The sequence below is a fragment of the Ostrinia furnacalis genome, unplaced genomic scaffold (assembly GCF_004193835.3).
Source record: "Ostrinia furnacalis isolate ACB-3 unplaced genomic scaffold, ASM419383v2 OfSCF0312, whole genome shotgun sequence".
Taxonomy (NCBI): Eukaryota; Metazoa; Arthropoda; class Insecta; order Lepidoptera; family Crambidae; genus Ostrinia; species Ostrinia furnacalis.
In genome coordinates this window covers 836,412-973,652 of record NW_021130551.1, presented here as the reverse complement: position 1 = coordinate 973,652, position 137,241 = coordinate 836,412, and the positions used below count along the sequence as shown (strand labels likewise).

Here is a 137,241-nt window from a genome sequence, read left to right as displayed (position 1 = left end):
ATAAGTCAATGCTCTATTATGGACTTTGTTAAAATGAGCTAATCGTATAAACCTGTACAATAACTTTTGTTTCAACTGCTATTTTTTCTTCTTATTCCTTCAATTATTTCGAAAAGCTAGCCTAAAATCCAATATTTAAAAAATAGTAACTGTTATTCAAAATTAATGATTGAATTCCGCTTAACATCGCCGCAGCGAATGTAGAAGATGACAATCGGAAGCTGATAACATTTAGGCTGAGTTGCACCAACTTACTTTGACCGTAACTTTAACAATAACCGGTGCTTTTTGTATGGAGTTTGACAGATTTTTGACGTTTATTAAAGTCAAAATAAGATGGTGCAACTAAGCCTTAATTTCCTAAGCGGCAAATTGTTTCTAGNGTATTGTTGTATTTATTTTATAATTTGTGTACTATTTCATCGGGCAACTGGTAAGTTGTTCTTTTCTTAATTGGTCCGATGGACGTCTCTGATGATCCTGGGGGAGGCATCCCCCAGGCTTCTAACTTTGTTACTATCTCGTCTGATAATGTAAACTTGGTAAGCGAAAGCTCTTTTGTGGATACGGACGGTTCTGAATGCAATGTTAACAGTAAACGAAAACGGACTCATGCTCCTCGCAAACTCTGTAAACATTGTAATAAAAAAAGGAGACACCATAATAAACAAGGCGTAATAAATGAAAACGATTGTCAATGCGAAAATTCATCGGACAAGTTACTTTTAAATGCTAAATCAGCTTTGAATTCTACCTTGAATATCAACCCTTCAGTACCAAATTCAGCTAGTGCTTCTGAAGAGAATCCTTTACGACAACCTGTTGGTAGGCAGTCATATCTAGCGTCGGATCTGTCTCCATACATAATACACGTGCAAAAAGAGATAACTTCTCCAAATGATAACGCTACTCTACACCCTGTGTCATTTGGCCATTTTTTAAAAAAGAATTCAATCCATAATGTTATCAATGGAAGCCTGAAAAAAATTGGTAGGAATAGATTGTCTATTGCTTTCTCAACTCATGAAGCTGCCAATGCATTTTTGACCAACAAGTTATTAACTCTAAATAAGTACAAAGCTTTCATCCCGGTTACTAATGTTACTCGTATGGGGGTTGTCCGAGGGGTACCCTTAGATTGGTCCGATGAGGAAATTATTGAGAACATGTCTGTTCCAATTGGATGTGGCAGCATTCTGAAAGTAAGGCGTTTAAAAAGGAAGAATGTAAACAATGGTAAATCAGAATTTGTACCAATTGAAACAGTAGTTGTTACCTTTGATGGACAAGTCCTACCCAAAAGAATATTTATGTGCTTCACTTCTTTACCGGTGGAGTTGTACATATTCCCCACCATTCAATGCTTTCAGTGCTGCAGGTATGGTCACATCAAAAGTCAATGTAGGTCGACTCCTCGTTGCTTCAGGTGTGGTCAAAGTCATTCCGGGGATAACTGTTCTGTACATGAAGATGACCTTGTGTGTTGTTTATGTTCTGGTTCGCATTTTGCTACCAGCAAAAAGTGTCCAGAGTTTCTGAGGCAGCGAAATATTAAGGAAAGTATGGCAAAAGAATGTTTGACTTATGCTGAAGCAATGAAATTACACCCTCCGGCTACTAAATCTTATGCTGATGTATTAACTTCTTCTCCACCTCCACCGAGCCCAAATAAAAGGAATATTGGATTTAATAAAAACAACATGAGTACCAGTAGTTCATACAAAAAGACCATATTTTTAAAACCAAAAGATCCCCCCAAATTTAACAAAGGATATGATCGGGCCAGTCATGAGGCCCTGATTAAAGACTTTAATTCTCCATTTTCACCATCCCAAAGTATTCTTATAAATGATAGTAAAAATGATTCTTTGTCCGATATGTCAATTAAAGAACTGCTTATTACTCTTCTTCATTCCCTGTCCCAGTCTAATTATTTATCCTCACCGTCCAACGTTGCCCCTTCTAATAAGAATACCTCTGAAGTAATTAACTGTAATAATGGACCAGTTGTCCATAATACAGTGGAACTGTCGTAGTATTACTAACAAGAAAAGCGATTTACTGTTTTTAATTAATAAGTTTAAGTCTTCTATATTTGCTCTTCAGGAGACGTGGCTTCGGCCGGACTCCTTATTTAAAGTCTCTGGATTCTCTACAGTTAGAGAAGACCGAGCTGATAATTATGGTGGCGTAGCACTACTCATACATGACTCTCTCTCTTTTTCTAATATACAAATCCCTCATCATAATGCTGATTTCTCTATTGTAGCTGTTAGCATAAATAATATTACTTATGTATCTATATATATCCCTCACCCATCATCCTTAATTTATGATGAAGTAGATAATTTAATACATAGTTTTCCTAAACCCATAATTATACTTGGTGATTTTAATGCTCAGCACCAGGCATGGGGGAGTTCTAATTCAAACTATTATGGCAGTAGGATTTTAGATTTAATTGACTCCGAAAATTTATGTATACTTAACTCTGGCCTCCCAACACGTAGAACTCCACCTCATGAGGGTGTGAGTGCCCCAGATATTTCTATATGTTCACCTAGTTTAGCATCATCTTTGACTTGGACTACACTTACTTCTTCTTATGGTAGCGATCATTTCCCCATATTCATAACGTTTCCATCTGTACCTAACAAATCTGTTTTTAGGCGCCCACCCCGTATGAAATTTAAGTTAGGCAATGTTAACTGGCAATTATATAAGGAGAAAGTTGAGCGAAGCATTGCTTCCCTCCCTGTAGTAGGGGAGAGGAACCAGTCGATGTGTGCTGAGGCACTGGCCACCCTTCTGTTGGAGACTGCAGAGGAGGTGTTTCCAATGAAAGGCCATCACTCCAGTAAAATCCCTTCTCCCCCATGGTGGGATAGTGATTGCACGGCTGCCATTAAACAAAGAAAAGAGGCTGAGAAAAGATATAGTGAGAACACTACAGATGAGAACTATAACTTACTGTCTGAAGCCATAACCAGTACTCGTAAATTGTTAAAACGTAAAAAGTGGGAAGGCTGGCGAAATTTCTGTTCTTCGATCTCTCCTAATACTCCTCCTTCAATGGTATGGACAAATATAAGAAGATTCAGAGCTGCTTTCAAAAATTCCACTTCTTCTCATCTCCCAGAACCTGTAGTAGAAAACTTTTTAGATAAGTTGGCCCCTCCTTCTGCACCTTTATATAACATAGTTCCTGTTACCTCACCCTCATCTTTTAGAACTGGTCTTTCAGCCCCATTTGATCTTGACGAACTAAAAGGTATTCTTTCATCTGTANAAAAAAAAAAAAAAAAAAAAAAAATATTGCTTTGTTTTAGTTTATATAAGCTAAATAATTAACTTGTTGTTTATACAACAATGAGAAATAGTTTCATTTACTTACTATTTAGTCATCATGTGAAAAGACATACAGACGAAAATTAAAAGGGTTTACCAGGTAATTAGGTAAACTTACCTACCAATTGGTACGTAAGTACTTATTGGTTTATTACACTAATAGCATCTAGCTAGGGTAATATTAATCACTCACGTTTCATCAAGGAATTTCTTATCTGAGTAAACTATTTTTTAATTACTAGTATTGCATAATGATTACATTTTAAATTTGTTACTAAAAAATCCAAAACACGTATTATCAGCCTCTCGTAAATGGTTCTTCTAAAATACCTATTTCAATGTTCTATGTAAAATACATTACAAATACGTCAAATTCTATTATTATCGCTTTTACAAGCTAGTTTGCTGCATGTTTTTAACTTAGGTACCTACCACAATGAGGCCACGTGTTTAATAATGATTTAAAATAAGTATTTATAACTATTTACTAATACAAAGTGGTATGAAATCATGTCAAAGATGGCACATGAAGCAAGCAACAATTTTGTCAGGAGTTAGTTTGAAGATTTGTCAACTGAAGTGGGTAGGTAACTTAATTTTAATAACCCTTCTTTTATCATAATAATTATCTACAGTTGGTCTAACTCAAATTTTTATTTATTTATTTTTTATTTAAAACTTTAATGCCAAATAAATTTGTTGCCAGTTTAAGTACCTTTGGGTTGAGCGGAAAAGAATTTTGTTTCGCTCGCCGTGATGCTAAGCCATAAGCCATAGGCGTAATGGTACCTACATACCTATGTAATGATGGTTATTTCTGTTTCTGTTTGACCACAAGCAAGTATCACCTAACTACTTACTTATTTACATACTTACAATAAATTTTACGCAGGTAAGTAGGTACGTATCTACCTGTGCAAACTTTTTTGAAGCTGCGTGCGCGCAGAGATTGCCCGAAGCTGGATTTCCGGGAAGGGTCAAGAGCGAGCTTTCGGGCAAAGTGCAAAAATAATCAGTTCTTGGCTTGGATAAAATAATAGTGATGCAAGCTGTAGAAGGCCAAAACGGAGTGGATTGTTGACTTTTGGAGAATACCCTAGCGAATAGTGGTCGTAAGATGTGTTGTAGAGGTACCTAATACCTATCTGGCTACATAAGTATGATGTAAATCGAGTGCAGAATGCACGTGATGAGATGGTAGGAATGTCTTTCAAAAAGCAGGAAACTAGACCTAGAGTTATTACTTTCTAGCTACAACGAGATCCGATCAAATCAAATCAAATCAAATAAATTTATTTGCTTAAAACATGGTGATCTATCTATAGAGTGACTATGATGATGATAAAGGAAGGTAATGAAATAAAACTACCTATATTACAATAGTTCAACGCACAAACCAGTAGCAAATGTTCGTTACTTTAACGTAATTCATGACTATTCAATTCATATTCCCTGTACGCACGGTGCAATGGATGCTCCACAAAAAACGCACAGAGCGAGTTCGTGAGCCGTGTCGGCTGAAAGGGCGGACCGGTTGGGTCATGCATCGCCGAAATTATGAGTCGAGTCGTATTTATTGCATTATATGACGGAAATAACAAAATATTGTTTGGTTTTTCTCCTTCCGCAGTTGGTTTTGCTACTTTCATTTTAGAAGAGAAAAATCCTTCAATAAATATACCGTAAGTTAGGTAGTCTACACCTGTCCCTGCTATAATGCTAATTGCTATCCCATACCTACAGCAACTTTTCATAATATAAATACCTACTTACGTATTGTAGTAGGTGGTAGGTAGTTCCATGTCAATAGACTCCGCCGTTTTTCTAAAATAATGTCTGCAATCGCATACTCATTTTATGAGATCTTAAAGCACCTTTAAAGCAAGAGCAATGACTTTTTTTTTGTTATAGAACGTCACTTTACAATGGGGCCATAATTCAAAGTACAATAGGAAATGCTCTCTTTTTACAGCTATAAAATAAACGTCTCTTATGACATTTAGGTACCTGTACTTTTACCCCCATAAATACCTATTACCTACTCAACCCTACATTCAAATAAGTCCTTCGTCCTTCCTCATGGCAATAAAAACTACTCCTTATAAAATGTTATGACTACCTAAGTAAATTAGCTCTAGTAACGACCAATAACCACCTGCAGTAATTGCATACTAATGACTAATACAACCATGCTACAATGTTGTTACTTGTTACAAACCCATTTCTAATGACTGTTGGTTGATCTCTGTAGTTAATTATTACTGAGAAATAAGTAATTTGCTAATTTGTTTTTATTAGTTGCGTTAGTGAAAATTTCATAACAAAAATATTTTAATCCTTACGATTAGTGAACTTAAATACATACTTATTTGTCCCACTGGGCTTTCTGGAAGTTATAAGACTGCCTGAACTTTGCCGCTCCATAGTAGGTAGGTAGGTACCTACCTAATGGTAAGAGCATCCTACCCCCCGACCCCATTTGCATCAAATTCAATAATCTTAATAACATTTTATGTTTTGTATTGTAATATTAATGACTTTGTAAAAGTCTAGGTAGCCTTATTAAAGCGAATTGTAAGCTGATAAGAAGCTGATCAATAAATCAATTCTCAAGCTCATTCAAATTAATATTTACCATCTAACCCATATTTACTTACAGCTTCACAGAAATAGGTCATTAATCTGGAATGTCGTCGACGGATGGCGGTAATAGGAGCCGCGCGCGACCATCTTGGATCGCGGGCCAATCGGCGCGGGCGCAGCGCGGGGGCGGCGCGCGCACGGGAATAGATTTCAGCGTGTAGGTACTTATTAGAATACCTATGTGTTCGGAAATTCATGTGTAAACTTCATATTTGGTTCAAATCGTGCAGGTGATTAGAACCTTAGGCCCGATTTCCACAAAAGCGGAGAAGTGTCAGGCTGTAAAATATTTCTGTAGAATTTGACAGCGCCGGCAGCGTGGCGTGAAGCGGAGCTGTGCGGAGCGGAGAAGAGAAGTGGAAATAATGAAATCTGGTTATTCAAAACACTTCTCTGCTCCGCTGGTCAGCTCCGCCTTGGTGGAAAGCGGCCTAACTAAATCGGTTTTTTTATCCCCAACGGGGAAGCTCTTGGTCTGTATCTCACCTGATGGTAAGTGATGATCAAGCCGAAGGTGTAAGCGAGCTTCACTCGGAATCCTTAACCACAGAGGAACTGGCTATCTTACCTCTAACTGCCGGAACACAACAATGCTGAACATTGTTGTTCTGGCGACAGACTTGACAGTTTGAAAAATCTATGAGGATGATTTATACCTACCGACTTTTTATGAAATAGCTGCATAAGGCGTATTTTTGAAGCAAGAACTCCAATATGCTTCCAAAATCGCACCAACCGTAAAATCCTGTAACGTTTGGAGCAGTGGGGCTACTCCAATGCTCACGGAATTTTCACTTTTCAGATGTCATTGTTGCTATCGGTCTTCCAGCATTTCTTTGAAAAGCGAAAGGGCTGTTTGCTTGGACGAATGCAGGTCGGTAAGGATATAAAACATTGTCAGAAAGTCGGCGACGCTTTAAGATATGGCTAGGTAAGCTAGGTAGAGTCATGTAGAAGAATAATAAAGCTAAGCTTTAGTTAAGTACTCGGATATTTTAAAATAAGTCGTAAGATGGCGAGGAGAAGAAATGAAATGGTAAAGCTTGGCTGATCTTCAAAAAAGCTAAAAAAATCTAAAAATATCTGAGTTAGGTAGGTATTCAGGTTTCCTATAGATACAATTGCAGTGACCCAAAAACTTCATAAAATATTGAAATTAAATTCAGAATATTTTAAAGTTTACTTATGTAGAAACCTTGTTTGGGTGTTCATATGTAGATTGCATACATTTTGAAAGTAGGATGAACATGAAATAAAGTAGGTTTATAGTCCTCAACTTGTAACATATAGAAATAGAAAAGCAGCTCTATTGGTGGGTACAGCCTACAGAATTATTCCCACTTACCACCACAGCAAAGATTAAGAAAATCTTAACTCTTTCAGTACTTAGAGTAACCTAAATTGCGCATGCATGCACTGAATAGTAACTTATAACTACTCTAGAGTAGAGACTAGTCTCTACTCATCCTAGGGTGTCTGGATGGAAGGAAGCGCTGTCCAGCGATGATACCGTCTAAGTTGTAAGTAAGTGCTTCTTTTATTTCTCATCTATATGATGTGAAAAGTACAATAGGTGTGTATCATTTTAGCATTACCACGCAATACTCACTAAAACAACTGCAGATTGCTTGATCTTCCTCTGTTAGTTTTTTTTATGGTAAGTGATTACCATCGCCCATAGACACCCGCAGTCCCAGGGGCGTTACAGGTGGCGTTGCCGGCCTTTAAGGTGAAGATTACGCTCTCTTGAAGAACTGTGAATTTTGCACCAGCTTTTATTTAAACCTGACACTTTCGTTTAACTTGCTTGCTTACTATATTCCATACCTGAGTGTGTATAATGTCACGTGTACACCAGACACCACATCAACCTGCCATGCCATGGCGAATTCTCCCAAAAATACGAACTTTATACTTTTGATTCAAGGTACAAAATCAGTTGAGAAAAATTGTCATTTTAGTAGGTGTATAAGCCGTCGCTGTATATAATTTACATACATACGTACGTGTTTCTTACATTACAAGTGACCCTACCGACCTGCGCTTGCGCGGTTCCGATGACGCAACTAATTTCGTAGTAAAAAACCAAAGAGGTAGGTATTTTTACAGTCTGTCTCCGCATAAACAACACGAAGGCTTTTGAGGCCTAAGATGTTTGTGGAACATGACAAAGTAAGCATTTACTTACATTATGTACATCAACAGCACCCAAAAACCAAACATCACACAAAAACATCGAAGAAGAATTAGTAAAGAATCCGTTACTGATGTCTGGATGTGCTGGAGCCCTCAAAATTAAGTCTTGAGTTTGAATTAGTGAGGCATTAAATTCTTTTTTGATGCCACTGATATGATGATTAAGTTCTGTTCTCTATGATCTGAGGTGATGACAGAATATGAGCTGTGCTCAGATCATAGATGTATGATCTGAGAAGTTGTCACAGTTAACTAATTGTAGATTTGCCAAATTGTTCGGATAATCAAGTTAAATAATAGGTCATGCATGATTCTGTACTATTCATTCATCCTGTCCTGCCGGCCCTGCGCTGCATATCTTGGTTATACCTTCACCATAACCGCCTCTGTGGTCTAGTGGTAAGACCACCTGTTTCGGACGCAGAGGTCCTGGGTTCGATTCCCAATGGGGCAGATTTTTCTGTTCGGTTTGGTTGTTGGTAGGGCAGGGCTTGTTCTAAGTCCGCCTGGCTAGCTACCGCCATCTTACCTAAGTCTGTCGCCATAACAACAATGTTAACAGCATTGTTGTGTTCTGGCAGTTGGAGGTAAGATAGCCAGTTCCTCCGTGGTTAAGGATTCCGGGTGAAGCTCGCTTCCACCTTCGGCCTGATCACCACTTACCATTAGGTGAGATACAGGCCAAGAGCTTCCTCTTTGGGAAAAAAAAATATAAACTCGTATATTCGGTCCACATTCTATGATCTGAGGTCTAGCTTGCCCATGCCATGCTCCATACTAAGTACGTTTTCGGAATAGTCACTCGTAGTCCATCGTTCTTATTTTAATAAATATACTTCAGTTTAAGCAAAACTAAGATCTGTCTTGTGAAGCAGTGGAGCGGAGCCGGTTAGCAGTCGCTGGATGGAGGTGTCAAATTAGCAGACCGCATTATGAGACGCGCATCATTGGTTGCGCGCGCGCATGACCCATTCGCTATAGGTACCTATCTTCCTAGGTTTAGGTAAGTAGTTAGGTATTTTAATCTTTATAAATAAAAAAAATGTGCGTCTTGCTATTTACTATAGGCATTTAGGTAACTGTTTCTCAGGCCTTATAACTTTTTGTTTCTTTATAAAAAAAAGTATGTTACCTGCTTAGAGGCTAAAGTAAAGGTAAAGGGTAAAGGTCGCGGGAAGAGCCTGGATGCGGGCAGCGCAGGACCGTTCATTATGGAAAACCTTGGGGGAGGCCTTTGTCCAGCAGTGGACGTCATTTGGCTGAAACGAACGAACGAACCTGCTTTTAGAGGCTAGCTTTTTTCAAGCGTTCCCAATTTTGGTTACATACCTACTTAGATTAATCTAAGCATACCTACCTAATAAAATGTGTAATAGTAAAATAGGATATTTTTTTCAGATGGAAAACTCAGCAGTTTTAAAAACAGCTTACCTACATGCATTATTAATTCTGAGTAAGCAAAATTTTTATTGATAACAAACAAAATTGTGCTTAGTCAAGCTTGCAATAAGAATCATTTTCTAATTACCTTTACCTAGATGATTGCTATACACATTCAACCAACAGGTTAATGCTTACTGCGCGAAGAATTTTTATTTCACTTTCCCTACATTAATATAATTAATTATCTTCGTAATAAGAACAATCTAATTACAGACACGGTTTTATTTATTTTATTTGCTTACCTAATTTTCCTTTTTTACAAAATGTTGATTGACTCCAATGATACTAAAGAACTTTTATATAATATCATTGATTGACTCCAAAAAATCTATCAACGATGGAGGAATTAGTCACGACCAGTTACTAATTTGCGTAATTCATTGACCGTTCTGAAAGATGAAATTAATCGTAAAATAGAAGGGGATAAGTGTATTATATCGTTGGCAGCGATGCGTGAACGATGAAGCGACGTGGTAGAAGCAGCAACTATCTCATCATTGATAATAGTCGGTTTGGCAACGTCGCGCGTCTCACCTGGCGACGCCTGGCGTTTACCTGCGCAGTGTCAACAGGGGGGCAAGCGAGCGAGCGGCAGTCGATCCTCCGATCCGGCCGACACGCTCGTCTGTATCGAGCTGTCCTTTTTTAAAACCTTCAAAAACATCAGACAATCAAATTCTTAATTCAAACGTGATACCTACACCAGTGACAATTGAATCGTGCAAAGTGGAAACGTTTTGTGTGGACCCCCATTGTTCGAAATCCGGAATTGTGTTGAAAAGGACCTGAGAAACGCAAGTCACCGGACAGCCTCGTCAGAATTTCGTCTACCTATGTGATGTTGGTTAATTCTAGATTTTCACCTGCAGCGGAAACGGCTTACGTAGACGGCTAGCGGTAAACGCCGTCCGCGCCGCACGCGAGTTCTTGTCCATGTTGAGTAACCGTCAGGTTTCTAAAAAGTGCTTTCGACGCGTTTAAGAACACACAAACAACTCGAAAACGTCGAATTCGGACGATACTACGGGTTCCGCGACATCGCAGTCGCCTACGCGAATACGTAAAGGTTTTTATCCCGTTCCCGTTAGAAAGTTAGCTGAATTGTGCGTTGTAGTGTAGATAGACATGGACTGTGTGGAAGCGAAAGCACGGTATTGAGATTGGTAAACACTAAACAGTAAGCATACATGGACCGTGGAGTGTGAGAGGGTGCGTTGACATCGTCGGGGAGGTGTTGTGTCGTGGTGGCGAGATTGTGCATGGCGCGATGATCAGCGGAGGTTGGGTGTGCGCGCTTCACGTGCGCACGGCGGGGCTCGGTGGCGCGGCCCTCGGCTCCGACGAGGAAGAGATCGTGTACCTCGCGTACATCGTCATCGACGTTCTCTCCAACCAGGTAAGCTTTCAGGAAGTCATTTAGCACCATCGAATTGAATGAACGCCGCTAAAGAACCAAAACAAAAAATAAACAAGTAGGTAATAGCAGGCCGTGTCGGGTAGATGAATTGCAGTAATAGTGCTGCTCGCACGGAATGACCGATAGGATGTTGCAATTGGCGGTATCTGCACGTAAATGTATATCGAAGGATTTATTAAACCTTTGTTTTAGTAATAAATTATAAGACTGATGTAATAGCGAGCAGAGAACTTATTATTATAGAAACAAAGGCCATTTTTACGCAATTTAACTAATTTTCCTGGTAGGTTCAACTGCAAAGTTCCTATTATAAAAAAATCAGATAATCGTGCGACGTTTCCCGAAAATTCTTGAAACTAGAAAGAGGTAGGTTAAGGCTACCTACCTAATTAAGTATTTACCAACCTACCGATCTAATTGATTTACAATTGACGTAAATTTATGCATTTAAAGTCAAAGATCCATCATTTCGTTAGCTCTGGGAATGGTGCTAAAGTAGTGTGAACTGATACAATGATAAGAATGAACTGATAACAGTGATACTGCTATCTCTGGTGAATGTAATACTAATAATAATAGCCACAATATTTCTATCATTATTGTTTGGCTTTAGGACTTTAGACTGAACTTCATAGTTACCAATAGTAGGACTTACTATGATACTGTACCTATATAGGGTGTTCCAAAATTGTGACATTGAGAACAAGTAAATGAGCTAAGTAAGACGCATCGAAAAAGTCCAATAGGTCCATTTTAAAAACAAATCTAATATCAGTCATATTTGAGATGTAGGTATCTCAGGCTACCTCCAGTGTCCGTGTGACGCGGACGGGCTAATTTTTAGACACCATGTATTTTGCGGATTACTTTAGCCCTCGAGGGTAACTTTGGCTCAACTCAAAAAATACTTAAATTGAGCAGACTATCTTGCAACCAACAAAAATAAATATGCGCCAGTAACGCTAACATTGCCCTGTGGAATTATGTCGTATGTCGACATTGCTAATTTGCTATGAAGAGGTGGAAAGTTAAATAGGTACTTTTTTGTTTTGAACCAAAGTTGCCCCCTAGGGCTAAAGTAACCCACAAATGCGGTACTACTAGAAATTTGGCTAGTTAGGTATTGTTAACGCAACTCATGCACTTCATGCGTATTTGTATCGCTTCAATGATCTTGCCTTGAACTGGGTAATTATCCAACCTTTAATATTATCGGCCTCACCTACCTTCTTGAAAGACAAAGGTACTGCATTACTTATTCTGTGGTACTGCACAAGAATGTTCTACAATATTCCACATCTTACGACAGTTACGGCCTCATACGGGAGCACAGTATGCAAACTGCAGGTGGATAACATTTACCGCTAAAACTGTTCAGCAGTAGTCAACTCGAAGTTACCAAGATGATGGCCTTATTGAAATAAAATTATGTAAATAAAATATAAATTGCAAAAACGAAAGTAAATCATAAATGAACCTTCGAATATATCAGTTATACCTAAACTTATAAAAACTCATTTTATTTTTGCAAGTAGGCTTTTAAAAAGCACTTTAACACGTAAATATTTTGTTAACCCTAGACCACTGTTTCGGGACAATAAATGGGCCAGTGCCGAGAAGAAGCAGCGCAAGAAACTATGTCACTATTTAAATTGTACCTCCTAGTCAGTGGTTACTCACTATAAATTAGGTACATTTATTTATTTATTTTATTTTAATTACACAGGTTTTATACCTTATTACATACCTTATTATTATAAAAAGAGGCGTTGTGCAAGTTACGGCACTAACGGCTAGGCTGTAGTGGCTGTAAGTAGAAACTATTTAAATAAACGCAGTAAATTCATGTTTAAAGTATTTGACTACTCCGCCCTAAAATAGCACATCGCACATTACTTCACATCATCAACAAACATACAAATTCTAAGTATATTTCAAAACACCTTTTCGCCATATTTGAACGACTCGACAGCTTACTTTCACCCATTAAGTCAATTCTTAAGCGTCACACAAAACGCGCGACAAAAGTTAACGACATTACTAGGACGGAATACAAAATGTAATTTGTGTGAAAATAACTAAATTATAAGCTATAAACATGCTTTATACCTACTAGTTTATACACAGCTAAACGTGGCTAAACTTTGATTAAACCTGTAAAAACTACGCCGTACGATCAAACGTTTGCATCGAATCAAAATTAGAAGATTTTCAATCGCAGATGACGCGGACGCTGACTACGGTTTCTTGAGAATATCTAGACTAGACGCTCCTTAAAATTATTTTCATCACTTACTGAAGTGAAGAAACCCTTACTTCGTAGAGGCTATGGACGTGTACATACCTGATGCTGATTTATGTCGTGGTGGTCTAAATAGGAGGACCTCACCGTTTCATATTCGGCGAACTCCGCCGCGCTAAAAACAACTACATCTATACTTATAATAAATCTGTAGAGAGGTCAATTCTGTACATGAAATAAATTTTCAAAATAACTATCAGGGGGTGATTAGTGATCGATACTGATGCCAAAAATGCAATCAGTAAATTTTTTGTCTGTCTGTCTGTCTGTATATTCCTTATAGAAACAAAAACTACTCGACGGATTTTAACGAAACTTGGTACAATTATTCTTCATACTCCTGGGCAGGTTATAGTATACTTAAGAATTCCCACGGGAACGGGAATTAGCAGGAAAATCCTTTTGTATAAAAAATCTAAACCGCTTAAGTTACACGTTTAAAATTTGGCATGCAAATGCTTAGTAAACTTAAAGCTTAGTTACAACAGGATATTGCAAAATTCCCACGGGAAGGGGAGTTAGCGGGAAAAAACATTTGTATGAAAAAATCTAAACCGCGTAAGATAAATGAAGGGGGTAAAACGGGATCCACGTGTACGAAGTCGCGGGCGGCCGCTAGTACATAATAATAATATACCTCTGCAGTTAAGTTGTAGCAACTAGCAAGACAAGTTTCAAGGAAGCAAATAGGTAACTCAAAAATTCTTCTCCTTTAAGTTTTTTTTGTGCTATATTTATCTAGATTTACTGGATACGTTTTCACAAGGACTCATGCCTCATGACATGACGCAGTCGACGTTATTAAAATTACCTACATCCTGTCAAATAATGTTTGTGACTGGATAATAAATAATTATTACGGCGTGTCCGCGCATAGTTGTATAAAAATCTTGATCCATAACTGGTTTTATTGGTCCGAGACTAAGTGAACTGCAATCATAAAATAAACGACGGTATTATGAAACGGAGGTCAATTTACGGACAAAACTTTTATTTTTTTACATACGGCATTATGCTTATTGTAGCTATAAAATACGTAAATATTCAGTCAAAATATTAAATCAACAGTCTTGTTAACAAAAATGCTGTGAAATTATTTTATTAATACAGAAATATCTCGAATATGCTGCAATCTATTGAAGTATAATTTACCAGATTTAATAATCTTCGGCGTGGATCTAAAGCATTCAGTATTTTTATTGTTTTTTCGCGGTCAAAATTAATTACAGTAATGTGTAGTGAAATGAAAGAAGATGAATAATTCTTATTAAATCTAATGAAGCGAAACTAACTTCTTTCACTGTTATAAAGCTGCATATTTCCCGAAAAGTTACAGTTAATTAAATAAGTAGGTATAATATTATGTACTAACCTATCTAACACTTGAGCCATACAAATAAATAAATGATAAAAAGTAGTAACCATGGTAGTAACCTTATCAACTCTTCGTTACAACCGAACACGACGACATCAGGAGACCTAATTTCTACTTACTTACATAGTTTTAATCTACTTACTATGTATTATTTTATTGCTAGTTAGTTATCACGAGTGAGAAAAAAAAGTTTGGAAGAAAGTCGTTATTTTCGAGTTGTACTCATGTTGTACTCGTTAAGTCTTTTATTTATTGACTAGCGGCCGCCCGCGACTTCGTACGCGTGAATTCCGTTTTTCCCGCTAATTCCCGTTCCCGTGGGAATTTCGGGAATTCCTTTCTTAGTGCACCTCTACGGTACCTAAGCTACGTCCCTTCCAAATTTCAAGTGCCTACGTTTAGCCGTTTAGGCTGTGCGTTGATCTGTCAGTCAGTCAGTCAGTTTCTCCTTTTATATATTTAGATTAGATGTCACCACTTTGTCATCATTTGACGATTGTAACACGAGCACGACGGTTTCTTTTGAACTAATAAAAATTAAAAATATTAGTGTTTTAAAGCTAAAGCGTCATGAATTGTAGTATTTTACACATACATTGGCACACGTGTATTGGAAAGAGATGTACACCCATCACTTTCCCACAAGAGAATCTTATGTAGGTAGGTACTTCTACTCCTGCTGCTTTTAATCCCTCAGATTCGACTAAATCAAAACTAGATTTACAGCATGGCTGTAACTGTGCTATAACGAAGTCACTGCTAAACTGTCCCTCTCACCTAGGCTAGCAGCAAAATTTTCCACCACGTGTCCACGTTACTGAATAAATACTAGACTAGGAGTTTTGGATTGGATGTATTGTAAAATGATGATAAATAAACCTTATTCGAAGGAAAACACAAAATAGTCTTCTTTTCAACTTTTTTTGCTACTGCTACATGAACAAGACTTATTTTGACCTCTTTGAAAATTCGACCAAAAAATCACCACGTTTTGCTCTAATAAACTTTCTTCGTAAATATTGTGGCCTACCTAAACAAACCTACCTTTTGTTACAAAAATATTAATTTTATTATTATACTCATATCCGAGAGGCGCTATTGCCAAAATATCTAACAAGTTGTTACTTGCTCTACTTATTTAAGTAGCGTTTTAGCACTTATCACATTTATTTAGAGGCGATGAAGCGGAACAAACCAGATAGAAAATTATGGCGCGTTCTCAAATTGGTTATTTTTGCACCAACAACGCGAACTCTTTGGAGTCAATAAACTAATTAATAATTCTATTAATTTCATCACTAGCTGTGCCCGCGCCTTCGTAAGCATGATTGTTTTAAATAACATTTCCCGTATTTGCAATATTTTTCTTTAATTGCTTCTATTGGCTGGCTCGATAGATGGGATATCCAACACATTTTTTTTTTTCAAATCGGAGCAATACTCATTTCCTGAGATTAGCGCGTAAAGCAAAGAAACCAAACCAACTCTTCAGCTTTATAGATAGGTATAGCGTTCTTAGACACACCTTAGGTGCTTACTAATAGTAAGTAGTAGACTTAGTAGAAGGCAAAGGGAATGAAGAATGAATAAGCGAAAGGTATTGGAGATATAATATTGGTTTATTATTAAAGTTGGCCCCAACCTTGGGGCCAAGTAATCCATCGTGCGGACGGGATATTACCTACACTATGTCAACAACGCAGTCATGTGAACAAATAGAAGGATAATAAAATAGTTCACGTGTGTTTTAGATGGACATTAAGTTTTTGCACACAGAGATTGGACTGTGATTTCATGTCCAAATTAAATGTCGCACTGAGCGCAATCTGAAATACAAGGACGACGTATTAACTTTACTATCTTGGGCGATAAACCAGTCAAAAACCTCTTTTGTCCTTTCAAAAGACCGAGTTTATATGCCACTAGACCCGGACAATAGAACCTCACTTATTGACTTATTCACTTACTCACTTGAAGTATTTTACTCCGTGCTCAAAGAGCTAAATAAAGATGCGCTGCATAGATTTGGCTCTTAAGTTTTTTTTCATCAGGTAGGAACGAAACGAGTGGGGCCGTTCAAGTATTACGTAAGCACCAAGGGGGGGTGGGGGGGTCTCTGTTTTGCTTATTTTGGATGACATGGGGGGGGTAGGGGGGTCTAGATGATGATTACGTCATCGTTAGTTATTTACGTTTTTTCGGGGATTCCCGCAAATAATACATACGCGTAGGCACTCGCTTCGAGAACTGATTAGGGGAATTACCGCACATTAGGGAAATTACCATGCGCTATTCACTTGTCTAATAATTAACTCTCGTGCCGACACTGCCCATAGTCCGCATATACGCGAGGCCGGCCTTCCGCGCGCCTGTTTTGTTTGGATACTAAACGTATTGTAAGCATTGAAAGTTATCATAATTTGTGTTTATATGTTGATGCATAATTGATGCAATTATGTTTGTTATGTTCTTTATTTCTGATTATATTTTTTGTCCTTTCCTCTATGTGTAGTACCTATCAGTTAAATCTAATATTTTCATGAATAAATTTTCCTATTTTAAAAATGTCAATATAAAAAGCATTTATAATTAAAAATGTTTACGTAAGCATAGGGGGAGGGGGTAAGTGCTTTGCTTACTTTTGATGACAAGGGGGGCGGGGGGGTAAAAAATGGTAAGAAATCTGCTTACGTAATACTTGAACGGCCCCAGTACTATTGTGTATAAATTTTGTTCATTTTAAAACTTATCATATTTTGTTGATTTATATTTAGTTTACTTTTTATAACAACTATTATTTGTATTATTATTAGTTGTGTAAGTTCTTACTTAATTAATCTTCTTACCTGTCGTAAAACCTGTCTATAGTTCGAATTAATACCATTATACCACGAAAAAAGTAATTTTGCGTAGAGAAATTCATAAAACCAGCGTAAAGACCTCAAACCTAGGGTTGCCAGGCGTCCGGCGCCGGCTTTAGCCGGACATGTTTGGCTTTTTAGGGACTTGTCCGGCCAAATATTGCCTTGTCCGGCCTGTCCGGCTTTTGTTAGGCTTTTTATTTGATTGCCGCGCCAGGAGAAAGTCGAGCCAGAAGTGCACGCATTAGGATGTTGGATAGCAACCGATGATGATAGTACTCACTCATGAGCTGACACTAATTACATGTCCGGCTTTTAGGGTAAAATGTCCGGCCAAATGAAGCACAAAGTCCGGCTTTAGTGATTTTGGACCTGGAAACCCTACCAAACCTCAACAACAAATTAATAAAGATATGAAGCATTGCTTATGCATTTTATTATTCATCACCTGTATATTTACCAAATAGAAAATAAATAAATTAACCAAGAATTTCGTTCGTTCCTTTATTAATAAATGCAGTTGTACGTAGGTACATACTTCCATTATGGATAAAGCTTGCTAAACATTATTTAGAACCTAATATACGCAGTTCTTATAATGTTAGTGTAATGAATTAGGTCTAGGGTTGTCAGCTAGCATCTGAGCTACATAATATTTCTTTGATGTATCCTACAGTAGGTACATTGAAAGTTTGTAGGCAATTTTATTTTATGCAGGTACGTTTTTACAGCAAACTTACAGAATCTCAGCCTTTTATCCTAGGTTATCTCAAGGTTAATAAAAAGTACTTAAACAAGGAAAAAAACATATCTACATTGCAAAATAACAATATTTCGCATCTCTCTAAAGTTCTGTGTTTCAAGAAACATTTTAGTCGTTTATTAATTTCACTTAGGTAATAAATGTCAAAAACATTGAAACGTGACTACGATAACACAAGTTCATCGCCATCAACAAAAAGAAGAAGACGACCTAGTAATATGACACGATTACTGCATTGTCTGTGTTCCTACCTTTGTGAATCTATCTTTAAAGTGCAGGATATCGAGACCACACACAACACAGTTTAACCAGAGGATTAACAAAATGATACCCAAGACTGAAAGCTTTTAACTGGAACTTCTCTTGACTTCTTCAAACCGTACTCGGCTGATGGAGCCAACGATATACAATATAGGGGAGGATGGGGGAATTGCGGACGCGGGGTAAATACGGACTAGCAAGTACCTACTCAATCCCTCCCCCCCGCGGCAGCCCGGTGCTGTCATCTGTTTCTTTCTGCCATTTTAGTGCCACGCAAAAACTTACGACAGCCGGCTGCGCACAGTTTGAAAGGTAGGTAAAATTTTAAAAAAATGTGTATTTTGATCTAATTTCTAGTGTTTTTTAATTTAAGGGACTGGTCTGAATACTAAGTGATGGTAAAAAGTTATATTATCTATTGATAGCTTTGTCAATGAAGTTTGAATCGCGAATGTTTCTTTTTATGGAATGTTTTCATAACCTACAAATTTATCTCTTTGATTTAAAAATACCCAATTGGGTTAATTGCGGACAAGCCTTGCGGGGTAAATACGGACGTCTGCAATTACCCCTAATTCGATAAACTATTTAAAAATTTACCAATAACTGGTACAAACGGGCAGTAAACAAAAAGCATTCCATCATTTTTACCAGCACACCAGAAAAAAAGAATCTAGAAGAAAAGGAACAAAAGAAATTAGACAAGAAAAGAAAAGCCCAAGAAAAACAAAATAAAACTACATCTAATAAGCTAAAAGGATCAAAGGGTGTAAGAAATCTAAATTATTTTGAAAATGAAGGAAATGTTGATTACTTTTGCATTTATTGTCAGGAAAAGTACTACGTTCATCCACCCGCCGAAGACTGGATTAGGTGTTTAAAGTGTAACAAGTGGGCACATGAGAACTGCACTGCAGGAAGTTCTTCTAAAGGCTTTACTTGTGGTTTTTGTCTGTGATGTGGACCTGTCCGTAATTAACCCAGCGTTAGTCCGAATTTACCCCGAGCGCTGCGGGTAATTACGGACAGACAAGGTTTTGTTTTTGCTAAAAATATTCCATTTGTTGATTGATCTCATTTAATAAGTATAACTGTTTTTGTAGATGTTTAACTAAAGATTAATAATTAATAAAGAAAATCTGATTATTACTAATAGTACGAATGTTGTGCGTTATTTCCCTTCAGCGTCCGCAATTCCCCCACTCTCCCCTACCCTAGAATCTAGATGCAAAATCTTGGTCAAGAACTGTCCCGAAAGTAGCAAACAAGCTATGCGCTCTGCCGAAAATAATAGAGCTCCAAAATTACCTATTTTGGAGCTCTATTATTTTCGGCAGAGCGCATAGCTTGTTTGCTACTTTCTTATTTTGCACAGGACGGATGAGATACCTAAATCACTTGATGGACAGCCCTGATGAATGAAGCCAGCTGAATAGGTCCAGCCGTGTATAATCCAAAAGTTATTATCCTTTTTATGGCGCAGTCCATTTGTCTATGCCCTATGTTGTCTCTGCCACCAGAGCTCAGCTAAAATTACATAACCGGTTAATAAGACGGATTCTGCTATAAAGAGTGTCACTTGAAAAATATACGATGCTTATGAACTTCAAACTTGTTTGATTCAAATAATATTTGTCTTTGCATGCAAAGGTCTTAAAATAAAAGATACCTACCTTCCTATACAGCAGCTTGTATTTGTCGGGAAAAGAAAATATTTTTATTTTTAAAACATTAGGTACCTATGTAAAGATAGGCACATCACTCGTATCTTGTATGTAGAGTCGCCAGTACATCAGACTAAACAGTTTTATTAGAAATACCTATACACAATAGGTACATGCCTAAAACTGTTAGGTCTATTGACAGTCTGTTACACCCGTATTCACAAACGATGCTTGCTTAAGTGAAGCAGCAAATCGAACGCACAGCGTTGAATAGAGCTCTGTGATTGGTTCGTGTTTGACCCTGTGCGGCCACGGGGACTTTTTGTGAATACGGGCGTTAGAACAAATAATTGGCACTCTACCTATAGTGCTAGATGGAGGTACCTTTGAAAAGGCGGCATAAGAATGTTTGTTAACTTAAAATACCGCAAAGCTTTATAATATTGAAATCTCTCTCGCGTTTCACCTCGCTTAGCTAAAAGCACGCATATCAACTAACATCATACAGTGTAGCTTCGCCTATTCGCTTCGGCTCGGAATGGAAGCTTAGAATCTCACAGTTCGTCGACCCTGCTCGCCAGCCGTCCTTGGCGAATGTTTTAATTTTATGATGTTTGAGTTTTGTAGGAATCTTGCAATATTATTATTAAATTTTAACTTATGCTTTTAAAGACAACAGAGCGTAGGTAGGTAATTCTATTTATACCACTTTAAACGGTGACTATACTTACTAAACTAACGAAAAACTTGAAAAATACGAATTTCCTGAGGTGGTAAACGAACCCCACGACCGAATTTTTTCAAGTTATTTAAAATTTAATTTGGGATGCGACTCTTAATTCTAACTCTTACCTACTTGGTAGGGCATAACAAAAATAGGAGGAAAATTAATAAATCTGAAGAAGTTTTGACTGCTTTAAGCAAATACCTACTTGCTTATAAAGTTAACAGCTTATGCGCATCAATCTAACTACATAGTTATTTTTATAAACCAAACAATTATTGGCGTCGCTGACACCCACTCGCCATATTATGCGCCATGACGCTAAAAAACGCGCCAAAACATACTCGAGGACGATAAATACCGGAACCGCTGGTCCTTCGATCGGGCGATAATTGACGACACCTTGGTCATCAGTGGGTGACGGTAATCCTTTATGACATCACTTGATGTTTTACTTCAAGTCCCTTTGTGCTTGCAAATGATGATGATGCCGCTACGAAAAATCTAATAATTAAATATTGGTGGTAACAATCTTCCATTTTCTCCAGATGCGGTTGGCACAGGCGAGAATGGACAATTCTCAATTTTTTTGTTGAAAATTAAGTTAAGACCCTTCATACTTGAAGAAGTTATTAATGTTCCCAAGATTCTATTAACCGAATTTAATTTCGGGTACCGCCGAAAGATTCTAAGAAAGTTGCTTTTTATTATTGACAGATCACAGCTTTGTTAGCACTCCAATTTTGTTTAAAAGATGTGTTTTCCTGAAAGAGATATTACCGTTATCTAAATAGATAATATCAGGATCGTGCATTCGTAACAAGCAGAGATAATAAGTCCAATGTAGGGTATCTTAATTATTACATAATTTTACGGGGGCATAAAATGATTATGTTTGAAGTACCTATCTACCTAGATATTGCGCAGACGCGCGAGTAAGTAACTGGTACAATGCTACATAACATTATAGACATTTTTTTAACTTTTGACACCGAACTATGCTAGATATTTTTACATTAAGTGCCATTTTAGATAAAATATTTTTTGATATCTAAGTATCGCCTCTTTTCGAATCAATGCAAGCATAATTTCTAGACAATGATTCATGGATTTATTGTTTTATCAATAACATTAAAATTATTAGATTAAAAGCACAAGTGGTAGGTAACTACCATAGCTGGGCATTAACTCGTTAATCCGTTAATCGTTAATTAAGGNCGACATATTATAAAATCGCTGTGATTTAATATTCTTAATCATTAATTTTATGGCAAGTGTCCATCAGGAATCATTGTTCTTACACACAGAATCGTATTATTTCGCTTTCGGGTAGTAATATGTCAAAATTGTTGGTTCTTTAGGCGAACAATGTATGGAGAACGAACATTGTCCTTTGACCTTGACGTCAATAACGTTTGAATTGGTTTTTAATGTACCTAGTGAAAGGTCCTATAGCAAATATTTTGAAAGGCGGATTTAAAAAAGGGAATGCTCCAGTGAAAGTCAGATCTTAGCAATAGTTAATACTGCAATGAGTCTCTAGTTAATTGATTTGTTAATCTCGCAGTTGTGGCAGATTTTTTCTATATTAAGTATATCGACTTTACCCGGTTTTATACCGGGTATAAAACCCGGTAAGTATAATATACCGGCATAAGCCACATCTGAGAGTTAAAATTTTAAAAATAAATTACCCGAACTCCTACTCGTATATTTAATTTTTATTCATTCATTTTGTTCATTAAGTTTTATAAAAACACGTGTTTTCTATTTGTAATTTGTTGCAAACTTGAAACTTAATTACCTATGTTCAGTTACTTGTTGTTATTAAACACATACAATGTTTTGTATTTGGCCGGTCTTAAGGTTTATTACTGAAAATTAAATTCTCTTCGAATTTTTTAAAAGAAATTTTTAACACACAATAATTTATGTGTAGAATGTGTTAAGTGACGCCATAAGGAAGAGGCGTAAGAGGTTGCGATGTGGCGATGATACTAAGTACGAGAAGTTGAATATAATACTATACCTACTGTTGTCAAGGTGAATTTAGCCACAAAAAATACTGGTTTTCAATTTTAAAAGTTAAATGGAAGCTGAAGACACCTTGCGAAGTTAATTTACATACAAAAATATGTTGTCCATACATATTTTGTACACTTACTCATTTCCATCGAGGAACTAACAATGGTTATTCTTCGCAAAACATCTAAGAAATAAAATAACGCCTGGCTAGATACTTATAAACTGAAATAAACAATACTTAATAATACCTTCGCTAGATGGCACATAAATCTAAACACTATGTTATTTTAGTTGTAACTTGTATCATACATAATTAGGTGCTATTTTTTAATTTGATGATCTGACTCTACATAGTATGATAAATATAAAGCTTTGAGCATTTACTCCATATTCTATGTAAAATAAGAAATTTTTGGTGTTTACATGACAGGCAGTCTACCGAAGAACATGAGGCATCGACTATGCAAGCTGAAGTGGCCCGTGAATGGGGGGCCAGTTCGGTATCTGAACACAAGCACGCAATATCACCAGGCGTCTGAAAATGGACTTGAGTTTGGTAAGTATTCTCAGAGAATAAGTACCTACTTGGACTACTTATTACTCTTTGTACTTATAGAGCAAGAGCCCGTAAACCCCAGAACTTAGTTATTTTATAAAAGCTAAAAGTTTGTCAGCGTTTGGGTGATCATGGCTTTGGCAACTATGCATGTATACCCTTAAATGCTTGGCGTTTTAAAGTAGGTACATAGTAAATTAGTTAACTTTTTAACATTTACAGGCAGTTTATATTTTATTTATGGAACTAAATGGACTTAGAGATACTAGGAATACTAATTTTATTCCCGTGAAGCCTCTCCTAACTCAATTCACATATTATGTGGTTAACGGGAATATTGTAATTTAGCTCTATGTACCTACTCTTTAAAAAAAGTTTTGCCCAGTGTATTATTTTTTATTATAGTTACCGTTACAACTACTCGCTCTAGTTAACTAAACCAAAATTTTTAATTTCATTAGGTATTTTGGCATTCTTTGCTTGTATACTTACAATGGCTATTTATTTATTGATATTAATAGTCATACATTAAAGTGTCTTGTCATCGTGACATCATAAATAACCCAATACCAACCCAATACCCTATTGATGTGTTAAATGCGCAAAGATTCCATGCTATATTTTTTTAGCAAATTCGCTGACAGGTAGTATTTCGTTTCATTGTATTATATGTAGTTAGATACACTGTTAAAACTGTTTGTCTTGTTATGTAACAGGTACCGTAGTTGTGACTTTTACGAATAGATGACTTTTGCGAATGGCTCAACCCGCATGAAAAATATCTTTTAGAAATTGGTAAAAACTGTTAACAACATTTTTAATTGTTATTAATCTTATTTTTAAGCGATAAATACACGTTATTATAGTTATTATCTTTAAGAGGCTCTGAGTTATATTTTAATTATTACTTTGATAATCCGTATATTTTGATTAATACGAGTAGGTGCTTATATTTATTTTCCAGGTTACTTTATAAATAGTAGTTTTAAATAAAATAGTGTAGATAATAATATAATTTTTCTCTTGATTGATTTCAACATTATACGTTTTCCAATTCAAAATAGTGTACACAGCAGGCATTTTTAAAAAGTTTCGTAATCAATTACATATTCATGGTTTCTCATTCGAAATTATGTAAAATATTACCAGAGATCTTAGATATCTTACTAATAGCACAGATAATATGTATTAGTTCCATATTGATGATGCCCGATTTCTAGATGTACATTTTTAATCCAAAGCTTGATAGTCGTCCGTTTTATCAAAGCAGTAAGGTTTAATATTCATAACATTTTGATCAGATGCTGCCAAGACTCGAACCTGCCCTGTCCACGGGCAGAGGTTCCGGTCCACTCACGCTGCACTGGACACCTCGGTGTTCGAGACCATGTCCCCGGCTGTGAAATCCTGGGAGGAGGTGCCGGGGCCAAAACCATTGCCTCTACNGCCCCTCCTGGGGAACACTTGGCGATTCGCCCCGTATATCGGTAAGTAGTTTGGTTTATCACCATTTCAGCTAAAGTTTGCAGCCTCCCTAGACAAAGTAGCAAACCTGGTTGTTGTAATTCCAAAACACTTTAAGCCTGATATCTGAGCTCATCGTCATCAGTCATTTAGTTCTCAATGCAAAGCACGATCCTCTAATTTACCAGAAGCAAATAGAGGATTTTATTTATTTAAGTTTAAACTTTAATGCCACTTAGATGTACTCTTCAGTCTCCATGTCAGCCTGATGAGTTAGGAAGACCTGATGTTCGAATATTTCTCCTTTAGTCGCTTTTCACGAAATCCACGGGAAGAGTGGGTGTTATTCTACAGGAGCACGACCCTCTAATTGACCAAAGGCCAATTGAGGATCTGACCCTACACTCTTCAGTCTCCATGCTGGCCCAACGGGTTAGGGAGTCATGTTATTCGCATAATTTCTCCTTTAGTCACACGCGCCTTTTATGAAATCTACAGGTAGAGACGATCAATTAGGTATACTCTTTCGAAACTAAATTGGCCATAGTAATACTTATGCAGTAATTTACTCGTATAATCTTATAGATCTTCGATGTAATAAATAGATTCTTATACCTAACTACTTTTGTATGCAAATCTTGCCTGTGTAATAATTATCTTGATTAATAACCCTAACCTTATTAACAAATTTTAATTATTTCCGATTTATGAAATAAGTACCTACTTAATAATGTTCGACATTAATTTGTACTTATAAAGTAATAATGTCGGATGCTGCTTAATCAGTATTTAATTAGTGGTTTTAGATAAAACGAGATTTTCTTGTTTCTTACAGTTTAAAGGATATTTTAAGAGTAACTAAGTTATTTCAATTAATTAAATAATTAAGGGCAAGACTTTTCTTCGATAAATGGTATTTTACTTATGGTTCCCATTGAGCAAATTATAGTAATTTCTTAAAACCTAAGCCACATTACAACATATTTCAAGGCACTATCAATGTTCCTTGTAGCACACTATAATTTAGCAACATTGTTTTAATGTGACATCTTTAATGAGGCCTTTACGCCATCTGGATTCACTCCGTGACCGCCATACTAACTCTTGCATTGCACCCATGGAGTTGCCGAAACACCGTAGCTATGGTGACATTGCTTCATCTATAACCATGGAAGTCAAAATGGTTAAATGGTGCATTGTGTTCTTATGTTATGTATGCAGTTTTGAGATGTACACAGTACCTAATACATTAGAATATTTTTTAATATAACATCTATAGAAAGAAAACATTAACAAGTAAGATGTATTTTGATTAATTTTATGAGTGCAACTATGTACTTATTGATGGAGTTATTTTTAGTTAGTGCTTAACTACTTTTTAATTGTTTTACTTTTAATATTTTGATTGCTATTCTATTGATGTCAAGCGAGTGTAGAGACCTGTGGGCTTACCATGAGTTTACGTTAGGTGTGCTCGCTAGCGACTGCGTAAAAAAATGACATTAATTGTATGACATATTGTGCAGCGCCCCTAGCGGCTACTTTCAAGAAACAAAATCGTCATAGAGATTTTTGACGTACTCGCTAGCGAGCACACCTAACGTAAACTCATGGTAGGTACACTGTTACTTACTTGTCATTTAACTTAAAATCGCGGTGAGAAAACAAAAGATTTGAATACAATATCTCAGGTCGTTCTCAATCTCAAGTCGTTCTCAATCTCAAGTGATTTATTTTTCTATTGGTTGGCTAATACTCGTACAACCGGATTTTGAATCACTAAAAATGTCAAAAAGGCGTGGCTGTAGGTACGTACAGTCAGCGTCAAAATGTTCGGGACACAAAGTAGCCAAAAGTTCACAGCGCGTCTTTGTTACAATTGGAATAAGGTTGTGTTGTCAACTTTTTGGCTACTTTTGGTGTCACGAACTACACTCGACATCAAATAAATCGCACCTCCCGCGACAAGCACTTTCAAACGTATGCATCCCCACTTCCCACCAATATTGGCACCATTTAAAAGCCTAGTTCTACACTTCATTTCATTAAAGGAAAGGTTTACCCCAAAAATGTGTCTTTAGAAGGATCCAAAGTCACTTCTTCAAAAAATTGGTAGTTACGCTTGAGCCAACTTTTATGGCTATAAAACTGTTAAGTTGGGATTAATCGCTATCCATCTGTTAAAAAGGGCACGTGCGATCATTATTTGGTTTTATAACCATAAAAATTGGTCTAATTGATCCCAGAGGTGAGCCCAAAGTAAGGTCTTTTTTCAAGTCACATTTATGATATACGTTAATCTATTATTGAGAAATTAAATGTGTTTTTCTTAAAGGATATTTATTGGGCTTTCAATTAACACCAATATTGTTAGGGCACCATGATTGTGTCAGAAAAAAAAATTTAAAGTTCTCGTCGCGGAAGGTGCGGTTTATTTGATGTTGAGTATATTTGACGATGACTGTACCTACCGCACGCATATCATTTTCATTTTAAAATATGACAGCTACAAAAAAGAAACTGCCTATTACCAATTCACGAATACACAATGACTGATGGTGTATTAAAAATATGCGTGGGCAAATTCACATCTGTTTAGTAACATGTTACATTTTTTGGGTCAATTTGGAAAAGAAAGTGATGTATGTAACCTATAGATGAACTTAGGATTTTATTATTTACTAGCTTTCCGCCCGCGGCTTCGCCCGCGTGGAATTTTTCGGTTTTTTATATAACCTATGATACTCAGCAATAATGTGGCATCCTATTGGTGAAATAATTTTTAAAATCGGTTCAGTAGATCCCGAGATTACTTTACAATNTCTCTACAGATTTATTATAAGTATAGACAAACACACAAACTTTACCTCTTTATAATATTAGTATAGATGATTTTGGTAGGAATAATTAGGTAGAGTTCCGAGTCGAGGAAGTCTCAAAATATCTAAGTGTTGGCGAAGAAATTTGATATTTCGTATAATTTTGGTGGTTTCTTTATGTGAAAGTTTATAATGAACCGCATCAAAACAAATCTTTATTTGGATTTTTGCATTTTAAAATATTTTTAGTCTTAAAAATCTCCTCTCAAACTTTTTTTTCCATTTTGAGGTTGGTTATAACTTTGAATATAATATTAGTCACAATAATAAAGTTTCATTTATTTTCATAATACCAAGCTAACACCCGTATTCACAAACATTACTCTGAGGTCTCACAGTGCGCGTGGACGTACAGGGTGACACACGGACCAATCACAGAGCTCTATTCAACGCTGTGCGTTCGATTTGCTGCTTCACTTAAGCAAGTATAGTTTGTAAATACGGGAGTAAGCCTCGTAGTTACTTTAATCACAGGTCGCGTCTCTATAAGAGCTACAACGTCGATCCTTAGTACATTTTTATCCACAGACCTATCTCTGTACAACCAGCGCATACTAATTCGTTTGATGCCATCTTCTGGTTACGAAAGTAATCTAGCACGAGGACATAGGGGCGAGTTTATAAGATCGTTCGTTAGTTCGTTCGTTTCAGCCAAATGACGTCCACTGCTGGACAAAGGCCTCCCCCAAGGTTTTCCACAATGAACGGTCCTGCGCTGCCCGCATCTAGGCTCTTCCCGCGACCTTTACCACATCGTCGGTCCACCTAGTAGGAGGCCTGCCCACGCTACGTCTTCCAGGCCGTGGTCGCCACTCGAGAACTTTCCTGCCCCCAACGGCCATCGTCTCTACGAGCTATGTGCCCCGCCCACTGCCACTTGATTTTAGCAATTCTGCGATTATAAGATGCGGTGAAGAAAACTGTTCACGCCCGTATTCACAAACATTACTATGAGGTCTCACAGTGAGCGTGGACGCGCAGGGTGACACACGAACCAATCATAGAGCTCTATTCAATGCTGTGCGTTCGATTTGTTTCACTTAGTTAAGCATCGTTTGTGAATACCGGTTTCAGTAAATTATTGTAGAGTTTATTATGTTAAAGAAAGAGTGCTATTTTGAGAACTAAATACTGAATTTGCGAGAAATTGCTCTGAACCTGCATAGTAACGATGCTTGCACTAAAGTTATCTGTTTGTACCAACATCTTGCTTCTACAACAGAAGTAAAGAAATGCCACAATATTGAACTTACTTTTCACTTCATATGTTATTCTGGTGAAATTTTTTGATTGTCAATATCAATCAATCGTCAACGAATTTAATTACCTACCTGTTTTACAACTCATTCATAATGATTGAGACGTGATAAGAAATGTAGAGACAATACAAAGAGGGTTACCTAAAAGTCTATAAAAATAAAATAAACTGTATAAAATTAATAATTTCGATTCAAAGAATGCCCGCCACTGGTCACTTGTCCATGGGTCACATTGCCCAAAATTAAATTCGTATGCAAAACGCATCGTGAAGTAACATAAGTGTTTTTCTTAGCCATTGTTAAATTGCGATGATGTGATCATGAATTGGATGACCAAGAACCAAGATGCCAAAAACCTTGAGTTGTCAGATTGCTCTTAGGTACAAATCTTTTCAGTGCCGTGGTTTTGAAAAATGATGTTGCAATTTAATCATTCAAGGTTATCTAAGGCTGGGTTGCACCATCTTACTTTAACTTTGACAAACGTCAAAAATCTGTCAAACTCCATACAAAAATCACCGGTTAACGTCATAGTTACCGTTAAAGTTAGGTGGTGCAACTCACCCGTAGTGTTTTGCACATAAAAGAGCAATTTATGGCCTTAATTGAGATGTTACGACTATGTAGGTAGTCGTATTATGTGACTATTTTATTATTATGTTGGCAAAGTTATTAAAAAATAGTTACTCGTAATTGTACATGTCGTTATAATGTCTTAGGATACTATGAAAAGTTTCTTTCATTTAATTTGAACGATGAATTATAGACATTAATGTACGAAATTACAAGGGCTTTGACAAACGTCAAAAATCTGTCAACCTCCATACAAAAACACCTGTTGTCTTTAAAGTTACGGTCAAAGTTAGGTGGTGCAACTCAGCCTAAGAAATAATCATGTGTTGCCATAATAGAACACAAGATTTATTAAGTTGGATTAACATAATCATGAATAATGTAAAGCCTTTGTGACAAAATTATGAAGAAATTTTTCGAAGGGCTTTGAAATGCCACGAGACTTGAATTTATTTGACGCCACGAATTAGCAAGTTATTGACTAATTAAATTATTAAAAACCAATAAAGATAAAGACTGTTCTAAAATTTGTAGAGTCGTTGGTTTCACAATCATGAATAAATCAGTAGAAGGGTTTTAAAATGAAATATAAACTTAGACGTACTTTAGGGCCATAAATCGCCAGCCATTTAATGATTAATAATTATACAAAGCACTAAAATAACAGCATTTCAAAATTTTCCTGCTAAAGTTATCGTTGTGTCATTTATTTTATTTTATTACATAAAGCACTTCCAGAACTACACATAAACCTCGACTAAACTCAAATTTAAGAAAGATTTAACCGTCAAATTACGATCATCATCATCATCATCAACAGGTCATTAGACTCATTAGCACGATCCTCTTACCAGATTCAAAAGGATTTTTTTTATCCACAACGAGGAACCCCTTGGCCTGTATCTCACCTGATGGTAAGTGATGATCAGCCCGAAGGTGGAAGCGAGCTTCACCCGGAATCCTCAACCACGGAGGAATCTTACCTCTAACTGCCGGAACACAATAATGCTGTTAACATTGGATAGACTTAGGTAAGATGGTGGTAGCTAGCCAGGCGGACTTAGAACAAGCCCTACCTCCAACCAAAACGAACAGAAAAATTTGCCTCCACTGGGAATCGGTCTTAGCACTAGACCACAGAGGCGGTTAAAAGGATGATTTCGCTTGCTGGCCAGACACTTTAGGGCTAATTATACAGCCTTTAAATATAAAGATTGTTTCAATAAAGGAGAAGAGTTATTTATTGCAAAAACTCCCGTAAAAGTAAAAACTCAACATATGAATGGCGGAAGTCATACTACCGGTGACTGGCCGAATAACCTTGAAGGCTCACCGACTGGCCAAGCGGATCTGATACCTGATGGACCGATGCCCTTATCATAGGTAATTTTTAAATTGTATTCTTCCTTTATCAATGAGGCTTGAAATAATAAATAAACAGGCTTATTTCGGCATTATATTACGTATATCTAAAAGCCAGTGTTTATGTTATTAATTTGCACGATATTGTAGGTACTCGTTACATCGTAGTCAATTAGCAAAACTATCATTTAAAAGGAAACACGCCTGTAGGAAACCCATTTGATCGATTTCCTAACGAACTGCAAGTATGTAGTGGTTTGCAGGGTGACCATAATTTTCAAGTCTTAAAATTGAGGTTATGGTTAAAAAAAACTGAAAGTAGGTACTTAACTTAGCTTTAAGATTAGAACTCATAAAATGCATTCAAAGAGAGTAAGTAATAATAGAGCCAGTCTGTGAACGCTGTAAAATTAGAATAAACTTAACAATCGTTTATACGATTGTTAAGTCTTTTATAAGAAGCAGCCTTATTCGCAAATTCTTATGTGTTGATAAATCGTTTCCTGATAGAAAAATAGAGTTCTAAAATATGTAATATTTGCTCCTTTTCGTGTTCTAATGCCCAGCCGTCACACTTTACATTAAAGACGTCCGACACGTCCCAAATCAAATTAAAAAGAAAGAAAATGTCCGACATTTTCTTCCGACATTGCCACCGCATGCACCGCCGCTGCAGCGTTACGTCACTAGGAAACGTGTTGCGTGCGCGCATCGCCCGAGTAAACACACGCAACGTCGAAAACTGGGTCTGCTTGTACTGGGGATAATTTAGTTATAGTAACGTCGTAGGCTATTTTTTGGTCTAAATTCGCCACAATTAACACGTTCAAGTGAACACCATAGTGCCTTTAAATACAAGTATCACGATGTTCTGACGCAGATATTTTTTTAAACTAACATGACTGACGCTCAATGAAGTAAGAGCATAGTAATAGTACTAGTACCTACTTGCAGTGCCGTATTATAACGTCAGTTTAACTGCTCTTACGATACGGATACAAACACTATGAAATACTTTAAAAACAACGTCTAATAACGTCGACGTCATAGTAACGGGGTGCAAGAGTCCTAAAAGACGAGCAAAATTTTCGACACAATGTAGTTCTACAATTTTGAGAGTATGATGTATTGTCGCAAATTCAAATTCAAATACAAATTCAAAACGTTTATTTGCCAAAAACACAGTAATACAGGGTGACAATATTAAATAGGATCATGTGTTTAGTCTTCAAAATCAAAATCACCAAACAGCGAATTATTAATTAGAGACTAGTCAAAATAGGCGCCGTGTCATAACTTTGTGTTCATTATCACTCATTAGCTGAACGTGAAAAATATTTGAGGTTTAAAATTAGTTTAAAAAGTACATATTTGTAGACACTAAGATAAAAAGACAGAAAGTCACATCCTATGCGATGAGTTAGAAAAGGTTTGACAGGAAATGACTGCCATAATGACTCTATGCTGCAGCTGCATGATGACATTGATGTAGGGAAAGCTCGCTCTGCGCTTAAGCAATTTCCTTTTGAATTACCTTGACTACTTCTTTTCTGGCAAAAACTATGTTAAATCTTGATTCATAGATTGAAATCTAAGGGTAGGTTACACCATCTTACTCTAACTGACAAACGTCAAAAGTCTGTCAAACTCCATACAAAAAACACCGGTTAACGTTATATTTACTGTTAAAGTTAGGTGTTGCAACTCAGCCTAAGTCTACCCTTTATTTATTTTTATTTTATTTGTTAGGACAACCAGCAAGAACACGTATTAAGATACAATAAATTAAGTTGCAAAGAAAATTTAAATGATTTTATTGTATTTATTATTTACTAGCTGACCCGGCGAACTTTGTTCCGCCTTAATGGCAATAAATAAGCAGACTTTTTTTTAATTTAGAACTGGATAAAAAGNGAAGAAGTATCATACGTGTCCATCGTATGGTAATTAGGTTATGCGAGTCAGGAAGGGTTTACTGTTCCAGCATCCTTCCTTAACTCTATAATTATTGATGGGGATGATTGTGAAATAAATATTTTTATTTAAAGAAGTACTACCCCCTTATTAATAAAAAGTTACACCTTGGAAGAACCTTGGATTAAAATGACATTTCCATACCGTGGACTGACGACCTCATAAAGGTAGCGGAAAGGCGCTGGATGCAGGCCGCCATCAACCGGCCATTGTGGAAATCATTGGGGGAGGCCTATGTTCAACTGGACGTCCTATGGCTAAAATGATCACGATGATGATGATGAAAGCGAATAAAGGGCTAATAGCTTGGGTAGTTCATCGTAGGTATAATCCTTTCCTTTTCAATGCTTCTTTTAGTTATATTAATAGATTGTAGTCATAATACATGGATGATTGTGTTATACTTTCATTATAATACTTAGTGGAATTACTGCTTTCAAAACGTGAATTAGAACTGGCCCCATAGCAGACATTTTCCTACATCTAAAGGCCTTTTAAAATATATATTGGTTATGGCTATTGGAGCGGGTACCACTTTCCATACATTTTTGCCCATCATCCTTTAAATTGAAGAAAGATTCAACCGTCAAATTACGATCATCATCATCATCATCAACTGGTCATTAGACTCATTAGCACGATACTCTTACCAGATTCAAAAGCATTTTTTTTATCCACAAGCTCTTGGACTGTATCTCACTTGATAGTAAGTGATGATCAGCCCGAAGGTGGAAGCGAGCTTCACCCGGAATCCTCAACCACGGAGGAACTGGCTATCTTACCTCTAACTGCGGGAACACAACAATGCTGTTAACATTGTTGTTAACGACATACCTAGGTAAGATGTGGTAGCTAGCTAGGCGGATTTAGAACAAGCCCTACCACCAACCAAACCGAACAGAAAAATCTGCCCCCACTGGGAATTGAACCCGGGACCTCTGCTTCTAAAGCAGGTGGTCTTACCACTAGACCACAGAGGCGGTAAAAGGATGATTTCGCCTGTTGGCCAGACACTTTGGGGCTAATTATACAGCCTTTAAATATAAACAGGGCCGGATTAACCATCTCGGGGCCCCTAGGCACAGCTCGTTTCGGGCCCCCCTTTTTTTGTCGCGGAGGCAATGCTTTGCGCACCATCACCACCTCACCACTGCCGTGGGATAGGGTGGTGTGAGGAACTCCCGGCGCCCTAAAAAGGACGCTGCTCCGTCCTGAAAAGGACGCGGTATACCCACTAAAACCTCCGCGGCGTTCCGTCATCGCCCAAGTGGGGGTGTAGCGAGTATCTGGCCGTAGCCTTAAACTTCCGCGACACCACCGGCGACGGCCCGCCTACACGGCGGACCCTACACGCCCCCCTTGCGGGTGGGGGGCCGACGGGAATTAGCCGTTCCTGTCAGACGAAGGTGACAAGTTTACTAAGGTACCTGCATGACAAATTTCAAGCGTGTAACTTAAGCGGTTTAGATTTTTCATACAAAAGGATTTTTCCGCGAATTCCCGTTCCCGTGGGAAATTCGGGAATTCCTTGAGGTAACTAAGCTTTAAGTTTACTAAGGTACCTACATACCAAATTTCAAGCGTCTAACTTAAGCAGTTTAGATTTTTCATACAAAAGGATTTTCCCGCTCATTCCCGTTCCCGTGGGAATTTCGGGAATTACTTGTTGTAACTAAGCTTTTAGTTTACTAAGGTACCTACATGCCAAATTTCAAGCGTCTAACTTAAGCGGTTTAGATTTTTTATACAAAAGGATTTTCCCGCTAATTCCTGTTCCCGTGGGAATTCCTAAGTATACCTGCCCAGGAGTATCAAAAATAATTGTACCAAGTTTCGTTAAAATCCGTCGAGTAGTTTTTATTTCTATGGAACATACAGACGGACAGACAGACAGACAGACAGACAAAAATTTTACTGATTGCATTTTTGGCATCAGTATCGATCACTAATCACCTCCTGATAGTTATTTTGAAAATATATTTCATGTAGGTAAACCAAAACAGTAATGCCAACGTTACGAAAATGAATTTGGTTCTACAATCTATATCTATATATATATAAAAGAAAGTCGTGTTAGTTACTCCACTTATAACTCAAGAACGGCTAAACCGATTTAGCTGAAAATTGTCAGGGAGGTAGTTTAGAGCCAGGAGAAGGACATAGGATACTTTTTATCCCGTTCGAAATAAAAAAAAAGTCTGCTAATTTATTGCCATTAAGGCGGAACAAAGTTCGCCGGGTCAGCTAGTAAGTATATAAAAGAAAATCGTGTTAGTTACTTCGCTTATAACTCAAGAACGGCTGAACCGATTTAGCTGAAAATTGTCAGGGAGGTAGTTTAGAGCCATGAGAAGGACATAGGATACTTTTTATCCCGTTATTTATTGCCATTAAGGCGGAACAAAGTTCGCCGGGTCAGCTAGTATCGAAATAAATGACAATTGAATGTGTAAACCAAAATAAGGCGAAGTCTTGAGGTGGTTTGAGTTTTGTTGCATAAAAATAATCTTTAACATTATTTTTTTTCATTTTTTTATCGGGAGTTCTGGGCCCCTGGTCATAGTGGGCCCCTAGGCACTGGCCTAAAGTGCCTTATGGATAATACGGCACTGAATATAAAGATTGTTTCAATAAAGGAGAAGAGTTATTTATTGCAAAAAACTCCCGTAACAGTAAAAACTCATATGAATGGCGGAAGTCACACTACCGGTGACTGGCCGAATAACCTTGAAGGCTCACCGGCTGGCCAAGCGGATCTGATACCTGATGGACCGATGCCCTTATCATAAGTATGTAATTTTTAAATTTTATTCTTCCTTTATCAATGAGGCTTGAAGTAATAAATAAACAGGCTTATGTCAGCATTATATTACGTATATCTAAAATCCAGTGTTTATGTTATTAATTTGCACGATATCGTTAATAGGTACTCGTTGTATCGAAGGCAATTAGCAAAACTATCATTTAAAAGGAAACACGCCTGTAGGAAACCCATTTGATCGATTTCCTAACGAACTGCAAGTATGTAGTGGTTTGCAGGGTGACCATCATTTTCAAGTCTTAAAATTGAGGTTATGGTTAAAAAAACTGAAAGTAGGTACTTAACTTAGTTTTAAGATAAGAACTCATAAAATGCATTCATAGAGAGTAAGTAATAATAGAGCCAGTCTGTGAACGCTGTAAAATTAGAATAAGCTTAACAATCGTTTATACGATTGTTAAGTCTTTTATAAGAATCAGCCTTATTCGCAACTTCTTATGTGTTGATAAATCGTTTCCTGACGGAAAAATAGATTTGTAAAATATGTAGTATTTGCTCCTTTTCGTATTCTAATTCCCAACTGTCACACTTTACATGTAAAGACGTCCGACACGTCCCAAATCAAATTAAAAAGAAAGAAAATGTCCGACATTTTCTTCCGTCATTGCCACCGCATGCACCGCCACTGCAGCGTTACGTCACTAGGAAACGTGTTGCGTGCGCGCATCGCCCGAGTAAACACACGCAACGCCGAAAACTGGGTCTGCTTGTACTGGGGGTAATTTAGTATTAGTAACGTATGGCTTAAAGAACAATGGGACAAAACGTTCCCAGACTGTAGCACTTTAATACCTATCTTATATGTATGATATACCATACTAATACTATAATTCTCCCAAATTAACACCTTCAAATGAACACTATAGTTCTTTATCTAGATGCTATGATGCCCATGTTTTCCATACAGAAACAGAACTAGCGCCTGCCGCATAATGACGTTTTGCTAAGAGCAAATAAAAGTAGTGCCATATTATAACATTTGTTTAAATGCAGTTACGTGCGTTGTCGTGTGTAATTTAGAGTGTAGATAAAAAACGAGAAATAATGATAATTGGAACGTCTATGTTAACGATGTAGTAGGTATGTTATGTGCGCAAGCACATACGAAGATGCAGTAATAACCGGTGATGAACAAAATTTTCGACGCAATGTAGTTCTACAATTTTGAAAGTTTTTTTTTATCCACAACGAGGAAGCTCTTGGCCTGTATCTCACCTGATGGTAAGTGACGATCAGGCCGAAGGTGGAAGCGAGCTTCACCCGGAATCCTCAACGGAGGTACTGGCTATCTTACCTCTAACTGCCGGAACACAATTATTATAATGCTGTTAACATTGTTGTTATGGCGACAGACTTAGGTAAGATGGTGGTAGCTAGCCAGGCGGACTTAGAACAAGCCCTACCACCAACCAAACCGAACAGAAACATCTGCCCCCACTGGGAATCGAACCCGGAACCTCTGCGTCTGAAGCAGGTGGTCTTACCACTAGACCACAGAGGCGGTTGAGTATGATGTATTGTCGCAAAATAACCAAACAGCGAACTATTAATTAGAGACATTATCACTTATTAGCTGAACATGAAAAATATCGGTGGTTTAAAATAGTTTAAAAGTATCTAGTAGAGTACATATGTATTTTATTTGATTCCAAGATAAAAAAGATAGAAAGCCACAAACTATGCGATGAGTTAGAAAAGGTTTTGCAGGAAATCACTGCCATAATGACTCTTATGTTGCAGCTGTATAATGACATTGATGTAGGGAAAGCTATAAGCAATTTCCGTTGAATTACCTTGGCTTCCGTCTTTTCTGGCAAAAACTATGTTAAATCTTGATTCATAGATTGAAATCTAAGGGTAGGTTACACCATCTTACTCTAACTGACAAACGTCAAAAGTCTGTCAAACTCCATACAAAAAACACCGGTTAACGTTATATTTACTGTTAAAGTTAGGTGTTGCAACTCAGCCTAAGTCTACCCTTTATTTATTTTTATTTTATTTGTTAGGACAACCAGCAAGAACACGTATTAAGATACAATAAATTAAGTTGCAAAGAAAATTTAAATGATTTTATTGTATTTATTATTTATTGTAACAAAAGTAAATTGGAATTGAAATATTTTTAGTATTCATGCATTTGATAGCAAATAAACAAGAAATCAGTAAGAGCGAAACAATTTATTTTATTAATGTTGTTGTACAAGTTAAATGTTAGTCACTCTGGTTCTCCTACGGATCTCCTCATTTCTGATTCGATCACGCAGGGAAACTCCGAGCATAGCACGCTCGATCGCTCTTTGGGTGACCTTGAGCCTTCTTATGAGGCCCATAGTAAGCGACCACGTCTCAGAGCCATACACCATCACTGGCAACACACACTGGTCAAATACTTTTGACTTGAGACACTGCGGTATTTCGGACGTGAGAATTTCGCGAAGCTTCCCGAACGCTGCCCAGCCGAGTTGGATTCGACATAGCCCGCAGAATCGCTAAAATCAAGTGGCAGTGGGCGGGGCACATAGCTCGAAGAGATGATGGCCGCTGGGGCAGAAAAGTTCTTGAGTGGCGACCACGAGCTGGAAGACGTAGCGTGGGCAGGCCTCCCACTAGGTGGACCGACGATCTGGTGAAGGTCGCGGGAAGTACCTGGATGCAAGCGGCGCAGGACCGGTCTTTGTGGAAATCCTTGGGGGGACTAATAAATAGTTCTTACAAATCGTCATTTTGCTCTTAAGGAGCCTCTACATGTCTCATAATCTTTTTACCCTACCAGCGCTTCGAGACCAACATTTGGCAAGTGCTGAGAAGAAGCGCCGCAACAAACTCAGTCACCACTGTCTGCCGGTTAATATAAATAAATAGAAATAGTAGTAGTAGGTACATTCGATTCAGGAGCAGTTCACTGAATTTACCATGCATTCTTGTATGGTGTATCTTATAAGAATGGGTATACAAGATTGCGTGGTATATTAAACAAGGTAGTGACGTGCTAATATCTAGACTTACATATTAAGATACTAAGATACTATAACCAAAGGACGTCCACTATTGGACAAATGACTCTCGCAAAGATTCCAAAACCAACGACGGTCCTACGGTGCCCGCATCCAGGTGCTTCCCGCGACCTTCACTAGATCGTCATCGAGTGGGAGGCCTGCATACACTACCTACGTCTTCTTAGTTTTTTCCACAAAATACTATTATTTAAATTTTTTCTTCCACCCAAATGTTTGTGTTAGGTACTGGTAGGATAATAATATTATTCTTAAAGTAAGTAAACTACTAGGTACAATTATTAATTACGTTTCATTTTGTTGTTATAATCAAAACAGTTGACTAACATTTTAACAATTTTAACTTTCAGACCATCAATGCCGTCTCTGAACTACTACAAACACGTCTTGAGGAGGGATTTCTTTGGTGCCGAAGAGAATTGCGCAGGCGTTATAGCGGTGTAAGTTTTGAACAATAATATATCTAATCTATATCTATAAAAGCGAAAGGTCACTGATTGACTGACTGACTCACTCACTCTTCACAAAATCTCAGAAACTACAAGTGTGTTCCTTTTAGAACGTAGGTGCTCACTGAGACGCGATTTTGCAAAATTCAACCACTAAGGTGATAAAACGGGATACACGCGTACGAAGTCGCGGCGGCGGCTAGTGAATAATATTAACAATGAAGACAAAACCGATGAATTACTTCAAATTTCAGACATGGTGACTCCTGGTCAGCGTTCAGAACTAAAGTGTCCCGAGTGGCGCTTAGCACAGTGGCAGCAGCACAGTACACAGAACCTGTGGCACAGGTGGCAGATGCTTTTATCGATAGGTATGGATACATATCTTTGGTTTACACTACTTGTGAATATAAATACGAGTATCATTGGTTAAACTCTTGTAAATAAATAATTTACATTTCAGGATACGAAAAATTAGAAACAAAAATTTGGAAACTCCAGACGACTTTTTGAATGAAATTCACAAATGGTCTCTAGAGTGTAAGTAGTCGACTTTTGTGGTCATGACACAAATCATTATAGTTAACAGCAACTATTAAACTTTAACTATTGGTTTTCGCCCGATATGAATCTTTTCAGTAGCATGTTTATGTAGGTATTATTTCTCTAGATTGTTCTAAACTACTATGTATGTGTGATACTGAATAAACATGTTTTCTTTCTTTATTTATTTCCTTTCTTCTAGTACTTAATCTGCTTCTAGAGTTATTAGGCGAATCAAGTAGTCAGCCAGCCTATTAAAACCATAACTCTTCAAAAGCTGAAACACTCTCCCCCGTCTCTTTATCTTTATCAGACTCTTTTGAATTAGGTACTTATATTCCAAATGAAACTTTCATGGCTGTCCCAGGTCCCTAAATAATAAAAAAACACCATTTTATTATTTCAGCTCTAAGCTTAATAGCTCTTGACACAAGACTAGGCTGCTTCGAAGCTCGTTCTGGCTCGGAGAGTCAGCAGTTAATAGATGCTGTCAACACGTTCTTTCTGTGCGTGGGAGAGCTGGAGCTAAGAGCCCCGTGGTGGAGGATATACCCCACTGCTATGTTTAGGAGATACATCGCTGCTTTGGACACCATCCTCAGGTAAATATTTGACTTAAATTGGTGTTAGTTTACGTCAGTTCTCTGCTAGACGATGGCATAAATGCAAGCTACTAAGCTATTGCATTGGCATGATTTCATGTAGGTAAATCATAAACATTGGTGGCAGTTGGAGACCATCACCGGGTGGTTAGAGAAAAGTCCTAACAGGATGCTTCTTTCAGAATATAAACCCATCTTAGCAATCATTTAGGTAAATAAAAGATCAGATTGTTGCAGATCTAGAAGAAAATAGAACTTCCACCACTATAGCAGTGGCGGATTTACAGTTTTGCCGCCCGTAGGCTAGGGTGGGGTTGGATCTTTATTTAACTTTTATCTTCTGAAATCGAGTAAGCGTCATCTGAAATCTGCCGCCCCTAGGACGCTGCCGCCCCTAGGCTGCGGCCTATACGGCGTATTGACAGATCCAGGGCTGACCACTAGTCAAATCCTTTGAGAGATTATACTGATGGCTATAGACCCTCATATGAGTTTTCCAGCGACTTGGCGCATAGCTTAGTCCACGGGTCAAGTCGCTCAAAATTATAAACATCTTTCAGAGTAATTTCAGAATCCAAGAGTGAGAGAGTGAGTGTTTTATCAGCATTTGCATGTTCTTTTCCAGTGTAACTCTGAGACACGTGGAGAGGGCGCTGGAGGAGCTGAAGACTGTCACCAACAAGTCCTTACTTCAGGACCTGGTCGCGGCCGCCGGGCCCAAGGTGGCTGCCGTGGCTGCTCTCGACATGTTCCTTGTAGGAATTGACACGGTAATGACACACTAATGCCCGTTTTCACCATCAGTTCCTAAGTTTTAAGTGACCCCTATGAAAACAAAATTCCTGCTATGTGTTACCATAGGGGTCACTTGAAAATTAGGGACTGATGGTGAAAACGGGCATAAGACGAATAAAGTACCTACCCAATTAGAAGTGTTGTGGCTTACTTGGAAGTTAAAGGTTCTTATAACACGTACATAAAAGTTACTTGTGACAATTAGAGACCAATGATAAATATCCAATGAGTCAAGTATAAGGGAAGTTATTAGGATTAGTTCCTTGATACACGCGCCTGTAGAATTTTTCATAGTCAATGTTACTTGCAATAGATGTAGCTACACCATTAAAAGTGTTTGCGCTGGACTTTTGTTTAAGACTTAGAAAATATATCTCTACATTGTTATATTACATACATAGTTTAGTTACTGGTAAAAACTAGTGTAGGTTCGAGGATCGATACAGAAAAAACTTTATTGAGGGACCCATAAAACCAGCCAGAATTAAACTTAGTACATTTCATTGAGAATGATAAAAATAGTTTACCTCATAATTTATTGTTTTTAAATAATTAAATTGTTCAAGGATTTTAATAACAATCCATTATTCATTTCCAGACATCCAATGCGGTGGCTTCAACGTTATACCAGCTGGCATTAAGGCCGGAAGTCCAGGACAGAATCCACGAGGAAGTCACCAAGGCTCTGCAGGGCAGGCCCATGAAACCTGGAGACATTAACCAGATGCCTTACCTGAAGGCTTGTGTTAAAGAGGTTTTAAGGTAGATAATAAATAAACCAACTTCCTTCACCATAGACCCAAGCAAAATCAAAGGTTCTAGAAATAAAGATTGAAGTATGAATGTTGATCGAGCAAGACACACTCATGGGTGTCTTTGGCAATGATTTTTAGGCGCTGCTTATGTGATAAACATCGTAACTACAGCATCTATATAATTTATCTTTCTCTCTCTACATAATCTCTATCAATCTTAAAAATTTCACAATGTAGTCATGTAAAGTTTAAAACTACTCTTAATTTCAGAATGTATCCAGTTGTAATTGGAAATGGTCGGCAACTCACCAAAGATACAGTTATTTGTGGCTACAACATACCAAAAGGCGTAAGTATTTGATACCTAGTTATTATCCTGATACTTACATATTAGTTAACAGTATGCATTAGTTTTATATTGTAGATAAACAAGCCTGCAACGAGCGAGGTAAATTAAAGAGAAATAAAGTCCACGCCCCTACCCTGGTCAGACGGGTTGGGCCACCTCCCCTCACATAATTTGTCCTTTAGCCGCCTTTTGCGATATTTTTATATAACAGACAGCTAAAAATGAAAGAATATAAAGTCTTTTTCATCCGTTCCAGACCCAAGTGATATTCCAACACTACGTCATGGGCAACAGCGACGAGAACTTCACCCGCGCGTCCGATTTCATGCCCGAGCGCTGGATGCGGCGGACGCCTGGTCAGACGCACAGCGCCTTCGCGTCGCTGCCGTTCGGGTTTGGGAAGCGCATGTGTCTCGGCAGGCGCTTCGCTGAGCTCGAGATACATACTATTATATGCAAGGTAATGATCTTCTCTGTCCTTTTTCCTCTTTCTTTGCCAGAACGGTGGTGACCACGTTGAGGAGTCTACTTAACTAGGTGGTAGAGGATACATCTCTGCACGATCTCCCGCCAACTTTCCCTGGTAGCAGACGCTTCGCGCAGTCAGACTCGGTTTCCCACTCCGGATTTCAGTGGATCAGTCTATGACTGTTCAGATGATAAACGCTGTGTGATGCCGAGCTCCTGGAGTATGGACACATTGGTTTGGAACTCCGTCCATCTAAGTATCTTTCTTTTTCGTGTATTGTCCACGTCTCTCTCTGTTGCGTAAAGAAAAATGGGGAATACAAGCGTAAGGTAAGGTAAGCTTCATGCCGGAGTGCTGGCTGCGGCGGACGCCTGGTCAGACGCGCGTTCGGGTTCGGAAAGCGCATGTGTCTCGGCAGGCACTTCGCTGAGCTCGAGATACATACATACTATTATTTGCAAGATAAGAGTCTTCTTCTCTGTCCTTTTTTCTCTTTCTTTGCCAGAACGGTGGTGATAACGTCGAGGCGTCTACTAAAGTAGACGGTAGAGGCGGATACAGCTTTGCACGATCTCCCGCCATTTCTCCGGATTTCACTGGATCAGTCTATTCTGCAGCTGACAAATGCTGCGTGATGGCTAGCTTCTGGAGTATGGACACATTGGTTCTGAACTCTTGTTCTTTTTTCTTACTTATTCATATATTGTCCACGTCTCTCTCTGTTGTGTAAACAAAAATGGGGATTACAAGCGTAAGGTAAGGGTAGTTGATGGCAACAACCATTAATTCAATCAAGTCACAACTTCACCCATGCGTCCGACTTCATACCGGAGCGCTGGCTGCGGCGGACGCCTGGTCTGCCGCACAGCGCCTTCGCGTCGCTGCCGTTCGGGTTTGGAAAGCGCATGTGTCTCGGCAGGCGCTTCGCTGAGTTGGAGATACATACTATTATTTGCAAGGTAAGGGTCTTCTTCTCTGTCCTTTTTCCTCTTTCTTTGCCAGAACGGTGGTGACCACGTTGAGGCGTCTTCTTTAGTAGATGGTAGAGGCGGCTACAGCTCTGCACGATCTCCTGCCATCTCTCCTGGTGGCAGACGCTTGGATTTCACTGGATCAGTCCAGCGCATAGATGACCTGTAGCGCGATGCTAGTACCTTGTTCCCGGTACGACCAGTTGCCCTATGGAGTTGAGGCAAACGTCTAAGTATTGTAGTATGCGCAAATGTACAGCGGCGGTCAAACGCTGAGTAATACCGAGCTCCTTATGAATGACTCTTAAACTTTGATGCTCTAATTGTTATTTCATTCTTCATTCGTTCGTTCGTTCGTTTCAGCCGAAAGACGTTCACTGCTGGACAAAGGCCTCCCCCTTCTTCATTATATTGCCATAATAATTTGTAATTCTGTTTCTTGTCTGCAGATGGTGCAAGCCTTCAAGATGGAGTACCACCACGAGCCCCTGGAGTACCACATCCACCCCATGTACACACCCAACGGCCCGATACGGTTGAAGCTGATTGAACGATAAAATTAATTACTCATAACTTTAACAATATTATGACCGCAGGTCAGAATAGGTAGAGGGTTTGTGTTTTCATAATTATTTAAAGCTCTTTGTAGCTTAGTCGCGGGTTTGAATCCCGATGGGGGATGTTTTACTATAAAAGCTCTACATTATTTAATATTTACTTATCTATCTATTCCGATGTATGGTCGTAGGTACCTATAAATATAATGTACATTACAGACATGAATGATTTCGTAGTGCCAGAGTGGTGTTAAATTACCGAGTTCAGTGACATGGTTAATATTTTTTTTTCTTAAAATGAGATGTTGTTAAATTTTAATTACAAAAAATTTAACGTGTGAAAATCTTGTGTTTTTTTGGGAAAATTCACTGATTTCCGATTAAGGAGTTAGTTTTTATTTGACTATTTGTTTTTGAATCTATGCCTCTACCATTGTACTTTAGTATAATTAATTAATTAGTTGAAATATAAGTTTTCTAAAAGTATCTGATTTAATATATTTACAGTTTTTCAACTTGTACCTAATTAGTTACTAAAAATAATTTTACTGTAACTTTTGAATACCAACTACATATTTCAATAATAATGTAAAAATAGCGTTAATACAGTCTTTGTACAAGATATCATATTTTGAGACAAGAACTGCAGAGGTACCTATCTTTATTTTAATGAATAAGTAAAATATTTCTGTGTAAAATTATTTCAGAAATATTTTTACTTGTGTGAATTAAATATGGTGTATTTTATAAAGGTGATTTTTATTTATTCCGTAAAACTTAAAACGTTACTATGTTACTGGTATACAAACAACTCAGTACATTACAGTTGTTAAATATTAACTACTGAAAATCTACAATATTCTACGTATTTCTAGCCATAGATAATTGTAGGAATCGATTAAAATTCTGAACTACTGTACCATAAAGGTAATAGAGTGTGGTAAAAATATTGTCTAGGTCCTATTATGTATTATACAGGGTGTCCCAAAAAATAGTGTCAAACCGAAGCCCAGAAGTGGAGCATCACCTGTGTAATGTGTAGGTGTATTAAGTATCAACTATCTGGTAATTGTGTAATAAGCAGTTCACTATGTTTTTAATGTGAACAGTAATTCTGAATATTTAATTTNAAAAATATACCTTGAAAAAAAAACAAATAACAAAAACTAAAAGCAAAACGAATTTAACTTGAAAAAATCAAGTGGGTATAGTAGGAATCAAACCCGTGCCTCTTGGAATATATCCAATTGAAGAGCAATATTCTTAGCGGTCGGTAATAGAAACAGAAAAAACGTTAATAGAAACACACCTCGCCTATAGGTCGGTAATAGAAACAACTGCTTTTTCAGATTAAAATGCTATTTATTAATTATTGTGTGATTGAATACTCATTGTTACTACCTGAATTCAAAGATTACTTCATCATTGTTATGAATAAATTAAAATGTATTTTCTATTACCACGTCTTATATCTAATTTTCTAACGTTTATCCGAAGTCAGCTTAAACTGGCGGTAATAGGCGCATTTACGTTACTTATATTTATTTTAATCATTAAAATCGTATTTCACCTGTGATACTATTTGTGTGATGATGTAAGGTCACAAAAAATCAGCAAATTATGCGATGCCTTTCATTTTGAAATAGAAGCTCAGATTACAGATTCAAAGGACTTTGTACCTTGTTGCTTTCTGATAAGAATGTAAAGCTTTTGCCAGCTGTTTCGATCTTGGTTTTTGAGTTATGCGTGACATTCAACCATCTAATATCATTATTGCGTAAGCGATTTTGGAATTTAGAAATGAGAAGTAAGATCCGGATTGTGAATACGAGTATCTTTTGAATTTAACAAATCGGAGATCATTGAAATCGGTCCAGTCGTTCTCGAGTTATAAATGGTGTAACTGAAAATTAAATCATCACACTATTCTGTACGGAAGGCATTTATTGATGCCCAGTGAAAGTCACTTCTTAATACGGGTGGCATCTAACTAACTTTTTTGAAACGAGATTAGTACTGTCAAAAAATCATCCTGTGAAGGTTCACACTTTCAGTTCACTTATTTGATACCTATTTACCCGATTACGCGACGCAAAGGAGTGGTAATGAGTTTAACAGCCTATGTATTTTGATACTCTGACTATGTCTACAGCATTATAACCCTTATCCCTCATCAAGGGACCACAAACTACCTCTCACTTTCATAGGAAAGATCATGGTGTCGTGTCGTGACCGATGAAAGCGGCCTAGTGCAAACAGCACATTAGACTATACATTTTCGTTCCAAATTATGCCTTATTACCACTACGTAAGATGCCACAGTGTTTAGCTTGTTTACCTTCGAGATGGCAAGATAGGCAGAGCCCAGAGGCATTTGAGTAGGCGCCGGTTTCGAAAATTCTTTGCCTATTTAGGTTTAATTAGATTTACGCTTGATTCATAAATGATGTTTGCTTAAGTGAAGCAGCAAATTGAACGCACAGCGTCGGTACTCCAAGGTACTTTGTAAGCCACATTTTAAATGATAAATCGTATGAGGTTTAGGCACATCAAGATAAAAAAGAAAACCGGGTCAGATTACGCCCAACGATATTACTTACAATTTGTTTACTATGCAGTAAAGCATATATTGTCATTTGCCCAATGCGGGCTAAATACAACCCAATTAAAGCGACTTACGTTGAGGGTTAGAGTCTGGATAGCGCATTTCTTTCAGTCCACCTACAAGGTGGACCGACGACATCGTAAAGGTAGCAGGGAAGCGCTGGACGCAGGCCGCTACCAATAAGTAGATCAACGTGGAAAGCATTGGGGGAGGCCAATGTTCAGCAGTGGACGGCCCATGAATGAAATGATGATGATGATTTCTTTCAGTTACCAAGACCAAGTTGACTTTTGCAAGTTGTAGATACGATCAGATCAAACAGTTTAACGAGCGTATACAATTTTTAAGTAATTTTCATTGTTTTTGGACCTGATAAAGAAATAACTTTAAAAACACCGCCTTTAAAAAGTAATCTAATCGTCTCCGTTTTAATTTCCAGGTAACTACTCCGTAGAACACATCGACAAGGTGTGCCTATCGTTGCGGGAGCAGTACGGCAAGTGCGTGAAGGTGGCTGGCCTGTTAGGCCGGCCTGACATGCTGTTTGTGTTCGACGCGGGAGAGGTGGAGAGGGTCTTCAGGGGAGAGGATGCAGCCCCACACAGGTAACAATAGTTTCAACTAAGAACCCCAATAACCAATTGATGTCTTCTATACTGGACAAAATCTCCTTGCTGAACATATTCCACAACGACCGGTCCTGCACAGCCCGCTTTCAGGTGCTTCACGTGACCTACATCATATTGTCAGTCCACCGAGTGGGAGGATTTTTCTGCCCAACAGTTATAGCCATCAGTTGTCTGAACTATGTGCTCTGCAAAAAAGCAGGCAAGGAACGAACGAAATCACAACATCATGAAGGTAGCTGGAAGGCACTTACCAACCGTTCAATACGGAAATCATTAGGGGACGTTCTATGTTCAGCAGTAGAATTATGATGATGATGAGTAACTTATACTTATTATTTTTATAATAATATATTAGCTAATTTCCTTATTAGTCATGATTTATAGTTAGTAAGTAATTCAATTTTCTTTTTCATTTGTAGACCATCAATGCCGTCTCTGAACTACTACAAACACGTCTTGAGGAAGGATTTCTTTGGTGCCGAAGAGAATTGCGCAGGCGTTATAGCGGTGTAAGTTTAAAAGAAAATGGGCACACGTGGATAATTTACTTCGTTCATAGAAAAATACGTACACACAGTTAACTGCAAAGCTTAACAGATACAATGGTGCGCGAAAATAACCTTTAAAAATTAAGACAATATGGGAAAGTTATTGAAAATCTAATGGGCGAATTAGATTTTAAATATTTTTTTCGCGAAAGATATCACGATTAAAAACAATTAAGATAAAGTTGTATTGTTAAATTGGTCTATAGAGCTAATTAAAAAAAAATTGATACTGATTACAAAGTCACCCTGTATAAAAAACATACAGTCGAATTGAGAACCTCCTTCTTTTTTGAAGTCGGTTAATAACAATGAAAACACAACCGATGAATTACTTCAAATTCCAGACACGGTGACTCCTGGTCAGCGTTCAGAACTAAAGTATCCCGAGTGGCGCTGAGCACAGTGGCAGCAGCACAGTACACAGAACCTGTGGCACAGGTGGCAGATGCCTTTATCGATAGGTATATCTTCGATTTAAAACGATTATTTATAAAGTATTTGGAGTTATTTCCTTTCTTCATATTTGACGTTTACGTTTCAGAGTACGAAAAATTAGAAACAAAAATTTGGAAACTCCAGACGACTTTTTGAATGAAATTCACAAATGGTCTCTTGAGTGTAAGTAGTCGTTGTTACTTCTGACAAACCATTATTTAACTGAGTTAACACGTCATTAACTATTGGTTTTCGCGCGGTTTGAATTTATCTTTTCAGTATTATGTGTAGATATTATTATGTAGATACATTCTCTAAATTGTTGAAAACTATGTATGTGTGATACTGAATAAAGATGTTTTCTTTCTTTGTTTGTTTCCTTGCTTTAGTACTTAATCTGCGCTAGAGTTATTAGGCCAATCAAGTACTTAGTCAGTCAGCCTATCAAAACCATAATTCTTCAAAAGCTGAAACACTCTCTCCCGTCTCTTTATCTTTAACAGACTCTTTTGAATTAGGTACTTATATTCCAAATGAAACTTTCATGGCTGTCCCAGGTCCCTAAATAATAAAAAGAACACCATTTTATTATTTCAGCTCTAAGCTTAATAGCTCTTGACACAAGACTAGGCTGCTTCGAAGCTCGTTCTGGCTCGGAGAGTCAGCAGTTAATAGATGCTGTCAACACGTTCTTTCTGTGCGTGGGAGAGCTGGAGCTAAGAGCCCCGTGGTGGAGGATATACCCCACTGCTATGTTTAGGAGATACATCGCTGCTTTGGACACCATCCTCAGGTAAATATTTGACTTAAATCGGTGTTAGTTTACGTCAGTTCTCTGTTAGACGATGGCATAAATGCAAGCTACTAAGCTATTGCATTGGCATGATTTCATGTAGGTAAATCATAAACATTGGTGGCAGTTGGAGACCATCACCAGTTGGTTAGAGAAAAGTCCTAACAGGATGCTTCTTTCAGAGTATAAATGTCACCGTAAAATTGTGAATTCTGTCAGATTATAATCTGACGTAGTTAAATTACAATCTAACCTAACCTAACCCACTGTTAGTTTACAATCTAACGCGTTATATTATAAACTGACAGAGTTCATAATTTCACGTTGACATAAACACATCTTAGCAATCATTTTGGTAAATACAAGATCAGATGGTTGCAGATCTGATAGAAAAAAAAGCTTTGATCACTTCCACCACTAGTCCTAACCTTTGAGAGATTATACTGATGGCTATAGACCCCTCATATGAGTCTTCCAGCGACTTGGCCCATAGCTTAGTCCACGGGTCAAGTCGCTGTATGACTATTTTTTCTCAAAATTATAAACATCTTTCAGAGTAATTCAGAAACCAAGATCTTAAATGTAGACAGATAAGCAGTGCCGCAAGAGACGAGAGAAGAGTGTTTTTATCAGCATTTGCATGTTCTTTTCCAGTGTAACTCTGAGACACGTGGAGAGGGCGCTGGAGGAGCTGAAGACTGTCACCAACAAGTCCTTACTTCAGGACCTGGTCGCGGCCGCCGGGCCCAAAGTGGCTGCCGTGGCTGCTCTCGACATGTTCCTTGTGGGAATTGACACGGTAATGACACACTAATGCCCGTTTTCACCATCAGTTCCTAAGTTTTAAGTGACCCCTATGAAAACAAAATTCCTGCTATGTGTTACCATAGGGGTCACTTAAAAATTAGGGACTGATGGTGAAAACGAAAAAAAAAAAGTACCTAGCCAATAAGAAGTGTTGTGGCTTACTTGGAAGTTAAAGGTTCTTATAACACGTACATAAAAGTTACTTGTGACAATTAGAGACCAATGATAAATATCCAATGAGTCAAGTATAAGGGAAGTTATCAGGATTAGTTCCTTGATACACGCGCCTGTAGAAGTTTTCATAGTCAATGTTACTTGCAATAGATGTAGCTACACCATTAAGTGCTCGCTCTGGACTTTTGTTTAAGACTTAGAAAATATATCTCTACATTGTTATATTACATACATAGTTTAGTTACTGGTAAAAACTAGTTTTTATACGAGTATTGTAGGTTCGAGGATCGATACAGAAAAAACTTTATTAGGGACCCATAAAACCAGCCAGAATTAAACTTAGTACATTTCATTGAGACTGATAAAAATAGTTTACCTCATAATTTATTGTTTTTAAATAATTCAATTGTTCAAGGATTTTAATAACAATCCATTATTCATTTCCAGACATCCAATGCGGTGGCTTCAACGTTATACCAGCTGGCATTAAGGCCGGAAGTCCAGGACAGAATCCACGAGGAAGTCACCAAGGCTCTGCAGGGCAGGCCCATGAAACCTGGAGACATTAACCAGATGCCTTACCTGAAGGCTTGTGTTAAAGAGGTTTTAAGGTAAGTAAATACATTGACAAACATCCAACATGAATGCTTTTAAATGCATCCAACATGTGATAACACATTGTGGGGTTTGGCAGTGAATTTAAGAATGAACTTAATTCCAGAATGTATCCAGTTGTAATTGGAAATGGTCGGCAACTCACCAAAGATACAGTTATTTGTGGCTACAACATACCAAAAGGCGTAAGTATTTGATACCTAGTTATTATACTGATACTTACATATTAGTTAACAGTATGCATTAGTTTTATCACAGATAATATAATACTAGTGTTTTATATTGTAGATAAACAAGCCTGCAACGAGCGAGGTAAATTAAAGAGAAATAAAGTCCACGCCCCTACCCTGGTCAGACGGGTTGGGCCGCCTCCCCTCACATAATTTGTCCTTTAGCCGCCTTTTGCGATATTTTTATATAACAGACGGCTAAGAATGAAAGAATATAAAGTCTTTTTCATCCCTTCCAGACCCAAGTGATATTTCAACATTACGTCATGGGCAACAGCGAGGAGAACTTCACCCGTGCGTCCGACTTTATGCCGGAGCGCTGGATGCGGCGGACGCCTGGTCAGACGCACAGCGCCTTCGCGTCGCTGCCGTTCGGGTTTGGAAAGCGCATGTGTCTCGGCAGGCGCTTCGCTGAGCTCGAGATACATACTATTATTTGCAAGGTAATGATCTTCTCTGTCCTTTTTCCTCTTTCTTTGCCAGAACGGTGGTGACCACGTTGAGGAGTCTACTTAACTAGGTGGTAGGGGATACATCTCTGCACGATCTCCCGCCAACTTTCCCTGGTAGCAGACGCTTCGCGCAGTCAGACTCGGTTTCCCACTCCAGATTTCACTGGATCAGTCCAGCGCATAGATGATCTGTAGCGCGATGCTAGTACCTTGTTCCCGGTACAATCAAAGGTGGAATTGTGTAAAGCAATCGTAATCATTTGACAGTTCATAACGTACGATAAAGTCAGTTAAACAAAGCGTTTGACTCAGGCAAGCATCGCGCTACACGTCATCTATGCGCTGAACTGATCCAGTGAATTCTGGGCATTTTCTAATCTACGAGCTATGTGCGCCGCCCGCTGCCACTTGATTTTAGCAATTCTGCTATCTGAATTTAGAAGATTTATGAATTGCTAAATCTTCATTATATTGCCATAATAACGTGTAAATCTGTTTCTTGTCTGCAGATGGTACAGGCCTTCAAGATGGAGTACCACCACGAGCCCTTGGAGTACCACATCCACCCCATGTACACACCCAACGGCCCGATACGGTTGAAGCTGATTGAACGATTCTCATAACTTTAATAATATTATGACCGCAGGTCAGAATAGGTAGAGGGTTTGTGTTTTCATAATTATTTAAAGCTCTTTGTAGCGTCGCGGGATTGAATCCCGATGGGGGATGTTTTACTATAAAAGCACTACATTATTTATTATTTACTTATCTAATCTATTCCGATGTATGGTCGTAGGTAGGTACCTATAAATATAATGTACATTACAGACATAAATGATTCCGTAGTGCCAGAGTGGTGTAATATACCAAATAAATTCGTTAATATTGTTTTTTTTTTTAAAATGAGATGTTGAAAATTAATTACAAAAAATATACGTGTGAAAATCGTGAGTTTTCTGGGAAAATTCACTGATTTCCTAAACTAAGGAGTTAGTTTTGATTTCACTGTTTGTTTTTCGATCTATACTCGTAATAACTGCCTTAAGTCTTGACCATTAGTTGAAATATAAGTTTTCTAAAGGTATTTGATTTAATTTTACAGTTTTTCAATTTGTAACTAACTATTGAAAATATTTTTATTGTAACTTTTGAGTAGCATCTATTTCAATAATAATGTAAAAATAGCGTTAATACAGTCTTTGTACAGATATAATATTTTAAGACAAGAACTGCTGTATCTTTATTTTAATTAATAAGTAAAATATTTCTGTGTAAAATTATTTAAGAAATATTTTTACTTGTGTGAATTAAATATGGTGAATTTATAAATGTGATTTTTATTTATTCCGTAAAGCTTAAAACGTTACTGTTACTGGTATACAAACAACTAAGTACATTACAGTTGTTAAATATTAACTACTGGGTATACAGGGTGTATAGTTGAGAAACAATCGAGTGAGATCACTTATCGTTTCCACCCTGTTTGTATATCAAGGAATAAGATCTACAATATTCTACGTAATACCAGGCCTCCGTCACTCGCCTATGCCGGCCGAGATAATTACCTACAGCGCGCGACAACTTCAAGTTGCAAATCAGTCAGGACCGCCACGCGCCGTGACGCGCCTGTGAGCACACGCGTATTTCTATACACGCTCGGTCGATCATCGTTGAAATCAAGGTTTATTGTTCCAACAGCACTGTTATTCTTCTTTAATGGAAAATCGTAATATTTAGAAATAATAATTAACTGTAGTGATTTAAATAATTTAAAAACTACACTTTTTGAATAATTTTGAAATACTTATGACAAAAAAATGTAGAAAAAAAAAATTTTACCTAATAAAAATATTAACTTTTACTTTACCGTGTCTATTTTCCAACACTACACCTTTTAAAACTATTTGTCCAATTTTGAATTATCGTAATACTGAAGTTTATTAATAGGTACTTTAGAGATGATACGATTATACAAACACCACTAGATTAAAGTTTACCAATCGTAAATACAATAAATACTTCTTAAAATTAAGTTTTTATTTCTTTTACTTTGCTTATACAACCCTGACGCTTGAGCTGTGAGGTAGATCAATTCTGAACACAAAAAAATAGCGCTCTTGTGAGCGTAGTAGTAAGGTGCGATTTCGAATGCACCATGTGCGTTGGATATTTTGCATTATTATTATTACCGTTAAAATGCCGGCATCTGATCCTACACAAAGGAGTGCAATTTCTGTTGCTACTATTATGTATTCTGTGGTAATACGCTCTACATAATAATTGTAGGAATCGATTAAAATTCTGAACTACCGTACCATGAAGGCAATAGAGTGCTGAAAATATTGTGTAGGTCCTATATGTATGTATAACATACATATGTATACAGGGTGTCCCAAAAAATAGTGTCAAGCCGAAGCCCAGAAGTAGAGCATCACCTGTGTAATGTGTAGGTGTATTAAGTATCAATTTATCTGGTAATCTGTGTAATAAGCAGTTCACTATGTTTTTAATGTGAACAGTAATTCTGAATATTTAAATATTTTTTTACGTATTTGGGATCATATGAACTAGGTACCTAGGTAGTAAGTAATAACTTATCTTATGAAATAAATGAAACAACGAGTGACATTCATAGAATGTTTTACTTAGATTGACTCCACAAGCAATCTTACTAACATACATAAGTCAAAATTCAAAGTGACCCATTATACACGTTCTGTTTTGTATGGTAACTACACGATAGGCATACTAAAATATAAAACGTATCTTTAAAAATATCATTGTAACAAAACAAAACGAATATAATTCACGTCATTACATAGTAACTCTAGTCATTGAATGGCCACATAGCGTACTGGCAAATATATTTACAAAAATATCACAAACAAGTATGATTTATACATATTAATCACCGAATACAGGTTTATACATTTCTGTTTATATGTACATAAATATTTATTTTGACTAGGGAATATAATTACATATCAATATAATTTCGAGACTGCATCAAGTTATATTATGGCACTATTTTATACATATATAAAATAGGCATGCGAATAAAAAGCGCCTGGATTTATAAAGCTAATAAGGCAGTGATAGTAAACCTTTTCACAAAAAAGTTTGCAAGCATGTATTGCAAATAAAAGGTTCATTATTATAATATCACAATATTAACCATAACCTTAACGTTACTGTACAAATATTTAACAAAGAGTTTGAGCGTTGACAGTTGGTTTGACTGACATATGCCTGCGTTTGTTGAATGCGTAAATGGCAAGGGATACTGACAGCACCATGAAGACTGCTGAGCCTACAATCAGGTAGACGACTGACGACCCACTGGCAGGCTGTGCAATGTCGTTGCTGAGATGACTGACATCTCTCGCTTTTCTACTTCTGGGCTTAGTTCTGGCGAATTCAAAGTTGTCTGAAAAAGAAAGCGATAATTAAGTATGATTTCATATGTAAAAGACACTAGCAAATGAACAAAATATGTGTTTCAAACTTAAAAAAACTAAGTTAAACATATTTTGTTTAACGTACCTGCGTCAGTTTGAGCGCCATCTTCATAGAAATCTACATCATTGGAAGCTAATCTGCCAGTTCTAGACGACCTTATCTCGTTATCAACGGGGAACGGTGGCAGATAGGTGGAAGGTGGATTTGTACTGCTAGGAGCGTAGGGCTGTGGGCATTTAGGGTCTTTAGAGCCTGGGTAACAAGAGCTAGGTGTTGTGGGTCGGGGTGTTGTCGGTTTTGGACAGCGGGGGTCAGTGGAGCCAGGGTAACACCTTGGAGGTGCCTGAGTGGTTGGCCTGGGGCATCGTGGGTCATTGCTGCCAGGGTAGCAGTTAGGTGGGGCCTGAGTTGTTGGCCTGGGGCACCTAGGGTCATTACTGCCTGGGTAGCAGTTAGGAGGAGCTTGAGTGGTAGGTTTGGGGCATCGTGGGTCATTGCTGCCGGGGTAGCAGTTAGGAGGAGCTTGAGTGGTAGGCCTGGGGCAACGTGGATCATTGCTGCCTGGGTAGCAGTTAGGTGGGGACTGAGTCGTAGGCTTGGGGCATCGCGGGTCATTGCTGCCAGGGTAGCAGTTAGGTGGGGCCTGGGTTGTCGGTTTTGGACAGCGAGGATCGTTAGAGCCAGGGTAGCATCTAGGAGGAGCTTGTGTAGTTGGTTTCGGGCAACGAGGATCTGTGCTTCCTGGATAGCATTTAGGCTCAGGAGACGCAGGTGGCAAGTAAGTGGGAGGAGTTAATGTAGTTGGTCTTGATGGTTGAGGACAGTTAGGGTTAGGTGAACCTGGGTAGCAGACGGGTTTAGTTGGTTGAGGTGTTGTGGGTTTAGGACAACGTGGGTCAGTTGATCCTGGATAGCATCTAGGCGGGGCTTGTGTAGTGGGCTTGGGGCAGCGAGGGTCATTGCTGCCTGGATAGCAGTTAGGTGGGGCTTGGGTTGTCGGTTTTGGACAACGAGGGTCTGTGCTTCCTGGGTAGCAGTTAGGTGGAGCCTGGGTTGTCGGTTTTGGACAGCGAGGATCGTCTGAACCAGGGTAGCATCTAGGTGGGGCTTGCGTTGTTGGTTTAGGACAACGAGGATCTGTGCTTCCTGGATAGCATCTAGGCAGGGCTTGAGTGGTAGGCCTGGGGCATCGAGGGTCATTGCTGCCAGGGTAGCAGTTAGGTGGTGCCTGGGTTGTCGGTTTTGGACAACGAGGGTCTGTGCTTCCTGGGTAGCAGTTAGGTGGTGCCTGGGTGGTTGGCCGGGGGCACCGTGGGTCATTGCTACCGGGGTAGCAGTTAGGTGGAGCCTGGGTTGTCGGTTTTGGACAACGAGGATCTGTGCTTCCTGGGTAACAGTTAGGTGGTGCCTGGGTTGTTGGACGGGGGCACCGTGGGTCATTGCTTCCGGGGTAGCAGTTAGGTGGAGCCTGGGTTGTCGGTTTTGGACAACGAGGATCGTCTGAGCCAGGGTAGCATCTAGGTGGGGCTTGCGTTGTTGGTTTAGGACAACGAGGATCAGTGCTTCCTGGGTAGCAGTTAGGTGGTGCTTGTGTAGTTACTTTCGGGCAACGAGGATCTGTAGATCCAGGGTAGCATCTAGGAGGAGCTTGTGTTGTGGGTTTGGGGCAACGAGGATCATTGCTGCCAGGGTAACATTTAGGCTCAGGAGACGCAGGTGGTAAGTAAGTGGGAGGTGTCAATGTAGTTGGTCTTGAAGGTTGTGGGCAGTTCGGGTCAGGTGAACCTGGGTAGCAGACTGGTTTTGTTGGCTGAGGAGTTGTAGGTTTCGGACAACGTAGGTCAGTTGATCCTGGATAACACCTTGGTGGTGCTGGAGTCGTTGGTTTGGGGCATCGCGGGTCATTATTACCGGGGAAGCAGTTAGGAGGTGCAGGAGTTGTTGGTTTGGGGCAGCGAGGATCAGTAGATCCTGGGTAGCATCTGGGTGGAGCTGGTGTCGTTGGTTTTGGACAACGAGGATCATTGCTTCCTGGATAACAGTTAGGAGGCGCGGGCGTTGTAGGCTTGGGGCAACGAGGGTCATTATTACCGGGGAAGCAGTTAGGAGGTGCAGGGGTTGTTGGTTTAGGGCAGCGAGGATCAGTAGATCCTGGGTAGCATCTGGGTGGAGCTGGTGTCGTTGGTTTTGGACATCTAGGATCATTGTTTCCTGGATAACAGTTAGGGGGAGCTGGAGTTGTGGGCTTGGGGCACCGAGGATCATTATTACCGGGGAAGCAGTTAGGAGGTGCAGGGGTTGTTGGTTTAGGGCAGCGAGGATCAGTAGATCCTGGGTAGCATCTGGGTGGAGCTGGTGTCGTTGGTTTTGGACATCTAGGATCATTGTTTCCTGGATAACAGTTAGGGGGAGCTGGAGTTGTAGGCTTGGGGCAACGAGGGTCATTATTTCCTGGGAAACAGTTAGGAGGCGCGGGCGTTGTAGGCTTGGGGCAACGTGGGTCCGCACTACCAGGGAAGCATTTTGGTGTAGCCGTAGACGGTGGCAAATATGTTGGAGGTGTCAATGTGGTAGGCCTTGGTGGTTGAGGACATTTAGGGTCGGGTGAGCCTGGATAGCAGACGGGTTTAGGAGTAGTTGGTTTAGGACAACGTGGGTCTGTTGACCCAGGGAAGCATTTAGGTGGAGCCGGGGTAGTAGGCTTGGGGCATCGTGAATCTGTGCTGCCAGGATAACATCTTGGTGGTGCGGGGGTTGTTGGTTTGGGGCAACGAGGATCGGTGTTGCCTGGGTAACAATTAGGAGCAGCCGGCGTGGTAGGCTTTGGACATCTTGGGTCGTTATTACCAGGGAAGCAGTTAGGAGGCGCAGGAGTAGTAGGCTTGGGGCACCGCGGATCAGTGTTGCCTGGGTAACAGTTTGGTGCAGAAGGAGTAGTGGGTTTAGGACAACGGGGATCGGTGTTACCTGGGTAACAGTTAGGAGGAGCAGGAGTAGTTGGTTTGGGACAACGAGGGTCAGTAGATCCAGGGAAGCACCTGGGTGGAGCAGGAGTGGTAGGCTGAGGGCAGCGAGGATCTGTGCTGCCAGGGAAGCATCTAGGCGGAGCTGGAGTAGTTGGTTTTGGGCATCGAAGATCTGTGTTGCCAGGGTAGCAATTTGGTGGTGCTGGTGTCGTAGGCTTTGGACAGCGAGGATCTGTGCTACCTGGGAAGCACTTAGGTGAAGCTGTCGAAGGTGGTAGGTATGTGGGAGGAGTCAAAGTTGTGGGTCTTGGTGGTTGGGGACAGCTGGGATCAGGTGATCCTGGGTAGCAGACTAGTTTTGTCGGCTGAGGAGTTGTAGGTTTTGGACAACGTGGGTCCGTGCTGCCTGGGTAGCATCTTGGTGGAGCAGGAGTTGTAGGCTTGGGGCAACGAGGGTCTGTGCTTCCAGGGAAACAATTCGGGGGCGCAGGTGTCGTAGGCCTTGGGCAACGTGGGTCGTTATTTCCTGGGAAACAATTGGGTGGGGCAGGCGTTGTCGGTTTTGGGCATCTGGGGTCAGTGTTTCCAGGATAGCAGTTCGGTGGAGCTGGAGTAGTTGGTTTTGGGCAGCGGGAATCTGTGCTGCCAGGATAACATCTTGGTGGTGCGGGGGTTGTTGGTTTGGGACATCTAGGATCATTGTTTCCTGGATAACAGTTAGGAGGCGCGGGAGTTGTGGGCTTGGGGCAACGAGGGTCATTATTTCCTGGGAAACAGTTAGGAGGCGCGGGCGTTGTAGGTTTGGGGCAACGTGGGTCCGTACTACCAGGGAAGCAGTTAGGAGGCGCAGGAGTAGTTGGTTTGGGACAGCGAGGGTCAGTAGATCCAGGGAAGCACCTAGGTGGAGCTGGTGTCGTAGGCTGAGGGCAACGAGGATCTGTGCTACCAGGAAAGCATCTAGGTGGAGCCGGAGTAGTTGGTTTGGGGCATCGAGGGTCTGAGCTTCCAGGATAGCAGTTTGGCTGGGACGGTGTCGTTGGTTTTGGACAACGAGGATCAGTACTACCAGGGTAGCATTTTGGTGTAGCTGTGGATGGAGGCAAGTAAGTAGGAGGTGTTAAGGTAGTTGGCCTTGGTGGTTGAGGACAGCTAGGGTCGGGTGAACCTGGGTAACAAACCGGTTTGGGGGTTGTTGGTTTAGGACAGCGAGAATCTGTCGAGTCAGGATAGCATTTAGGTGGGGCTGGCGTGGTGGGTCTAGGACAACGCGGATCATTGTTGCCTGGGTAGCAATTTGGAGGCGCCTGGGTAGTAGGCTTAGGGCATCGTGGATCATTGCTACCAGGGTAACAGTTAGGAGGCGCTTGAGTTGTAGGCTTGGGACAGCGGGGGTCCGTGCTGCCAGGGTAGCATCTAGGTGGGGCTGGTGTAGTAGGTTGAGGGCAGCGAGGATCCGTGCTGCCAGGGAAGCACCTAGGTGGGGCCGGGGTCGTTGGCTGTGGGCAGCGAGGGTCTGTGCTGCCTGGGAAGCAACGAGGAGGGGCAGGAGTCGTAGGCTTAGGGCAGCGAGGATCATTGCTACCGGGGTAGCAGTTTGGTGGTGCAGGAGTAGTTGGTTTGGGACACCTTGGATCAGTGCTTCCAGGATAACAGTTTGGTGGAGCTGGTGTAGTAGGCTTGGGACAACGGGGGTCAGTACTTCCTGGGAAGCACCTGGGAGGGGCCGGAGTTGTAGGTTTAGGGCAACGAGGATCATTGCTTCCGGGGTAACAGTTAGGAGGTGCAGGAGTAGTAGGCTTGGGGCAGCGAGGGTCAGTGCTGCCTGGGTAGCATTTTGGTGTTGCTGTAGAGGGTGGTAAATATGTAGGAGGTGTTAAGGTAGTTGGCCTTGGTGGTTGAGGACAGCTTGGGTCAGGTGATCCTGGGTAACAAACAGGTTTGGGACTAGTGGGTTTAGGACAGCGCGGGTCTGTGCTGCCAGGGAAACAATTAGGTGGCGCTGGTGTCGTAGGCCGGGGACATCTAGAGTCTGTGCTACCTGGATAGCATTTCAAAGGTTGAGGTGTAGTGGGTTTAGGGCAACGTGGGTCTGTGTTTCCGGGGTAACAGTTTGGCGGTGCCGGAGTAGTAGGTTTTGGACAACGAGGATCATTATTGCCAGGGTAGCAATTTGGTGGAGCCGGTGTCGTTGGCTTAGGGCATCGTGGGTCGTTGCTGCCAGGGTAGCATCTAGGCGGGGCTGGTGTAGTAGGTTGAGGGCAGCGAGGATCCGTGCTGCCAGGGAAGCACCTAGGTGGGGCCGGGGTCGTTGGCTGTGGGCAGCGAGGGTCCGTGCTGCCAGGGAAGCATCTAGGTGGCGCTGGAGTTGTAGGTTTAGGGCAACGAGGATCATTGCTACCGGGGTAACAGTTAGGTGGTGCTGGCGTAGTAGGCTTAGGGCATCTTGGGTCTGTATTTCCTGGGTAACAATTTGGTGGTGCAGGAGTAGTTGGTTTAGGGCAACGAGGATCTGTGGATCCAGGGTAGCAGTTTGGAGCTGCTGGTGTGGTAGGTTTCGGGCAACGAGGGTCGGTACTGCCTGGGAAGCACCTTGGCGGGGCAGGAGTTGTAGGCTTAGGGCAACGAGGATCGTTGCTTCCAGGATAGCAGTTCGGTGGGGCTGGTGTAGTGGGCTTTGGACACCGAGGGTCAGTACTACCAGGGTAGCATTTTGGTGTAGCTGTGGATGGAGGCAAGTAAGTAGGAGGTGTTAAGGTAGTTGGCCTTGGTGGTTGAGGACAGCTTGGGTCAGGTGATCCTGGATAGCAGACTGGTTTAGGACTTGTTGGTTTAGGACAACGTGCATCAGTGCTGCCAGGGTAGCAATTTGGTGGGGCAGGCGTAGTTGGCTTTGGACACCTAGGATCGGTGCTACCTGGATAGCAATTAGGTTGTGATGGTGTAGTTGGTTTAGGACACCGTGGGTCATTCGATCCTGGGAAGCATCTAGGTGGCGCAGGTGTCGTTGGTTTAGGGCAGCGTGGGTCTGTGCTGCCAGGGTAACAATTAGGCGGTGCAGGAGTAGTTGGTTTAGGGCAACGAGGATCAGTGGATCCAGGATAGCAATTCGGTGGTGCTGGTGTAGTTGGTTTAGGACAACGAGGATCTGAAGAACCGGGGTAACAGTTAGGTGGTGCAGGCGTAGTTGGTTTGGGGCACCGAGGATCAGTAGATCCGGGGTAGCAGTTAGGAGCGGACGGCGTAGTTGGTTTAGGACAACGAGGATCCGAAGAACCGGGGTAACAGTTAGGTGGTGCAGGCGTAGTTGGTTTTGGGCACCGAGGATCAGTAGATCCAGGGTAGCAGTTAGGAGCTGACGGCGTAGTTGGTTTCGGACACCGTGGATCATTGCTTCCAGGGTAGCAGTTCGGAGGTGCAGGTGTTGTTGGTCTTGGACAACGAGCATCAGTGCTACCTGGGTAGCATTTAGGAGCTTCAGGTGTTGTTGGTCGAGGGCAGCGAGGATCTGTACTTCCAGGGTAGCATCTTGGTGGAGCTGGTGTAGTTGGTCTCGGGCATCGTGCATCAGTGCTGCCTGGGTAGCATTTAGGTGCTTCAGGCGTAGTGGAAGGTGGTAAATATGTAGGAGGGGTAAGCGTTGTTGGGCGAGGTGGTTGAGGGCAGCTGGGGTCTGGTGAGCCAGGATAGCAGACTGGTTTAGGCGAGGTTGGTCGTGGACACCGTGGGTCTGTGCTACCAGGGTAGCATTTAGGAGCAGCAGGCGTAGTTGGTTTGGGGCAACGAGGATCCGTAGATCCAGGGTAGCAGTTAGGTGGTGCTGGCGTAGTAGGTTTAGGACAACGTGGGTCCGTGCTGCCAGGGTAGCAGTTAGGCGCTGAAGGTGTCGTTGGTTTGGGGCAACGAGGATCACTGCTACCAGGATAGCAGTTAGGAGGCGCAGGCGTAGTTGGTTTAGGGCAACGAGGATCCGTGCTGCCAGGGTAGCAGTTAGGCGCTGAAGGTGTCGTTGGTTTGGGGCAACGAGGATCACTGCTACCAGGGTAGCAGTTAGGAGGCGCAGGCGTAGTAGGTTTGGGGCAACGAGGATCTGTGGATCCAGGATAGCAGTTAGGTGGTGCTGGCGTAGTAGGTTTAGGACAACGTGGGTCCGTGCTGCCAGGGTAGCAGTTAGGCGCTGAAGGTGTTGTTGGTTTGGGGCAACGAGGATCAGTGCTACCAGGGTAGCAGTTAGGAGGCGCAGGCGTAGTTGGTTTGGGGCAACGAGGATCCGTAGATCCAGGGTAGCAGTTAGGTGGTGCTGGCGTAGTAGGTTTAGGACAACGTGGGTCCGTGCTGCCAGGGTAGCAGTTAGGCGCTGACGGTGTCGTTGGTTTGGGGCAACGAGGATCACTGCTACCAGGGTAGCAGTTAGGCGCTGAAGGTGTCGTTGGTTTGGGGCAACGAGGATCCGTAGATCCAGGATAGCAGTTAGGTGGTGCTGGCGTTGTCGGCTTAGGACAACGAGGATCTGTGCTGCCAGGGTAACAGTTAGGAGCCGCAGGCGTAGTTGGTTTGGGGCACCGAGGATCAGTGCTACCAGGGTAACAAGACGGAGCTGCTGTTGATGGTGGTAAATATGTTGGTGGTGTTAATGTTGTTTGACGTGTCGGCTGAGGACAGCTTGGGTCCGGAGATCCTGGGTAGCAGACTGGTTTAGGTGTCGTAGGTCTCGGGCAACGAGGATCTGTGCTCCCTGGGTAACAGCTTGGGCCAGATGTAGTGGGTGATGGGCATCTAGGATCGTTACTGCCCGGGAAACACCTAGGCGGTGCAGGTGTCGTAGGTTTAGGGCATCGTGGATCCGTGCTGCCAGGATAGCAGTTGGGCTGTGCTTGTGTCGTGGGCTGAGGACAACGTGGGTCAGTGCTGCCCGGGTAGCAGCTAGGAGCCGATGTTGTAGGCCGTGGGCAGCGAGGATCATTACTGCCAGGGTAGCAGTTCGGTACGGATGGCGTGGTAGGCCTAGGGCAGCGTGGGTCGGTGTTTCCTGGATAGCAGTTGGGAGCTGAAGGGGTGGTGGGTCGTGGACAGCGAGGGTCGGTACTGCCTGGGTAGCAGTTAGGCGCTGTAGGCGGTGCTGTCACGCTCGGGCACCTGGGGTCGGTAGATCCTGGGTAGCACTTAATCTGTGGTGGCGCTGTGACTCCCCCACAGCTGGGGTCTGTTGAGCCTGGGTAACACCTAGGTCTGAATGTTGTCGTTATCTCTTGTGTCGTTCCGCAGTTCGCTTCGCAGTTATTTGTACATAACTGAAAAAGAGTTAAATGCCTTTAGTAATCTATCAAAGTGAAGCACGGTATAAATAGCAGAAATTATGGTATCCGCCACAAGAAGTTTTAGTATATATGTAAGTAAATGCTTACCTCAACGTTACAAGTCAGGTACACTTGATCAGTCTCTGGGAAGCGGAAAGCGCTGACTTTGCTGTATGCAATCAACGTAGCGCCACTCTTTCCCGTGTTGGTTGACTTCTGCCAGAAGTCGATGAGCTTCTTTTTCCTGGAATTTTTTAACATTTACAAGTCACAATAACTAGTGACTCTTTACTTGGAAGAAATAGATGAGTTACTAGTAGGTTTGATTTCTCGTATTTTGCTGTTGCTGGTATAAACCAAAGATCCAAATTAAGAATAAAATTGTAAAAGAACTATGCAACGAGTATGGACTCCGTATGTAAAGATATTTAGCAGCATGCGTCAAAACGGTCTCTCGAATTTAGGTTAGGCGGTGCAGGAATAGTTGATTTTGCAACGAGGATCAGTGGATCCAGGATAGCAATTCGATGGTGCTGGTGTAGTCCATTTTGGACAACGAGGATCTGAAGAACCAGAGTAACAGTTTTTTCTCAACTTACTGGGGGCATCCTTCTTTGTCAGTCAGCTGGATCTTGTTAGTGCTAGGGCTGTCATAATTCTCGCTGTCGTACGCCCAGCAGTCGTGGATCTTCAGGTTGAACTGTTTCCTCGAATCCTTCAGGTACACCAGGATGGTCAGGAACTCTCCAATCTTGATAGAGCCAGTCAGTGGAGAAGTCTGCAACGAAGAAGAAAGGGTTAAAGTCACCGGACGAATAAGTATTTTCATAATTAAGAAGGCTGTTGTTATTTATGTTTCATTGCAGGATCAGATAGGTCTGTAATGGTGAATCTATGCTGCAGCAGCTGTCACGAATATTAATAATTATTAAGGAGTGTAAAATGTTCCTTCTACTCGTCTATAAAATGGCCTGGGTGATGTGTGTAGGCCAAATACTCCATTCGCATCTGGTAAAATTGGAGAGGGTCTAATTCTTGCAGTTAAGAATAACGACAATAATGATGGATGGGCATCTTTGCTTAAAGGTTGCTAAATATTTGTTTTGCAATAGATAGAAGTCGAAATTATCTTCGAACTCCACCTACGTTTTCTAATTCATTAGTTTTGTTCCGGATCCAATGACAGTTTTACTTTCCTCCCGGACAAACTTGACCTTCACTGGTTAGGTTTTTATTGGCGGTCAAGCTGTAGATCCTTGCTACACAGGAGTTGCAGCGGTGGGAACGAGAGGTGAGAATAGTCCAGTAAATACTTACATTGGGGAAGACACCCTTCTGAATGTCCATCCAGCACTCAACGCCTCCGGCCGGTCCTTCCACAGCAACCACTTCTAACATGTCCACCATGAAGGGCTTCAGCTTGAGGGTGTGGGACTCCTCGCGTCTGCCCACGCCCGTGGATACCTCGAGGGAAGTCCTGGCGCATGATACCTGGGAGAAGAGGTATGGAATGTTAAAACATGTCAATAATAGATCCACAAAAGAAATACCTATCGAATCATTAAAACGTTGAATGTTACAGGTCTAAAAGGCACTTTTTTTGCATAGGTTTTGAAAATAATCATGGTAGCTAATACTAGTAAATACCTTGAAACTTTAAATTGAACCTTTGAAAAATTAAAGTATAACAAAAACAGCAGGCAACTATCTGTGTATTTTTATTAAATATAGTATTATTTACTCAAGTTCATTGCACCTTATACATCGCTAAGGCCAGGACTACATGTGGTTTACCTTAATAAATCTCGAAATATACAAATTACAAGTAGGTAATACATAATATCTGTCTATCCTGTCTGACCTTGGTTAGCAACTTAAAGATGTTCCGTGACATTAATTTTATATGCAATTTTTTCGGATTATTTATTTAATGCGCATTGTATGTGTATACTTAAATTACGCGCAGCGAAGAGATGCATCGAAAAACATGACCCTCTTTCTGGGGCAGTCGGGTAATAAGATTATTATTATTTAAGTAAGTTGTAGAAGCATTTAAGGACTTTATTTATATTGTCTATAATCACTTTTCTCGCTCTTGACAGAATTAAGTACCTATAATGCTGGCGAAAGAGACAGAAAAAGTTACAACGAAATCACCTTTATTAGTAACTTTGTGTCAACATAACATGTGCACTAGTACTACCGAACTAATCATAATAAACTTGATTATTCGTGTCCCCCAAACACCAATCCACGATGACACTGGTGTCGTAACTTCTTGACCTTCCATCCGTCTAATGGGCAAGATCTACACTTTCTGTCCTATTACAAAATAATGTCAGCAACTATTTCAAATTGTAATCATTGTGAGAATCTTAAAAGATATGCACAATAAAGTTATTGAGTAAATAATGCAGGAAGTCTGTATACTTAGTTGTTGCTAATCGCAAGCTCTTAAAATCTTTAGATGGATCTTATTTAATTAGAAAAGGCACGACACATTTATTCTGTCCCAAAGGAAAAATGGGAAATCATATTGCGTGGACAGTGGAGATTCTGGATAGATTTCTCTATGTATATTTTTAAACGTTGCTGGCACTATTTATCAAATCAAATTATTAATAAATTATTGTGTCTTCTTTTTAACTCTAGAATAATCTTCTTTTGAAAGGGCTTTATAGACTAGACTAGACTGAACTCAATAGCGTATTTAAATAACTTTTGGTGGAAGTAACTTACTGCTTACTAACTTACTGTTTTCATAATACTTAGCTAGAAGGCGGCTCAAATTGGCCAACATGGTGGTAAACAGATTCGAACAGAACAGATTCAGAACAGACATTCGCAACAGCAACGCCTTTGCCTTTTTCAAATGCTCTTAAAAAGTACCTTTCTGGCGAAGTCCAAGGGACCCTGCACGAAGTCATCAGCCTGGAAGACTAGCACATTGTCGATGGTCCCACAAGCGTTGCAGAGGGGGCGCGACCCGCAGCCGTTTAGTGGCACCCTGAAGGAGTACCGGGACTGGCTTCCACCGAGTGAAACATATCTGGAAAGGTACGAAGTTCATGTAGAAGATGACAAAAGAAATAGCGGTAAGGGTTAAAGGCTATCATAATGATGTAAATACAAAGAATTCCGTTTTCATTTGAAACGAATCTTGCGATATTTATTTGGTAATACATTCATGAGAATTTACAGCTTGATAATCTGGCTGTAGCCGTAGTCACAAGCAGAAAGTTTAAGTTTCAAAATTTCATTTCGAATTGTATTCATTTTAAGTGTATTCAAGTTTTCAAACAAAATGATCAAGTTTCGACTCTAATGTCTAGAATACCAAATGGGCACAACACAACTTAAAGAAGATCATTCAAGAAGGAGCATTCAAGCAACTTCTGGTATAATAAAAGAAGAGAGTAGTTTCTTTTAGCATAGTCGCAGACCACCGATTTTTAGTTAGTCGATAGTAATTGGGCCCGATTTTAATTTGTATGAAGAATCGGCCGATTCAATGTGCGCACTCCCATACATGCTTGTACTGATTAACTGCCCGAGCCCGACTAAACTATCGGCCGACAAAAAATCGGTGGTCTGCGCCAAGACACACAGCTCAACTTACTTGCACTTCGGGTCACTCAAGAATCCTTTGCTGTAGATGATGCCATCGTAAATGTCTTGGAACTCCACCGTCACGTCGATGAAGTCTCCAGAACATTGAACCTCGATCTCCGGGGCAAGGGCGCTGGCCGCCCTGGCTCCCCTCACGAAGGTGACTCCTGCCTCCTCATCGCTCTCGTAGGAGAAGAAAGGAGAGAGGGCATTCTCTCCTGAGAGCTGGAGGTTCAGCTCAGCAGCTGTGAGCGTGTTGATGTCATCTGAAACAGCTGTAGCTAGCGACAGCTACAGAGGAAAACGGAGTATGAGACAATGGTTTGGAACTGAGTTAGGAGTTAGAGAAATTGTATGTGTGGCATAATTTTAGTAAGTACTTTGATTTGTTATTTGTTAGCGCTTACATAGAGCTATGCATAGAGTTAGATAGCTCTACGTAATAATAGTCAAGTGAATAAGTACTGTGAATTAATGCTAATTTAGGTTTCAATAAAGCTATTTCTACTTCTACAACAAATCTTTTTATATTTACGACAAAAATAACTCAAGGTTAGTAAAATAATATTACCAAAAAGTGTTCTTAAAATAGATTTATGTAAGTATTTCTTGTTTTCTTGGCACCCTATAATTATTTACGTCATAGTTAAATCCAGCCATTATTCACGGTCGTAATTTAATTGAACTTCACACAACAACATATCAATTAGTTCAGATTTAGTAACAAGTTTATCTTCCCCCATATCGGGGCAACGGGGTAATTAATGATATCTATAATTTATTGTTCTAGGTGCAGACAATGGGATTTTTTTCCACTCACACGCACTTTATATTCTGTGGGCCTTGTGAATTTGAAACATACTCTATATTGTTCGATGACAAAATAGTTACAACTTAACTGGGGAATGACAACATTATTAGTAAAATGTTACAGGTATTTGAAATAGTATTTCATTAGCACTCATAAAAATACCCCTAAAGAAAGAGAGAGAAAGAAAGAGTGAGGCAAGGAAAAATATCTAAATTCAGAAGAGAGAGTCGCGGTCAATACGATGTTAAAATATTACTGTCTATTCTATTGGTTTTGGTATTTAGTTCATAGTTTAGCTAATCGTTTCTAATTTATTACTGTAATGCCATGTATGGTGCAGGTTATGAGATGGTTCCCACCACACATCTTTGGTCTTTGTGACGCATCGCCTTATTAAGTAATTAACCTGAGGTGTTAACAGTTAGAGCCATTCCGGTTTAAGACAAACTGAAAAACTCTAATCTATGTAACAACATTTGTGTAGTAGTTTACCCGCGCCGGCTTCGTATGAGTGCAATGTATTTTTATAGAAATAAACCGTCCTCTTGAATCCTTCCACTCGTACTCGTATTATTGAAAACTGCATGAAAATCCGTTGCGCAATTTAAAAGACGAGACCGAGTGCGAGATTAACTTTGTTTTATCTATTAAGGCTGGGTTGCACTATCTTACTTTAACTTTGACAAACGTCAAAAATCTGTAATACCTACTCCATACAAAAAACACCAGTACCTCTAGTAGGAAAAACTTTCGAGTTCGTTTCGTTGCGTATTCAAAGTGTCATCGAAAAATTTTGTATGAAAAATTAAACAGCGCCCCCTAGGGCGGCTATGATATAGGGGGCGCTGTTTAATTTTTCATTCAAAATTTTTCGATGACACTTTGAATACGCAACGAAACGAACTCGAAAGTTTTTCCTACTAGAGGTACAGTTATCGTACCGTTAAAGTTAGATGGTGCAATTCAGCCTAAGATGAGTAACAAACATCCATCTACACATTCTCACAAACTTTCGCATTCCAAATATTAATCGATGCTTTTAATAATTTTTAAATTCTCCAATTTTACCTCGCCCTGGACATTCATAATATGCTCACGCGCAACCATTTATGTAATATTAACACTTACTACTTTCATTAACTGATCGTCCATTTTGCTAAAGCTCTTAAAATGTATTAATTAATTATCCATAGAATATTCAACTCTGACCCGACATGTACAAAGTTTTATTTCGATTACGTCAAAGTAGTAAAAGTTTATGGGCCTTTTAGCTCACATAACATTATGTAAACGATGGAATATGGCTGATTAGTTCATAGTGTGGATATTAAGTCTATTATTGTGAGATATTTTGCATATTTATTTGTGTGTGAAGGTTCTTTCTTTAATACCTTTTTGAGTTGTGGTTCAAATTATTAACTGCTAAGTGTTAAATAAGTAAGTACCTACTTATAGTTTTATAAATTATTTTGTAAGCCGGAGTTGTATTGCCGTACCTACTATACATTCATCAGCCTAGAGAGCTTTTTAATACTTAATAGGTAGTACACGTACTTGTAGTAATGAAACGCTCATGTCACACATATTTTGACTAAGTTGTAGAGTTAGAAGTTTGACTCTACGGGTTCTGATAACTTTTTCACAGTGCAAGCCATACGGTTCGTCTTAGCAACATTTTACATTAAAATCTGTTCCTAAGTTTTGTTAACATTGTCTCTTTATTTTTCTACATTCTATACTTTAAAATATTGTGTAAACCAGGCCGACTTGGAGACGTGCCGGTATGTGGCGGTGAGCTTCAAGGCTGTAGGAGCGCGCGGCTAGAGATGGCACCCATTGCTGGTACTTTGCTATTTGATAGGCAATTTGAATTTGGAACTTCAAAACAAAAGTCAAAAATAATATTCTTTGAAAAGAAACATGGCCGTATAGTTTTTTTTTTCTTTTTTTACTTATCTTGGGGAAACGCAAGGGCATAAAAGAATTTGAATTTAGAACATCTAACTACATTCGAAAACGCACACATAAATTTTTACTTATCTTGAACGCAAAGGCATAAAAGATAGGTACAGCCAAGTTCTGTTATTTGAATTTGAATTTAGAATATCTAACAACATTCGTAAACGCACACATTTTTATGCGCGCTATCTTCGTGAATTTTTCGCTTCTTTTCGGGAATTTATGTTACCTACTTAACTTACGACAAATTAAAATTTTACAGACAACAGAAGTTCAATTTAAGCACTGTGACATTTTATGTTATTGTAATAAGAGTTATTTTGCAACAAAATGTGTAGTTTGGTGTGTTGACTGTACTTTCAATAAATCACGTATGTCATCTATCTATCACTTTGCAATATGATTCTCACGGCAGAAGCACATGGCGGGTTTAATGGCAACAATAAGTCATGCCCGTACAGGCAAGTGCATAATGGCTGTGCGATTTTATGGGCCAATGCATCTTACAGGCTACCATAGATGGTCACTGAGGTTCCATTCTATGAAGTTTGACATTTTGACACTTGAAATAATAGTTTATTTTTAATAAGTAATAGAATTAAGTTTTTATGGCGTATAATATTTCTAGATTGTTAAACATAATCAACGAGGACTTGGAACTGAATAAATGTTTTTACGAATCGTGAATCCGATGCGAAAAAGGTTGCGCTGTTTTACCTTTTGCCATCAGAACATTATTACAGCATAAAAATTAATATAAATTAGTATATATTATAATTTATATATGTATATATATATATTAATATATTTTGTGTATTATTTGTATGTATTATTTTGGTTTAAATTGTATGCCTTTTATTATAATTTATTTCTTTAGTGTCGACACCGCCTTCCCCTTCATATTTGTTTCAAGTAGCTATCCTCACCATAGGTTGTCTGGAAGAGATCGCTTCATAGCGATAAGAACGCCTAATTGTACCTTGTGTGTTCCTTTTCTTCTGTTATGTTATTTGTTTGGTGTGCAATAAAGTGTATTTATTATTATTATNTTTCACTTCTTTTTGTAGAATGTGGCACATTATTATTATTTAACGTCGTCGTCCTTTAATATTATCGACATTTTTTTTTACGATATTAAACATAGCGACCTTTAAAATGGACAACGAATCAGAATTATTGTTTTATTAATAACTTAACCTTAGCGAACCTCACGATATAATTAACGAAATCGACCAAATTCAAATTACACAACATTCAACTTAATCGACGGGGGGGTCTAGAAAGGAAAAAAAATCTGGACACCGCGGTGCAGAAAATCGACTCTCAAAGTGCTAGCGCCATCTAGCGGTGAGCGGTACAGGCGAACACCACGGTGCCGGTGTGGCGCTAGTAGTATTGATTATGAATGTGGTGTTACTCTAGATCTTCGATTTTCCTAGTTTTTATAGTTTTCCCTTTATGTGGCCATTAAACCCTAACTCTGTACCAAATTTCAGCTCTCTGAGTTTATGGGAAGTACTAGTTCTATTTTGATGATCATCAGTGAGTGAGTGTCATAAATGCGAAACTTTGCTTTCGCTTAACTTCGGAAGTAAATGACCTACAGACTTGAAATTTTGGATTTTAAGTATGTGATTATAGCTAACTAGATGACGAAAATTTCTGCGTTCTGGTCTTAGCCAGAGGTTCTCAAATATGGGCCTGTAAATGCGGCGAAATGGTTCCAGTAAAGGATGGTACGGCAGTGTTTGCTTCGCGCTCGACTTGGCGGGGGCACTGCCGTGCCCCCAGATGTATGGTACAGGTTATGAGATGGTTCCCACCACCTCCCACACTTCTTTGGTCTTTGTGACGCATCGCCTTATTAAGCAATTAACCTGAGGTCTTCTCAGATAAAGCTATTCCGGTTAAAGATAACTAATCTATAAGTCTCAAGTAATATAATAAAGTGCAGTTTTATCAACATTTGTTTAGTGTGTATTCGTAGACTAGCAACTCGCCCGGCTTCGCATGGGTGCAATGTATGTAGGTATTATAGAAATAAACCTTCTTCTTGAATCACTCAAATTGCATGAAAATTCGTTGCGCAGTTTAAAAGATCTATGCGCACCGATAGTGAGTGACTTTGTTTTCTATGTAAAGGTGAGTAAATTAATAATACATAATATACATTCTCACAAACTTTCGCATTCCAAATATTAATCGATGCTTTTAATACATTTTAAATTCTCCAATTTTACCTCGCCCTAGACATTCATTATTATTATGCTCACGCGCAATCATTTATGTAATAATTACATACTGTTACTACTTTCATTAGCTGATCGTCCATTTTGCTAAAGCTCTTAAAATGTATTAATTAATTTATGCATAGAATATTCAACTCTGACCCGACATGTACAAAGTTTTATTTTGATTACGTCAAAGCAGTAAAAGTTTATGGGCCTTTTAGCTCACATAACATTATGTAAACGATGGAATATTGCTGATTAGTTCATAGTGTGAATATTAAGTCTATTATTATAAGATATTTAGCATATTTATTTGTGTGTGAAGGTTCTTTCTTTAGACAGCTTTTTGAGTTGTGGTTCAAATTATTAACTGCTAAGTGTTAAAGAAGTAAGTACCTACTTATTAGTTTTATCAATTATTTTGTAAGCCGGAGTTGTATTGCCGTACCTACATAATATTTCATCAGCTTAGAGAGCTTTTTAATACTTAATAGGTAGAAATGAAACGCTCATGTCACACATATTTTGACTAAGTTGTAAAATTAGAAGTTTGACTCTACATGGGTTCTGATAACTTTTTCACAGTGCAAGCCATGCGGTTCGTCTTAGCAACATTTTACATTAAAATCTGTTTCTAAGTTTTGTTAACATTGTCTCTTTATTTTTCTACATTCTATACTTTAAAATATTGTGTAAATCAGGCTGACTTGGAGACGTGCCGGTATGTGGCGGTGAGCTTCAAGGTCTTAGGAGCGGCTAGAGATGGCACCCATTGCTGGTACTTTGCTATTTGATAGGCAATTTGAATTTGGAACTTCAAAAGTCAAAAATAATATTCAACCTCTTTGAAAAGAAACATGGCCGTATGGTTTTTTCTTTTTTTACTTATCTTGGGGAAACGCAAAGGCATAAAAGAATTTGAATTTAGAACATCTAACTACATTCGAAAACGCACACATTAATTTTTACTTATCTTGGGGGAACGCAAAGGCATAAAAGATATAGGTACAGCCAAGTTCTGTTATTTGAATTTGAATTTAGAATATCTAACAACATTCGAAAACGCACACATTTAGGCGCGCTATCTTCGTGATTATTTCGTTTCTTTTCGGGAATTTATGTTACCTACTTAACCCTACGGTGGTCGCGCTCTAAAATATTACGTTAATGGTCGCGCGGATTACATGCGTAAGCCATTTTATGGAGTAAAAAAATAAGACATCTCTTTATAAAAACATGTTTCTTTATTTTTTATATTTATTGTCATGTATTAGTTAATGAAATAATCAAACAAAGAAATGAGCAGTTCTTCTCAGTTTTTATAAATTAACCAAAACATAAAAATCATCATTTTTCATCAAGAAAATGACAACTTTGGCAGTTTAGTAAATTATTAAGTACTATTTGTACTTATTTATTAATTATATTTTGAACAGTAGATACAGGCCATCATGGAATGATAAGGACAAATAAATTTGTTGCACGAATTACAAGTATTACCAGTACTTTGATTGCGCTTTCTTCCGCAGTCAAAGTAGCGACCTAAAAACTCCGCTGTGATGGTTCTGAGTTAGATGACTAATCACTGGTCTGAGAAACTGGTTCTCTTGTGGAAGAATGTGCACTTCTTCATCAGAAACCGAAGAGTCGCCAGAAGATACGCTTTCATTGTCAATTACTTCTAGCCATTCTGCAATTTGTGCTTTTTGCCTGTTGTTCATGAATTTTATCTGAAACACAATGATGTTATTGAAAACACAAATGTAAATACATATCTATGCCGTAATTATTTATTATAAAGCAATAATTAACACAAATAATGCAAAAACAAACACATTACGTAAAAAAGGTAACTTAAAAAATACTTACGTAATTGGTCGCGCGGATTACACGGGTAGACCATCGACATTTACGGGGCTCCCGCAACACATCCTCAAGCGACCTGGCGCTCACACGTCATTAATTGTGATCTTCGACTATGCAACTTAAAGTACACGAAGTATCAAAACGATCGCGTTGACCGATTTCAAAATATTCAACAATTTGCACGAGTGGATTACGGGTGTAATCCGCGCGACCACTGTAGGGTTAACTTACGACAAATTAAAATTTTACAGACAACAGAAGTTCAATAAGCACTGTGACATTTTATGTTATTGTAATAAGAGTTATTTTGCAACAAAATGTGTAGTTTGGTGTGTTGACTGTACTTTCAATAAATCACGTATGTCATCTATCTATCACTTTGCAATATGATTCTCACGGCAGAAGCACATGGCGGGTTTAATGGCAACAATAAGTCATGCCCGTACAGGCAAGTGCATAATGGCTGTGCGATTTTATGGGCCAATGCATCTTACAGGCTACCATAGATGGTCACTGAGGTTCCATTCTATGAAGTTTGATATTTTGACACTTGAAATAATAGTTTATTTTTAATAAGTAATAGAATTAAGTTTTTATGGCGTATAATATTTCTAGATTGTTAAACATAATCAACGAGGACTTGGAACTGAATAAATGTTTTTACGAATCGTGAATCCGATGCGAAAAAGGTTGCGCTGTTTTACCTTTTGCCATCAGAACATTATTACAGCATAAAAATTAATATATCCATTGCCATTATTGACTCATTTGTTATTGAACCATTGTTGTAGATGTTATGCCCGTTTTGCGTTTCACATCATACAGGAGTTTTGTTTTCATAGGGATCACATAAAAATTAGGGATTGATAGTGGAAACGGGCATTAAGTCATCTCCGACTTCAGTGAATAGTATTTTCATCATGTTTTTAGTATTTATTTAAAACTTATTTGCACACTGAACAGAGTACAAAATTAAAGGCGAACTTAATGCCATATGATATTCTCCTACAGTTACCTACCCCTAGAGCTTACTGATATTGTTTTATAGTCAATTAGTCATAGTCATAAGAGTTTATTTCATCATGTTGGTAGGTACATTTGGATTCGTGTTTTTATCAGTATTCTCTATGGATGTTTGTACATGACTGTACTATAAGCATATCGGCTGGAGTTCGCCTGCATTGTTACGTGGCTCTAGGCTATTAGCATGAACAAAGGTCGGCAATGTAGGTCCCATTGGATTAATGGAATGTTAACAACGATCACAGATTCTAGGTTGTTAAAAGAATCTCTATTTTGTGGCTAAACCTGAGTTGCACAACCTTAACTAAAAACTTAACTATAACTTTAACCGTGAAACCCAGGGTTAATAATTTAGAAGGACTTGAATACAATGTGTACCTACTTAAATAGCGTTTAATTCTGCTTCTTCTTTACATTCATACTTTTAAATCATTATGAAAACTACAATTTTCTCGGGATCTCTACGATCGTGACATTACTCGTTACTTTCGTTGGAAGAAACGTGCAAAAATTGTTAACTACTTTTAAAGGATAGTGCCAGGGTCAATCAACCCATAGTGCATTTTGTTCCTCAGGCCAATATTAATGTGTAAACCGAAGCGCACTGAAATCTATCCCTGGAGTTAAGAATAAAAAAAGAGTTTTGTTTTGAATTATTTACATACAAAATATCATCGATGTATACGTACTATGCATAAGATTTTGTGATTTTGGCATTAAATGACACTCGCTATGTTGAACTTAAACATACTGCATCCGTACACCTTACTTTAGTGCGATTTAGACATTCTTTAAAAACGATCTAGCGCTGTTTTAATAGTTTGGTAAGTTGACAGAAATTCATTATTTCCAAAATGAAGCATTTTTGACGTTAGTCAAAGTTAAAATAAGATGGTGCAACCAAGCCAAAGTGACTGACCGTGTACTTCAGGCAGACTGAGGGTAGAAAGAGAGAGTAGAAGGGTACTCTATTCTACCCATGGATGTTGTAAAAGGGTACTAAGGTAAAAATAAATACGAGAACATCGGGCCCTTTTTGGAAGTTTGAACCTGGTAAATTAATTTCAGACCATGCTATGACTTCATCATCATCATTTCAGCCATAGGACGTCTACTGCTGAACATAGGCCTCCCCCTATGATTTCCACAATGACCGGTTGGTAGCGGCCTGCATCCAGCGCCTTCCTGATACCTGCTTGCTGTTTTAATAAATGACTTGATGATTATATTTCACTAAATCTTGAAAGGGTTGAAAAGGAATATCTAAAAAGTAAAGAAATATCTGGTAAGGGTCGCGGGAAGAGCCTGGATGCGGGCAGCGCAGGACCGTGCATTGTGGAAAACCTTGGAGGAGCTGGACAACAGCAGTGGACGTCATTTGGCTGAAACGAACGAACGAACGAAATTATTAGGTAACAGTTCATGCTTCATGGACAATAATGACTTAATCATCATCATAAAAGCCATAGGACGTCCACTGCTGAACATAGGCCTCCTACGCTCATCTTATCTTATCTTACTAATAATATAAATGCGAAAGTTTGTGTGGATGTCTGGATGTTTGTTACTCTTTCACGCAAAAACTACTGAACGGAATTTGATGAAACTTTACAGTATTATTGTTTATACCCCAGAATAACATATAGGCTATAAATTTATGACGATATGTGACAAACGAAATTTCACGCGGGTGAAGCCGCGGGGAAAAGCTAGTATCTCATAGATTGGTAGCGGCCTGCATCCAGCGCCTTCATGCTACCTGCTTGCTGTTAATAAATGACTTGATGATGATATTCTACTAATAGGCTAGTTTCCTAAAAAAAATTGTTTAGTCCGTAATGTTTAATATAAAAAAATATTGGACACATATATTTTTATTTGTCAATCTAACAAATAATTACATAGTTATGGTGCGTTGAAGTTCCGCACGACGTCACAACGTGCGGCACTTTTATGCACGCATTGACGTCACGGGCCTCTTCTTATGAACCTTGGCGCGCTTTATCTCTTTCAATTATCATTAGTTTGAAAAAGTGAAAAATACGTGTAGAGTTAACTGACGGACTAATTAAAACTCTTGCTTTTTGACCCAGGAAACATCCCTATTATCTTGATAGTAAAGTAAGATCTGTCTATCAAGACAGCCTTATTATTAAGAAATAACTTTAGAGATTTCAACTATCTTCGTAGTAATAGCAGCAATAAAATAGCATTAAGACAAAGATATATCAAACTGAAAGCCCTATCACGTGCTGCATAAATCGCAGGCGCATGCGCGTTGATGATCGACGATAAATCATTGCTCACGATCGGGTTCAATACGTGAGTGCGATGGCACTTGCTACCATATTTGGTTAGTTTTGAATAATGAGGGTTGCACCATTTTGTTTAAATAGAGTTTCGAAGCAATCATTTTGTTTTTTTGTTTAATAGTTTGAAATATAGTTGTTGCAATAATTCACGAAGGCGAGTGAGCTTTACATGTGTGGTGGCTCGCTACTGTTCGTTTTTCAAAAGTTTTAATAGACACTGCACTATCGTTATGTACACACACAAGTAAAGCTCACTCGCCTTCATGAGTTGAAGGAACCACACATGTAATGCAAATAAATGATTTGATTTGAAATGGTTCTCTTACTGGTTAAATATTGGTCTGCTTGTAATAAGAAGAAAAAGTTATTAAATTAGACCAATGAAGTTTACTTATTTTATGTAATTTTAGGGTTTATTACATAATTAGGATCTTTCCCTTCATAATTAGGATGTTGATTTGTCGCTTAGCAGGTATATTATGTAATTTATAGCAGCTGATATGGATACTAAATCTGTTCATTACTCCGGGTATGCTCATGGTAGTTGCTGTTGCCACTAGCGGGATTCGAACCTGCTACAGCGTGGAAAAGCGGGAAAAACTTGTGAATTACCTGCACGAGTGCGATCAGTGCCGCTATGCGCATGACAGCCGCTTCATGGGGCCCTGGAATAGAAAGAAAAATATTTATTAGTCAAGTTTATCTAAATAACGTGACTGACTGACTGACTGACATAGTGATCTATCAACGCACAGCCCAAACCACTGGACGGATCGGGCTGAAATTTGGCATGCAGGTAGGTGTTATGATGTAGGCATCCGCCAAGAATGGATTTTACGAAACTCCACCCCTAAGGCCTCAGCCTCGAACTTAGCGGGCAGCGGGGCGGCGGCGGCGGCGGCTCGGGAGCGGCAGGATCTTATGCGTAAAATCAAATAGACCAGTTCTCGAAAACAGCGGCGCGGCAGCGGGGCGGCAGCGGGCAACGAGCGGGCAGCGCACTCCTTCTTTTGCTCACAATAAATCGAGCGTTAGGAATAAATTTGAATCGAAATAAAATTGTCGCCGTTGTTCAGACATTTCGTTTGCGAATAAAAACAAATATCTCGACAACACAACCCCGAACACAACACTTCGCCGCTAAAGCGCTGCGCGAGCTGCCCGCTTGTTTCGAGAACGGGTCTGCGTTGCCCGCCCCGCTCCAGCGCCGCCGCCGCTCCCGTCCCGCTGCCCGCTAAGTTCGAGGCTGAGGCCTAAGGCCTCAGCTCGCGCGGCGCTTTAGCGGCGAAGTGTTGTGTTCGGGGTTGTGTTGTCTAGATATTTGTTTTTATTCGCGAACGAAATGTCTGAACAACGGCGACAATTTATTCCTTACGCTCGATTTATTGTGGGCAAAAGAAGGAGTGCGCTGCCCGCTCGTTGCCCGCTCCCTCGCCGCTGCCCGCTCGTTGCCCGCTCTGGCGCCGCTGCCGCGCCGCTGTTTTCGAGAACCGGTCTATTTGATTTTACGCATAAGATCCTGCCGCTCCCGCCCCGCCGCCGCTCCCGCGCCGCTGCCCGCTAAGTTCGAGGCTGAGGCCTAAGGGGGTAAAACGGGATCCACGCGTACGAAATCGCGGGCTGTCGCTAGTGTAAAGTATTATTCAAGTTAGTCCATTCAAAAAAGAGAGCGAGAGATTCTCTGAAAGCTGTGTAAAGTCAAATAGTTTGTGACACCCAAATTGGGCAAAAGTTTACAGTCACATTTCAAATTGTAACAAAGATATGTTGCGAACTTTTTGACTACTTTGGGTTTAACGAACTTTGATGACTCTACCTATACCTAAATATTAGTTTAGATCAGTTCAAAATTCATACACACATCAAACTTAACAACGTGCAGTCATATGTAGAGTTGTCATAACTGCAATTTTGCAATAAAAATGTATGATAATATTAGTCAGATGTTAGACTGAAATACATTATGATGTTGATGAAATATTAAGCTATTCAATCGATATAATAAGACATCCCTATTGATCATACAACTCATCGGACATTACAACTTCTAATGATATAATTATCTTTTGCCTAAAGGTCACTTGTCTCATACAAATTCAACATCATGTACTGCCAATATTACAGTTGCAAAAATAAGTCTTTACATTGTCAGGTTAAAAGTGCTGAAACAATTTGATTAATTTTGGTAGATACCACATTAAAGTTACTAAAAGAACAAGGATACTTTTCAGCCAAAAAAAGGAATGGCACCTTTATGGGGAAGAATGTTTGTATTTTCATATTCACGTATTTCTTTCAGTTCACTTTTAGTTTCAGTACCTCTAGTAGGAAAAACTTTCGAGTTCATTTCGTTGCGTATTCAAAGTGTCATCGAAAAATTTTGTATGAAAAATTAAACAGCGCCCCCTAGGGCGGCTATAATATAGGGGGGCTGTTTAATTTTTCATACAAAATTTTTCGATGACACTTTGAATACGCAACGAAACGAACTCGAAAGTTTTTCCTACTAGAGGTACTGTTTCTTCGAGTTAAGAAAATTAAAGTTATATCAACTTTCTGTTGAAAATATAGCAGACAAAGCCGCTGGCAAAAACTAGTCTCATTATAACACCTGAAATAGATGTCCATTATGACAATATCTCAATCAGTCATGAAAAGGTCACTTTTTGTTCAATGCTTTCACAACTGTGTCCAATGCTCAAAGGTGATAAAATGTACGCAATATTCAGCACAATAGTGTCAAGATGCGAATGTGTAAGTAAACAAGCGTTTGCAAAGCATGGCGTAATATTTGGATGATTTCTAAGGAAACTATATAGAAACGATATTCAATATCGCTTTTAAGTGATAGTTGTGACGCCCTTTTGAAAGGTGTGAAGGGTCGATGAGCGGATAGTTATTGCTTATGCAAGCTTAGAGTACCTAATGATAGGAACTACGATTTAAGGATTTTTCTGAATGTATTTTCAATTACAATTTTTTAACAGTCATATTAAAAACAAGCTGCCTTGGCAAATTTCGTGAAACCTATTTTCATCAGAAATTATATAGGATTCTAATGGTGAAATATTTTTTCGAATTGGTCCAGTAGTTTCGGTACCTATTCAATACAAACAAGCAATCAATTATAATACATATTAGTCATGATTAAGTATTCTAAAACTGCCATTTAAAGATATTATAAAAAATTCATTTAATATAAATACAGTACAAAAACTACTCGATCAAGTAACTTTTAAATAAATTATCATTCTGTATTTACAGATGCTACAAATGATAAAACTATTTTGGTAGCTGTCAGTTAACTAAACTTAAAGATTAGACACAGGTCATTGTTAAGTTACTTGGCATTTATCGGGTCATCATTCTGATGGGTAATCTGGAGGTCAACTGAGAAAATTAAATATCACGGTATGTTTCTATCACAATGGAGAGAGAAGCTTTTAATAAAAAAGGATTTATTTGTTTTGTTGACAATAAAACTAAAATTATGCATTGTTTCCATAATTATTAAGTATTTAAAATCTGGATAGTGTTTGTTTAGAAGGAGGGGTTGTATTTAGATTAATTATAAAAAAAACTATGATGTCGCGAACAGAGTCCCATAGATACTGAATTGAAACCTTTAACTACTGACGTGGGGGCCTCTCAGGCCTTGCAAAAGTCAAATTGTTAAATTTCTCCTCTCCCACGTGCACAACATACCCGAATCTTTTAGTACCTTCGAGTTTCATTGCGCCGAGGCTGTCAACAACGGTGCACGTGATTGCACGCGCAATTTCAGTAGGTAAATTAATTTTAAAGTTTCTTGTGGGCCTCTCAGGCCCCCACCTCAGTATTGGCGTAACTTTTTTTGTCTATAGTTTTCATTTAGTTGTCGTCTTTTCTTGAAATAATTTGAAAAAATCTATTATATGGAGCCCACAGTACGTCGTCCGAGAGAAAGCAGTATCTCTGAAGTAAAAATAACCAGCATTTAACGAAAAATAGTAGAACAGTAGTTTTTGGCATGTATGCTAGGAAATGATAAGCCTGTACCTGTCTATCAAGATTTAAACGATGAAACCAAGTGCCATACATGTATTTTGAAGATTCAAATTAAATCTACATTTTAAGAACATGTATGGCTTCCTTCACTGAACAAAGCAAGTTTATCCAGACTGTGTTTAATTCGCACTATTTGATGTGTGTAATTTTTTTCCCCCTATTTCATATTAGGATTACTGATTTATCATTAGCTAAAAAGACTATTGAAAATTAAGATTCTAAGTTGATTTGTTGAATTTATGAATATTTTTTATGATAACTTTGTGAATGATGATTTCATGAGATTTTTGCCAAAAATTCTACATGTTTTCTAAATATTGAAATAATACGTACTTATAAACAAATAATTTACATAAAAATCGTTTTATTGTATTTAAATATAACCACTATTAATAATTATTAAACATAAAACCATAAAAAGATTATAATTTTTAAATATAAGCACACATATGTACGGGCCTCTCAGGCCCCCACGTCAGTGTTTACGTGAAATTAAATCCACCTCAGTAGCTAAAGGTTAACTGGAAATTGTAACCGTGAATACAAAATGTTTCAGGATCGTATCAAGAAACGACTCTGAATCATAATCTAAACTCAAGACCAGTTTTATGTCTATGATTGGTGTAGGTAAATATTGAGGTTCACATACTTTTTAAATTATGAATACTTAATTGAGTTTATATTGAGTTTTCGAGTATTTTTTTTAAAGATAAATATTACACAAATTAATTACATGGTCCCGTTAGCCCCTCGTACTAAGCTAAATATGCTTGTATCACCTTATAGGTATACCTAACACGGAAGGTCCGTGTTTTTTCATAGATTTAAACCAATTTGATTCATAAGTTTCAGGCGCTTTTCTATCGCTAAAGAAATCTATTTTCTTAAGGCCCTTGGTCTAGACTCAATTTGCGCTTGAGTCCTAAATGTGAGCTAGCATGTTTATTGGTTTTTGTAGATCTGTAAGAGAATCTTGATGGATAAGCTAGCCCGTGAGATAGATTTGACTTTTAAAGAGCTTCAGGCAGTTTTGAAACCTACATGGGCACGAACTAACTCGTATTAGGCAAGTAGGTTAACGTGAGAGCTTATTTTTTATGTTGCGAATTTTACTATTCTTACAAGATTTTGTTTTGTAAGTTTCAGAATAGGATCTTGTTATACAAATAATAATAAATTGTTCTAATTATGACACTAATTATGCAGCTCCAAATTAAGCTTGTACAATGGGGTTTGGATAAACATACTTATGGATAATGTCTATGACTCCGTGTATAAAAGTTCGTGGTACTAATTTGATACGAACCTGCAAACAGATGTCGCCTAGCAAAATAATTTTCACGATTCAAACAAGGATCATCTATAAAAAACTCTAAAAACTCATTTATTTTTGCAAATAGGCTTTTAAAAAGCATTTTTACACGTCCCAATATTAACCCTACCACTGCTTCGGGACAATAAATGGGCCAGTGCTGAGAAGAAGCAGCGCAAGAAACTCAGTCACTATTGTTCTATCTCTCCATCTATATTAATATTTTATTAAAGCACATAATAATAGCTCACATAATCAGAATGTTAAAAAAACAAGGCTATAAAAAGCAATAAATTTTATTGCATTCGGAACTGATTTAATCGCACAGCTTAAAGCTACGATAAACGCATGTAAACAAAAATATTTTCAAGTGCTTCCTAAATTAGGCGTGACGCACACTAGCCATTATAATATTGATAGCCAAATGTCGGATCACGACCGGTTAAGGTTACCGCACACTAACTCAGGTTCGGATGAGCTTGAGGCGTGCCGAATTGTTATTGCGAACGAAAGTGAGGGTTTCAAGTTCAGCTATAATAATATATAGCAATGCTTCATTCTAAATATGTGATTACTTTCAAAATATTTTGTATTATTATTACTTTATAGATATTGTTAAAATTGTTCTACAACATTACTCATAATCCGAGCCTTTTCAAGGCGAGAGTGAATAGGCACTTACAGGGCAGCATCCTAGACTGCATCTCACTTAACACCAGGTGCGATTGTGGTCAAATACCGGCCTTGTTATGCATAAAAAATTAGGTCTCCTTTTTGGCGATTTCTGGCGATATTTTTGCCATTACTCCAAGAATCAAGAAGAAATAAATTGTTACAAAATGCATTTTAGGAGTACAACCCAAAGTACGTAGACCAGACTCTCCAGACAAAGTCAATTCGTGACACTTTTCATTTCAAAATCGCTTTAATTTGTCACGAGGAGGTGACGAGTTGACTAATACGTAGCCGATTCGACACGTGAGCGGCAACCTTTATTAGAACCTCAGGTCGGACCGTGAGGTCAGGTGATGACCCTTGCTTTTCCGGGTCCGTGTCATCTTGCAATTAAAATGATTTCGTCATAAAAGGAAATTCAGAGTACAGAGCACATTAAACTACGCATATTTGTTGCAAAGTAGAGCTTAAATTGCCACTACATAAGGTGCTAGTGTTTAGTTTAATGTGCTTGTCTATATATAGTAGAGTCAACGTCAAATAGTTCGTAACAGGGATGTTATGGATATCCGTAACCGTAACCGAAACTTTCGGATATCCGAAATAATATCCGAAACCGTAACCGTAACCGATTCAAAAGTTTCGGATAGTTTCGGATGTAGGCAGTTTAAATTATTTTTTGTATAGCATTATGTGTAAAGGCATAACACAGCCTGATTTACCTTTATAATGCCATTTGGTATCAATTTTTATTTTTCTATTACTTTTTATTCTATGTAAAGTGTGCGGCCATGAATAAACCGTGTTGAACAACTGTTGCAAATGGCATTCTAAAGTACAGATATCCGAAACTTTCGGATATCCGAAATAAAAAAATGTCCGTAACCGTAACCGAAACCGGTATAATATTATTCTTAATCTGTAACCGTATCCATGACCGAAACTACATATCCATAACATCCCTAGTTCGTAACACCCAAAGTAGCCGCAAGTTCGCAGCACGCTTCTTTGTTAAAATAAAAGGTTGTGTTATAAACTTTTTGACTTTGGGTGTCACGGACTATTTGACGATGACTGTACTTTTGATTTATGGTTTTTGGCGTATCGAGATTGACCTCTGTATTGTATAAGGGTCAGGTACAATGAATCAATGTTACAAAAACGGTGCGTTAATTGATTATATGAATTGATTTTGAGATTCATCAATCAAAGATGAACTGGTAGCTAATAGGAAGCATTGTAACATTGTATACATACACAATGCTATGTATTTTTCTTAGTTAACTTCTCTCAGATTTCAAAATCATTTAAAAAACTAAATTCTTCGCACTTAGTAAGGATTTAGACTTGAATTAGGTTAAATAAATTGTGTAAAAGAAATATGTGACCTTTCTTTCGAGAGGATCAAATTTGACACTAGACCCGTGACCTTAAGGCTAAGTGAGTATTGAAAAGTCAGTTAAATATAATAAAAGGGAATTTGGAACTAACTTTCCGATAAAAATATCTATATTTTTCCTGGCTTGTGTGCGGTTACCTTTACCAATATAGAAAAGAGGTATTTTACCCAAAAATTTACGTGCACCGAAAGGGGAACTATTGACTTATAGCAATACAAGTTATACTAACTACTTAAAAATCCTGAAATTTTAAAGCACACACACATTCTCTACTGTAAGGCCCAGAACAGACGGTGAAACGCAACTGCAACGAACTTTCTGATGATTCTGATGAATGAAATTGAAACTGAAAGTTTCAAACTGGTCGCGTCATGTGTGGTCTCTCTACGGACGCTATGGCAGAAACTTAGATGCAACTCAAAAGTAACTAGCAGTTGCAGTTTCGTTGCAGTTGCGTTTCACCGTCTGTTCTGGGCCTAAGTTTTACGTAGGATTTAAAACAAGTGAGCTCACTGTAACGATCGTCTATTGTTACGCGAAGGGCCAGTCATCTCATAATCATAATCGTACAGTTGTACGATCTTTTGACATTTAACATAATCTGACTCGCTCACGCTTGTAACGTAACACAATGATGTTATTTCACGTCTTAATTAGCGTGAGAAGTAAACTTTTAAGTTATATTATACAGGCTGAATAGGATTTTTTTAATTGTTTTAAAATTAAATTTGAGATGACATTTCTAAATGAATTTTTAAATGACTGGACTTTCAAAATTAATAAAAATAAAAAAAATGTTATAAGATATAATGTTACATTTTTACGATTTTTTGCTTTCACCTGCTTAACCCAAGTGGACTTCGTTTGATTATTATAACCTTCAGCTGCTAAATGTTCAGCAGTGGGCTTCCTGTGGCTGAAATATAATGATTAAAGCTATTAGGCCAATGCATACTTATCCAAAGGTTTTGCGCGAAGCAACAACAAACCATCTATGCTATGTTGCTGGGCTTATGTAGCTATCGACATTACCTATATTAGAAACTCATCCCATTATTTCATCATTCTTATTTAAATAACCAGCTAAGACAACGTTTCTCGTTATTGTAATGTACCACCCTGTATTTAAACATAAGTAGACCATTCATCAGAGTCGTCCTCTTGACTTGACGGATTGTCAAATCCTTGAAGGTGACAGGTCAAGTCGGCGACCGCCTTTCGTCGATACTTTGTTTTAGGCGGTCGTTAGCACACACACGACAATGGGACATAAACAAAATTTAATCGAAAGGTCAGCTGACTATCGATGAACTATTGACAGAGGACCATTAATGATCCTTAAGCTGGGTTGCACCATCTTACTTTGACTTTAATAAACGTCAAAAGTCTGTCAAAATACATACAAAAAATACCGGTTGTCGTTAATAGTTACGGTCAAAGTAAGTAGGTGCAACTCAGCCTTACTTTACGTAAGTTTATAAAACGGGTGCGTTTCTTCTTCTTAGGATGTCCTTTACATTAAGCAATACTAAAACTTTGCATATTTATTTATTTATTTGAACACCAACAAGGTTACATTTTGAGGCTTCACAAAAGTAACTATAAAAAATGACACTAAATGATATAACTTGTTACTAGCAATTTAATCATTAACTTAATTATAAGAAACACTAGAGTGGTTAAAAGCAGCTTTTCATAGTCAAATAATTTCAGCAAAGCGACAGTGCATCGAGTCGTAGTGAATTATTAGTGATTTTTTTATTAGCAATTTGTATTGCACAAATTACTGATAGTCCCGTTAGCCCCTCGTGTTAAGCTAAATAAGCCTGTGTTACGAGTGGGCTCACCACAATAGTCGAGTGGCGGTGGGATTCGAACCCGCGTTCCTCGGATCTCGAGTCGGCCACTCCGACCCCTTCACCGTTCGGCTATCGTGGCTATTTTATTCTGTGATCAAGAACACTTTGTGATCTTATAGCTAAATGCGACAGTGCACAATGTGAGAAGGAAAACAAATAATAATATGTAAATAAAACAAGTAAATTAAAATATTATAACTTGTTTTTAAAAACCTGAACAGCGATTACGTCTGCGTAGATTGAGGTGCATTTTTAGCACATTTCCCATGTTTTTGCATTGCGATTGAATGCACAATCATAGAAGCCATTGTTCTTGCCTATAGACATTGATAATGGCAAGCTTCTTTGGTTAATAAGGTTTTGCTCAAAACCCATAGTTATCGGCCTCTTTGTCTGTCAATCCAAAAGTAAGTTTTACTTATTGATGTGATGTTTCTTCAACAATCGCTTCAATTAAGCAGGCGTAAACTAAGCAATCATATCTTAAAGTCCAATATAAAAGATCTAAAGTTGAGATCTTAAACCTACATTTTCACTTACATTCACTCACTTCACTTATTTTTCGTGTATTCTAGACTGGACTCTGTATTTTTAATGTTCAGAAGTTTAGGCAAGAACAGCATTATTTATAGACTTGAATGAAGACCTAAAAGATCCGCATCTCAAATATGGCGTACACATAATATTTCTATGGAAACGTTCCGATCAATCGAAATAAATCAATAAATATCATAAAAACTGCTGAGTTTTATTGTATATCGTAAATAAATAAATTTATTAGATCAGCATTGATGACAAAATCTTAATTAAATGATGATAAATCAATAGTTTTAAATCGAAGGTCGAAGGGCGGGGATTAACTATGAAAACACGAGGTTTCATTAATTTATTCAAAGGTTAAGCTCAAGTCGTGGTCGTAATTAACTTGTAAGATGCTACTTGTGATGAAGAGCCTTCCGAAATTTTAGGTCAGAAGGTGAAGTTAAAACAACACGTGGAATAGCTGTTACTCGTAATGTTTTTATCCATACTTAATTATACCTATCTACAAAAACAGCTATTTTTCGCTCGTCTGTCTTTGCAAATGGTTTGTTCTAGGTACGAGTAGCAAAATCAACTTACTCGTAACAGAATCCTTCAACCCGTAAATAAAANAAATTAAAGAGGATATTAAAAATTTCAATTCCAATCTTCGCCCAGTCTCCTAGCGTTTCTCCAAGAGTTAGTCTTAAATCTCTCATCACTTTCTACACTAATATTTTAATTGTTTGTTTGTATTGAACAGGCTCCGAGACTACTACTGGACCGATTTGAAATATTCTTTCACCTCACAGACATATAACTCAAAGGCGACTGACTGACTGACTGACATAGTGATCTATCAACGCACTGCCTAAACCACTGGACGGATCGGGCTAAAATTTGGCATGCAGGTAGATGTTATGACGTAGGTATCCGCTAAAAAAAGATTTTACGAAACTCCACCCCTAAGGGGGTAAAACGGGATCCATGCGTACGAAGTTGCAGGCGGCCGCTAATCTTCTTAGTTTCAATTACTACTGCGTTAGGGACTACCACAAACATTTCGATCACACATAATTATACTATAAAGAATTAGTTGTAATCAAAATTCAAGCATAGTCTTCTTTTGACATTAATTTACTCCAATCGCGTTAACTGGGCGACCTTACAATAAGGTGCAGTATTAAATGCGTAACTTTAGCCGATGCGGGTCCTCATGTGTGCCATGGCCATTGTGACGTCATCCGAAAACCCTATTACCCTGGATGTAGGGCGACCAGGCTTCTGATTCAATCCCATCATGGCCCAAAAAAGATTGAAAAAATATTGCTGTTTTTTGGGGCCTTAGATGTAATTGAACATCTAAACCGTATGCGGATACACTAGATAAAATATGTATTGCGGATCTAAAAAAGCATGTAAAAAACGCTCTTAAGTTGGAAACAGAAAGATAAATAAACCGTTGACTTAAGCGAATGACAAGATCACAAAATAATGAGTTAATTTATTAAAAATCTTCTTCAAATGTGTGTATAAAAAGATAATAAAATCAACAAAAAACAATTTCGTATAAATTATTCAAAATAGCCTACCCACAAAAATATCATTTCATCAAACTTATTAGTGACTATTTATTGCAGAATATTAATGAAAGAATAATCTTTTTGTTTGTTCCGTAAAGATTAGGCAAACGTGGTCCCCCTACGATACCAGTCGGACCGGTGATCTGTACCGATTGAGGATCCGCCCAGAAATTATGTAAGATGGTAAACTAGTTGCGCCCGCGACGATATTTTATGTTTATACGATTCGTGGATCGCAAGGACAACTTATTTTTGGAATTATTTATGAATTAAGACGTGAATTGTTATGATACATAATAAAATGTCACTGTCATGTTTTTTTTTCATGACCTTGGTATGCTAGATTATATTTCCTTTCTACCTAAGTTTTTTGAGATTTTTTTGTGGCTTCAGAGAATGGATAGACAAATATGGCAGTTCTACAATACAATATCGTGAAGTTATAATAACACCCTGACCCCTCATCATCAGCATCTTTAAGTCTACTGCTGTATAATAAAAACCTTTGTTTGTCACCTGTCATCCGCTTTGCAATGGAGGGAAGTCGAACCTTAATTTCGAACTCCTCCTATTTTCTTCTGATTAATTTCGTTGCGGGTCCAATGACAGTTTAACTTTCCCCCGGGACAAACTTGACCTTCATTGGTTGGGTTTTTATGGCGGTCAAGCTGTAGATCCTGGCTACACAGGAGTTGCAGTGGTCAGAACGAGAGAGCTCTCAAAAGCTCTCTCTCTCTCTCGCTTGGCGTATTGGGAAGCTTTTAACAACCTTTACTAGATCATCGGTTCACTAGGTGATAGGTGGGAGGAGAGAGATGACTTTAGTCGCCACTCTAGTTAAATGATAATAATAAATAAATATTTTATTTATGTAAGCACGGTATGAAATGAGATTGTAATCGACACTGATATATTTATTTAAAAGCACAAAGTGAAGGCAAAATATATCTGAACATAGAATGACGTTCATTGATGACGAATTCAGATTATTATGAAAAAGACCGCTAAGAGCAGGTGTTTGCAAGGAGATTAATATTATTAGTTAATAATATACAAATTTCCTCTATTGTGTAGTATTTTTTATCGAAATATAGTAAAATAGATTATACCTACCTGTTACGTAAAATAATTATTAAATAGTAATAATCTGCAATAATAAAATATTCCACGCGAGTTCATTGACATAATGCAGAAAGAAACTTAATTTTAATAATGATATAATATGGTGTCATAATAATACAACGTTTTTTTAACAAAAAATGTTTTATGAGTCTGGTTCTATTATTTATTCTTAGATGTTATGCATAAAAATGTTATTTATTCTTATATCCTAAACTTTATTGGCGATATTAGGATTGTTAGAAATAAATACGAATTAAAATAGAAGTGTAGAGGTGCCTTTTTTGACATTGAGACGTTATTGTATTGTTTTAAATATATTTTTATGTTATTTTTGATTTTGTTTGTTATTTATTGCACCGCATGTTTGTATTTGTTTGCACTGAACTGGGTGTTACTATGTGTTATGTATGTACCTACAGTACCTACACGTACTAATGTGTATTTAAGTGTAAAAAAAAATTTGTAAGTTTATCCGTTATCCATAGCACAAAGCTTAGCTTAATTTGGGGCTAGATGGCGCAGTGCAAAAATGTCTGAAGATTTTATTACGGGTAATTAAGTTTGAACTGTGGTTTTATTTTGAGACATCACTATTTATTTTGACTCATCAAAGTCAAAGTCAAAATTTCTTTGTTTGTATAGACTATTAAATAGTGCTTACAAATCGTCAAATAATTTGCTCTTAAGGAGCCTCTACATGTCTCATAATCTTAAACCAAAATTAACCAAGCATTAACTTTTCGACCTGCACTATAAATGGTTGCAGTTCACTGATTCATCGAGTATCAAATTGGGCATCGATATGTTACAGTCAAAGCTCATAATCGGTTAAAACCACTTTTGCCTGCAAAAATCATGCCCTTGGTCAATATTACTTTTGCCTGATTTAAAAAATAAAAAAATAATAAGAATACCCTGACTTCTTAAAAGTAATACCTAAGGTAGGTGTGATAATTTTGTATGCACAAATCACAAAAATGTTACACTTTAAAATGGTTTTATAACACATTTTTATGATTTCCAAGTAATTTTCACTTATCATTACACTTTGTATGAATTTTGACTGATTGATAAAATTATAAATCAGGCTAAAGTGATATTGACCAAAGGCATCAGTCAAAACCACTTTTGACTGATTTTTGCAGGCAAAAGTGGTTTTAACCGATTATGAGTTTTGACTGTAACAGATATATGGATGTGGCACACTATAAATATTGAGGGGAATTATTACAGCACGCTGTAATTACATGCGCATGAGTTGCTGCCGATAAACGGTGGATCGGTTGACACCGTTTTGTAAAGCTTTGGGTAAAGGTGAAGGAAGATCAGCCTGCCCACTTCGTCATGAGGACCTGGGATCTAGCTAGGGCCATCATTTCAGTCGTTTTATACCTTCTGATGTTTGCGTAAAAATTAAAGGGAAGATCTCAGCAGCAAGGGAGTCAATAAAAGTCCGTTTTAGCCTACGCTCACATGAAATGAATAGCATAGCATTCGAAATCTAACATAAGGGTTACACCAGTGCGCAGTGGTTCGGATTGATACTTCGCCTAAATATATTTTTTTGAAATGTGATGCATAATTTAAAGCTTTAAAAGTCCACTAAGTGTAGGAAATATCTAAGTTTTGATTAGTTTTTTGTTCAAGTAATGCTACTTTTAAAAAAATATTATCGACTCATCTTGGTTAGCTGTTTTTGTACAGACTGTGGCTTTCCCCAAACTGGAAATTTAAAGTGTCCAGACTTCGCGATGATCGGCACACTCCCAACCATTGTGTTCTTTATTATTGTAATTTACACGACAGTTTCGTTTAGTATCGGCATTTTGATGTTATCGAAAGCTGTTGCAAGATTTGAGTTTACGAATTGAGAGGCAACAATATTTGCGAATGGATATGATAATTAACGACCATCCGTAGATGGTTCGTTTGGATAACATGAAGAAGACCGATACTGTGTAATAATATACTTGTTTCATTGTGTAAATGGTCGCATAATTTGTGTCTTTTTCTGTATGCTGCTATGGAGGTTACAGGTTTATTTATAAGGAGCTAAAACGTTTATTAAAGCAGTTTCTCTCGAATTTTCTTTGTCAATAAAAGAGATGTAGAATTGTGAATTCCGTCAGATTATAATCTGACGTAGTAAAGTTATAATGTAAGCTAATTTAACCCACTATTAGATTACAATATCACGCGTGATATTATTTATGTTGTTCTCTTTTATGAAATTTGTTAGTACTAAGGTTGAATTATTAAATAATCACTGTTAAATGTGATTAATTTATCACTTTTACCGCAACTGTCGGTAATTATTCATAATAGCCAAGGCTGGCTAGACGTAGAGTCTGAAATAAATTGTTTGTTACAATGTACAAGTTCTGGAATTACATTTTGTGCCTTAAGTTTAATAAAATGTCAAAATTGATGGGTTTTTCGCAACGAGAATCTTAATTAAAGGCCCGGAGAAGCATTCAACACACTTGTACCCATGTCTAACTAAATGTTTGTAGGTTTAGGGTTAGTAAATTGCAAGTTGTTCACAAAGTTACATGTAAGTAACTTGTGTTTTAGTGTATGGCTGCGGCATCAGATTTTCTGATTAAGATAGTGGTATTTTATAAGTAAAACTTTGTGCCACAGATTGTTGTAGTTGAGTGTTTAGACTTAGATTCATAGAAAAATCTCTGATATGAAATTCTTAGAATGCCTTTGGGGATGTAACCACGTTAAATAGAGCTCATTCAGAATCCATTCCGCCGTCTAAATAGTTTAACAAATTGAAAATAAATCCTTGCACTTTTACACTGCGCTCTCCAGTCCCACATAAAGAAAAGGTTGTGTTTTGGGTACCAGTAGATAAATGCACCATGGAGTAGTCCAAATAAAAAAATAAGTAATATAACACATTACTACCATTGCTAGATTGTGGAGAACCTTACAATTTTAAAATTCATTGACACATATCACGTTTTTAAGATCCTCTCTTTAAATTTTAATAAACACTTTAAATGCGTCTTTCCACAAAACTACAACAAAATCAGAATTTTCCTCAACAGTTGCGCAAAGAGGGGCGTGTTTGGGCATGAACCCAGTCCCTTAATTGCCCTTCTGTCCGTCCGTCCATCGGGCAATTTGGCCATCTTGCACAATCCCGCGGATGCCCAGTTCTGCGCTTAACAAGAAATTAAATGCGTTATTAGTGTTAATAAATTGTTGTGTTAAATGTCAGAGTTAATGGGTCATGGTGGAGCTATGGTTTTACGTCAATTAGGAAACGTTTCGCTTTATTGATGGAGGATTACATTACACACTCTACTTAAGTATGATGGATTACCTTTGCATTGATTTCTTCTGCTAAGTGAGACTTACTCCATAATGCATCTTTTTGAGTTAAATAATATTCATTTGAATATCAGAGATCTGTGAATGTATTGGATTTAAGTCTATCGTTAATTGGTAAAAAGGGTTCAAAACACTCCATTATTGGTTAACACTTTTAGATTGTGATGCTGTAAATGCGTAGGTACTAAGGCTGAGTTGCAACATCATACATTAACAGTAACTTTAACCATAGGCCGTGTTTTTTGCATGGAATTCGACAGACTTTTGACATCTGTTAAAGTTAAAGTAAGGTGGTGCAATCCAGCCTTATTGTACTCACGACGGCACATCAAGCTTCATCATCATGTACTATGGCATATATCTTATGTAGTGGTAATAGAAGTAATTTTACAACAAAGTATCGCTTGATGTGATGACAACAAAAACGTATTGCACTCGCAGCCGTGCAAATGTGTGAAAGTAATTCGGATCTAGCTTTTCTTGACGTCTGTTACACTGTAGATGGGTTCAGTAGTATTTTACCTTGTTTGTCTGCAATATTTTAAGCCTGTATCAATTTGGATCTTTTTTTGTGGAGTAGTAGTAGTGGAGTAGTAATTTTTGGTAGAGAGTAAGTACCTTATGATGAAATTGAAAGTTTATGGGTAAGCAATAATTTCCCTATTGAGAAAGAGATGCCTGCATCATAATACATTTACGCGAGCGAAGCTGCGGGCAAAATCTTGAAAATTTAATACCTACTTTTCTTGCAAATCATTAGAGTACAGAAAAATGTAAATTAAGTAAATGTGTGCGCACAAATTTCTGCACTGTGCTGGAATCGAAACCGCAACCACCTGTACGCAAACCACAAGGCTAAGCTAGTTCTGATTTTAAGACTGGTCCTTCTACCCCTCCTCATAGTATACCCACCATCATCGGGAACAGATGATGCGGATGCGCTAGAGGTCGCGACCCGCGCTATACTATGACATATTACATACACCTTTTAACGATAGTGAACGCAGCTAATAGACGTTGGGCAACTCCATTCATGAGCGCTTTGTTTGTACCGACAGCAGAACAATGCTGGTCGTAAAGACGTTTATAGATGGGTTTTTATGAGCCTTTGAAGACTTTATTGAGGCTAGACTCGATTTGAAGCATCGGAAGTTGTATTTTTGAATCTCTTAGTTCAAAATTTAAAATCTATTTGTTAGGAATTTAAAAAGTGTCTTTATAAAAATGCTTAATACGTACTCGTTATTTTTTTTTATCGCCTTTGACTATGGAGCGGATTCGGGAAAATCTTTAGCAAAATACAAACTTACATCAAGTTATTTCTTGTATTCCTACTTTGTGAAATGCCTCGTATTTTAGTGGCTCGAATATTGAACACTCTTGACTTAGGGGTTCTCTGGGCGATTCCTGGTTGGGACACACAAATTCTAAGGTCAGTGTTGCAAAACAACATTCAAAACTGTATTTTTGGTCTAAATATTCAATATTACTATAAGCCTAAATCAAGACTTAAAATTTTGAGTTTCGTTTCATAATATTATGCACATACAATTTTGTGAGGACATTGATATTTTAGCTAAATATCAATGTCCTCACAAATAAATAAATAGCAATGTCCTAGCTGGACATCAACCTGATAGTATATGTATAGAAATATGATTCATAATATTTTGTCGGTGCAATGAACCCTGAAACGAAAGTCTAAATCTTCAATTTTGTTTATATTGTATAGGTTCTCAATTTACATATTTTATATGATTAATAAAATATGTATGCAAGAATTTCCAATGCCAAGAATAAAATTACAAAAAATACTAATAATACGAATCTACTTTTATAATAATAAGCTTGTTTTGCTCACGGTATCCGCTTGTCAAACTTTTCCGTCTGTCAGCTGTTAATTGCTGGTCATTAAGCTATTAACCAATCAGGAACTGAAGATGAAACGTACCTGAAACAAAAGATGATCGTTTTATTAGATGCGTAATTACTTAATTTAATTTAGATAGGCATAAGTTGGAAGAAAAAGTAGTAGGTATGTTCCTAATACTACAACTTGCTAGTGTTAAACAATTTAACATGTTGTTATTGGAGTTATTTTGTTAGTAATCCAGAAAGTTGATAATAAGATAAGTGAAGCCATCTGAGGCAATTCCGATAAATCTATCTCGTTTATTTTTCTTTTTTTAAAATTTATTAACCTTTAAAACAAAATAGGTACATTTCGATCGAATCAAAATACGATTAAAATTTGAATGATTTTATTTTTTTCTCATTCTATTAAAATAATCATAGGCATTAAAATTATTTATGAGATTATAAACGTGACTATATTTCCATGTCATTATCGTCAATAGTATAATAAAATATCCGAAAGATGTGGCTATTTAAAAATAATAAACCACGAATCGATATCCAAAATCCACACACGAATCTGTCAAGGCTGTGAAAAGGGCCGCAGCGAGCACGACTTTCGAGCGATTAAATCGTTACCGAATGATTGATTCCATCGGAAGATATCCGTGAAATCGATGTAATTGAAAAATTTGTCGGATCGGATATTGCTTTATCCTTCGGTAAAGCTTAACGCCTTTACGTAGAGTCTTTATAAATATAATGTTATTTAATAACTATAGCTTGCTAGTTTATTTTAAGTGTACTCGGTAAGATAAGGTTTCCTAAATAAGGTTAATTAAACAGGCATGCTCTACAATTGCTTTAAAAAATACACCAGAGAGAGAGCGAGAGAAATGAAGACGCTACCGTAAGATATTTATAGAATTAGTTGAAGCAGGATTAACCCATTTAGACCTACCGTACCCTATGTGGTACGGTATATAATTGAAAATATTTTGAAGTACCAAACTGTTGTTATTTTGTAAAAATGATTGTGACAGTAAGCTTAAAGTGATTATTTTACATAAAAATATTTAAAAATGCGTTTTAACAGGTGGTTTCGGAAATATTTTTAAAATTCCTCGACAGAAAACAAAAAAAAATATTTACAATGTATTCAAGAAGGTATATTTCATATTATTCATGGTAAATTGTATTATTTATCAATTTTATTTCAAAAATAAAGTACAATAGATATCATAACTATGAAAAAAATATTATTGAGATTATTTTTATACCATTTTTTCTAGTCTAAAATAGGTGTACCCTATAAGGTACAGTAGGTCTATGCATAAGCAAAATCATGCGAGAAAAGGNTTAGCCGTAACATATATAAATATGATTCATAATATTTTGTCGGTGCAATGACCCCCGAAACGAAAGTCTAGATCTTCAATTTTGTTTATATTGTATACATTTACAATTTACATATGTATTTTATATGATTAATAAAATATGTATGCAAAAAATTCCAATGCCAAGAATAAAATTACAAAAAATACTAATAATACGAATCTACTTTTATAATAATAAGCTTGTTTTGCTCACGGTATCCGCTTGTCAAACTTTTCCGTCTGTCAGCTGTTAATTGCTGGTCATTAAGCTATTAACCAATCAGGAACTGAAGATGAAACGTACCTGAAACAAAAGATGATCGTTTTATTAGATGCGTAATTACTTAATTTAATTTAGATAGGCATAAGTTGGAAGAAAACGTAGTAGGTATGTTCCTAATACTACAACTCTTGCTAGTGTTAAACAATTTAACATGTTGTTATTGGAGTTATTTTGTTAGTAATCCAGAAAGTTGATAATAAGATAAGTGAAGCCATCTGAGGCAATTCCGATAAATCTATCTCGTTTATTTTTCTTTTTTTTTAATTTATTAACCTTTAAAACAAAATAGGTACATTTCGATCGAATCAAAATACGATTAAAATTTGAATGATTTTATTTTTTTCTAATTCTATTAAAATAATCATAGGCATTAAAATTATTTATGAGATTATAAACGTGACTATATTTCCATGTCATTATCGTCAATAGTATAATAAAATATCCGAAAGATGTGGCTATTTAAAAATAATAAACCACGAATCGATATCCAAAATCCACACACGAATCTGTCAAGGCTGTGAAAAGGGCCGCAGGGAGCACGACTTTCGAGCGATTAAATCGTTACCGAATGATCGATTCCATCGGAAGATATCCGTGAAATCGATGTAATTGAAAAATTTGTCGGATCGGATATTGCTTTATCCTTCGGTAAAGCTTAACGCCTTTACGTAGAGTCTTTATAAATATAATGTTATTTAATAACTATAGCTTGGGTTATAAACTCTTTATTGTTTATTCCAAGAAACTCAATTAGAACGACAAAATCACAGGACTAAAAAATCTAGAAAAGGTAACACAGGCAGAGTCCGTGTTTTAATTTACGTGCAAGCTTTATGACTTAGGTCTTCCATCTAAAAATCAGTTCGACAAGAAGATATTTTTAAATTCTCAACAAGTTCAAATAATACATTTAATTATGCAAATGATGGCACGGACAAACGTATTAAATGGATAATACCCCCTACCTGTGTCGTCAAGATATATCTCTGAACATTTACTAAGAATTTTAGGATCTCATTTATGGTTTTGCTTTGAAAAACATGGAAGATTTTAGGTGAATTTTATCGCTAAAAAAGGGTAAAATTATGGGATCTTATTCGGTCAGTTTTAGATATCACCGAAAAAGGAATAAAGCCTTCTTTAAAAGTTTTCTTGACCTCGTTTTGGGAACCTAATAAACTTCTAATTTACTGTGCAATATATATCTTTAAATGAAAATTTTATTGTAGTATTCAATAGTAATAAAGATTGTGTGATACAAGCACTACGGAATGCCATTATTCAAACTGTTGATGACAAATGTTAGGGATCAACTGTAGAATATTTATAAGGCGTGTATTTACGACTCCAATCCCCGTATAGGTGTATGTAATCATTAGTTATTATTGTTCAATGAGGTATTACATGATACTAATATAATCGTCTTATTGGTTAAACACGAAAGCATAATAGTAACTTTGAGGAAGTTTCTTAAGCTTAGAAAGAACGATATTGTACACCTACATAAGTATGTATTTGATATCTATTTTTTTAATTACTCTCACTACTGTACCCATGTTGCATTATAATTAGAAATACAACTTTTCTTAGATTTAAATCTTAATTAGGTTTAAAGTGTTAACGAAGCCCCACATAGTAGGTACGAGCATTACACAATTTAAAAAAATAGAACAATCACGTGCATGACGTGATAAAATATGTAGTGACATTTCTTATCAGGTTCTGAATGGACGATCTGACCTTTTACTGACAAACGAGCGGTCAGGAGCTAAAGATCGTTGATAAATGATCGCCATATGGGATGAGCTAAGAGAATGCTTAGGCCTGAGGCGGTATTCCGCAAAACAATTACGTTATGCCGGCTCTACGAGTATTCATAATTTCTCTGATGATATCATTGTAGGCTGAGGAAGTTAGGCAGGGTGAATATTTTAGAGCCACTAAATGTTATCTATAATGTTATAATTATCTACTATGTATATAAAAATAAGTCGGGTTTTCCTTCCTGACGCTATAGCTCCAGAACGCACGAACCGATTTCCACGGTTTTGCATTCGTTGGAAAGGTCTCGGGCTCCGTGAGGTTTATAGCAAAGAAAATTCAGGAAAATTTAACAAACGAAATTCCACGCCGGCGAAGCCGCGGGCGGAAAGCTAGTTGTAGTCTAAATATTGATAGCTTATAGGTACACTCGAGGTGTTATAATAGTGCAAAAAAATTATAAAATTTATCGTAAAGTATATTCAGATTGTGTCGTGTTTGTTACAAACCGATTTGTTAACACTTTATTTATGTACATGCAAAAGCTCTAATTTTATTTTTAGGAGTTTTTTCTGAAAAGTCTAAACTTAATCTTATATTAGAATCACAGCGTTATTGAGAAGTAATGAAAGAGTTTCTCAATGTAATACCATAGATAGGATATGGTAAATATGTGCCAATATATCCATACCGTAACCTCTCTAAATATATATAGCTCAAAGGTGACTGACTGACTGACATAGTGATCTATCAACGCACAGCCCAAATCACTGGACGGATCGGGCTGAAATTTGGCATGCAGGTAGATGTTATGACGTAGGCATCCGTTAAGAAAGGATTTTACGAAACTCTACCCCTAAGGGGGTAAAACGGGATCCACGCGTACGAAGTCGCGGGCGGCCGCTAGTTAAACCGTGTGGATTCCAAAACATTTGTCACGTCCCTACCCGTTGAAACAGACTTTCAAATACCCTACCACATGACACTATAACATTTAGAATCCTACATTATATCCGCGGATAGGTCACGGCGCTTCATCCTTGCATGATACGGTCAAACCCAGCCCTATTAATCAAGTTTAATCTTTATAAACATAGCTTTTAAGTGTTAAATGTGATGCACAAATTGCGGATTTCTTAAGCTAGTTCTCACTACTCATTAAAGTTATCTATTTTTGCATGTAACGACTCTAAGATCGTTTTTACGGTTCCGTACCCAAAGGGTAATGGGACCCTATTAAAATTTCTAAGACTTCGTTGTCTGTTACTGTATTACATGAACAGTGATAGCTAGACAGTTTTAATTTTCAAAGATGATTAACAGAATAAAATTATTTTTTGGCTCCCATACAGCAAACATGATACTTTTGCCGTTTTTTGCTCAATATTAATAACGGCAACAGGATTGAAATGTGCACAGATTATTAAATTGTACTTATAAATAATTATAAAAATAAATAAAATAAAATCAAAATTAAAGGAGAGCTCCCATACAACAACAAAAGCATCGTACGGAACCCTTCGTGCGCGAATCCGACACGAACTTGACCGTTTTTTTGCATGTAACATTTCTAAGGTCGTTTTTCTAGATCTGTGATTTGTAGAGCTGTAAAGGTATATTTTGTAGACAAGAAAGATCGCAATGGCTTCGATAAGTGCCTAGGTTTGAGCTTACAGATGATATTATGGTAATACTTCGATGACGCAATGATTATTGGGCTTGGTTGATAATTCGTGAGATAGGAAGGTTTATGGCACAAAATTATGATTCCGGATTGACAATAGTTGGCCATTAGAAGCTTCGTAGTAACGTTTAGGCTGGGTTGCACCATCTTACTTTAACTATTAACAAACGTCAAAAGTCTGTCAATCACCATACAAAAAACACTCGATATTGATAACAATAAATTATTACGGTTAAAGTTATTAGTTATTATTTGTTACGGTTAAACTTACTTGATGCAACTCAGCCTAAGAACCTACATTTATATTTTTACAATTATATCGTAACATAACTCTTTTACATAGGATACAATACAATGTGCCAAATGTGAAGATAAAAGATCCTCCTTTCTGGCAGTCAAGTAAAAAGTGATTATTGTCCAAAATTACTTAAAACTTAAAACTATTGGTAAGTTATGGTGTACTCACAATTTTTGCAAGATTGAAAAATTCTTATAAAATAGTAAGATAAGCAATAAGTCAACACATGAATATGATAAATAGCTACAAGATGAAACATTTTATTGCAATGCCATAGTAAATATCTCTCCATTTCTGTCGCAATATTCATTGTATTGTAATATCTGTACTGATCTGTTTACTACGTTGTTTATCGGATTGTACAATGCCGAATATGTATGTGCGCAAATGTTTGTTCTTCGATTTTTTGCGATAGCCTCACGACCGAGATTCTTTTGAAATGTCATTTTATTACACAAGCTCCTGAAGATCAGAGATCATCAATGTAGTTTTAAACTGACTCTGTGGTCTAGTGGTTCAGATCTAGAGGAAGGAAGGAAGAAGACCACCTGCTTCAGATCTAGAGGTCCCGGGTTCGATTCCCAATGGGGCAAAATATTCTGCTCAGTTTCGTTGGTGGTAGGGCTTGATGTAAGCCCGCCTCGCTAGCTAGCACCATCTTACCGAAGTCTGTTGGATTTAGAAGTCTCTAGTTCGATTCCCAGAGTAGGCAAAATTTTCTTTTAGGTTTGGTTGGTTTGGAGCTGGATCTAAGTCCACTGAATAGCCACCATTTTACCTAATTCTGTCGCCATAACAACAATGCTAATAGTATTGTTGTGTTCCTGCAGTTGGAGGTAAGATATCCAGTTCCTCTGTGGTTGAGGGTTCCGAGTGAAGCTCGCTTCCACTTTCGGCCTGATCATCACTTTCCATCAGGTGAGATCTTGTAATGAGATCTTGTAGTGAGATGTAGGCAGAGATTCTCCGTTGTGGTTAAAAAAACTCAGTCTCACAGAAACTGGACTATTTCGATACGACTTTTAATTATTACTTTAGGTGTTTCAAGGGCGTTAAGTTATAACTGAGTGAGTAAAACAATGCGATGTTGGGCAACATTGTGGGTGTCATTTCATAAATCTCGGACAATAGAAGGTGGGGATTCCCACGGGGTATCGCTAAAAAGTTTGCGTTACTTACGACATTTTATTATGGTCACTTGGTACTTGGCTTTACAAAATTGTTGTATCTTGTAGGTACAATATTATTCGGTCCATCCGTAAATTTTTGATTACGTGGATAGTTATACCCTGGGACTACTCAACCTTTACTGGTTGGATTTAATTGGAGGCCAAGCTGTAGATTCTGGCTATACAGGAGTTGCACAGTGGTGGGAAAGAGAGGTGAGATTAATCCCTTTCCGTTTTGTTTACTATTAGCACACTATTAGCCTAATTACAGAGAGAGATGGCGATAAAATAACAACCAAAGACAATATACATGACGACTACAATAACTCTATCCAAAATGTTACGATTGAGAAGTAGAATTGTTGAGGAGGTCGAAAAAATAATCGTATTATTTATATTTTATTGATTCAATAAACTAGATTGGGTAGTTGGGTCAACTAGTATATCGCATACGATTAGCCAAGTCTCTATGTTTTTAACATAAACATGCCAAAAATAAGATTTTAATATTCATGGTTTACCTCTACCTAATTCAATTTAAAAAAGGAATTACATTTTGATTATTGGAAAAAAATAGTTGATTAAAATTTTAATGCAAATGTGGCATTAATAATTTATAATTTATTGGCCCATAAAATGATAAATCATTCGAATCTACAATTAGTAATAAATCTACAATCTTAGTCCGGTTGGATTTATAAGTAAATTGTTCTTATTATTATTATCCTACCAATCATTTAGTCCCAAACTAAGAAGAACTTAAACAGTCTTCCATCAGCAGTTCAGACTTCAACCCTGCTTTACCCCCTAGGGGTGGAGTTTCGTAAAATCCGTTCTTAGTGGATATTTACACCCTATAAAGAACTTATCTGCCAAAATTCCAAGTTTGTAGGTGTTAGAGTTTCTGAGACTTCGTGATGAGTGAGTCAGTCAGTGACCTTTCGCTTTTATTTCAAAATTGCTTCTAATACTACATTATACGACTGCGTAACGTGATTATTATTGTCAAAGAAATTAAAGTCATCAATCGCGAATAAATAACGACATTACTCATATTGTGTTAAACCTTAAAAGCGTTGATTAAATCGTTATTAGCAATTATCATCTACATGAGCATGTTTATGTTACCACACGTTACGTTGACTTAGTGACGGCCCGCCGAACCGCATTCGATGCGCGCGCGCAAAAGGGCAGCGTCTTCAAACAATTTTACGCTTTGAACTATGTTGCAACATGTTATCTATGGGAAACAATGTTTATTGAAATATAACGAGGATGGTAATGTACGACCATTGTCTATGATAGCCGGAGAGGTTGGAGGTCGAAAAGTATATCTGATTTTTATGAGGCCAATTTGTTTTACAAATGGACGTAGTAAACGAAAAGGATGAAATCCACAACGTTATGTACCTACACTGTTTATTAATAAAAATTCGCAAAAGCACATATTTGTTAAGATTTCAACAAAATACGGCCAGTAATGTAAGATAATGGCAAATAATGATTAGATCTTCTAAAAGGATGCGCTACTTATTTTAATAAACATTTTTCAAATGGTTTCTAAAGATATAAATTCCAAATTTAGTGCCCACTAATGATAAAATCAGGTAACAGGTAAATTATCGCCGAACCGTGACCAAATCGTTGTAAATAAGAATAATAAAAAATCATGTCAGAACGTTTTTAAACTGGTCGTATTTATGCAAAAGAATGTATGGCCTTGACAGGTCACTAAGTAAATACTTGTGACAACTGGTTGGAAAAACTCGATGATTAAATTATGTTAATAATGTTGTTTCTATGGTATCATTTCTACATGATGTTGATAGTTATGGGATGAGCTAATAATATTATGTTACTAATTTATGGCCATAATAGGTATTATTTCGTCAAGTTTTGATTAAATTCAAATTTTACCACAATTCTTTAATCATTTGCTTAGGTCATCGTTTGTAACCTTTTAGTTAAATTAGGAATACATTTTAAACTTGTTTTGTTATGATTTGGTTAGCCCTATTAAAATTTGCCCAAGCTCATATTACAATACATTCATCGTTATAAATATCTTGTGAGAATTTAATAATAAAAAACTCTTAAAAACTCATACAAAAGTCATTTATTTTTGCAAACAGGCTTTTAAAAAGCATTTTTACGCGTCCCAGTACACCACTGCTTCGGGGCAATAAATGGGCCAGTGCTGAGAAGAAGCAGCTATCTATTCTAACTAACAAAATAGTCGTTAATAAAAACTGAATCATCACGTTTATCAAATCTGCAAATAGTTGAGCACATGTTGTAACTTCTAAATCGAGTTTAACATTTCAACTATTGCAAATCTAAGTTGATGCTGTTAAAATGGATCCTAAGAATTACACCGTACTCGTAAAGATCGTGTTAGTAAACATTGCAAAAGAGTTAAGAAATTATCTTTCAACTAACCGCAAGTCACTTAGGATGCTCGTGTGTTTTCGATAAAAAATTAAATGCTAACTGGTTAAGGCTACAATAAACGACCAAGTTCTATTTTGGATCAATTTGCAATTTTGGTGGCAATGAACAGTTTAATTTATTTGCCAAGTGTCATCTTGACAGTCATTAGCGTGTTAACTAGAAAAATTTAATGATTTAGCTTCATAACTTTTTGTAAATGATTTTTAAACATTATATTATCACAGTAATGTTCAGGAAATGATTTATAGCTATTCAGATGTTATTGTTCGTGATGACTGTGATCGCTTTAAACACGATGTATTAAATGAGCTTTTAAATCTTTGAAAACTTTAAGGTCATAATTACGAGTCTGCGATGCAAAATTGGACGATTAACAGCTGTGGCTGTGACCTATTTCCAATATTCAAGAATAAAGCACCTTTTACGTATTAAAAATGTTAATCAGGTCTGTTGCATCTGCCTTATCTTACAGTTTAATTAATTCCACAAATTTATTGATCACTGACAGTTTTGTATCCTTAAAATTCTCGCTTTCCGAATTCGTTAAAGCCCACATTTTCACAAATGTCAGAACCGAAAGTGGGATGGTACTTATGACCACCACTGATTGTTCTATTGAATGCTGGTATTGTCAGATGATCATCCATCAAGTTATGCAATATGAACACTGGTTGCTATTGTATGATATAATACGGTATGGTGCATGAGCCAGCAGGTATTGATGGCCAATCTTTTCAAATCGAGATTGTGTAGAGACATCGGATCCGTATATTTACGTCATTCCGTCTGCAGATTTTATTCGAAACTTTCTAGCTTTTGATGCTTCGATTAGAAAATTGTTTAGGTCAAACACGGTTGTGGTAGTATTGTGAACTAATATTGTAGGTACATATGTAAATTCTTTGTAAATCGGTATGATCTTTCTTTGACATACCTAAATTGTGTATTGTTGGATAATAAGCCCCATTATTCTACATCTGTATGTTTTCTTTTACAATCTCAAATTCTCTGAAATATGTTGTTGCAACTTGCAATGTGTTGTTGTTACACTCGTTAAGCGTAGTACGTATTAAACACTATTTAGTACTAATAAAGACAAAATTTAAATTCCAGCCGAACAATTTTCCTAACCTACGCAAACCCACCGTTTACATTATTGAAATTGAAGTAACCACAAGTGCACTAAAAGCTGCGCTCACGCAATACAACATAACAGATGTCGCAAATGCAGCGCGAACAATGGGACATCGGTTTAATGCCCATTTCCCACAGAAGTACTTTCTCTCTCGTGATCGACCAGTGCAGGGGAGATTCACAGTGAATGGTTATCGTTGAAAAATATTATACAATCGTGTAAGCTACCATTTGCTAGTGGCTCTACAGTCATGAAGACGTTACTATTCATGAAACGTACTTGAAAAGGGACTATTCTCACCTCTAACTTGTTCTCACCGCTGCAACTCCTGTGTAGGATCTACAGTTTGACCGCCAATAAAAACCCAATCAGTGAAAGTCAAGTTTGTGCGTTTGTGAGTGTCAACCTACGATAAGTAAAGAGGTCGAGATAAGGCTTTTAGTCCCAAAAAGCCTTTCAAATCTTAATCTTGAATTTACAGCTGCCATATTGCTGATATTCTTATGAAAGATATTTATTTATTCAATTTAGACTAATATATGACTCATGAAAACTAAATAAATCTGCTTTATTATTTGTATAACTAATGCCTAAATGCTCTTAACAAAGTCTCAGCATGCTTACTGCAGCTAATAACGATGATAACAATAAACATAACGGTATATTCCAGTGTGAATCGCCCCTAAGAGTGGAGATGCATCGTGCACTACCGATATTTCACTTCCACTTATCAACGATTACTGACTAATGATTGCTAAGATCCATCTAATGACAGCTAGGAAATACATAAAATACTTAATACATCAATACTCATTTCAAACAATAGTTAGCCACTTTGTTTACTATGATTGTATACTCGGTTCTAAGTTATATCGGTAAAACTTTCACGGTTTTAGTCAGATTTATGACCTAATATTCTAATATTATATTATTCAGACCAGTAAAAAGACCAATTACTTATAACAAAAAAGCATCTGGATTACGGGTCTACTCCTGGCCTTAAACTCCTGTATCCAGGATTGTTGATTGATGACAGTAGACCCCGTAGGACGTACAGCGTGACTGTCAATGAAACCCAATCAGCGAAGGTGGAGTAGTCCCAGGGTATAATTTATCATTCTGCCCTTCAGCTACTTTGAGAGTGCAGTCTTCAGAATCAGCTCATATGACCATTCCCCTTATTACGTACTACCTGACCCAGTGAACTTCCTATTTAAAAATATTCTATAGCCTATGTTCTTCAGGAAAAATGTAGGATTCTAAAACTGAAAGAATTTTTCAAATCGGTCCAGTAGTTCCGAAGCTTATTCAATACAAAAACAACAATCAAATCGTGCCGCTTTTTAATATTAGTTTAGATCATTGTGCATCTTAATAAATGATGATTTAATACCTATACTTTTTAGATATGTACCTGATATCTGATATTATGCATAAATTAAGACTAAAATAAATTCTATTTTAAAGTTTGAGACAATAAATTACAGAATCCATACATTAATACTGGACAAGAGACGACCTTGAAAATTAGCATTCTAAAGATTGTAGGTGATAAACCGACTCATCAATTAAACAGACTCTAGGTTTTTTGTATGTGTTTTAAAAGCTATTGCTAGTGAACGATTCAAACATAGAAGAATATTACCTTCAAAATGACCATGTGAATTGGCTAACATACACACAAAATATAAGCCCATAAAATACGTAATAAACGTCATACTAGCAAAAGAAATTAATTTATACCTAGTACCTATACTATAGACTGCCTAGTTAGTCCTAAATACTTTACGAGCTATGCAAAGTAGGCACTTTGCATAGTATAGATGTTCAAAATTGAATCTTCTTTCACAAGTAAAAAGTACAGTCCACGTGTAAAAGAGGGTTTCTTCCATGCTTTTTTCGGACACATAGTAAGACCAGTAAAGTAACATTATAAGGTCAACCACAATACATTATGGCTCTTCATTTTTATACCGGTACTTGTGACCGTGATACGAAGCTATAGGCATAATTTTGTAGATCGAAAATATGCTAATTTTTTGTATAAAACATTATCCTCAATATATTTTTTACCTTTTTTAGGTGACATCATGACATAAGAAATGTTCATAAGAAGTGCGAGAAGATAATTTGTCAAAATAATATCACGTTCTGTCTGTCGTTTCTAAATGAACAATTAATTTAGGTTTGCTATCATCGTGGTATTTGATAAAAGTATTAGTCAATTTATTTGAATAACCTATGTATTTACTTACTTATATTTCATTATCATGATTAAAGCAAGTATATTAGTTATTGAAGGTTTTTCCGACTCCCGTTTTTCAGGCTTTCTCTAGCTTTTTTTTCGCTATTGATCGGACCAATGTTCTAATGGTCAATAAAATTACATTTATTTTTCATTTTTTTTTTAAATTTTCACAAATTTTTTTCGTAATTTGTGCATCGAAAAGGTACTAAGAAGGCTATCCAAAGCTTATCCAAGAGTTGGTAACATTTGCAAATCAGTAGTTTGTCAAATATTTAACTTATTTTCCGTCCCAACTAGTGAGAATTGGTTGCGTGTGCAGCGCACTAAGCGGACTTATAAACATTGTGCAAAAATTGGAAGCTGTTAGCTCTCGGGTCTTGCAAGGTCGGACGCGATCCGTTTACCGTGAACAGTAATAAATAATGTAGATTCCATGCCTATACTTTATGTAAATTATTTTACTCAAGCTTAGAGCTTTAGTCGTGTAGTTCTGGTACAGAAGAATCGGAACACCAAGCTTTTCCCGTGGACGTCGTAAGAGGCGACTAAGAGAAAAATATGGGAACATAATAATATGCATGGGAGTGTAGCTGCCAAATCTTCCATATAAATACCTCTGGTAAATTAGAGAGGGTCACGCTCCTGCATTTGAGAATAAATGACCTTATGATGATGATGACTGAAGCTTCTAAATCTTTGGCGTAAAGAGATAAGCTTTATTGTTAACATCTAATCACAGGACAGGATTGAATCTATTCATCATCATAATCATCATCATCTCAGCCATTTCTATGGCTCTGACCACGTCATAGGCCTGCCCCAATGCTTTCCATGTTGCCCGGTTGGTAGCAGCCTGCGTCCAGGGCCTTCTTGCTACCTTTAACTATTACTATGATTGAATGTCAGTTTTCAGCATTCTTTTATAATAAGTACGAACCTGAGTTAGATCTATAGGTAGCTACGAATTCAAACAAGACTGCTGAGAGTATATTACTAACTTGTTGTCTCAATTATCTTTGGAAAATGTCCCACTAATTTGCATATTGCACGTGCTGATTGTAATCTCTTACAATCAATGCATATGCATGCGGCGTAATTCACACGAATATCGCATTATTCATTTTATGATTAGGAAATCTTTAGAAGGCACACCTATGAACTATGCCCTAGGAATTGCGAGAAAAATAGGCTTATTTATACTTTTTTTGCATACTTAATACACAATCACAATTATTTTTTAATTAATTTAATAATAAAACTGTGTGCATTATGTGGCATTATCGTTATTTTGTAATACAGGAAATGATTTCTATGCTAATCGCGGGTCAAGGTTTACATTAGATATCGATCGGCTAATAAATAAGGCTAACAGTTCATTATTTTCTTTAAATACGATGATTGAAAAATAAATAACGCTCGATGATTTACTATTAAAAAAATAAAAGTAGAAGAGAAGATCAAGCTTATTAAAATCTATAATTTTTTTACTAAAGCAAATACATTAATAATAAAATACAGGCCTATGTAAATGGCATGACCCGTGTGATACTAAATTATATCGTTTGTTTAATAATACTAGAACTGGTGTTACTTAGTTAATCAGCATGAACTTTAAACTTTTTGTTGCTGTATTATTTATAAATCACGCTTGAACTTTAAATGTCGACCTAAATGTATTTATTTAAGTCTTAATTTAATGAAATAGAGCAATTAAATTGTATTTTACAACCGTGGATCCGACTTTTAAAAAGCATTTTTTCCTAAAAGGTAAACAATAGAGCTTAAAACGATTAGATATTTTGGAAATATTACAAGTTGATAAAAAAATAATCAATATTGTTCCACAATTTTACAAATGTTGTCTTCATTTTGGTGTTTATTCATTTAAATATTGCTGAAGATACGTACATTTTGAAAAAATAAAATGTTAAGACTTTCTCATAATTATGAAGAAAACCTTGATATTTGATTGCCTTTTTAATTGTTTGTCAAATTGTTTCTTAACCTGTTTTCTGCCCAAAGGATCAAAAAGAAGTGTGAAGCTTACAAACTTAAATTGATCAGCAAATAAATGTTTATTTATTTCAGAATGATAAAATACAGCCATAATATTAATTGAAGCTATTAAAGATCAATCATAGGTTTCGCATATTGTGATAATACAATGTGTATTGTTGCCATGAAACCGCTTGGAAATCGGTAATTTTGTAAACTTCATTGTTAAGTTTAAGTAGTCAATAGTACGGCCAGCAATTTGTGATAAATAGCTGTTTTGTATAGTTGTACAGTTTTGCAATACGTTAATGCCTTCGTATGAAATGTCAGTAGTTTGATGGACGTGGTGTTAATCAAATTGTTGTTTATTATTAGAATATCAATTAACAATAAGTATGAGTAGTACGTAATATGATTGGATGCTTAGGTTGAGTTGCACCACCTAACTTTGACCGTAACTGTAACGATAACCGGTGTATTTTGTATGGAATTTGACAGATTTTAAACGTTTGTTACAGTTAAAATAAAATGGTGCAACCCAGCCTCAGGATAGGGGATTTAACCTCCTGTCTACCAGATACACTTTTCTGGAGTAAACGGTTGTAATTTTAGTATTTATATATCGGTAATAGGTTATATAGTAGGTATGCTGGAAAAATAGTGAAAAAATCCTAAACCTCGATTTTCACTATGTCCTATATGTAGGACAATGTGACATTACTATGTGATTTGTGTAGAACATAGAATGGTTTAAAGAAATAATTAACACTTTTGCGTACATTTCCGGTAGCACAAGCAAAACAGTTGTAATAATCAATATAACATATGGAAACCATCATGACTGGCGAAAATAATGATGCAACAAAAGTACTTAATGACTTTTTGACTACATCAAGAGTGATTCACAGATGATTGATGATGGTATAATTGATATTACACCAGATCATTGAAGAGCTGGTTAGTAAAGGATTAAGTCCAATTTATTATTATCAATCGATTCAAACTTTTCATTTTCTTATTCTATCTGAGAGCTGTAAAATCTGGGGAAGACTGGACCATGTTTCAATCGGAAATTCGTGATTTAGAATAAGCAGGTTATTTTAGACTTGCAAACTGCGACTGCAACTTTAAAGTATTTGATGATTTGTAGCCACTATCTAAAGTTCTTAACAGTCTATATACATTAATGTTGACTTGGACTGACTTACATTGCATTGCGCGCAAAATTTTTGTTAGTCACGAAAACATAGAGTTACCAGTTCTTTAACAGATGAAAAACTAGCCGTTTTTAACTAAATGTATACAAGAGGTATTAGTAGGTAATGTTACGTAGTTACTTTCGCTTTTGCCGAGTGTGAGACGAATCTGTCGATGTTTGTTTTGGCTACGATACACACTTGACGTTATGTGACGCACCGAGACATGTGCAAGCGCAGCTCCGATTTGACACGGCTGTTAAAGTGTTAAGTGTCAGATAGTGCGGCATAGAAAGAAGAAAGTAATATTTTTTGTCGCACTTAGTTAATTAAATTAAATTTTAAACTCATTGCGGATGTGTATCAAATTGTAAATATTTCTTATATTAATTAATACCTCGTGCTTTCTGATAAGTAAACTAAATATTTTAATTAAACACGCAACTGCAATTTTGCTAAACTCTTTTAGTTTGTTTAGTTTTACCGGTTGTTTGTGGTCGTGTAAATTCAGGATGTTGCAAAACAATACCCGAAGTATAATGAGTTGATATTTGTTTATTCAAAACCTATTAAGTTAAATGGAAGTATTAATAAGCTGTCTCATCAAATGTAGCTGAGAGCGTGGGCGTATTGGCTCTTACATGGAGACTCACTGCAATGTTTGGAAGTTTCAACACCAAATAGGTCATGGCGTTGGTCTAGACTAGACATCTATTTCTGTTTATAGACTTAATTGTATAGCCTTAATAGCTTCAAATTAACTTTCATTGCTGTTTTATTTTTTGCAAAATATGAGTTTACCAGCTGAGGAATCACTGACACTGAAAACACCGTATTTATTTACTAGTTTCGGTGTCAGGGTTCACCCCTTGTTAGATCTAAACGTTTAATTGAATAAAATTTATTATTTATTTATTATTTTTACGAGTTTTCCCACGGCTGTAGTGCAGTAGACCTCAAACTTTTACCTTGTTATGTTTGGAACTGTTAACATTTTATATGCTACCACAAATCAAGACAAAAACTATTAATTACAAACTAATAAGGTCCACTTTGCTGAATATTCATATCTTGACCTAATACCATATTCAAATGAATGATGTCCTTAATTTAACTGACTCTCTTTTCCAATAAATCATGCCAAAACAAATCGCCATAAAATTGTCAAAAACTGCCGAATATTGCAAAACGAAATCCAATACTTTGTTACGTATCGCGAATATTATGTCAACGTACGCCTACGCATATCATTTTATGACACTCATAATGCGTCGAAACTTATTATTATTCCAATCATCACACAGATGACTTTTGCTTGTATTGCATCTTAAATATCCTGAGTACATATTTAACCGCAATAATATAACATATTAGTGACATTAACTAAATAGCCTTCTTAAAACGCTATAATAGCCAAAACAGGATGCGACTTCTTCCAATGGGTCTGATATTAAAAATATCTTTGAATGAAGGAAAAGAATGACACTATGACTTTTATTTCGTGGAAAATATCTCATTCTCTGCAGGTTTTGTCATTATTAAATGTTATTAGACCAAAATTATATTTTAATCAATCTATTTCTATGATAAACTTGCATAATATTTAATTAATTATGACTTCCTGATCAGCATTTAGCATGAAATTTGATACCGTATAATTAGTAACTAAAGTCTAAAACTAATTCTGACATTTCTAAGACACTGATTGTTTTGTTGCAAATTGTAGAGGTCGCTACTGACCTATTTAATCAGCCATGTCTAAACATCATTTTGGTCTATGGTAGAGCTATAATTATGAGAATTTCGATTGCATTATGTTGATGGGCACATCTTTTGGTAAATACTCGCAACGTGTAGTTTTTGAGTCTATTTGAGGATTACAATAATGAGATTTACTGTGAGAACGTTATAATTTGAATTTTATTTTTATGTTATCAATTTTATTCATATTTCATTTCAATAATACTGAAACTATTTTTTTTTATCCACAACGAGGAAGCTCTTGCCTTGAAAAAAAAAAAAGAAAAAAAAAGCCTTTGAAAGCTTCGAATTAAAATAAGCCTTTGTAATTAGATGTGTGTTTTTCAATATGGTTTCCTGTAGTTATAAGCGAAATATTAATTGTATGTACGAGTAGGTGTAAGACCTATTAACCATTTATTCTCAATAAATAATCAGAAATCAATATTATAATTATTCGGTGTGACAAAAAGCTACAATGAAAAACTTTGTATGGGCGTATTGATGACTCAAAGAGCGGCTTTTGGTATTTATTGGCTAATTAATTTTCAAACAACACCGATATCCTCACATGATGGATTGATTAGCATTTGATTGGTGATTGCCTTTTATGGCATGTGCTAAGTACAACAAAGTCAAATGTCAAAATTTTATATTGAGGACACACTTAAAATGTTTTAAAAAAACTATTTAAAGCTTTGTACATAAGTGTTGTATGTATTTCGAGGCGGATGTTAATGTTTATAGCCTTCACAATATATTATTTTTTCGCGGCGCCGTTTGTATCACTTCTTTCACACCTAGGATAACTCTATAGTTATAATAGTGCTTCTATAAGCATCATTTAGTCATTGAATCTCGGATTTATTTTAATCTTCCAAACTACGATCGGTGTCGAAGAAAGCATAACAAATCTGAAATGACTTGAAACTAAATTATTATTACTTTTACTTTGAATGTTAAAAAGAAAGTACTAATTGATGATTTTTGCATGTGCGATCCTTACTATACTACTTAGTAGGTTAAGTAAATATAACTATTCTGTATACGTTTTGTTGTAACATAATTTATTTACAATAGAAGAAATAAAGAGCTAAGTAGGTACTAGGTATAATCACCTTTAGATCTTACTACGGTACGAGTATTGACCTCAGGAGCGCTATAGATTCTGTGAAGCGCCAAAAAGCGGGCGGGGTCACGGGAATAAGCTAGAGTAAATGTTCATGATGATCAACATGAATCATCTACGCGATCATTATTCATTTTTGTAAGTAAGAGACGTTAAATGTAATCAATTATGCCTTTTAAGTCTTCTGCTGCACTGAAATTATCGTAATATAGGCTCATCAAGGTGGGTGGCCCTTTTGTTTCGAAAGATGACAGATAGCATTCCAAATATTTGCCTAATAACTACTCTGTTGTGTCAATAGATAGGTTAAGATATCGATACGATCGCAACCGATTAAACGCACATCGATTGATTTCTCAATCGATTAAATTACATGTTTCGTTCTGTTATTCCATGCGATTAAACTATAATTATCATGGAGGCTCAACTCTTCGCAAGGACCTTCACATTTAGGGTTTTTGTAACAAATATTTTGGATTATCTCATTATTGTGCAGTTAAATGCCGGATTAGCTATGTAATGCAATTATTTCTGTTAACGTTTAATGTTAACCAATTTCAATTTTAGTTTGTAAATGCCATATTGAATATCTTGGAGCTATTTGTCTTTTGTGTGCTAAGATTATTTGTAGGTACAGTCAGCATCAAATTATTTTAGAAAATAAAAAGAAACAGGCGTATAGTATCTTAGGTAGGTACTTAAGGTTATTCTTAAGTACAACTAAAACGTAGTTGCTGTAGGCACCGGACAAAGCGATTTTTAAACAAAGTCCGTATTCGATCACAATTTAGATAACCCTTATTGTACTTCACCAATTTGTTTCCGTATCTAAATCTAAATGATTTAAGTTCATTTCCGTACCAATAATTCAAATTGGTGTGCCCATCTGTAATTTGTAACAAGACAATGGCGAATTAGTTAGGTTAGTCTAACGAAAGATGCGGCGTGGGAGTAGAATCAGCTGATGCGATGCGTTAAGTAACTTAGCGCATTGTTAGCGTAATTGAGTCCGTTAATAACGATCCTGACCGCAGACTGATTGATTGTTCGCTTTTGAATCAAATGTCAACGGTTTGGCGGCAAAAAGCTAAAGAATATTGCGTCATCGGAAAATATCCGTAGAGTTTTTTTTGCAAAATTGTTTAAGATGTTATTAAACCTGTCACTATGTAACGCCAGATCTTTAACTTTTATTGAATTTTGATATGTGGATTTTGACACCATTGATTAAAAATAATTAAAATGTTGAAATTTATGTATGTCATTTTGTTTGTACGATTTGCCCTTAACCTTAACACGGCGCGTGTTGAAAGAAGGGTTACCAATTTACTTATTTAATAATAATACATATTTACCACTCAAATACAAGAACATTTAGTTCATTTTGCTAATATAATATCCAGAAGTTTATAAAGTGATAACCTAGAATGGGTTTGAGTCATCCGTCTTCTATCTTACTTCAAAAAACTTTGTTCTTTCATAAGTTGCGTGGGACACAATTGCGTGCTATTCGATTCGAAAGGGTTTTAAAGTTACAATTCTAAAAAGAACGGATGAAACCAATTTGTACTTAACATACCGAATTTTAGCGAACATACTCGTATAGAAAAAACAATGCCTCATTCGGATCTGGTAGAGCTCTCACGGAAGATTCGCTCGGCACAGTTACCCAGATTACGTTACGTTGCGAATGTAATAAATATACAGTAACAGATGTAAATTTGTGTAGAGCATCCATAAGGTTGGTTAATAAGCCGTGTGGTCCTAATGAGTATATATGGGAGGTGTAATCAAAAAGGAGTAAGCACATACATAGTTTTTTTCCTTTTTTTTCTATTCGAATCTTTGAGTCTAACGTCCGTATTCACGAACATTACTATGAGGTCTCAAAGTGCGCGTGGACGCACAGGGTGACACACGAACCAATCACAAAGCTCAATTCAACGCTGTGTGTTCGATTTGCTGCATCACTTAAGCAAGCATCGTTTGTGAATACGGGCGTAAGTTCTAGTCCTACGCATTTATTATTACAAAATATTGTGGCCAGTAATGTCAGCAGTACCTGGAACAAAAATGAGATGTATTAATTTTTTTGCGCTTTGAGCTTTTTAAATAGTCTGGGTGTCTTTTCACATAATATCTTTCAGTCATATAAAAATATTTATGTAGGTCAGCGACAAATAGTTCGTGACATCCAAAGCAAAAAAGTAGATACTCGTAGTGTTATTAATACTGCAGTAGTGTTATTAGTTATTATTAATACTGCAATTGTTTATTATTAATAAGAAAATATATTGAAAATTTGACATGTAATGAACACTATGAATAAATTTCTTATTCTTATTCTTGTTATCAACTTTTTTTCCAATTTGGATGTCAGGAACTATTTGACGGTTACTGTACACTTAATTGACATTGACAGCTATGAGACCACATCCTAATAATTTGTAGGATGCAGTGCGCGCGCGCAAAAATTCATGTAAAAATATTTTCACAATGATTAGCATAAAACAGATGTTTCTTTTAAACGTACAATGCCTAACTTAAAACCGCAACAACCGTAAAAGTTCAAAACAACCGCATTCTATTCAAAAAAAGATCCGTCTATTACACAATTCATAAACTCAAGTAACTCAAGTTACATTATCAATACATTATGTCTGTCAAAGAATTTCCACAAAGCGGGTAGCCTTGAACCATCTTACAAAACGAGTTACGTGGAAAACGATAGTTAGAAATGCCTACGTTTTGGGCGTCTACCTACTGACCCGTAGGTTACGGCGCTGTGACACTTAAAAGGTTTTGATGTCACCAGCTAAATCCATAATGTTATGGCATTTTGTAGACATAATAATATAAGAAACATTTTAATGTGAAACAGTATAATATTCAGTTTTTTTTATCAAGGTCTATTGACTTTCATCTTCTGCTTTCATTTCAAAAGAAGTATTGACGTTGAGCTTTTTCTGAAGTTAGGGTCATTGACCTGAACCATTAAGTGGATGAATCTTCAATTGTTTTTTAAATAATGTGGGTCGATTTTGTTTTCAGCCAATAATATAAAATAACGTTCAAATTAGGTACTCTTTCAATTCTTCCTCTTTTTTAAATTTTATAAAGAGTTAGTAGTAAATGTAATCCTAAACTAATTTTAGGTAACAGAGAGTACAAAATACAGGGCTATGTTGTTGTAGTATAGACCAAAATCAAAGTATAAACTATTCGCTCTCATTTAATTGTCTAAAGTCGTCAGTCCAGTCAAGAACTATCACACACTGACCACAGTAACCAAACTAATTAAAACATAGGCTCTCTACCCACTGACCTGTCTATCTTTGTAATCAAAGTTCTGCGTGACACAACGTTACGTAACCCCCACGTAACGTCTTCGCTTTCTATCGCTCGACCTCTGACATTCGCTAGCGTTCAGAATAGTACCCTTTTTTTCTAGTGATTTATGCTGCGACACTTAAAAATGCTATTTAGAAGATATTGTCTAGATCAGACAATTTATGGTTTTGGATGACCTGGTAACTCGATGTACTGTAACAGCACGTCAAGTTACACATATTTGTTGCAATATAGAACTTATTGCAACTGTATAAGATGCTAGTGTACAGTTTGATATGCCGTTGTATATTAGGTCATAATGGCAATGATTTAGATGTAAGATTTTATTGCGCAATAAAAGTCACAAAATTTTAAATGAAGCATATGAGACTTGCATTATAGAGTCGATTTTATGGTCAGATTATTTCCAGACAGTCAACAGGTAGAAAAAAACAAGTGTAATGCAGAAAGTTTTTAAATACGATTTATAAAACATCAAAATTATTCCTCTACCATTAGAATGTGGTAGGTCCGTAAAAAAAAATAACTCAAAAGCAGGATTGCGTTATAGATATTTCACTAAATAACACTTTTTTGTGAGATTTTCATGTGCTTCTTAAAAAAATATTATGTTGAACATTTTTTGTTAAATCTAAGTTTGATATTGAGTTGTCACACCATTTTATTGGAATTTTTTAGCCTTATTTACATAATTCAACTTCATTGAATACTAAATGCGTAAAAAACAAATGGTAATTAAGAATACTGATTCAGATCGGCGTTTTATTTAAAATTGGGATTGCATTTGACCTTTTCAAACTAGTTTTCACCGACCCTAAGGTGATGAAATTCAAATAAAATGTCACTTCACGACCCAGACTACACTGCACTGTACAACTACACTGTACCGTCCCACCCGTGACATTGACAGGGCGCCACCGTCAATACCAGATCGCTGGTTCCGATTTTTGCCACGTTGGAAAACACTGAAATGTCATAAATATGTCATCATGGGGCACACTGAAAACCAGCGTCGTGGCCTTCCCCACCGTGGGCCACGGCATATGCTGAGTGGAGTCCCATTGCGATGGGCATCGCTGTTGCGACAGGATAGCACTGCTCAGTTTACTTTTTATTTCCTTGTAATATTTATGTATGTAAATGGGCGACGGTAATCACTTACCATCAGGTGATCCGTTTGCTCGTTTGCCTCCTATCACATAAAAAAAATGTGCTATTTCTGTATTGTTTTCCGTATATAAGTTCCCTGTCCATAACTAAGTGATGTTCATCGTAATAAATGTTTTTTCTTTCTTTCTATATGCAGGCTGCCGGCTGCTGTCATCAATGCCGGGGTACTATTTCCGATCTTTGCATTTGACGTTTCAAAATCTTTTAACTATATCAGTAATAATGACATTCAATAACACTGTCATTCCTTCTTTCATTACATTCTAAATCTCTCGCAACATAACATCAACATCTCATGTGAACACACAAGTGAATTTAATTGAAATTGGAATTACAAATTCAAACGGATCCGTTTTTTTGCGGGAAACTGCAAGTGAATGTTAATAATAAAACATGACTGTATACTACTAAACGGGATCATTCAAAAAACTGGAAAGAGCCCTTTAACTACTAACTATAACCGCCACTCCTTCATTCCCAACCACACTGACAGTTGTAATGTCATAATGCACTTTAAATGTAATCATTTACTGAGGGCCTAGTGTGAGTTTACGTCAAAAAATTACATTAAAAATGTATGACGGATTGTACAGTGCCCATAGCGGTAAACGTTCAAAAACTAAAATTTTCATACATTTTTTTAATTTTGATGTAAACTCACACTCAGCCCTCTGATAGTTTTTGATCTTCAAGTTTGGGAAATAAAAGATCAATATGACCGCTGGGGCTTACGAAAATGTTATTGTAGATGACACATTACATAAGCTCAGTAACTTAGGTGCGCGACCTTATGAGTGATGCATTGAGAAATAATTATTTGTCTTCCTTTGGGGAAGTCAATTTATTCTTTAGATTAACTTGTCAGCTGTGTTTGCTTTGTGATTTGTTGCAAAAGTGGCGTCGGTTGTTTTGGATGTCAGTCAAAATAATAAAACGGTTTTATGATTATTAGATAGAAAGTTAGTAGAGTCTCTCGAATAAGAGATCAGTTCAGGTTCAATATGAAGTACCATTGTAAAAACTTGGCACTTAGAAATAGTTTTTTTTCAGTTTAGTTCTGAATTTTAAGGGGAGAGTTAAAGTTTTTGTCCATTTTTTTAAAGGTCATTTTGAGAACACTATTTATTATACACCTGAAAAGTTATCTCCCTTTTTACCCGACCGTGCCAGAAGGAGGGTTATGTTTTTACTATCATAGTTCTAGGCCAATATTTGCCTTTTCCGAGATTTGGCCAAATAACAGATCTTTCTGCTGTAGGGCATTATGATGAAGAGGGACCTTGCAGCGGGCCGCATTGGATTCACACGCACACTTTAGCAAAAAAATCTCAAAAGTAATACATATAATTAAACTTTACGACTCAGTCGATCGCAACGTAAAAAACAAGAGAGCATCGTTTACTGCACCGTAAATCAAAATTTGCACAATTTTACGACGACATCAATCAATTTTAAACTTACCGATTGACCTATATTTTTTAATTTGCGCTAAATGTGTATATCATCTGTAGGTCACGATATGTCATGATTGACAGGTAGGTGGTAAACGTTGATTAGCACGAGCATCGCGAATGTTGAGATTTACAGAATAAATGCTCTTAGTTCATGGCTTTATTGGGCAATGTGTGAGAATTATGTAAATGCAATCATATTTTTTTAAGTACTCAAGTTGCGTTAATGTATTTTAAATTGTAAAACTCTGCCCTAGAGCTTTATTTTATACCTTTGTTAATATACCTTATACCTTTGTTAGCTGAATATGTTATTGTTGACTGCTAAGTAATTTTGTAAAGCATTCATTTTTAATGTGTTTATTATGTTGCTAGTTTTAGTTAATCGTGGTGTTTAAGCAATACTAACTAGATAATAATAACTTAAAAAAACTTGCATAACAAAACAATTTTTAAAAGATATTTTAGTATTTCAATGTCAAGGCATAAAAACAAAATGATATCACATTATATGAATATTATCATTTCTAATTAATTAATATTGTTCATAAATTATTCTTGCATTGATTAAATCTTCTAGCCACTACTATCGTATTATTTACTACTACACCTAGGTCCGTAGTAGTAATATATGCGAATAAATTCAATTAGCGAATAGTAATAACCGTGGAGTTTCTTATCTAACACCAATATCTAGACACGTAGTGCAATATCAATACATGTTTACTATGAAGCCTGCGTATCCATTACGCGTGTTTATGAGAGAGTTTTGTGACGAGGAAATTAGAAAATTGGTGTTTAGAGATTTGTTAATTAAAAAAATATTTGGGTAGTTTCATTAACTAGCCTAGTTAATTATAGTCCAAAGATTTTGAAACGTCAAGTGGAAAAAATCAAAAACTAACAACCTAGTTTGATAGTATAGCGCCCTCCTGCAACTGTCATGTCATAATTATTTAAGGTTGTCCACCGTGGCAAAAACCGGAACTAAATCTAGTATTGATAGTAGCGCCCTCCTGTCAGTGTCTCTGCTGGGACGGTTCAGTGTAAGTCATCTTTATCAGATTTTAAAGTAAATTTTATGAACTGTCAAAAGGCGAATCTTCGAACTGTCAAAACTCGACCCTCGATTCTTGATTTTCAATTTTATATCGAAAAAGGTGTCACTAGTTCACGAACTCTATCTCTCTAAATTGTATAATAATTTAATTTGTGTTCTTGTTGTATGCATGTAAATACAAAAGCTCCCACTTACAGCTTTTCACTTGAACTTGTATCTAAGTAGGCTGTGCTTATATTAACTTGACCAAGAAACGACCCAAAATTAGCCCCAATCCCAATGCAAGGATATCCGTTTAATTACATTTAGCAAATTATGTCTTCCTTTGTGTAGTTATAACTTTTATGAGCTTTTAATAGCTTTATCTTCAAGCCCATTAAAAAATCATTAGCCTATTTTTCAGTATGAATAATTAAAATTTTATCATAATTGATTTGCATATAAAATTATCAAATCTTTACAGTCAAAGCAGAAGGATTGTATGACGTTATGTAAATAATACTCGTATTATCGCATACTATAGTGGGGTCGATTACATACGCAGTTAAATGACTGTTATCGTTAATTAATCTTTGTTGTTTAAATTACACAACACTAGCTTTTGCCAGCGGCTTGTCCCGCGTTAATTTCGGTTCCAGAAATTACCTACTTCGTACAATTACTAAGTCACCTGTTTAGAAACTTTATTTATTTAGTTTTTTTATGTTTATTCTTTATTTATGTATTTGTTACCAAGTGGACGGTTCATTGTCATAAATCCATAGATAATTTTAGGAGATTTCGACAGATTTCTCTAAAAATAAAAATGTTTAAAACGTATCANCCTGTATATAGATTGGGATTGCATTTGACCTTTTCAAACTAGTTTTCACCGACCCTAAGGTGAGGAAATTCAAATAAAATGTCACTTCACGACCCAGACTAATAAACTACACTGTACCGTCCCACCCGTGACATTGACAGGGGGCGCCACCGTCAATACCGGATCGCTGGTTCCGATATTTGCCACGTTGGAAAACACTGAAATGTCATATGTCATCATGGGGCACACTGAAAACCAGGGTCGTGGCTATCCCCACCGGGGCCCACGGCATATGCTGAGTGGAGTCCCATTGCGATGGGAATCGCTGTTGCAACAGGATAGCACTGCTCAGTTCACTTTTTATTATTTATGTGCTATTACTGTCTTTTTTCTGTATATGTTCTCTGTCCATAACTAAGTGATGTTCATCGTAATAAATGTTTCTTTCTTTCTTTCTATATGGCAGGCTGCTGTCATCAATGCCGGGTTACTATTTCCGATCTTTGCATTTGACGTTTCAAATCTTCCATAGATGACCCACGCGGGGGGGCGCTACCATCGTTCAACTATATGGTTTCCAACATGGCAAAAATCGGAACTAGCGATCCGCCGGTATTGACGGTGGCGCCCCGCTGTCAATGTCATGGATAGGACAGTTCAGTATTTTGGAACTATAACTATGTCATTCCTTCTTTCGGTAATGTCATTCGAAATCTCTCGCAACATTCAACATCTCATGCGAACATACCTACAAGTATATGTTTGAAATTGGAATTACAAATTCAAACGCATCCGTTTTTTGCGGGACACCGCAAGGGATTGTTAATAATAAAACATGACTGTATACTACTCAACGGGATCATTCAAAAAACTGGAAAGAGTCCTTACTATAACCGGCGTCATTCCTTCATTCCCAACCACACAATCAGTGTCACACTGTAATGTCATTAGTAAGTAATGACTTAAAATAATGTAATCATTTACTGATAGTGTCTGATCTTCAAGTTTGGGAAATAAAAACTCAACATGGTCGCTGGGGCATACGAAAATGTTATTGTAGATGACACATTACATAAGCTCAGTAACTTAGGTGCGCGACCTTATGAGTGATGCATTGAGAAATAATTATTTGTCTTCCTTTGAGGAAGTCAATTTATTCTTTAGATTAACTTGTCAGCTGTGTTTGCTTTGTGATTTGTTGCAAAAGTGGCGTCGGTTGTTTTGGACATCAGTCAAAGATAAAACGGTTTGATGATGAGTAAGTAGATGAAAGTTAGCAAACTTTGGGATAAGATGTTCTGTTCCGTTTTGGTTCAATATGAAGTACCATTCTAAAAGCTTGGCATTTAAAAATGTTTTTTTCAGCTTAGTTCTGAATTTTAAAGGAAGAGTTAAAGTTTTTGTCCATCGTTTCAAAGGTCTTATATCTTCTAGTACTATTTGTATCTGAAAAGTTATCTCCCTTTTTTACTATCATAGTTCTAGGTCAGCTGTGTTTGCTTTGTGATTTGTTGCAAAAGTGGCGTCGGTTGTTTTGGATGTCAGTCAAAAATAAAACGGTTTTATGATGAGTAGATAAAAGTTAGCAAACTTTGGAATAAGATGTTCTGTTCAGTTTTGGTTCGATATGAAGTACCATTCTAAAAGCTTGGCCCTTAGAAATAGTTTTTTCAGCTTAGTTATGAATTTTAAGGGGAGAGTTAAAGTTTTTGTCCATTTTTTTAAAGGTCATTTGAGAACACTATTTATTATACACCTGAAAAGTTATCTCCCTTTTTACCCGACCGTGCCAGAAGGAGGGTTATGTTTTTACTATCATAGTTCTAGGCCAATATTTGCCTTTTCCGAGATTTGGCCAAACAACAGATCTTTTCTGCTGTAGGGCATTATGATGAAGAGGGACCTTGCAGCGAGCCGCATTGGATTCACACGCACACTAGCAAAAATATCGCAAAAGTAATATAATTACATTTTATGACTCAGTCGATCGCAACGTAAAAAACAAGAGAGCATCGTTTACTGCACCGTAAATCAAAATTTGCACAATTTTACGACGACATCAATCAATTTTAAACTTACCGATTGACCTATATTTTTTAATTTGCGCTAAATGTGTATATCATCTGTAGGTCACGATATGTCACGATTGACAGGTAGGTGGTAAACGTTGATTAGCACGAGCATCGCGAATGTTGAGATTTACAGAATAAATGCTCTTAGTTCATGGCCTTTATTGGGCAATGTGTGAGAATTATGTAAATGCAATCATATTTTTTCAAGTACTCAAGTTGCGTTAATGTATTTTAAATTGTAAAACTCTGCCCTAAAGCTTTATTTTATACCTTTGTTAAAGCCGATGGGATTTTTGAAGATGTATGTTGTATCATTTAGCATAATAATATTATGTTATTGTTGACTGCTAAGTAATTTTGTAAAGTATTCACCATGCCATTGGTAATGTGTTTATTATGTTGCTAGTTTTATTAATCATGGTATTTCAGTAATACCAACTAGATAATAATAACTTAAAAAAAAAACTTGCATATTTTAAGGAACATCATCAGACACATACAAAATGATCATTTAATTATTGAATAACATAAAAATTCAAAAAATATTCTAGTTTTTCAATGTCAAGGCATAAAAACAAAATGATATCACATTATATGAATATTAAATCATTTCTAATTAATTTTTATTGTCAATAAATTATTAGTAATGTATGCGAATAAATTCAATTAGCGAATAGTAATAACCGTGGAGTTTCTTATCTAACACCAATATCTAGACACGTAGTGCAATATCAATGCATGTTTACTATGAAGCCTGCGTATCCATTACGCGTGTTTATGAGAGAGTTTTGTGACAAGGAAATTAGAAAATTGGTGTTTAGAGATTTGTTAATTAAAAAAATATTTGGGTAGTTTGATTAACTAGCCTAGTTAATAGTCCAAAGATTTTGAAACGTCAAGTGGAAAAAATCAAAAACTAACAACCTAGTTTGATAGTATAGCGCCCTCCTGCAACTGTCATGTCATAATTATTTAAGGTTGTCCACCGTGGCAAAAACCGGAACTAAATCCAGTATTGATAGTAGCGCCCTCCTGTCAGTGTCTCTGCTGGGACGGTTCAGTGTAAGTCATCTTTATCAGATTTTAAAGTAAATTTTATGAACTGTCAAAGGGCGAATCTTCGAACTGTCAAAATTCGACTCTCGATTCTTGATTTTCAATTTTGTATTGAAAAAGGTGTCTAGTGACACCTTTCACGAACTCTATCTCTCTAAATTGAATAATAGTTTAATGTGTGGTCTTGTTGTATGCATGTAAAATTGTTAATGCAAAAGCTCCCACTTACAGCTTTTCACTTGAACTTGTAGGTACTTTAAGTAGGCTGTGCTTAAATTAACTTGACCAAGAAACAAACCAAAATTAGCCCCAATCCCAATGCAAGGATATCCGTTTAATTATATTTAGCAAATTATGTCTTCCTTTGTGTAGTTATAACTTTTATGAGCTTTTAATAGCTTTATCTTCAAGCCCATTATAAAATCATTAGCCTATTTTTCAGTATGAATAATTAAAATTTTATCATAATTGATTTGCATATAAAATTATTATCAAATCTTTACAGTCGAATGAGAAGGATTGTATGTACGTTATGTAAATTATATTATCGCATACCTACTATAGTGGGGTCGATTACTTTGGCAGTTAAATGACTGTTATCGTTAATTAATCTTTGTTGTTTGAATTATACAACACTAGCTTTTGCCAGCGGCTTGTCCGCGTTAATTTTGGTTCCAGAAATTACCTACTTCGTACAAAGAGGGTTTTCGCGATTGAAAAATCCGCCAGATGGCGGGACGTGGATGTGGGGTCTGACTGCTGCGTAATTGGTGGATTTTGACATATCTGTCAATGTCATGTCAAAAATAACCAATCATGCAACATTTGGACCTCGCGTCTACGTATTGCCATCTGGCGGATTTTTCAATCGCGAAAACCCTCATTGCTAAGTCACTTGTTTAGAAACTTTATTTATTAAGTTTTTTATGTTTATTCTTTATTTATGTATTTGTTACCTAGTGGACGGTTCTGAATGCTCATAATGCATTGTCATAAATAAATAGGTAATTTTAGGAGATTTTGAAAGATTTCTCTAAAAATAAAAATGTTTAAAACGTATAATTTTCGTAGACTTTGAAGGTTACCTTCTCTCACTATACAAGTTTGTCAGAAAAAGGAAATGCAAGCGAGAACCAGTCCCGGAGGTATTCAATGAATTTTGCAATGCGTGAATGAAGATGCAGTTATGTGTTCACCTTTCAGCCATATCTTAGTCATGCAGCGTGGTCACCATACTCAGGGTCGTGATCAAAGAGAAATATATTATTAATGATTTACCAGAATGGGAAACATCAGTGATCTTTAGTAGACTATTTAATATTGATACGATTTTGACGATTTTTCAACCAGTTCTTGTTATAGAATGATGATTTCCTACCTAGATACCTACAACTATGTGTCTACGTACATATGTATATAGAGGAACGAGGAAGTTAATTCTAATTTATTTATTTGGCAAATACCTATATGGTATTTTATTAATTATCCTTAATATTTTTTCCCTGAAATAAAATGCCTTCGATTTTTCTTTCTAAACAATGTAAAATTAACATAGTATTAAGGCAGAAAACAAGTGATCAACATTTTCACAAAAATTATTTCAAAAAACCTTAGCTTTCGGCAACTTTTTGGGTAAAGTGTATAAACTTTCTAAGCTTGCTGTTTGCCACGGTTAATTACTTATAACATCCGAGATGCTTAAGCATTGCCTGCCTTTTTAAACTCGATCCTATATTAATTTATCTTTTGCTACTGAGTATTTAGGCTTGACACATTCATCACTTCGAGTGTGATAAATCAATAAACCTCTTTTTGGTTGTGACACACTTTTGTGGTCATGTTTGATAGACTGTGGATGACCACTGTTGACCACAAGTTACTTAATGTTACCAATGTTACGCAGTGGTCAACAATGGAAAAGGTCGTATGAATGAATGGCATATACGGCGTAGATTATACCGGTTGAGTAAAAAAACCGAGCATAAGGCTTGGATTTTACCGGTTGAGCCAAAAATCCGAATACCTACTATTTTAAAATTTCAAGTCAGATATAATTAGCCTAGAGACGTGACAGTTGCTCTGACAGGTGATCCATCTGCTCGTTTGCCTCCTATCTCATAAAAAAAAAGAAAAAACTTCGAACTGTTCCTATGTTCTTCTGATTAATTTCGTTACGGGTCCATTGACAGTTTAACTTTCCCCCGGGACAAACTTGACCTTCACTGGTTGGGTTTTTATTGGCGGTCAAGCTGTAGATCCTGGCTACACAGAAGTTGCAGCAGTGGGAACAAGAGGTTAAATAGTCCTGAAAGTTGCTCTGCAAAAGTAGGTCTAACTATTGAAAATATAAGGGTGTTCTTATGGTCAGTTTTACCGTTTGATGTGATGTTATGTGCGCGTATGATAAATAATGATAAATATGTAAATAGTGTAATATTAGGTAGTAATTATGTTGTATTGTGTGCGTAGATATAATCAGTTAAGTACAATTAAATTTTCATGTAATGATGGTTATGGGTCCTATGGTTATGTCTATAGTAATTAATTACAGCTATTTTGATATCTATTTTATGGGAGGTTATATTTCTGCTCTAAATCTTATTTCTTTAGAGATAGCAAAGAAAGTTCGCTGATTAAATGCATATGCATGTTATGCATGCATGCAAAATAGAACTATAAGAATAATTAATCTAACCTCCACTGTAATAAGGTCTACAATGGTAAAACAAACGAATCAGTAGATCTCAAATACCCAGACATGCAAATTCAAACTGTATTGTAGGGTCAAAAGGTGGATGTTTCGATGTACAACTCTCGTGTATGCTAAACAGTAATAGCTCTGTAATAGTGAATATAAATTACTATAAATTAATGTTAATTTTGGTTTGTACGTTTCATTTACATTTGTTTCGCTGATTTTTACCCATTCTGATGGTACAATGTCAACACTTTCTGTTTTCGTTTAGAGTAGGCGCACACCGTTGATTTTTCGTCGGCCGATAGTTTTATTTTTTAGATTAGTCGGGCAGTTGATCAGTATGGGCATGTATGGGAGTGCGCACACTACGCCGATTCGATTTGGCCGATTCTTCATAATTGGGCACAACTATCGGCCAACTAAAAATCAACGGTGTGCGCCTACTCTTAAAATTGTAGCTATACAAACGGCAACAGCACATTACATATTTTCTCTCAAGCTCTTATTTGGTCGATTTAGAAATAAATGTACTTTTAGCAAGATTGTGCTATTTGAAATATTAATAAGGATACAATAATTCGTCCGTTGTAAAAAAATCACGGACATAATGTTATTTAAATTTTTAAACATTTCACGCAGTTGTATTTAGGTACGTGAATAAATAAATAAATACTTTGAGTATCTACTTCAAAATACTATGCTCTACAGCCTTCGGTATTTACGATTCAATGAGATTTTAAGAAGCACTCCAACTTGGTAGAGAATTCGCTAATTTTATAAGTGTGGGTCTTTGTGCTATGAACTTATAACGGATATGATGTAACGTAGTTTAAGAAAAAACTATTTTAAAAGAAGTGTACTTGTAGATAGCAACTTTAGTCAAAGTTACTAGAGGAAGCGGAAGCTGGGTTTTAAGAGCCTTATCATTGCAGCAAGTATTTACAAAAAAAGTTAATATTTTATTTTCTAGTAGGTATATTCAGAGTCAAATAGTTCGTGACACCCAAAATGGCCAAATATTTTACAGCATAACTTTATTCCAAATAACATAGACGTGTTGCGAACTTTTTGGCTACTTTGGGTGTCAAAAAGTGCCTAGTTGACGCTGACTGTACATGATTCCCTTAGTTTGATAGCCTCATGTCAGTTTTCACTCCCTAATTTTTAAGTGACCCCTATGGTAACACATAACAGGCAATTTTTACCCGACTGCGCCAGAAGGAGGGTTATGTTTTCATAGGGGTCGCTTAAAAATTTGGAATTGATCGCGATCGAACGTCGAGTCTTTCGTCATCGTAGTGCGCACTCGCTAAAATAATGTTTTGTATAATATTTGAAAGTGTTGTGAATGCTTATACTAAAACGTTTGTTTTTATTTGTATAGAGAACAATAGCGTCTAGACAAACCTAAAGAGGATTTAGGACGCTATTTGGATCAAATATGTAATTGCTCAATAATGAATAATAAATAAATAAATAAATAATTGATGGTGAAAACGGGCATTAAACTGGCTGCCTAGCAAAAATTTCTAAGGATTTAATTATTAATAAAATAATCCCCGTAAGTATAAAGTAGGTAACTAACAAGCTATCACAATGGGCCCTTTTACATTGTTTTGTTTTTTCTATGTTTCCTACGGATTTGACGCAACAATAAAATATTGTTGTATGAAAGACATGCATCGCTCTGTGAGAATTTACAGTTATTTTTTTAAAATAAAACCCTGCAAGGATTGGTGAATGTAAGCTAAATTGAAGTTTTCCTAAGGATTTTTCCTCCTGTCCCTTTTTATTAGGTACTTAAAATTATGAAAGAGGTAGATACAGAGTTTATCGTCTTTCATATCGTTTATTAAAGTCGTTTTGCAATTTTCTTATGTTATTTTCAAACAATGATTAAAACATTCAACCTACCACAACGTTCATTTGAATCCAAATTTGGGTGTCATTTTATAATACAAGTCTCAGATGCAAATCAAAGAACAAAATCACCTTTTCCAGTCTTTACCTAAAGATTTTTGCCCAAATAAAAAAAAAGCTTGCAAACAGCACACCAGCATTATTTTGATACAAAATAGGATCTTATTTCAACTACTCAAGATGCTTGTTTACTTGTGCTTTAGATACTTATTAACGGACGGAATGTACTCGTAAGTAGCATCTAAAATCTAGACCTAGTTAAGTACGCGATTGGCCTGGATTCCAGCTACCGACTACGGATGCGCTACGTACATTAGGTATGATCGAGATACTGTTAACAATACCTCGTAGCTCACCAAAAATTACGCTAAAATCAACCTTCTTCCTCGAACTTAAGGAGCGAAAACTGACAATTGTTTATAGTAAGAACTACCTTTATAGTAATGCTACGCGAATGTGGACTTTGAGGCATTAGAATAGGGTGTATGAAGGTAGTTAGAGTGCCACAGGGGGCCGGTTAATCACAGAATGATGGAGCACCTGTGAATGAGTTATGATGAGGTAGTACGAGTAGTAATAGAGATGTACTACGTTAGCAATGCGGTGTACTATAGTATTCATATTATTTGCTAATGACTTATTCTTGCATGACACCGTCTGAGTTTTTTCTTCTTTGCCTGGCCCATTCCTATTTTATTTGGGGTCGGACACGGTCATGACACCGTCTGGGTTTGAAAATAACAAATAGATGTAACTTTTTTTATAATCTGAACCCATGTTTTTATTACCTTTTGCCTCCTGGTTTAGAGGTGTTGACAAGCTTTATATGGAAGTGAAATCACTCGTATTATTTGTCGGACAAAAGTTGAGAATCACTCCTTAACTAACAATAAACTGAATTTGAAACTAAAAGCACAGGTTCACATTTTTATTAATTCGTGATTTTAGAGGTCAATCTAATTAACTGCACTATTCATGAAATAATATTCATAATTATTTTATGAGTCTTATGTTAATCATATTATTATAATAATCTGCAGATGTCTCTTAAGTTAATATGCCAATATCGAAAGGCAATAGAAACATAAATAAACGCAGTTCAAATGTTAAATGCACTGACATATAGTAACTTATAACCAGTGTAATATAGCATTATCGATAGAATGACGTTTATAATCTTTATGAATAATCTTTAGTACATAATAATATTATTTATCATACCTAGTTTTAAGCAATAAACAATTGAATTGAATACCTTAAATTATGTGTGACCCCTAAGTCTAATTTAACTAAACCTAGTAAACCTATAAAATTATTTTAGGATGCATTCAATTTGTTATTTAATTATTCGATACATCATAAAAACACATTCGTAACCTTGCGATGCGTCAAAAATTTACGAAATCCCAACTCGCGAGTATTCGCACTTGACCGGTTTCATTTAATTAAACAACTTCACCCTAATCCCTGCTCGCGAGTATACCTCGAACTTGACCGGTTACAATTAAACAACCTAGGTATAACATAAATACCTAACCGAAGAAGTTTCCAAAGGTAGAAATCGAAAGCGACGCGCGCGCCTGACTGGCTTGGGGCCTAAAGGTCAAGGGACAAGGCAGGCTTCGGTGGCTGTGCCATCGATCTTAGGTCGTATAGGAATTTGCTTGAGTTTGCTCATTCACTGATGACTCTACCAATCGCCCTTAAATATTTTGTGCCAATGTTAAGTCGCTTCTAAGGGAGCTTGAAACCGTAAGTTTTCAAATATTGATTAAACAACTGTGTTAAGTGTATATCGTTCGTTCGTTCGTTCGTTTCAGCCGAAAGACGTCCACTGCTGGACAAAGGCCTCCCCCAAGGATTTCCACAAAGACAGGTCCTGTGCCGCTCGCATCCAGGCACCTCCCGCGACCTTCACCAGTTCGTCGGTCCACCTAGTGGGAGGCCTGTCACGCTACGTCTTCCGGCTCGTGGTCGCCACTCAAGAACTTCCCTGCCCCAGTGGCCATCAGCTCTACGAGATAGGTAGCTAAGTGCATTTAGGACATGTTATCTATTCGTATGTACCCAGTATAGGCCACAGTTGCCTAGTTGGGGTGAACTCTTCCTGTGCTCTTTCTTTGAACGTTTACGTCGCCCTGACCTTGGATCTTCGTGAAGTATAGGACACCATTTCAATTCAATTTTGGTAATAAGAAATTCTGATGAAATTACAATACTTTCGTGAATGAAGCTTATTAAGCTTTAGAGAATAATAGCAATTAAAAATACAAGAGCAGATTTTGTCTCTACATTTTTCTGATGTCTGATGATCATTTGAGCCCATTTTCACATGATTACGAAATAACTGCCGAAACTAATTTTAAAACCATACAACTATATCTAATGCAGTTTTAATGCAAGTGTTGTTTATTTCGCAAAACCCTTTTAGTGTGTATGTGCTCAACTATTTAGTATTCATGGTGCACGAGCTATTGGCATGAATATGATACGTAAAGTTCAACATCATGCCGAGTTCATACATTGATTACATTTGCACCAAGATACGCGTACTCATATTGGAGCCAACACGCCGATGTGTGTATCGGTTTATGACAAACATTGGAGACAAATATTATATGACCTAAGTACCCAACCCTCTAGAAGCTTAGGCCAATAGTGTATTTTTTGACCTGCCTAGACCACTTTTTGATGAAATCGAAAATCTAATCCGTCAAAACTCCATACAAAAAAGGCTTTTCGACCTTTTTTCGACTGGTTTGAAAATTATAATGTACACTTTGCACTAGACCTTTTGGAAATTAAGATCGCTTTGGGGTGATGGGGAAATGCTAGTGTGAATAGTGTTGCGGCCAATATTTGTTACAAACTTTAATATTATCTATGGAAGCCAAATTTAAACCTAAAACATAATCCAAAGTGTGAACGAGGCTTTAGAAGGAAAACGCATCAAGAGGCTGCAGTCTTATTGCACTCGACAGAAGACCTTATTTCCAATCGATTATTTAGTTTCCAAGAAGATTGACAACTTATCTTATTGCCTCGTGTTAGGGCTTATTTTAGGTTAAGGTTTCCAAGCAATTTATTCAAAGTTCGAACAAAAGATATTAAAGTTCGATGCCATTAGAGGACGTTCCAATATTTTGCATACATTCAAATGTAAGATGCAATCGTTATTTCTAGATATTGAATATAAATACTCATTAATGTAAATATAAATGTATTTATTATTTATCGTAATCTTTATACGATAATTAATTAAACTGTTTAACCAAGCTTTTAGAGATTGTTTAGAAGCTTTAGGCCCGATTCGACCAAACTTTTATCCGAGAATAACTTCTGATATAACTGGTACATTGACAGTTTCAGTTTGGGAATTTTGTCTAAACTGACAATTTATTCTGCGATTAATATTTTCTCTTGTTTGGTCGAACCCACCCTTAATTTAAAAACTATTATTTATTAAGGGTGGATTCAACCAAACAAGTTAAAAAATATTTTTTAATAAAAAAACTAAATGTAAAAAGAATTTTTATATGTAAAAAAATGAACTCTAAAGGTTAAAAATGAATCAAATGATCGTAGTACTACGGTGACCCACAAGCTTAGTTCTCAGCGCGCTTCCCACGCATTGTCGTTGATGTCTTTTTGATGCGCCCGCGCAGTTTGCGGTTAAATTGGACTGCTATGGGTGTACAATTTTGTTTTACACTTAATTTAGGACTTTAAAATGTCTTACAGAATTTATGACTTAAAGTAATATACAATAATATAAAATGTAAAAAAATAATATGTGTTTTTAAATTCGTAATAATTATGTGCATTTTTGCTTAATTTTAAATTTCTAACCAAATCATTGCTAAACGTTTTTTATGGTAATTATGAAAAAATTAATCGATCGAACTATTTAATGTGTTTACCAAAATATTTACTAAAAAATTTAAATTTATCATTCAAAATAATTGCCAAAAATTGTTTTTAAATTTTTTCATAATTACCAAAACCACGCGTCCCAGTTCCTTAAATTTCAAAAAAAAAAACAACTCACCTTACGCACGAAAAAAAACACGACACTACGTCTCACAGCACTGTAACACGCGAGGTTAGAGTTCGCTCGCGAACGCGACTCGTGCGCATCGAGAGAGAAAGTGCTTATATAGCCTCTGCAGCGCGCTTAGGGGCGGCCGTCCTGATGACCCTTGAATAACTATTGAAACTGAAAGCTAGGATGAGTCAGTCAAGGTCGGAATTGCAGTCGCAGCGTCTGCCGGCGTCCCTTGGTACCTATACATCGGCCAAGACGATATCAGTATTCAAAGCCTTCCTTAGTTTTGATGCATTAAGAAAAGAGATGTAGCCTATACTGTTAATGATGATTAAGGCCCGACTCGACAAAACTTATATCCGAGAATAACTCCTGGTATAGCTGGCACATTGACAGTTTAAGTATGGGAGACAAAACTGACGATTTATTCTGAGATTAATATTTACTCTTGTTGGGTCAAATCCACCCTAGGTAGAACTAAAATAATTTTATTCAATTTTATCATTTTTAACGTAACGTAACCGTACTGAAAAAACTGAATTGTTGGGCTAAAACTGAAAATAGTGTTGTCAAAGTTGCATTTAAATGAGAATTAGTCCTTCACATAAACTCTGTTAATCTGGGTTTAAACTTGTTTCAATAAATATCACACCTACCTGGGTACTAATAACTTAACTGAATATCAAGCCGAGCTATCACTAACAACATAATTATCAGTAACATAGGTGAATATAATTAGGTACCTACCTACAAGTTTGTTTTTGCGTATAAATAATAATGCCTGTTACATTAATTTTTGCTCCCAGCTGGGTTCAAACCCCTAACCAGCGGGGGTGTCGTAGGCTGGCACGTAAACTTCCTGCAGGACCTTTATTTTGACAGGTATGCACATGCTAGACAGAATGCAGTTTTTCATATTTCATTACAATTAAATAAACTAAAATGCAGTCGTTGTTTGTTTTATAATCTTTTTAGTGCAATAAAAAGGAAGCGGAGAATAAATGATCAGTGTGACGGCACCATTAAATTGCTCTATTACTATAATTAGGTATTTGTATCCTTTTCGGACATTCATTATTATTAAATTATTATACTATTAATAACATATATGCTAATGCTTCTGCCGGCGATTTTGCTTGCTTTTTGGACTTTCAAATATTAGGTACGTGATCACTACATCTCTTACATACCTAGTATAATTATTCAGGTCCCTTAATCGAGAAATGACTGGTCCTTCATGAAAACTGAATCCAAGCCCTACCACCAACTATACCAAGCAGAAAATGTTTCCCTATTGGAAATCAAACCCGGGATCTCTGAAATAGGTCGTCATTAGGCCACAGAAGCGTTCCTTATATCACTGACTAAACCCTGTGACATTATGTTCGTCTCAGCTAATTGACGTCTACTGCTGGACAAAGGCCTCCCAAAGTATTTCTTTAACAACCGGTCCTCCGCTGCTTGCATCGAGGTCCTTCCCGCGACCTTAACCAGATCGTCGGTCTACCTGAGGGGTCTGCCTACACTACGTCTTCCGGCCAGTCGCCACTCGAGAACTTTTCTGCCCCAAAAGTTCACGAGTACCACAATAATTTGTGGCATTAAGTACGGACTTTTATACGATGGATAATGACTCATCAAGCTAAATAGTATTGTAATAATAATGTAGGTACTTAGTCATAGTGATTTTGTCTCCGTACAAAACAGTTTTAAACAAAATTAAACTCAAAAATGAATCTTAAGTATGCGCGAACAAAAAAGAGCTACAATATTTTTATCTTTAAACATGTTTTAATCATTTGTATCCTCGTTATCACGATTACTGTCTCCAGTTGAAATAATGAGTAGTAAATTTTTGCAATACCTCGGGTGTAAAAACATTTTGTTTATGGCAAGCGGATCTCAAACGGCTTAATTAGGGATGGCACAAAAACAATTACGCAATAGAGCTTACAATGTTCTCGTGTTAACGGTGCCTTTGTTGTTTAATGAGATTTAATTGAATTAAGTTGTATTATGACTTTTATGTCATCCACGCGAAGAGTGAAGCAAATGCCTTCCACTGTTGGACAAAGGGCTCTCCTATGGATTTCCATAACGAACGGTCAAGTGTTGCCCGCATCCAAGCGCTTCCCGCTCCCTATCGTAGTTCTATTCTACTCTTCTGAAACTACACCTTTTTATGAGACGGAATTAGACCAAATCATCCATTCATCAGAATGTTGTGGTCGCTATCAAATGAGCTGACGATGATGACTATGACGATGTACAGGTACTGTAAATTTATACAGATTCTACGTAGATGAAAAAGATAGATCAGGAATGATACAGAGCTTGATAGTTTACACGATGAAAAAAAAGCGCAAGTGCGTAGCTGACTTTACTTACACGGCAACAGCAGACGATGTGTCGCCGCGACATACTACATATATTTATTTCTATGACATAATGTATACCTACTTTCAGACGACGTGCTAGCAACGAATGCTATTTCATAGAAATGCATAGAAACCAGTAGTCGGCTACGAAATTGCAACTAAAAATGAATAAATTAATTGTATCTCACGAATTATCATAAACCCAAAACATAACTTTGAACTTATTAAAAAAATCATTTACTTCAGGCAATGCAAATGCAGGTTAACAAAACTTGCAAATTGAACTGCCTCGGCTGGAAATTGAACCCACGACCTTTTCGACCACGAGCGACATGTTACTAGTGTTCTTCTCTCTAATTGAATTGCACCCAATGGGGTTCGAACCCGCTACTGCAGATGGCCTTGAAAATCGGCGTCCAAACCTCCAGTCCAGACGGCAGTCATTGCATACTTATGTATTCATTTATTTTATTTGGCTGATATCAGATGCCATAAAATATTTTTACATTTATTTTGGTACATTCATTTTAAGGCATAAATTACCTAAATATAGAATTCTATATTTACATTATTACATTATTACTTTTTTATGAATAGACTACTACTAAGTAAAGGCGGATTTCGATAACACTTTACGCTCTTAGGCTGAGTTGCACTACCTAACTTTGACCGTAACTATAACTTTATCCGACGTTTTTTGTATGGACTTTGACAGATTTTTGACGTTAGTCAAAATTAAAGTAAGATGGTGCAACCCAGCCTTAAAGTTGACGTCACAATAGCACAGAGTGTAATATATTTTACCAATAACTTTTTCATGAAAAAACTACTGGACGGATTTTGATTTACGCTATTATAGTTCAAGTCACAATAGTACAGCACAGAGGCTATATATTCATCGAAACTACGCAAGCAGATCCGCGGGCAGATTCTAATCATTCACAGAGCCTATTCAATATCCCCAATCCCATCAGTCCATCACCAATAATTGCCTACGGACTGGTAATGTAAATCAGTTGCTATGATTAATAGTCAGCAGTTGACATATTAACTATTGTACGACAGATTTGGGCAACTGAGACAATGGCTGAAACAGTGTCAGCGCGGTCATAGGAAGCGTTGCGCGAGCGCATGTTTTTTGTTTTTAATAAAGATCCCAGCGGGTCGTGATTTGATATGTTACAACACGTTGGGTAATTAGAGGAATCTTTCAAGATCTTTTTGGAATAATAGGCTATGTTGCTGTCTAAAATACTCTAGATTTTATTTGAGTTTGTTGAGCTTATACCGCAGTTATTTTTTTGGGACATCATTATGCTAAACGGTAACTTTAGGTTAGAGTGATGGTAGGTCTTGTTCTAAGTCCTGCCTGGCTACCACCATTTTATACAACAATGTTACAGTATTGGCATTATTGTGTTTTGGCAGTTAGTGGTAAGAAGTTTTCCGATATTCAAACACTTTGAAATGTTATCTCACAAAAAGTAGCAACCCGCTGTATGGATGCACCATTATAAGGAGTATTTTTAAAGTAGTATATTTTTATCATAAATCTTGTATTCTAAATATCGCTGAAGTATATTGGCGCAAGCTATAAGTACTTTATATTCTACTAAAAAAGGGCGTCAATCACCAATTATTAAAATTTCTTAGTATCCGAAAGTGGGAGACCTTGGTCTTTTAAAAATTGATTGATTCAAATGCCATTAATATAAAAAGAAGTGAACTAACAATAACATATTAGGCCTAAAACCACCTAATAAATAAACTTTATCTTTAATCCGTTGGAGATCCAATCGGTATTCATATCTACCGGTTT

At 37.1% G+C, this 137,241-nt stretch overlaps 3 protein-coding genes and 1 non-coding gene across 5 annotated transcripts; 2 read left to right on the top strand and 2 right to left on the bottom strand.

Annotated features, from left to right (window-relative positions):
• Positions 1-23,434: 23,434 nt before the first annotated feature.
• Positions 23,435-52,437, top strand: CYP49A1 (probable cytochrome P450 49a1-like). Its single transcript, XM_028313424.1, has 12 exons — positions 23,435-23,578; positions 24,880-25,065; positions 47,462-47,627; positions 48,071-48,160; positions 48,544-48,660; positions 48,741-48,817; positions 49,232-49,427; positions 50,082-50,226; positions 50,856-51,019; positions 51,130-51,208; positions 51,493-51,696; positions 52,215-52,437. The coding sequence occupies exons 1-12, from the start codon at positions 23,446-23,448 to the stop codon at positions 52,326-52,328; spliced, it is 1,671 nt and encodes a 556-aa protein (XP_028169225.1). The 5' UTR covers positions 23,435-23,445; the 3' UTR covers positions 52,329-52,437.
• On the bottom strand, positions 33,998-34,069 carry TRNAL-UAG (transfer RNA leucine (anticodon UAG)). Its single transcript has one exon. It is a non-coding gene; the product is annotated as a tRNA-Leu (tRNA).
• On the top strand, positions 39,131-44,837 carry LOC114359159 (probable cytochrome P450 49a1). Its single transcript, XM_028313439.1, has 10 exons — positions 39,131-39,183; positions 39,278-39,367; positions 39,631-39,747; positions 39,840-39,916; positions 40,326-40,521; positions 41,147-41,291; positions 41,915-42,078; positions 42,342-42,420; positions 42,677-42,880; positions 44,310-44,837. Exons 1-10 carry the CDS (start codon positions 39,140-39,142, stop codon positions 44,415-44,417), a joined length of 1,224 nt encoding a protein of 407 aa, XP_028169240.1. The 5' UTR covers positions 39,131-39,139; the 3' UTR covers positions 44,418-44,837.
• A 2,139-nt stretch (positions 52,438-54,576) lies between the features above and the next one.
• zye (zona pellucida domain-containing protein zye) lies at positions 54,577-133,119 on the bottom strand. 2 transcript variants are annotated; one of them, XM_028313306.1, is made up of 10 exons: positions 133,048-133,119; positions 77,848-77,900; positions 67,044-67,324; positions 66,314-66,473; positions 64,742-64,915; positions 64,024-64,202; positions 63,533-63,668; positions 56,431-63,418; positions 55,249-55,905; positions 54,577-55,132 (listed from the first exon to the last, which is right to left on the bottom strand). In XM_028313306.1, the coding sequence occupies exons 2-10, from the start codon at positions 77,878-77,880 to the stop codon at positions 54,909-54,911; spliced, it is 8,832 nt and encodes a 2,943-aa protein (XP_028169107.1). In that variant the 5' UTR covers positions 77,881-77,900; positions 133,048-133,119; the 3' UTR covers positions 54,577-54,908. The 2 variants fall into 2 exon arrangements, with proteins under 2 accessions (XP_028169107.1, XP_028169100.1); XM_028313299.1 differs by having other exon boundaries at positions 55,249-56,156; positions 56,457-63,418.
• Positions 133,120-137,241: the final 4,122 nt, after the last annotated feature.

Coding starts and splice junctions, on each gene's coding strand:
- LOC114359159 (XM_028313439.1), top strand. CDS start 39,140: ATGTTTGTGTTAGGTACTGGTAGGATAATAATATTATTCTTAAA. Junction 39,748..39,839: donor GCAGATGCTTTTATCGATAG/GTATGGATACAT, acceptor TTTACATTTCAG/GATACGAAAAATTAGAAACA. Junction 42,881..44,309: donor TACATACTATTATATGCAAG/GTAATGATCTTC, acceptor TCTTGTCTGCAG/ATGGTGCAAGCCTTCAAGAT.
- zye (XM_028313299.1), bottom strand. CDS start 77,880: ATGCGCATAGCGGCACTGATCGCACTCGTGCAG. Junction 64,916..66,313: donor CCTTGGACTTCGCCAGAAAG/GTACTTTTTAAG, acceptor CTCTTCTCCCAG/GTATCATGCGCCAGGACTTC. Junction 63,669..64,023: donor GACAAAGAAGGATGCCCCCA/GTAAGTTGAGAA, acceptor AAAAAATTCCAG/GAAAAAGAAGCTCATCGACT.